Source organism: Phoxinus phoxinus, assembly GCF_949152265.1.
Source record: "Phoxinus phoxinus genome assembly, chromosome: 9".
Classification (NCBI taxonomy): domain Eukaryota; kingdom Metazoa; phylum Chordata; class Actinopteri; order Cypriniformes; family Leuciscidae; genus Phoxinus; species Phoxinus phoxinus.
The window spans coordinates 35,088,363-35,194,410 of NC_136884.1; the positions used below are offsets into that span (position 1 = coordinate 35,088,363).

The 106,048-nt window shown below is 40.0% G+C and overlaps 4 protein-coding genes across 5 annotated transcripts; all 4 read right to left on the bottom strand.

Annotated features, from left to right (window-relative positions):
- Positions 1 to 4,728: 4,728 nt before the first annotated feature.
- Positions 4,729 to 23,627, bottom strand: LOC307004552 (uncharacterized protein; the record flags this gene model as incomplete). The annotated part of the gene is made up of 6 exons (XM_079623869.1): positions 4,729 to 7,898; positions 16,609 to 16,731; positions 17,570 to 17,653; positions 18,306 to 18,471; positions 22,783 to 22,953; positions 23,616 to 23,627. The coding sequence occupies 6 exons, from the start codon at positions 23,625 to 23,627 to the stop codon at positions 6,751 to 6,753; spliced, it is 1,704 nt and encodes a 567-aa protein (XP_079479995.1). The 3' UTR covers positions 4,729 to 6,750.
- Positions 23,071 to 48,236, bottom strand: LOC307004120 (uncharacterized protein). Of its 2 annotated transcripts, XM_079623070.1 has the most exons (3): positions 48,168 to 48,236; positions 45,318 to 45,734; positions 23,071 to 24,880 (listed from the first exon to the last, which is right to left on the bottom strand). In XM_079623070.1, the coding sequence occupies exons 2-3, from the start codon at positions 45,661 to 45,663 to the stop codon at positions 23,913 to 23,915; spliced, it is 1,314 nt and encodes a 437-aa protein (XP_079479196.1). In that variant the 5' UTR covers positions 45,664 to 45,734; positions 48,168 to 48,236; the 3' UTR covers positions 23,071 to 23,912. The 2 variants fall into 2 exon arrangements, with proteins under 2 accessions (XP_079479196.1, XP_079479197.1); XM_079623071.1 differs by lacking the exon at positions 48,168 to 48,236 and having other exon boundaries at positions 45,318 to 45,796.
- On the bottom strand, positions 27,038 to 29,392 carry LOC307004021 (uncharacterized protein; the record flags this gene model as incomplete). Its single annotated transcript, XM_079622962.1, has 3 exons — positions 27,038 to 27,374; positions 28,665 to 29,229; positions 29,324 to 29,392. The coding sequence occupies 3 exons, from the start codon at positions 29,390 to 29,392 to the stop codon at positions 27,283 to 27,285; spliced, it is 726 nt and encodes a 241-aa protein (XP_079479088.1). The 3' UTR covers positions 27,038 to 27,282.
- Positions 48,237 to 51,051: 2,815 nt separating the features above from the next.
- Positions 51,052 to 64,250, bottom strand: LOC307004349 (uncharacterized protein). The gene is made up of 3 exons (XM_079623493.1): positions 64,208 to 64,250; positions 63,803 to 63,846; positions 51,052 to 54,049 (listed from the first exon to the last, which is right to left on the bottom strand). The coding sequence occupies exon 3, from the start codon at positions 53,980 to 53,982 to the stop codon at positions 52,228 to 52,230; it is 1,755 nt and encodes a 584-aa protein (XP_079479619.1). The 5' UTR covers positions 53,983 to 54,049; positions 63,803 to 63,846; positions 64,208 to 64,250; the 3' UTR covers positions 51,052 to 52,227.
- Positions 64,251 to 106,048: the final 41,798 nt, after the last annotated feature.

The window sequence follows — 106,048 nt, forward strand, 5'->3', positions numbered from 1 at the left end:
CCTTCGAAGAGTCTGGTCTCTATGCCACCAATCAGTTCTATATATATATAAAAAAATAGATATCTAACCATAACAAATTAACAAGAAATCAAATGTTTTTTGGTGTAGCGTTTAAGATATGTTACCAAGTAAAAATATATAAAAATTCTGACCTGTCAGGAATTATTTTCGTAGAGCACCTGTGTCAACTCCAGCCTCTCCTAAGAAAGTAATCTTTAAAGTGTTGACTGGGGAGCTGATCTTTTGTCGCCTCCAAAGTAACAGACCTCGTTCCACAAGGTTCATTCTGGACACACAGATGCTGAATACCTTGGAGGTGTCAACTTGAGCAGCTAGCCATCGTAGGACATCCTCCTCACTGTAAATTGTTTTTATATTTAACTGTTAAATCTTTTAAATATTCAGCACAGAATGGTTTAGACCGCATGATACATAAGTTATACATTTTTATTTAACAATATTAATGTTACTTTTTTAAATGAAAGTACCTTGACATCTCTTAATTTTGTGGCTTCATTATATCAGGGCTCCTTGTTTGAAGGGACTCTGAACTAGGAAAAAAAGCACCTGTGAAAATATAATACTGTTTATGTGAAGTAAAAATATTTAATTCAGTGCATTTATATGTAGCTAATTTCCATTAAAGTCTAATTTATCAAGAAATGTCAAAATATACATCACGCACCATAAAATTAGACTGCAGTTTCTAAACTGCTATGTGTATTGCATTTCCTTTCCAAGTCACCACAAAAACTTGCATGGAGCTCCAATTCCATCAGAGGAAACGTTTTCATGCACACAGGACACTTTGCATCTGTTGACTAAAAAGCAAGTAATTATGTAAAATACTAAAAGCAGTCAGAAGGATGTCATCCCATGCCAGAAGTAAATTACCTTTTCCTCGAAGGCTGGAGGTGAATCAGGTACCTGGTTATAGACAAAAAAAATTATATGTAAAAAAACATTTCCATATCCATTCTCAGGTATTCAATTTGAATTATGATGTTTAATTGCTGAAAACATTAATATTGACTATACCAACCTATTTAAACGTACATAAACATATAAAATATACATGAAACTAGTTGCATTGTGTGATTCTCTGAATCTCTGTAACTTGCACTTAGAACTTGTAGTGGTGTCCAAATAGTACCAGATGCCTTGTAGAGAAGCCATCCTCCAGATGCTGACTTCATTTTGGGGTAGGTATCACAAAACAAGCTGGAAACCTAAAATCCACAATTACAACAAATTATTATTACAAATAAAGTTATTCTATCCATCAGCTATGAATTAATATTTTATGCATAACTTCTGAATGAGTCAAATCATCAGTCATTGACAGATTTCGTTTCCCCAGTCCAGCCTGCATGAGTTGCAGCTCCTCTGCTGATGAAGGGGTCATTTCTAAATTTTTATTTAAAAGAAACGCTGAAAACAAATGGTTTCCAAGCTTTGATGAACTGGTTTACTACAGCTGGGTAAACGCCTTTTGGACCCCCGCTTAAAAAATCCTGGGAAAGACCTTCAAGAGATGATTAAATAAAAAGTTAGTAACTCAAAATATGTAGAACAATATATATACCGGTATATATATATATATATATATATATATATATATATATACAAATAATATATGTATATACATTCTGTGACAGATTGCTTATGCTACTCTATGTAGGCTTATGTAAGTTGCTTTGGATAAAAGCATCTGATAAATGCATAGGCTACATGTGAACAAAATTGCATTGCAAATAGTAACTGTCATTGTTTTCAGTCATGACTGCAAGCTGAAACCTGGCCATCTCTTGGTCCACAGTCTGGCACTGTCCTGAGCGCTGCCCCTGATTCTGACTCTGCCTCGTGCTGGTTTTACCCAGCGACTGGTTGAGCACCTCTATGATGTTATGTATAGCTGATGCAGCATCTGCTGCACCAACATTTGAGCCTTGCTGCAGAATAAAGATCAGTCTGAGATCTTTGCTTAAATTACATCATGTAACATCCTTGAACGCATCGCATATGTTGGGGTATAATAAAAATGTTGGGGGTAGCAATCAAAGTACTCAAACTACAAAAATTGCACTGCAGACATGTGAATAATAAGAATCTAAACACGTCAAGATCAATCTACAGTTACTAGACAAAGACTGCAGGGCATTCTGGCTGCCTCAAATGCCCTGCAGTTGAGGATGTTGATGACGCTCCGTGCCGCTCCTGATTACTCATCTCGGTTTTATTAATATTGATAATGTGCTTTAATATAGCCTAGCTGCTACTGTTGTTAGACTGTCACACAGATCCCAAAATTCACGCCGTTGAAGTCTCTCTTTCCAGTTCAAGGAGCTGTCAATCCAAATCTCACTAGCCAATGAGAGCAAACCGCTGTTAAGCCCGCCCACACGGTAGGTCTGTGTCAGAATTACGAACGAAAACTTCAGAAGCGTAAATGAAAACTTCAGAAGCATAAACGAAAATGTCAGAAGCGTAAATGAAAACTCTGGAAGCGCATTTGTAAGTTCATATCAGCGAAAGAAATATGAGAAATAGTTAGCAAAACATGCAGTGTACTAAAAACGAAGTCAATAAATTTACCAGCTAGTTATACTTTTTCAGTTTCAAAGATATTTTATTCAGGTTCAATTTATATTTTCATTCATTTCTTGAAAAGTTACGTTAATTTTTATCGGCACAAAAATAATTCCATATATTTCAGTTACTTTTTTTTTGTCATTTTCACAAACAACGTATAAACGTTCTAACGTTCTAACATACACCTTAAGGTGCTACTTGGACACGTCATCAGTGATGAACCCGGGGTCAACAGGTGTTTCGGGTCTTAAATCAACAGACACCCTCGCCCGGGCGACCCTGCCGGGGGTGATCAGTCCCCGGCCTGTGTCCAAGTGGCATGCTACTCCATGGATCTCCCCTCCGGATCCACAGCCATCGTGAGGCTTTTTCGGCAGCCTCAGTGATGTTCTTTATGGCTCGCCTGCACAGTTGACCTTTAACTCCTAGGATTTTGAGTGTTCGGAGCAACGACCGCCCAGCAAAGCCCCGGCATCCGACCTCCACCGGCTCACTGCGTGCTTTCCAGCCGCCGCTCCTACACTCCTCCACCAGCTCCGCATACTTGGCTCTCTTGCGCTCATTTGCCTCCTCCAGTCTGTCTTCCCAGGGGACCGTAAGCTCAACAATGACCACCTGCCTGGTCGACTCAGATGTTATCACCACGTCTGGGCGGAGTGAAGTGGCCGTGATGTAATTCGGGAACTTGAGCTGCCTTCCCAGGTCCACTTGAAGGTGCCAGTCTCTTGCATTGGCGAGGAGCCCACCTGGGGACTCAACTATCTCCTTACTATCTCAAAACTACAAAATTTGACATACATGCTGCTGACATATTATTGTAGCAGAGTTTGTGCTGAATGCAGTGTAATGAGACTTTAGCCATGAAAATGTCACAAGTAACAGAAATAAGCCCAAATGTTAGAGCATGTCAGAACACCTCCAGGACCCCTCAGACGGTTAAAATGTCTCCTTGCTATATTTGACACAATCGTTACTTTTGCCGGTTCTTTGTGGCACGATTTATGAGTCCGCTAACTAATCGAATATCGTGACTCATCCCTATTTTGTACCAGGCCATTTATGGTTCTTCATATTAATGTTCATAAAGTTCTTGGTAAAAAAGAAAAGCAGAAGCTACTGTGCCTAATATTATTCAATACAGCGCGCAAGGTTTATGCGCATGCTCAAAGTCTTCTTCTCCGTTTTTATTGTATCTCTATGGTAGAATTACAGCGCCACATACTGGTCTGTGATGTATAATACATCGTTTTGAGTCGGTTTCAGTGGTTTCGTGTGTACGCAGATATTTCTTGAGACGACGCCGTGTTAACGGAATTCTTTTTTAGAACGAGGCGAAAAAAACATTGTATAGGGAAAGCTCTGGCTTCGTGTGGATGTGGCCTAAGACTCAAAATATATCACTCATTTCTGTAGAGCTGGACATTTTAATAAGGATCAAATAACTGAGTTCAGCTTTGAGAATGAAACAAACCTCTTTGTTCCTCCGTTTCTTCTTGCTTCTCGCCCCCCCTTTCTAAGAACATTGACCACAAAGGCAAAAATATAATACTGTGTGGTTGAAAAGACTTTGTGTTTCATACATAAACTGCTCTTTATGGCTCAGAACGTAGATCTGAATGTTAGCTGTGATCGTACTTCTCAAATGTTTAACCGACAGAGCCGAATCGCGAATTTAGGAGTAAGATTTAATGGGTGTTTGAATCAAGATCACTATCTTTTAATGATCAATCGTGCAATTTTATTGCGCAATGTGTTTGTGCTGAAATCATATAGCTTTCTGAGGCTTTTGAGACAATAAAAGCAATAAATTAAAATCCCTTAATTTCCCTAAAAAATCTAAACAAACCTGGAAGTCCATCCCCAGTCAAAATTCACTCCCCGGACTCCGGTCCAATGTCTAATGTAGCTGTACAGCTCACCGATGCTCACGTTTGTCTACTTGACAGAACTGAGACAATACTCTTGGAAACAAAACAGTTTGAAGAGAGCATGGGGAGAGATTGCAGTCCAGGTTCACTTGCAGGCCAGTATCTGGTCACTGTCATTCTTACGTCTGTAAAAAATAAATAAATCAAGCGGACATCTGTGAGCTGTAACGGTGTAGTCTGATGAAGACAATGAAGATCCCAAAAGGCTCAAATAACTGTAGTATTTATTAAATAAATCAAACACAGGTAAAGGCTGCAAGGAACAACTTAAGTATACAATGATAATAACTAAATGACAAACGGGTGTATTCATAACTTGAGTGTCCATGGCAACTGAAGCATGGGGGGAAACTACAACAAAGGAACATAGGAAACGGGTAACTACGTCCATATTTTTTTCCAGTCTATAGTTTTCTCCCAGTTTGCTTAGTGTTCGTGACGTCAGGTGACATGATGCTAACAGACAGCAGACAAACGGCTAGTAGTAAACCCGTCCTTCGGATGAGACGTTAAACCGAGGTCCTGACTCTCTGTGGTCATTAAAAATCCCAAAATTTGCCCAGTGGCCTCTGTCCATCATGGCCTCCTAATCATCCTCCTATATATACTAATTGGCTTCATCACTGTCTCCTCTCCACCAGTAAGCTGGTGTGTGGTGGGCGTTCTGGCGCAATATGGCTGCCGTCGCATCATCCAGGTGGAGCTGGACATTGGTGGTGGTTGAGGAGATTCCCCCCTTCTATGTAAAGCGCTTTGAGTGTCCAGAAAAGCGCTATATAAATGTAATGAATTATAAAGCAGCGGCAATCCACCTGTCACTCAAGTGGCTACTTTTTGGTGTACTTTTTGGTGTTATGGAAATGGTGGAAATGGTGTCCTTTTTGGTGTCTGTTTAGAAAGATTTTCCACACTTCTTGAATGAACTCTCAAGTGGCAATTAAGGGTTACTTTATGTTTGAAACTCTTTCCACACTGATCACATGTGTAAGCCTTCTCTTCATTGTGAATTCTAAAATGGACTTTAAGGTTTCCTTTATCAGTGAAGCTCTTTCCACACAATGTGCAGGTAAAAGGCTTCTCTCCAGTGTGAATTCTCATGTGGCGGATGTCTGACCCAGGCGGAGCCGCGATGGGTCGAGGTGTCTCGATGGTGTCTGAGGCCTGGGTCTCCACAGAGGGCCCCAGGTGTAGCTGCTCCACTGAGAGGAGGCTGATGAGGAACTGAGGGGTTGATGGGAGACCGCAAGGGCTGGGTAGCAGGTGTGGCTGAGGACTGGAGAAGGGATTGAAGAGGAACAAAGGGACTAGCAAAAAACAACAAAATTCAGGGCAGATGTATGGCGAGGAGGTTGGAGACGGAGGCTGGGTGGGACCATCTCATCCGAAATAGAGCAGACAGGCTCAGTCAAGTCAAGTCACCTTCATTTAATAGCACTTTATACAATACAGATTGTTTCAAAGCAGCTTTACAGTGATAACAGGAAAATAATGCATCAAAGTTTGTTTCTAGAAGAAAATAGCATCATAGTCCAGCTCAGGTAAGTTATGGTTCATTTTTGTTGTAAAGTTAGTAATTTAGTTCAGTTATATATATATAGCCGCTCTGGAGAAAACCTTGATGCCATCATCCAGCTCAGTTCAATTCAGTCAACTAAGGATCAATGAGGTGTACGATCACTCAGATCCAAACACAAAAACCTGTGCTAATGGAAAGAAAACCATGTTGACCTAAAGACCTAATCCAGCACCCTATGACAATACTGAATTATGAGAGATTTATAAGGCCAGTAATTTTTGACTGGGAACATCAAATTAGGTAAAGCACAAGCTGCATTTGTTTTTACACGTGCATGAATCGAGCAACCCATGTGCCGTTACAGTTGTCCCAGTTTAATCCCTCAGGAGAGGGATGCAGCCGGCTCGCGCACCTGGTCAGACATGCGGGGTTCTGGCTCCGCTGCAATGTTTTGAACATGTCAGTGTGCAGTGTTGTGGGAGTGTCACCTGTTCAGACAATTACCTGATAAAGACATGACATGGTTAAATAAATAACAAGGGCTTCTCTCCAGAGTGACATCTCATGGGGACTTTTAAGTGTCCGTTTTGACTAAAACTTTTCCCAATTAAGGGTTCCTTTATGTTTGAAACTCTTTCTACACTGATCACGTGTAAACGGCCTCTCTTCGGTGTGAATGTTCATGTGATAACCAAGATTTATTTCTGTGTTTATTTATGTCACACGTTTGGCAGGTGTAATCTTTTCTCCATTGTGAATTGGCATGTGCCTTTTAAGGTTTCCTTTTTGAGCAAAACTCTTTCCACACTTTTGGCAATTAAATGCCTTCTCTCCAGTGTGAATTCTCATGTGTTTTTTAAGGTTTCCTTTATCAGTGTGGCTCTTTCCACACAATGTGCAGGTAAAAGGCTTCTCTCCAGTGTGAATTCTCATGTGGCCTTTAAGATGTCCCTTTTGAGTGAAACTCTTTCCACACTGTTGGCAAGTAAATGCCTTTTCTCCAGTGTGAATCCTCATGTGTTTTTTAAGGTTTCCTTTATCAGTGAAGCTCTTTCCACACAATTTGCAGGGAAAAGGCTTCTCTCCAGTGTGAATATTCATGTGGCCTTTAAGATGTCCCTTTTGAGTGAAACTCTTTCCACACTGTTGACAGGTGAACGCCTTTTCTCCAGTGTGAATCCTCATGTGTTTTGTAATATTTCCTTTATCAGTGAAGCTCTTTCCACACAATTTGCAGGGAAAAGGCTTCTCTCCAGTGTGAATATTCATGTGGCCTTTAAGATGTCCCTTTTGAGTGAAACTCTTTCCACACTGTTGACAGGTGAACGCCTTTTCTCCAGTGTGAATCCTCATGTGTTTTGTAATATTTCCTTTATCAGTGAAGCTCTTTCCACACAATTTGCAGGTAAAAGGCTTCTCTCCAGTGTGAATATTCATATGGGATTTAAGGTGTCCTTTTTCAGCAAAGCTCTTTCCACACTGTTGACAGTTGTGAGGCTTCTCTCCGGTGTGAATTCTCACGTAGCCTTTAAGATGTCCCTTTTCTGTAAAGCTCTTTCCACACTGTTGGCAGGTGTAAGGCTTCTCTCCAGTGTGAATGTTTACATGCCTGTTAAGGCTGTTCTTTTTGGTAAAACTCTTGCCACACTGATTACATTTATATCGCTTTGCTCCAGTATGAATTTTCATGTGGACTTTAAGGTGACGTTTTTCAGTGAAACTCTTTTTTTGTGAGGAAATCTTTTCATTCTGTGAGCAACTAAAAGAGTTTTCTTCATTTATGAAATCATGATGTTTCCCATACTGATCTTTCTCTTCCATTTCATTTAGTTCTTGACTCTCCACTTTCAGTGCCATCAGATCTAAAAGAGACAAATACAAGTTAACCCCAGTTTATGATGAAAGAGCTTTACTGATAAAGGAAAAATTTAATGGCACAACAACAACAGACATCAATACATTTACACATTTCAGGCATCAAAACCAAAAGCATGTATGCTAGATCCTATACCCACTAAACTACTGAAAGAGGTGGTTCAGAAAATTCTCTCAATATTCGTAAACCCTTTTCTTACTTTAGGACACGTTCCAAACTCCATCATCACTTTTTTTCCCATCATGTTTGAATTCTATGTGTTCAGGACACTGTCAAAGTTTTTATGGAAGTGGTTTGGAATATGAGTAATGCACTGGTAAAACGTTAAAGTCACTCTTCTAATCATGTGCTTTAGAATATGAAGGCGAGTTCTACAAGGAGAAAGAAGGGTGGACCAAACGGTGAGTGCCACCTTTGCTGTCAACAGCCAATCACAGCTCTGGAAGTGAAAAGCACTGTCTCTCGGCTCCTCCAGGGACCATCGGGCATACGGCTCCACCGGGCTTCCTTGGACCACTGGCTCCACCTCAGTCGGACATTGCCCATCATGTGCCACGGACCTATGAGCCGCCTGCTGCACTCCGACTCTCCACCCCTATGGCTCCATCACGCCTACACCTCAGCCCTCCGGTACCACCTAAGGGGGTCGGCACTGCAACTCCGTCATAACCTCGGGAGCCTTCGGAGTCGCCCGGTTCCATCGGCTCTCCGTCTGCACCTGGGGCTCTACCACCATCATCATCAATCGTCTCCATGGCCGCATCAAATAAATCTCTGCCATGGCTCCTCCCTCCTTCGACGCCGCTGTGTGTTTCTATCCTGGCAGGACTCTGAGATTGCACCAAGCTTTCCCACTCAAGGCTTCTCCAACCTTCCACACCACCCAGGTTTCTTCATTTGTCACCTCTCCTGGGTTCCCGTCCTCCACCAGAACCTCCTCCTTCCTTTGTTGACGCAAGGTTGCGGCTTTCCTGGAGGTTGCGTACTGTCACGCAGTGATCAAGTATATTTTAGCCTACGCCATTAATAAGCATATAAATCAAAGCTTTTTAACATTTCTGAATGAGATCTCGAACCCAAGAAGAGTTATAAGACTGTGCACGCTCTGGGGTTGTTGATAGAACCAAACTACTCAATCTGTGTTTTGATCACTGTGTTTTGATTGCAGATCCAGACATAGCCTTTGTTAAAAACACGATTTCCTCAGCTTTTTAGTTTTATTGAAACTTACCCACATTCAAGTGTTGATAAAAAAGAATACATGAAGCTCAAATAAAATATTTTTTTATGTTTTTAAACAACAATAGAGGGTGTGTTTATTATTTTGACATATATTCAGATATTCATTCATCAAAATGTTCTGGGGCCATAAAAGTTTTGTGAAAATCATCAAAAATGCTGGCAGTGGGTGGCAAAAAAAAAATCTTGCACACTACTTATTAGAGTCCCTTACTAAACTCTGTACCTCAGGGCTTTAAGTCCACAACTGTGCTCATTTGGAGAAAAACGTATGGAATGTTTATTTCACATTTCTCTAGAAAGGAGTCTTTTTTTTCTTTCTATTTTTACCCAAATTGGGGTGTTGTGAGCATTATGTAGCACTAAATGCTCACATTTAACTCAAGTAATGGGTTTCATTCATGAACGAAGCTAGAGGGCGCCCTCGCGCAGGAAGTCCACAAGTGAGACTTATAGAAGTCATAAAACTTATGACATTCCAGGAAGTCCCTTATATGCACAAAGGCATCCAGCCTTTACAGCATTGAAATAAAAACCAGATAGACGCATTTTGACTGAATAAAGATGAAGACAGTAAACACACGATTGTGGTATTTTTATAAGAATAAACGATATAATTCAATGTAATCATCATAGCCTCATCAGATCACAGTGGAAGTTATTTCAAACACACGACTGCCGTTATCTAATATTGATCACTCATATTTCAGTTTGCTTTATGCAAATTAAAGTTTTTGTTAGATACTGATGCATAATTGATAGAATAGTTTTCATTGTTTTCAATTCAGAAGTAGATATTGTATGAAATAAATGGGAAAAAAATATCACATTGATTCTGATCATAAAGATTGGATACTGGGTGATATTTGATATTTTTTTATATATTTAAAATGCGATTAAAAACATTATAGTTTATAATATTTTTATGTTGTAATAATTTCACAGTTACTCTCCAAATTAATGGCGAAACAACTTAAAGACAGTATATTTTAAATATTTGTTTAATGCCATCTTTTTATGAATGAAGGCCGGCATCTCTGATACTAATACTTGTATTGATGTCTTGATTGATCTTGATTTTCTCTGTTACATTTGTTCTTTGATTAACATTAATGAATGACATTAAAGTGTGTATGTCAGGTTAATTTTTTTTTTTTTATATATATATTAAATAAGGTTTAGATGTCTGAGTGAAAATGTAATTATCATTAAAATTATTACTGTAACTGCCCTACAATAAGCTTTATAGCCATTTCTGTCAAGATCATATTTTTAAAACGCAGCTGAGCTGTGACGTCATATGAGGGAGACGTGCCAACAAAGTTCTATTCAAGTATGGAGAGTGTTGAGTCTGAGGAGATCCACAATCCCCCTCAAACCTATATGATGGCCCACAGCCATACAATTTTGAGCCTCCCAGGCGGGAGACAGATGAGGAGCCAAACAGAAATGTAAAATAATTCATATCGAAGAAACATAAATATCTGGTGTGAAGAAGAACCAGTGGAGAGTTGGTCAGGTGTCTGGTAAGTATAGGCGTAACGGTATGTATTCGTATTGAACCGAAACGGTACGGGTGTCACGGTTCAGTGCATGAACATACACGGAGAATACACAGTATAAAAATAAATTAAACTCGCGTGCAAATTAATTAATGCGGAACTACTGTTAGATACGCGGGTTATTTAGGGACACCTAATCTGTAGCTCCGCCTTAGCTCTGAAGCTCCGTGGCTATAATGAACAGGCTGCGATCGATGTCAATATTGCAATGCTGGAATATGTTGGTTGGTGTGTGTGTGTGTGTGTGTGTGTGAGAGAGAGGGAGAGGGAGAGGGAGAGAGAGGGGCGCGATCGACGTGCTTCTACTACAGTAGCATACACCGTAGGCACCGCATCAGCTGCCAGTCTCACTCGGGTTTTAAATCCCATTTTATAACTCATGAGATCTCCAACCGCGTAGTCCTTCTCAGTGAAATGGGCGCTGCAAATGACCGAAGTCTTGGATACCGAAGCAGCACTGAAGTCAGCGCGTTTGGTCCGAACAAAGTTGACCCAGCACGGAATACAGACCTGCTTTTTGGGAAAAAGTGGACTCTGTGACCGGTTTTAACGGTGTTTTTGCACCCAGCACAAACGCAGTAATTCACCATCGTGAAAATACCTGCGTATACTAACGACCTAACTACTTAAATAACTAACTAAATAACTAAATAAATGTCCTAATCACTAATTCTCTCGCTCTATCACTCGTGCAATTATCAACACAGCTCAGCGAGCGGGGGAGACGTCTCCCTGTTATGACGTCAAACGATTCGTTTGGAATGAGGAGCAGTTTTAAGGGAGGACTGAAAATAACGAACTTTTTCATCTTATATTCTGCCTTTAGGAATCGAAAAACATACAAAACAATACATCAACTTGTCAAACGTGTATTTCCCCTCACTATTTTGTGTTAATCAAAATTAAAAATTTAACCTGACATACACACTTTAATGACATCACAAAAACTGGTTCATTAGGCTGCTGTCACTTTAAGAGCTGCCGCTGCCGTACATGACGCACATCTTATTTTCTCACAACTCTTCAAGTTAATTTAACCCTTTCGCACGTATGATCACACCGGTGTGACTAGAACGGTCAGCGCATCACGTGATCAACTGCTAAATTCAAACGTGCTTTGGCGCGTTGGCTGGCGCTGAGCCAGAGATGGACGTGCTCGCGCTTGTCATATATCACAACTGTTCAGTGTTTTCAACCACATAATGTGTATTTTAGGTTTTAGGCATTTTAAATCACATAAGTACAAGCAAACCAATGAATTTGAGTTTGTAAAATACACACAGATGTCTATGGAAGCGGCAATAATAATTATTTCCATTATAATAAGACGACACGTTTTATTCATATCAGATACACAATGTGTAAGTAGCTTTACATTTTACCCTATTCTTCTCCCAGTTAACCTGCCACTTACTTTCATGTATTTCGTGAGAAGTGGATGAATTGACGTGTTGTAAATCCAACAGACCTGTGGCACAAACTAACATGGCGCCGCCCATCGAGCATACAGCTCAACTAACGCGATTGTTATAAAAGTGTTTAAACAACCAAACACATCCACATGCACATATTTGACAATCGGAATATCTGTGTTGCATGCTATATCTAACATATTTTTGAATATTTTGAATCAAAAAGAGAAATTACATAAAAGCAGATCATCATTCATTCAGCGCTGTGTTGTGTTTGCGCGGTGTCACGTGACAAGCAATGACGCGTCACCATGGAAACGATAAAGTGACAGGTTCTAAATAACGGTCACCTTGAAAAACTCACGCTGGGGGGTCAGTTAGAATATTTTAAACTTACGTGTGAAAGGGTTAAAGGGGAAATGAAGCAGTCAATCAAGTTTACATGATTTACAAGATGGATTTCCACTATAATCAACAATTATATAAGAACCATGACAAATGTAAACATATAAAAGAAAAAAGAAAAACCGTTATACCTTTCGCGGGCAGGGCGCCACCATTGTGCAGTATTCTAACCTGTGACGTCTCGGGGTTGGTTGGCTTTAAAGGCTCTGTCTACACCACAGTGTTTTGACCGCGAACAACTAACGTTAGGGACAGTCATTATTAGCTAACAGCTGTAAGCATGAACTAGCTAACACAAACTTAGAGTAGTTTATTAGTACCAGACAAAAAGACGACGTCTAACGTTATATATGTTAACAACACCATGTCTCTTAACAACACCATGTAAGTTAGCATGTATTTGTTGTATTATTTACAACAATATACAGACATGTATTTGATGAACTATATAAAGCCTACCTTCATGGAAAAAAAAAGGTTCAATATTATTATTTTTAATGACATGCATGTGCAATGGGGAGAGTAATACAGTAATACAGTATTTTCCTATGAACCACCGGGTTTCATGTTTTTTTTTTACATCTGTTATCCACATTAGTCCACTTTCTGTTAATTTATTTAAGTGTAGACCAAGCTTCCATGCAGATCTGGGTGCTTGCTGTGTGAAAAGTCGATTGATAAACGGATATAGCAAAGGAAGTGCATTTAAACTCGCTTTAGCGCGTATTAATGCGGGAGGTGCGTGCACGCGAAGGGGAGTGGGATTTGTCCGAGGAGTCGGATTTTGGTACAACACCTGTTCAGCACGGTAGATGTGCACGCCATGGTGATGCAGGATTGACCACGCAATACATGGTCAAGATCCGCCTCTTGACAGCAGATGGACTCTGAGACGGTGGGCATCGCAGTACAGCAGCCACACTGACACCAGGTAGCGTTGCCAACCCACTCTTCGCCTCAAACCACCACCGGCTGCTCGACATAACGACGTACCACTGCTCGGTTCCCACGCCGTATCGACTCAAATGCATATGCAATGGGACACACGGACTCAACCGGTCTTTCAAGTTGGTCTTCCTCCATTTCAAATCAAGTGCGTATTCAGTCCGGTCCAGGAACGCTTCACTCTCTTCACTCACTAACGGAGCCAACCAAGCCCGTTACGTAGGCTGTGACGTCAGTCCAAAATGGCGACTCGCTAGCTAGATAGATAGCTAGAAATTACGAAAATAATTTGTCATTACCACAATGGCATTATTTCTAGCTATCTATCGGTTAACAACTTTTTAAAATAAAATTTTAGGCAAGGTGATTTTTCTAATATATGTAGCTACTACCAGTGCAAAAACATGGACGTTTCAGTTCCCCTTTAAGACGTTAACTCACTTAAAGGAACACTCCGACTTTTTGGGACTTTATCCTATTCAACTTATCCCCCAGAGTTAGATAAGTCCATACATACCTTTTTCATCTCCGTGCGTGCTATAAGTCTGTTTGACGCACCCCCCGCTAGCCTAGCTTAGCACAAAGACTGGATGTGAATGGTTGCAGCTAGCATACTAATCCAAATAAGTGACAAAATAACGCAAATATTTTCCTATTTACATGTTGTGATTTGTATAGTCACAGAGTGTACAAAAAACAAAGTCACATGAGACACAGACATATTTTAACCGTATAAATACTGGGAACTATATTCTCTGAAGGCGAAGCACTGCTACTTGGGCGGAGTGATAACCGCAGCACATGAGACGCGCCGTTTTTTCTTCTGTCAACAAAACCATGAACAAAACCAACGTGACTATACGTGAGCTCTAGCTCCGCTCAAGTGTTACTGAGACGACAGAGCGCGTTCGAGGCAACAATACTAACATTACAGGGGATACATGGAGCCCGTAAACAACTGCAATAGTAGTTACCACCCTATTCATATAATAGTGTCACTAACGTTACATTAGATCTAAGTTAGCTAATGGCACTGTTACAGTAACGTAAGGCTAAACATTTAAAAATATAACGGAACACTTAACGTTACCGCAGCCGCTCCACTTTGTCCTGTAGGCTATGTGATATCGATGGGATGGCTGTATCCTTCAGCACACGTTCCTTGTGGCAAATTCCCTTTTTTGAAAATAGTCGTCCTCAGTGAAATGTACCGAGCAAACATAATGTCCCTTGATAATCTCATTAGGTGTGTTTTGATCAATATCCAGAGCAAGTAGCCATTTCTTCATCCGGTCAGCGTTTTTAGTTGGAATTCTATGAAACATCATGGTATTACCTGGTCTCCCTGTTTATTGTCACAGCTCTTTACAATACAGCGAAAATCCATGATTGTAAACTACGCTTTTACTATTTATAAATTGCTGACTCTGTTACCCAAACTCTGAACGAACTCTCTGCTCCTCACCTCGGCGCGTCTCATGTGCTGCGGTTATCACTCCGCCCAAGTAGCAGTGCTTCGCCTTCAGAGAATATAGTTCCCAGTATTTATACGGTTAAAATATGTCTGTGTCTCATGTGACTTTGTTTTTTGTACACTCTGTGACTATACAAATCACAACATGTAAATAGGAAAATGTTTGCGTTATTTTGTCACTTATTTGGATTAGTATGCTAGCTGCAACCATTCACATCCAGTCTTTGTGCTAAGCTAGGCTAGCGGTGGGTGCGTCAAACAGACTTATAGCACGCACGGAGATGAAAAAAAGTATGTATGGACTTATCTAACTCTGGGGGATAAGGAGAATAGGCTAAAGTCCCAAAAAGTCGGAGTGTTCCTTTAAGACTGCTCTTCTGAGGATACTCGACAAAACGGGCATTTTGGCATAATTCTGTGTGTTAGTGTTTGTTCGAACGCGCAAGAGAATTCGATACTAGGGATGCACCGATTTACCGGTCATAAATCGGAACCGATTTGTTTTTTAGTATTTTTTTCAGCCGATTTTTTACAGAAGTGCGTCCGCGTGCACACAACTTTGGAATCATTCACGAAAATGTCATTTGTTTGTAAGCATTGCACTGGAAATGCAGAGGTACCGGTCTGAGGCACAGATAAGCGAGCAGCTGTTAGTGTAGTGGCCGCTTTCGCGCTGAAGTCGGGCGAGAGTACCTGTCCTGCACTAGCGTAGACAGTGAACGTTTGTATGTTCAGCTCAACTTCTCACGTGTGGATGAGAAACGAAACAGACTAACTTGTGACAAAGCTGAAATGCTTCTTTTTGTAAAGAAGAACTTGCATGCACTTTTGAAAAGCTAGATGTAAACGTCAGCTCTGTATAGGATGATAATTTTTATGTTACCTCAAAATTACATTGATTTAAAAAGCAGAACCTCTGACACGTGTAACGGAGGCCAGCTAGTAGTTGCTGTGCGAGTAAACCTCACTCCTCTGATCTCAATAGGCGCTCTGGCGACAGACGCTAGAGGCTGCAGTCTTTAGCCTCCTTGTTAGAGTGCCCGACTGTCATGCCGACCCGGGTTCGAGACCCGCACGGAGCGGGGTGAGTAGGACCCGGGTGTGAGGGGTTACACACGCTTGACAAAAGTTCCGCCACTGGACCATTAAAGTCACACGTAGAACAGTCGGATCTAGGTATTTATTCACGTGAAAATTCTCGGCACTAACCACACATATTACTATTAGGTCTCATTAAACGACAAATTAAACCCAATGTACTATTTAAATTGATTGCTGGACATCTGATTTATGATTTAGCATTGTATTAGTAACAAGACACACACACGCACAAACAAACCTGTCCCACCCACTTTTCAAAGCAAAGTTATGCCACTGTGTATTATTATTTCCACCCTCTTTTTATTCTGTATTATTTTACCTAATTTTATGCATGATGTCGAAATAACGAATGTCCAACATGGAAGTCGGATCTTCTCAGGTTGAAGTAGCATTAGTATTTGTCTGGTCAGTTGATCTCAACATGTCTGTCCACATGAAGCGACCCGCTCCGTGTCAAATAAAACCACTTTAATTAGGACACTCATCAAAAATATAATTCATTTCTGTACAGCTGGGCATTTAAATAAGGATCAAATGAGTTGAATGAATGAAACTGACCTGTTTGTTTCTCAGTTTCTTCTTGTTTCACACTGAATGTTTCTTCAATCTTGAAGTCTTCACTCTCCTCTTTAATAAACGCCATCTTTATAATGGATCTCAGTCGCTTCACCCGGAGTTTTTCTGTGTGTTTGGACACTCTGTTTAATATAAGAAAAATTAACAGAAAGAAAACTAAATACAAAGTAAATCTCTGAGGGCGTCTCAATCAATCAGTAGTTCAGTTCACTGGTAAGAGAGTTAATGGACTTAAATGATCTGATTAGACTAAAAACACTCTAAACTAAATCTCTGAGTGCGTCTCAATCGGATCTAGTTCAGTAGTTCAGTTCACTGGTAAGAGAGTCAGTCAGAGAGAGAGTTAATGGACTTATATGATCTGATTAGAAAAAGAAAAAAAACCCACTCTAAACTAGCACTAAAAATGAATAAAATAACAAATTACACAGTTGGTTTATATACAGACAATATAATTTTTTGCTATATTTATTTATTTGTAGATTACATTTAATAGATTAAAACATTTGCAGCTGGTTAGTAAAAGTTGTCATTACTTGTTTGTGTTGGTTGTTCTCGTTGTATTTACACTGTTTGATCAGCAGGAGTCGTCTGTGTTTGAGGTGATTCGAACGAGTCGACACAGTGAATCATTCTGTGTAGCGATTGATTCAGTTCACTTGAGTTTCAAAAGCTCCGTTTCTCTCATCACTACTTGCAAGTAGCGGGATTCATGTTTATGATAAACTTATTCACGATATAGGGAACGAAATGACCTTTTCTGCTACTCATGTAGGCTATGGATTAATTAGCAAATTTGCTTAACTCACATAAAAAACGTGCAATAACTCATTATAATGTTACATTCAATATTAATTACCTTATTTTACATAACATGTAAAAGATATTAAATTGGTTCAACCGTTTGCATTATTTTAAACACTTTAAAATGCTAAAAACAAACCTTTCTTCAGGACAATCACAACATATGAAGGAGCACGGCGGGCGCAGCCTTGTGACGTCACATCTCCACTCCATAATAAAAGTCCTGAAAACAAAAGCGGCGTTGGTAAAATACACATTTAAATGAATAACTACCACTTAAAAAGTCTAAACTACATAGAATATGTGAGATTCTGTAAATGGCGCTAATAAAAGTAATGTTTGTGAGCAGAAAACATTTACAAGGAGTGGGGGACTTTTTTCAATAACAAACCAATTATTGATTGATGCATTTTTTTGTGTTTGTGGAAAGATTGATAAACCATTATTGTTTTTGATAAAGCTATAATAAAAAATAAAAAAAATAATCCAGGCCACAGACAACAACCATTGGGTAACACTTTGCAACATGTTATCAATTGTGCTAAATTAATTGCAAAATTAAATAACAAAAATAATTTATTTTTAATTAAATTGATTGTGTGTGTCCTCTAATTTATTTTCCTTTTAGTCGATGAGTGTGGTGGAAATCTCTCACAGAAATAACAAATGTCCAACATGGAGGTCGGATCTCCTCAGTTTGAAGTAGCATTAGTATGTCTGGTCATGTGATCTCAACATGTCTGTCCACATAAGGCGACCCGCCGCCTAACTTTAATTAGGACAATCTTCAACAATATAGGCTAATTAATTTCTGTAGAGCTGGACATTTTAATATGGATCAAATGACTGAGTTCAGCTTTGAGAATGAAACTGACCTGTTTTTTCCTCTGTTTCTTCTTGTTTCACACTGAGTGTTTCTTCAATCTTCAAGTCTTCACTCTCCACTTTAATAAACGCCATCTTTATGTCTCCAATCTCCTCTTTTATAAAGTCTTTATAATAGTGAGTCACATGGATCTTAGTTGCTTCACCAGGAGTTCTCTGTTTATGAACACTTCGTCCTATTTAAGATGAGAATAATCTTCACACACACACAAGTTTTTATGTTGAACGGAATGTTGAAAAAACAGAGATTCTAATTATTGGACAAAAAACTTCCACACGTAATAACCTAGAGTACTGTCTAACACTTGATGGCTGCTCTGTTGAGTCTTCGTCGTCGGTTAGGAACCTGGGTGTGCTCTTTGATACCAATCTTTCATTTGAAAGTCATGTGTCTAGTATCTGTAAAACCGCTTTCTTCCATCTTAAAAATATATCTAAATTACGTCATATGCTCTCAATGAATAATGCAGAACAATTAGTTCATGCGTTTATGACCTCAAGGCTAGATTATTGTAATGCTCTACTGGGTGGTTGCCCGACACGCTTAATAAACAAACTACAGCTGGTCCAAAACGCATTAGCTCGAGTTCTTACCAGAACCAGGAAGTATGACCATATTAGCCCCGTTCTGTCAACACTGCATTGGCTGCCTATTAAACATCGTATACATTTTAAAATATTGCTGATCACTTACAAAGCACTACATGGTTTAGCTCCGCAGTACCTGAGCGAGCTCTTAACGCATTATAGTCCTTCACGTCTACTGCCATCTCAAAATTCCGGCCAGTTAGTAATACCTAGAATATCAAAATCGACTGCTGGCGGTAGATCCTTTTCCTATTTAGCACCAAAACTCTGGAACAGTCTTCCTAACATTGTCCGGGAAGCAGACACACTCTGTCAGTTCTCTTTGGCCTAGCATTCACGTAATACATTATAGACTTCTTTAACTAGTGTTGCCACCCGTCCCGGGTTTCCAGGGATTGTTCTCTTTTTTGAGCGACAGTCCCGGAAAATGTATATTCTTTCCCGTTTTTTTTGTGAAAATGTACTTCTAAAGTAGAATTTCCTGGTTTCAAATGAAACCGTTTCCGTCTACTGTGTTTTCTTCATGGTTGTGTACATCCAATCCTGTGTCCGTAAACGGGTAAAACAGTGGATTGGCCAATGCCAGGCGTTTACTTTTATTTGATTGGAAGCTCAACTTATCGCCTAGCAACTGCCTGTGCTGTCGGTCGGGCGCGCGCATCAACACACACATCCAGGATGAAACAGTGTGAGTTCAGTTGCTAGCTAGCTTTTTTAAAACTTTCTATTTACATCTATTGTGTGAAATGGGGGGAGAGACGGACGAGGGGGATAACACAACAAAATCGGAGGAGCCACCAGTGTCAAAGAAAAAACTATTTACAACCTACAACTCAGAGTGGGCGAAAAGAGAAAACTTTTCTGAATGGGTAAGGCCCACCCAAGGAGACCCAGTTCTCTTGACTTTAGCTGGAAAATAACATTATTCAAGAACCGCTATAAAGCCAAAACAATCTGTTACCTTAAATTAGCCGTTTATCTCTGTAAAGCTGCTTTGAAACAATCTACATTGTTAAAAGCGCGTTATAAATGTAGAAGCAGCAAAAATAGTGAGACTGAAAGGGTGTTGTATTTGTATTTTCTCATTTATTTCACATGACCGCCACATTTCTTACTAAGTTCTTACCAGAAGTTTCTCAATCTCTCATTAAAACTGATATCTATTAAAATGAAATTATAAAACTTAATTTTGAAAAACAATAGATAAGAGCACAACCATAACTTGATGAAATATTAATAATAAAAAGTTACCAGTGAACCTTAATTTAAAGTGGACACCTGTGAATTTTTTTATTTATGAGTAACAAACATTACTAACCTGTGAAAGTGAACCTTAATGTAAATTTCACACCTGTGAACCATTTATTCATGAGATACAAATATTAATAACCTGTAAAGTGAACTTTAATGTAAAGCGGTGTCACGGTTATGCAGCATAAACGCGCACAAAGATGAAGATAAAAGGTTCAAACTGTATTTAATAATATCCACAGGTAAATCCACACATAGAACAGCAAGCAAACGCAACCATACGTAAACGAGGCCGGACAAAGGTGAATTGAAACAACAGGACTTAAAAACACAGACAAACGAGGCGATGTCCACTGTGGCAGAACAGAATCCGTTAGCCAGTTTATTATTATTTTGGCGAGCGGAATTGAACGGGTAACTGGGAAGTGAAGTGTGCTGTTTGTTCGAGGAATGTGCAGAAGTTGCGAGCTTCGGTACGAGGAATTGATCTACCTGGGAGAGAAGTATGACGGACGTTTGCAGTGTCCTGGAGGTGTCCTGACTCCTGGGTTTATCTGGGTGCGGAAAGCGAAACTGTGAGCGGCTCGGACGCTCTCCATCTCGGCTGCCTGGAGAAGTGCGTTGCCTTGGATTAATCTTCATCGCGTTTTCCTGGATTGTGCTGGAAACGAAGATCCTGTACTTACCAAAGACTCAAAACAGACTTGGCGCACCCACCATACATGCATGCGCTCACAACACATACACACAATCAATCGAACTTTTTCCTTGACTGTCTGAGAGTATAAAAAAGTGTGAATCAAAACTATGTTGTGAATTCATCAGTTGATGGGTTGCTTGGACATAGACTTTCCTTTACCTCTTATATTGTGACTGTCTCTGTTGCTTCCTCTGTGCAAATCATGGGTTTTTTCCCCTCTTATAACGAGGAAAATGTATATTTCTTTATAGTCTATACTGACCGTTTATTCTTTTTTTTTGGTCCCCTTTTCTTGTTTTTCCATGGTGGTGTGTTACTGTCACAACAGTGATGTTGGAATATTTTTTGCTTTGTGTGGAATTTAATTGGGGCTGAATTCCTAAAATAAATGGTTAAACGAATCTATTGGTTTCTATAAGTTTAATTTGAGTCTCCCTTCTTCAATGTCCATATGTAGCTGGTGGGTTTTGAGAATTTACTTATTGCCAGGATTACATGCCTGGCTGGCGCCCGAACAAACCAAATTAAATATAAAAATAAACATAAATGTTTATTAATGGGCCACCATCGCTACACCACACTAATACGTTTTTGTTCGAAAACGCATCTTTTTCTCTCCTTTTTCGCTTTCCGTCCACACTAAGACTATGTTTTTATTAATGAAAAGAAGCTTTTTGAAAACACTCTCCAAAGTGGATACATTTGAAGACGCCGTTTTCGAGTTATGTAAAAACGATGGCGTAAGTTTAGTCATGTGACACATATTTGTAACAATAGATATTCATGTTTATAGCTGTATTGTGTTATGTGCTATTCACTTTCACACAGTTGCTTAAATATGTTACTTTGCTCACTCTTCATATCACAGACCAAACATATAATGGTGAGTGAGAGCGACCTGGACGTATCAGTGAATGCTGAGATATTTTGCTAAACAAAATGATCCTGTTAGAAGAATTGCGCGATAAAATTATTTATTTTCCTGTCTGTATCATCTCAGTGAGCTTTTGTGAGGTGAATATAGAGTTTTAAGGCGTTATCCAAAAGTTTCTCATCCACACTGAAATGTCGGAAAACACAATTGGGGACGGAGAGCATTTTTAAACGAAAACACCATTTTCAAATGTATCCGGATTAATGTAGATGTAGCCTAATACACAGCTGACTAGTTACAATGAATCAAATTAGTGACTATGACAAAGGACTTGTGGTGGGAAATGGTGCAAAACAAAAATATTGATATTTCCCTTCCCGGAAGGTGAAACCTAGCGCCAGAACATAAGAGGTGAAGGAGGGAGCGTGGGGGATTGAGGGCTGAGGCAACACTTGATCAATTAAAGGTAGGGTAGGTCAGAATTGTCTAAAAAAACTTTTATTCAAATTTGTTTAAACTGTCTCTATATACCAATACATAATTAAAATGCAAGTACTCTGAAATAGAGAGTATAAAAAACTGAGTGACTCTAGTGTATTTAATCTTCAATAAACACAGCTCATTAATTCCATTCACTCCCACCTAAAAACGTGTGCGCGACTGCGTGCACTTGGGCAGAGCCAGTAATAGCGGCGGTAGTCATGGCGACGGAGAGTGACAGTCGCGCAAGCCAATCACTTGTTTCGTCCCGGTAGGAATTAATGAGCTGTGTTTTTTGAAGATTAAATACACTATAGTCACTCAATTTTTATACTCTCTTTTTCAAAGTACTTACATTTTAATTATGTATTGGTATATAAAGACAGTTTAAGCCAATTTGAAAAAAAAGTTCTTTAGACAATTCTTACATACACAACCTTTAATACTAACACTTTCTCTTCTATTCTATTCTATCCTATATACATTTTTTTTTTTAAGTTCATATACCGCGTTAGACTAAACTGGGAAGAGTCATAGCACTTATTGTCCCTCAAGTCCGAGGCGGATGTCTGACCCAGACGGAGCCGCTATGGGTCGAGGTGTCTCGATGGTGTCTGAGGCCTGGGTCTCCACAGAGGGCCCCAGGTGTAGCTGCTCCACTAAGAGGAGGCTGATGAGGAACTGAGGGGTTGATGGGAGACCGCAAGGGCTGGGTAGCAGGTGTGGCTGAGGACTGGAGAAGGGACTGGAGAGGAACAAAGGGACTAGCAAAAAACAACAAAATTCAGGGCAGATGTATGGAGAGGAGGTGGGAGACGGAGGCTGGGCGGGACCAGCTCATCCGAAATAGAGCAGACAGGCTCAGTCAAGCCTCCTTCATTTAATAGCACTTTATACAATACAGATAGTTTCAAAGCAGCTTTACAGTGATAACAGGAAAATAATGCATCAAAGTTTGTTTCTAGAAGAAAATAGCATCATAGTCCAGCTCAGGTAAGTTATGGTTCATTTTTGTTGTAAAGTTATTAATTTAGTTCAGTTATATATATATATATATATATATATATATATATATAGCCGCTCTGGAGAAAACCTTGATGCCATCATCCAGCTCAGTTCAATTCAGTCAACTAAGGATCAATGAGGTGTACGATCACTCAGATCCAAACACAAAAACCTGTGCTAATGGGAAGAAAACCATGTTGACCAAAAGACCGAATCCAGCACCCTTTGACAATATTGAATTATGAGAGATTTATAAGGCCAGTCATTTTTGAATGGGAACATCAAATTAGGTAAAGCACAAGCTGCATTTGTTTTTACACGTGCATGAATCGAGCAACCCATGTGCCGTTACAGTTGTCCCAGTTTAATCCCTCAGGAGAGGGATGCAGCCGGCTCGCGCACCTGGTCAGACATGCGGGGTTCTGGCTCCGCTGCAATGTTTTGAACATGTCAGAGTGCAGTGTTGTGGGAGTGTCACCTGTTCAGACAATTACCTGATAAAGACATGACATGGTTAAATAAATAACAAGGGCTTCTCTCCAGAGTGACATCTCATGGGGACTTTTAAGTGTCCGTTTTGAACTTTTCCCAAATAAGGGTTCCTTTATGTTTGAAACTCTTTCTACACTGATCACGTGTAAACGGCTTCTCTTCGGTGTGAATGTTCATGTGATAACCAAGGTTTATTTCTGTGTTTATTTATGTCACACTTTTGGCAGGTGTAATCTTTTCTCCATTGTGAATTGGCATGTGCCTTTTAAGGTTTCCTTTTTGAGCAAAACACTTTCCACACTTTTGGCAAGTAAATGCCTTCTCTCCAGTGTGAATTCTCATGTGTTTTTTAAGGTTTCCTTTATCAGTGTGGCTCTTTCCACACAATGTGCAGGTAAAAGGCTTCTCTCCAGTGTGAATTCTCATGTGGCCTTTAAGATGTCCCTTTTGAGTGAAACTCTTTCCACACTGTTGGCAAGTGAAGGCCTTTTCTCCAGTGTGAATTATCATGTGATTCTCAAGTCTTCCTTTTTGAGTGAAACACTTTCCACACTGTTGGCAGGTGAAAGTCTTCTCTTCGGAGTGAATTCGCATGTGGCCTGTAAGATGTCCTTTTTGAATGAAACTCTTTCCACACAACTTGCAGGTTAAAGGCGTCTCTCCATTGTGAATTCTCCTCATGTGATCCTCAAGGTTTGCTTTTTTGATAAAGCTCTTTCCACACTGTTGGCAGGTGAAAGGTTTCTCTCCAGTGTGAACTCTTATGTGGACTTTAAGATGTCCTTTTTCAGTGAAGGTCTTTCCACACAATTTGCAGGTGAAAGGCTTTTCTCCAGTGTGAATTCTAACATGCCTGTTAAGGACCACTTCTTGAGTGAAACTCTTTCCACACCGTTGGCAGGTGTAAGGCTTCTCTCCAGTGTGAATTCTCATGTGTATTTTAAGGATTCCTTTATCAGTGAAACTTTTTCCACACTGTTGGCAGGAGAAAGGCTTTTCTCCAGAGTGAATTCTTATGTGCTTGTTAAGGTTTCCTTTTTGAGTGAAACTCTTTCCACACTGATCACATTTAAATGACTTTGCTCCAGTGCTCAAATTTCCCCCAGTTATGAAATCATGATGTTCCCCATACTGCTCTTTCTCTTCTTGACTCTCCACTTTCAGTGCCATCAGATCTAAAAAAAAAAGACAAATACTATTAAACCCCACTTTAATGGCACAAAACAACAGACATCAAGACATTAATACATTTAAAGCATCAAAACTAAAAACATGTATGCTATATTCTATACACACTAAGCTACTGAAAGAGGTGTTGTCTGTTATCTCAGAAAATGTACTCATTATTCATAACCTTTTACATTCTTTAGAACACATTCCAAAATCTTTTACCACTGCCAAAGGTATTATGGAAGTGGTTTGGAATGTGAGTAATGCACTGGTACAAAAAGTCACTGTTTTAAACAAGCGCTTTATGAAAATGAGTTCTACAAAGAGAAAGAAGGGTGAGCAGCACTGTGTGTGCCACCTCTGTTGTCAATAGCCAATCACAGCTCTGGAAGTGAAAAGCACCAAATTGCAATCCTCCTCATCATAAAGGGATAATTTACCCTTTCAAGAGACACTCCCTGTTCTGAGTCTCCAGTCCATCCAGTAAGAGAATAACAGACATGATACAATATTCTGCATTTCTATCCTGACAGAGAATAAGACAATAACAGATAGTCAAGCCAAATTTAAATCCACACATAGAACAACACAACCATACGTAAACAAGACCGGACAAAGGTGAATTGAAACCACAGGACAACTTAAGTCAAGCCAAGTCAAGTTTATTTGAATAGCACCTTAAACAATACATAGTGCTTCAAATTATCTTTACAGCGATGAACAGGAAAATTATTAAATGATTTATTGTGATGAGTGTTATTTTGTTCTCATTTTTTAACAGTAAACATGTTTTATTTAAAGTTGTTTCTAGTTATCACGCAGTGATGACTGTAATCACTTTCTATCATGAAAAATAAATATATATGTCATATATTCAGCATTTTAATAAGAACAGGATTGTGATTGAATGTTGCAAATTCTCTGTGCTTTAGTTGCCCATGTATTAGTGCGCTGTTAAAAGAGAGCATCCCGTTTCCCTTTCAAATCATTTACTGTAAAAATATTGCACGCTCAAGTTCACATCCTTTTTTGCAGAAGCAAGTTGTAATGTTACGTTTACGTTATGCATTAGGATTTCTGATTATTAATCTCATAGGATGTGTCATAGAAGGGGCTTCAGTTTACTGGAGATCATTTACTCTTGAGCTTTACCTCAAGCAGCTATTCCTTTTAGATGTTTCTTTTTTGATAACATTGATGCATCATAATCTAGCTTTTCTAGTCATACGTTCGTGTCTTCATAGACATGTATTGATGTCATTTTTTTTATTTGTCAGTTTCGTAACAGTCTTTCATGTAACAGTTCACAACATTTTCATGACGGACAAGCCATGCCCACCGAGTACTCGTTTTTTTAGACCTGTCAATTATCGAAATCAATTGAAACAAAATTTACAAAAATGCCCACCCCTACTCAAAAGATGCGCAGCATACCTGTATTTGACGTACCGTGAACTCGAAGTAGGCGCCATTGCTTTGCTGAGGACGCTGTTTCTCAAACACAAATGCAAAGAGTGAGAGAGAGACTTACATGGCATGCAGAATCAACACTGTAACATGTAAACAACATTTTCTGTTATATTTTCCTGTCAAAATAATAGTTAATTTGGAATTATTCATCTTTTAAAAACAAGCAGAAGATATGCAGGTTTCTCCAGGAGTGGGCGGAACTAATGCGCAAACGTTAATCTTAATGACTAGCGCGGTTTTGATCTCTGCTCATCCCCAGCCAAGCCTCCCTCTCCCGTCTCCTCTTCAGACCACAGACTGTCCTTCTGCCCAGTCTCAGCTGTCCCGTCAGCCCTTTTGTTCCTCCTCAGCTTCCTCTCAGTGGCATGGATCTACCTCGGACCTTCCGTGAGCCAGATACTCCTGGGCATGTGGTTCTCCTGGCTCCGCCTCCAGCCGCTGATCCTGTTGTGCAACCTCTGCTCTGCCACTGACACCTCCGCCTTGACTCCTTGTGGGACCATCGGGCTTACAGCTCCACCGGACTCCCTTTGGACCACTGGCTCCATCTCGGTTGGATGTTGCCAATCCTGCACCAAGGACCTACCAGCTGTCTACTGCACTCTCCACCCCCATGGCTCTGTCAGGCTCCGCCCTCCCTCTGGCTTAGCCCTCAGTCGCTCGAGTTCTGCCTCAGCCCTCTGGTATCCACCTCGAGGGATCGTTGCTGCAGCTCCGTCACGATCTCCGAAGCCTTCAGAGTCGCCCGGTTCCATCGGCTCTCCATCTGCACTTAGGGCTCTACCACCATCAATCGTCTCCATGGCTGTATCAAAGAAATCTCCGCCATGGCTTCTCCCTCCTTCAACGTCGCCGTGTCTTTACATCCTGGCAGGACTCTGAGATTGCACCTGGCTTCCCCCTGGCTCCCCCAACCTTCTACACGACCCTGGTTTCCTCAGTTGTCACCTCTCCTGGGTTCCTGTCCTCCACCACAGCCTCCTCCTACTTCTTTTGGTGCGAGGTCGCGCCTTTCCGGGAGGGGGCGTACTGTCACACAGTGATCAAGTATATTTCAACAACGCGATCATAAAGCAAAAAAATACTATGGAAGTCAATGGGGTACATCAACTGTTCGGTTCCTGACATTCTTCAAAATATCTTATTTTGTTTTCAGCAGAAGAAATTCATACAGTTTGAAACAACTTAAGGACGAGTAAATGACAGAATTTTCATTTTTAAGTGAACTATTCCTTAAACTCCAGTAGTTAGCGATCACATTGTTATCTACATAGCGAAGTTGATTGGTTGCTGTGGCATTGGCGGCCAATGAGCAGCTTTGTTTGCAGTTAGCAGTCTGCAGTGCGCATTCAAAACCCTCTACATTTGTAACGATTACATTCGTTCTGTTTGCACCTGATCTTGTTTGTCCTAATTAGTTTAACCTTCCTCCACCTGTGCCTGTTTAGTTCCCTCTTTCACCTTGTGTATTTATACTCCCTGTTCTGTTCAATCCTTTGTCGGTTATTGTTTGTGTGCGCATGTCTTGTGGACACACGTTCATGTCAGGCGCGTAGCCAGTAATGGGCCAGGGTGGCACTGGCCCGCCCACATTACTCACTTTTTTCCGAAATATGGAACTGTTTCAACAACTGAAGTTGTAGAAAGCCTCCCTCCGGAACGTAATTGGTTGCTACGGGTTCCGACAGGAAGACTCTCTGGGCGGTGGGATCTGGGGGCCTTTTTAAGGGGGTCGCACACCGGACGAGAAGAGCAGCGCAGCGTCTCGTCTTTAAAATTCGAACACATTATTCTCTATGAGAGTACACACAGCGGTGGCGCCGTTCGGCGTCTGTCCGCGGCGCCCAGAAACGGCTGCAGGACCTTGTTCAAAATCCTGCCACGCCATGCACAGAGAACCATGTAGGCTACATTAAATTTACACTTATTTGCCTCAAATCGTCGTTAATGTATACTGACTTCACCCTGTGCTGCAATAGACATTTAGTTTTACATTAATTTACAGAAATCAGCAGCAGAATGAAAATTGCTGATGTTATTGGATTTTCAGGTGATATTCTAAATTCATTCGTTAACGGACGCTCCTCTGTGGTAAAGTGTTCAGACTGCAGACTCAGCAACGATTGTAATTAATTGTACAGTACAATCATAACATAGTACAGACATTATCTTAATTCCATAATGTCCTTAAACATAACAATATTGCTGGCCATAAACTGAGAAAGTGCGCATCCGGTCAGCGATACCTCGAGTTGAATCGAGTTATTCAAGAGAATAACCGACCCTCAATAATGAGCAAATTTAATGTGATGGACTCACCCACGCTGCTGCAAATACTACTCCGTCCAGAGAACAGGCCGTATCTTGGGTACCTGGCCTGGATGGCCCAGAACGGCGGCCTCTCTTCTCCAGCCAACGAGCCCGAGGCACCCGCCGGGGTAATGCCAGAGCTAGAGCTGGAGATCTTCAGAGCCCCGGAGTTGACGGAAGCAAGGAGGTCCATCGCAGAGCCAGGAGCGGACTGTAACCTGATCGACTTGTGGTCCACGGATCCAATTCCCACCCAAGTCCCCACCCTCACATCATCTTCTTCTTCACCGATCCCGTCCGGTAATCTTCTGTCCGTATCCCTGCCTGTCCTTAACCTGTCTCCATCGCCGGTCACAACCAGTCCCTTGGATCCGTCGGCACCACTGGCATCGTCAAGGTCCTCGGCTCTGCCACCGCCGCTCACTCCGTGCGGCTCACCACCACCTCGACCCGTCAGCCCATCGCCTTCACCTCGACCCAGCACTCCATCGCCTCCGCAGCCCGTCAGCTCCGCTGAGCTCGATCGCCACTCCAGGTCGGCCTTCGGCGGTCGACGTCCAGCTACAGCCACCGACTTCCGGGATTCGGGCTGCACCCTCACCCTGAACCCCTTCGGCACCACTAGACTCCTCCCTTCCTCACCACATCGTCACCCCGGTCTTCCATACCCATGTCACTGACCCAGTCCTGCTGGTCAGCGGCTCAGCTCCCGTCTTCCGGGTCCACAGTGTCGCCATGGTCCGTCAGCCGCTCGGTCTACCGGTTCCTCCCCCTCTCACTATGGTTCCGCCGCCGCTGATCGGTCCCAAGGTTCCGTCCGCCCCCTCAGTCTCGACTTCTCCCTGGTTCCTCCCACCGTCAACTCCACCATCGTCGGCTACTCCACCGACTCCTCCTCATCCTCATCTGTTACCTACTCTACGCCCTCCGCCGAAACCTCCGCCCCTTCTCTACATTCTGAACTTTCCCCGTCATCGCGGCGCGGGGTCGCGCCTTTTCGAGGGGAGGAGGGCGTAATGTAACAATTACATTCGTTCTGTTTGCACCTGATCTTGTTTGTCCTAATTAGTTTAACCGTCCTCCACCTGTGCCTGTTTAGTTCCCTCTTTCACCTTGTGTATTTATACTCCCTGTTCTGTTCAATCCTTTGTCGGTTATTATTTGTGTGTGCATGTCTTGTGGACACACGTTCATGTAAACCCACTTGTTTCATTAAAACTATTTTCTGTTGGAAGTTACCTTCTTCTGTCTGTCTGTTTCATCTGCCAAGCCGTGACAACATTATTTCATGCATATTATATATGTGCAGCAGCATGTCTGTGAGGCCATCCTTAAAAATATTTTGGTTTGCAGTAACAGCAAAAAAAAAAAAAAAAAAGGGTCGTTAGGTAAGTCTATTTTTATTTTTTTTCAAGATTCAATGTAAAAAAAAAGTAACATTCTGGTCATGGTGATTACATAGGTATGAATTTAAACAAATTTGCATTTTGTCACTTAGGCAGAATCAAGAAAGAAGCCACTAGATATCAACGAAAGTAGATTTTTAGTGGGAAACAAATTAATTAAAATGACTTTAGAATTCACAAAATAACAGTTAATTGCATTAACATGCAATGTAATACCTATGAGAGAACATGTTAATGTGTAACATTAACAATGCATCTATATTTAGTTGTTCACCGATGTCTATGGCTGTTTACACCTGGCCACTTCATGCATTTTCTCAGATTGGATAGCTGTCTTATTTATCAAAACGATTCCATTTACACCTGGTCACATAAATGTCTTTTTGCGGATATAAATCCGATCTTCAATTCCCGCGCTATATGCAGATTTAATAGAGTGCACGTTAGGCCTGCACAATAAATCGTTATAAAATCGCGATCTCGATTCACGATTAAATGTTTAAATGACTTTGATTTAAAAAAGAAAAGAAAAAAAGAAATCGGCCTTTATTTTGAAAGGAAAGCTCTCACAAAGTTCAGGGCTTCACCCTCAGCCAATGACAAAGCACCTTTTAGTTACGTTGTCACTTGTCGAGCGAGCGCAGTAGTTTAATAAACAAAATGGAAATTGACGAAAACCCAGGTCCTAGTGACGAAAATCAGCCAACCACTGTCTCAAACCAAACTTGTTCCAAAAAAAGGCTCACATTCGGTGGTGTAGAAGTATTTTGGATACAAGGAAGAAGACGAGGGTCAGTCTAATGTGATTTGCAATGCATGCTTTGCCCTTGTTGCAGCACCGCAAGGTAACACCACAAACCTTTACCAGCACGATGAAGTCGTACAAGGCAAGAGGTCTGAAAGTCGTCCAAAAACGCAGACATCTATTACCGACACCTTGCACAATGCGACGCCATACCGTCGAAAAAATCTAATCTGTCTGGAGCCGCAAAAAAATGAAAAGCCTTATATAAGCCTTATAATGAAGGCAACACGTGCTGTTAGTGTCTATATTAGCTTTATTAGCCCCCTAGTATCAAAATGATAAGTAGGCTACAAATACATAATGATCAAGGCGACCGTTGTTTCGAATCTGTCACTTTATTGTTTCCATGGTTACGCGTCATTGCTTGTCACGTGACACAGCACAACCACAACAAAGCGCTGAATGAATGATGATCTGCTTTTATGTAATTTTTCCTTTTTTATAAAAAATATTCACACATTTATTATCTATAGTATGAAACACTGATATTTCCGATTGTCAAATATGTGCATGTGGATGTGTTTTGTTGTATAAACACCTTAATAACGATCGCGTTAGTTGAGCTGTATGCGCGTGATGGGCGGCGCCATGTTAGTTTGTGCCACAGTTCAGAGAATCGGATCTGTTGGATTTACAACACGTCAATTCCTCCACTTCTCCCGAAATACATGAAAGTAAGTGGCTGGTGAACTGGGAGAAGAATAGGGTAACATGTAAAGCTACTGAAGGATAACAAATTTGAAGAATCTATTTCATTTTAGGTTTAACTGATGATTATTGAGTTTCCAGCAGTAGATTCCGGCAAGACTTGTAAATGAGTCGAATCACTGAGATTCCCACCTTTCAGCCTAGACGTTGTATCGTTAGGTTGGAGACTTTCACCTTTTGTCTTTAATGGCTCTGGGATGGCCCTTGGAACCGGAGTTCCTGGCCAGTATAAGCATGTGAATAGTTATGCTGATTCCTAGCTCAGACGTTGAAGCATCAAGATGATTGGATTAGCAATACAATAGAGTGAATATGCTGATTGGTTCGGTTTCTCTGGAGCAATCCAGATGCAATACAGGTTTTTCGTATGGTTTGTTTGAATTTGTCTCCACCCCCAGAAGTCTCCGCCTCTATGTAATCCCTCCCCCTTGGAATGTATATAACTACAATGCAATACTGTATTAGAGTTAGACTGATTTTGGAACATGCAGCTGCGGTCAATAAATAACAACTTCTGAACGCGATCCCAACTGTCTCACTGGTCCTTGCTTCGATGAAAGAAAAACTTTACAACACTACTTACACACCGTGTATCTGATATGAATAAAACGTGTCGTCTTTTTTTATTATAAAGGATTATTATTGCCGCTTCCATAGACATCAATGTATATTTTTTTTATGTGATTCTTAAATGTCTTGAACCTAAAATAAACATTATGTAGTTGAAAACACTGAATAGTTGTGATATATGACAAGCACTGAGCGCGTCCGTCTCTGGCTCAGCGCCAGCCAACGCGCCAAAGCATATTTGAATTTAGCAGTTGATCATGTGATGCACTGACCGTTCTAATCACACCGGTGTGATCGTACGTGTGAAAGGGTTAAAACGAAAAAAATATTTTTTCCATTTTCATATTTTTGAAAAAGCTCCAGGGAGCCACTAGGGCGGCGCTTAAGAGCCGCGGGTTGCCGACCCCTGATCTAGCCAAAGATATGGTTCCGATATACAACGTAGAACGTGACGGATTTAAAAAGATGATCCATACATTGGACAAACGCTACTCAATACCATCCCGCAACTATTTTTCATACGTTGCACTGCCAGCTATGTACAAGAAAGTGCGCACTGTAGGCAAGCCAAAAGTGCAGCAAGCGGATTATTTTTCAGCAACGACGGATTTATGGTCAAGCCGAACAATGGAACCGTACATGAGCCTAACTGTCCATTTCATAGCGACTGATTTCACCATGAAGAGCAAGTGCCTACAGACTGCTTTTTCCCCCGACGACCACAAAGGTGAGATCTTGGCACAGGGACTGAAGGATGCCCTAGCATCTTGGAGTTTAGAAGAGGAGAAGAGGGCATGTATAACAACAGACAATGGACCAAACATAGTGAAAGCAATCTCCATCAACAACTGGACCAGGCTCCAATGTTTTGGCCATAGGCTACATCTGGCAATTGGTGAGTTGGTGTGTGTGACTGTGTGTCTGTCTGTGTGTGTGTGTGTGTGTTTAACTAGTCTGTGACTGTGTGTCTGTCTGACTGTCTGTGTGTGTGCGTGTAACTGTGTGTGTCTGTGTGTGTGTTTAACTGTGACTGTGTGTCTGTCTGACTGACTGTGTGTGTGTGCGTGTAACTGTGACTGTGTGTGTCTGTGTGTGTGTTTAACTGTGACTGTGTGTCTGTCTGACTGACTGTGTGTGTGCGTGTAACTGTGACTGTGTGTGTGTTTAACTGTGACTGTGTGTCTGTCTGACTGACTGTGTGTGTGCGTGTAACTGTGACTGTGTGTGTGTTTAACTGTGACTGTGTGTCTGTCTGACTGTGTGTGCGTGTAACTGTGACTGTGTGTGTGTGTTTAACTGTTTGTGTCTGTCTGTGTGTGTGTGTGTGTGTCTGTGTGTGTTTAACTGTGACTGTGTGTGTGTCTGTCTGTGTGTGTTTAACTGTGACTGTTTCTGTCTGTCTGACTGACTGTGTGTGTTTAACTAGTCTGTGACTGTGTGTCTGTCTGACTGACTGACTGTGTGTGTGCGCGTGTAACTGTGACTGTGTGTGTCTGTCTGTGTGTGTGTTTAACTGTGACTGTGTCTGACTGACTGACTGTGTGTGTGCATGTAACTGTGAGTGTCTGTCTGTGTGTGTGTGTGTGTGTGTTTAACTAGTCTGTGACTGTGTCTGTCTGACTGACTGTGTGTGTGCGTGTAACTGTGAATGTGTGTGTCTGTCTGTGTGTGTGTTTAACTGTGACTGTGTGTCTGTCTGACTGACTGAGTGTGTGCGTGTAACTGTGACTGTGTGTGTGCGTGTAACTGTGACTGTGTGTGTCTGTCTGTGTGTGTTTAACTGTGACTGTGTCTGTCTGACTGACTGTGTGTGTGCGTGTAACTGACTGTGTCTGTCTGTCTGACTGACTGTGTGTGTGCGTGTAACTGTGACTGTGTGTGTCTGTGTGTGTTTAACTGACTGTCTGTCTGACTGACTGACTGTGTGTGTGCGTGTAACTGTGACTGTGTGTGTTTAACTGTGACTGTGTGTCTGTCTGACTGACTGTGTGTGCGCGTGTAACTGTGACTGAGTGTGTCTGTCTGACTGACTGTGTGTGTGTGTGTGTGTTTAACTGTTTGTGTCTGTCTGTGTGTGTGTGTGTGTTTAACTGTGACTGTGTGTGTGTGTGTGTGTGTGTGTGTTTAACTGAGACTGTGTTTGTGTCTGTCTGACTGACTGTGTGTGTGTTTAACTGTTTGTGTCTGTCTGTGTGTGTGTGTGTGTTTAACTGTGTGTGTCTGTCTGTCTGTCTGACTGACTGTGTGTGTGTGTGTGTGTGTTTAACTGTTTGTGTCTGTCTGTGTGTGTGTGTGTGTTTAACTGTGTGTGTCTGTCTGTCTGACTGACTGACTGTGTGTGTGTGTGTTTAACTGTTTGTGTCTGTCTGTGTGTGTGTGTTTAACTGTTTGTGTCTGTCTGTGTGTGTGTGTGTGTGTTTAACTGTTTGTGTCTGTCTGTGTGTGTTTAACTGTGTCTGTCTGTCTGTCTGTCTGTCTGTCTGTCTGACTGACTGTGTGTGCGTGTAACTGTCTGACTGTGTGTGTGTGGGTTTAACTCTTTGTGTCTGTCTGTGTGTGTGTGTGTGTGTGTTTAACTGTTTGTGTCTGTCTCTGTGTGTGTGTGTGTGTGTGTGTGTGTGTTTAACTGTGTGTGTGTGTCTGTCTGTCTGACTGACTGACTGTGTGTTTAACTGTTTGTGTCTGTCTGTGTGTGTGTGTGTTTAACTGTGAGTGTGTCTGTCTGTCTGACTGACTGTGTGTGTGTGTGTTTAACTGTTTGTGTCTGTCTGTGTGTGTGTTTAACTGTGTGTGTTTGTGTCTGTCTCTGTGTGTGTGTGTGTGTGTGTGTGTGTGTGTGTGTGTTTAACTGTGTGTGTGTGTCTGTCTGTCTGACTGACTGACTGTGTGTTTAACTGTTTGTGTCTGTCTGTGTGTGTGTGTGTTTAACTGTGAGTGTGTCTGTCTGTCTGACTGACTGTGTGTGTGTGTGTTTAACTGTTTGTGTCTGTCTGTGTGTGTGTTTAACTGTGTGTGTCTGTCTGTCTGTCTGTCTGTCTGACTGTGTGTGCATGTAACTGTGTGTCTGACTGACTGAGTGTGTGTTTAACTGTTTGTGTCTATCTGTGTGTGTGTGTGTGTTTAACTGTGTGTGTGTCTGTCTGTCTGACTGTGTGTGTGCGTGTAACTGTGACTGTGTCTGACTGACTGTGTGTGTGTTTAACTGTTTGTCTCTGTCTGTGTGTGTGTGTGTTTAACTGTGTGTGTCTGTCTGTCTGTCTGTCTGACTGACTGTGTGTGTTTAACTGTTTGTGTCTGTCTGTGTGTGTGTGTGTTTAACTGTTTGTGTCTGTCTGTCTGACTGACTGTGTGTGTGCGTGTAACTGTGACTGTGTCTGACTGACTGTGTGTGTGTGTGTTTAACTGTTTGTGTCTGTCTGTGTGTGTGTGTTTAACTGTTTGTGTCTGTCTGTGTGTGTGTGTGTGTTTAACTGTTTGTGTCTGTCTGTGTGTGTGTTTAACTGTGTCTGTCTGTCTGTCTGTCTGACTGACTGTGTGTGTGCATGTAACTGTGACTGTCTGACTGTGTGTGTGTGTGTGTTTAACTCTTTGTGTCTGTGTGTGTGTGTGTGTTTAACTGTGTGTGTCTGTCTGACTGACTGACTGACTGTGTGTGTGCGTGTAACTGTGACTGTCTGACTGACTGTGTGTGTATGTGTGTGTGTGTTTAACTGTTTGTCTGTCAGTGTGTGTGTTTAACTGTGATTGTGTGTCTGTCTGACTGACTGTGTGTGTGTGTGTGTTTAACTGTTTGTCTCTGTCTGTGTGTGTGTGTTTAACTGTGATTGTGTGTCTGTCTGACTGACTGACTGACTGACTGTGTGTGTGTGTGTGTGTCTCTGTCTGACTGACTGTGTGTGTGTGAGACTGTCTGTGTGTGTTTAACTGTGTGTGTGTGTGTGACCAAGTTAGCCCTTGTACTGTAGGGCATACTACTACTACTACAAATAAATAAATAAAGTTATTTGTGATACTACAGACTAATACTTTGTGTTGTACTCATTTAGATTTGATGTATTTTTCTTCTAGAAAATGCCATGAAAGATCCACGAATTGACCGTGTCACAGGCCTTTGCAGAAAGATTGTGAGCACTTTCAGTCACAGCTGGCTACGGAGGAGAAACCTTACCATGGTCCAGAAAGAGCTCAAACTCCCTGAGCATCAACTTAAAACAGAGTGCCCAACGAGATGGGGATCAAGGCAAGAGATGTTTCAGAGGATCCTGGAACAGCTTCCAGCCATTTCACAGGTCCTCAATGATCGAAAGGTTAGACACCTAGTGCCCACATGGCAGGACGTAGAAGTCCTTGAGGCAATGAACAACACCCTAAGTCCTCTCGCTGAATTCACCGATGCCCTCTCTGGAGAACTATACGTCAGCATATCCTCTGTGAAGCCGGTTCTCCACCTTTTCAAAACCTCTGTTTTGGCTGTGCAAGAGGATGAGACAGAATTCACAAAATCAATCAAGTCAAACATCCTGAAATATCTGCAAGAGAAGTACAGTGATCCCCAAACTCAGGATCTACTCGACATGGCCACAACCCTCGATCCTAGGTTCAAGATGAACTACATCAGTGAGGAGAAGAAAGCTACAGTTAGAGCGAGACTGACAAACGAGATGACTGGCATAACTCTAGCTACGGTAAGGTCATTGTGATGTTATGAGTACATTATGTTAAGAACTCCATTACCCAGCATGCCACAGTAGTGGTGGGCGTGGGCGGAAGCCCCATGTGAGTAGCACAGGGTTGTTGATATGTGAGAGTGAATAAATATGAAAACCCAGCTATCACGCCTCGACTGCTTATTAAGAATAAGCAAAAACAACACATGGTGTCAGAAGTGGCCGTGGCAGCTACGGAAGGAAGATTCGCCGCGGGAGAGCCACGAAAAAGAAAAATCTCCGGTCGCGTGAGTGTAACGGGCTAATAACGCAACATGCTAAAAGGGTTTGCTACGGCGTGTGATGGCTACAAGTGGCAGTGGAAGTGAAACGGGTGACGAGGGACAGATGGAACAAATAGAAGAGGATTTTGTGCCTGAATCGGAGGACAACCAGCAACAGGAGAGGGCTGGGGAAGTCCCGGTACCCGGACGTGCAGTAATGGAGAGGCTGAGTCCACCCACTTCCATGCAACTGACTGGTAATCTTGCTGATAATTGGAAGCGTTTTAAGCAACGATTTAATATATATTTAGCAGCAAGCAGAGCAGGGGGTCAGGATGAAAAACTGAAAGCTCACATCCTTTTGCATGTTATGGGAGAAGATGCTTTGAACATATATAATAGCTTTCAGCTGGATGAAGCTAATCTGACTTTAGCAGAGCTAATGACGAAGTTTGAAGAGTACTTTGTGCCTAGTCAGAATGTAACCTTTGAGAGGTACAAGTTTTTCATCCATGACCAAAAACAAGGAGTACCTTTTGATCAGTACTTAGCAGAGCTTCACACACTAAGCAAAACATGTGAATTTGGCACCCTGAGAGATTCACCAGTGAGAGACAGGATCGTTTGTGGCACAGTGGACAATGCACTCAGAGAAAGACTGCTCAGAGAGACTGGACTGACACTAGATAAGTGTGTCACTATGTGTAGAGCAGCAGAAACCACTCGAGCACAAGCAAAAGAGCTTCGGAGAGGTGAAACAACAGTGCATGCCGTAAATAAAGAACAGAGAAAAAAGAAAACATTTACCAAACAAAAAGACCATAAGGAGAAATCTACAGAGTTTAAATGTGGTAAATGTGGAAGCAGTCACAAGCCAAAATCATGTCCTGCATATGGAAAATCCTGTAACAACTGTGGAAGAAGCAATCATTATGCAAGATGTTGCAAATCAGCGTTTAAACAGAGAGTTCACGCAGTTGATGAGGAAGAGGATGATGATGAGGAGTTCACTGTGGATGTGGTGCATGCTCGTACAAAAGAAAAAGAGGAATGGATTGTGCCAATCGAAGTGAATGAGACGACAATACCATTCAAGTTAGATACAGGTGCTCACGTAAACCTGTTATCTTTTGAAGATTACAAAACATTAATTGTGAAAAGCAAAATTCATCCTATAAAAACAAAGGTGACAGGATACACTGGAGAACGTGTTCCTGTTAAAGGCGGATGCATCGCAACCTTCAAACACAGAGGCCAGCAGATAAGAGCACTGCTACTGATCGTGGATACAAGTGCACAACCAATCCTGGGACTCAAGACATGTACAAAGCTCAATCTAGTCAAAAGAGTGTTTGTAGTGACATCATCAGATACTGCAAATGATCATGACAGTTTTGAAGGACTTGGATGTCTACCTGGAGAACACAAAATATGTGTGGATAAAAGTGTCTCATCTGTTGTGCATCCTTGTAGGAAATCCCTTTTGCATTGCGTGGAAAACTGAAAGAAAAACTAGCGCGCATGGAAAAATTAAAGGTGATCCAGAAAATAGATGAGCCAACTGAATGGGTCAGCTCGCTGGTTGTTGTGCAAAAGAAAACCGGTGCTCTGAGAACGTGCTTGGACCCAAGGGACTTAAACAAAGCAATCAAAAGAGAACACTTTAAGTTACCAACCAGAGAAGAAATCATGGCACAGTTTGCTGGAGCTAAATGGTTCAGTAAACTAGACGCTTCGTCAGGTTTCTGGCAGCTGAGGCTGGATGATGAGAGTTCGAAGCTATGCACGTTTAACACACCTGAGGACAGGTACAGGTTTCTTCGTCTGCTGTATAGTATCTTATCAGCGCCTGAAGTCTACCATAAGACTATTCACATGATCTTCGAGCACATACCAGGAGTAGAGACAATGATGGATGACATCATAGTCTGGGGGTCGAATCGAGAAGAACACGACGAAAGACTGAGAAAAGTGCTAGACAAGACGAGGGAAGTGAATCTGAAGCTTAACAAAGACAAATGTGAGTTTGGAGTGAAAACACTTACCTTTGTGGGAGATGTTGTCAGTGAAGAGGGGGTGAAGCCCGACCCGAGAAAAACGTCAGCAATCAACAACATGGAAAGACCAAACAACAAAGATGAGGTCAGACGGTTTCTGGGAATGGTCACCTATCTTGCCAAGTTTGTCCCACAGCTGTCAGCGCAGTCAGCACCTCTAAGGAGTCTTCTTGAACAAAAGAATGAATGGATCTGGTCCCATGAACAGGAACAATGTTTTGTGAAGCTGAAAGAGACACAGGAGCCAGTGTTAAAGTTTAACGACCCAGAGAAGAGAACAAGGATCTCAGCAGATGCGTCGCAGTACGGCCTGGGAGCGGTGCTGCTGCAGCAACACGAAGAGCAGTGGCTACCTGTCGCCTATGCGTCCAGGGCCTTGACAAGCGCCGAGTCCAGGTACGCTCAAATTGAGAAGGAGCTGCTAGCGAGCATGCATGTGAACGTTTTCACCAATACGTCTATGGTCAAGCTTTTGAAGTAGAAACAGACCATAAACCTCTGGTGTCCATCATGTCCAAACCTCTGAATGACTGTCCCGTACGGATACAGCGCATGCTAATCAGGCTGCAAAAATATGACGTGCACATGATATACACACAAGGGAAATACATGTACACCGCCGACACCTTGTCAAGAGCAGTGGATAAGGAGGAACGTGCGGACAGCGAAAAAACTGCAGAAATACAGGCATATGTGGACATGATTGTGTCGTCTCTGCCAGTAACAGCTGACAGAATAGACCAAATACGGAGGGAGACAAATGCAGACGAAACGATGAAAGAACTCAAGCGCACAGTACAGACAGGTTGGCCCAAAAACAAAAAAGATTGCCCCGCGAGAATACAAGACTACTGGAACTGCAGAGAAGAGCTCACCGTGGTGGATGACATAGTGTTGAAGGGGAGTAAGTTTGTTATTCCATCATCATTACGTAAACAAATGCTCCAAAAGGTACACGAAGGCCACCTCGGAGAAGTCAAGTGTAAATGACGGGCGAGAGAAGTAATGTACTGGCCGAGAATCAACCAAGATATCAGCCAGACAACAGCGTCATGTGAACTCTGTCGCATCCACAGGCCAAAACAACAAGCTGAGCCGCTGATGACTCATCCGGTGCCCCACAGACCTTACTATAAGGTTGGAACTGACTTATTTGACTGTGATGGAAAGAGTTACATAGTGGTCACCGACTACTTTTCAAACTATCCAGAAGTTGGAGTGCTGCAGTCAACATCAAGCAAGGCAGTTATCAGCTACCTCAAGACTGTCTTCGCCAGACATGGTGTTCCATGTGAACTGTTTTCGGACAATGGGCCCCAGTTTTCCAGCTGCGAGTTTGCTGCCTTTGCCAAAGAATGGGGGTTTCAACACTCTACGTCGAGCCCAACCTATCCAAAGTCCAATGGCTTGGCAGAAAACTCTGTGAAAACAGTAAAAACCATGATGAAAAAAAGCCCAGGACAGAGATGACTTTCAGAAAAGCTTACTGATCTATAGGAGTGCATCTTTACAGAACGGACTATCACCAGCTCAAATGCTGATGGGTAGGTGCATTCGCTCTAACCTTCCAGTAAATGAGGACTTGCTTACGCCCAAAGGCGCACACAAAGTCAAAAAAGTAAAGGAGGAACAAAAAGCGAAACAAAAACAGCTGTATGATCGAACGGCAAAACACCTGCCAATGTTGAAGCCTGGAGACACGGTGCGTCTCAGGGACATCTCTACAGGCACGTGGAAACAAAAGGGACAGGTGGAGGAGGAAGTTGCTCCACGCTCCTACAGGATCCAGACGGAGAATGGTTTGTCTCTGAGGAGGAACCGCACGGATCTTCAACTACAGCCGACTGAAAAGGACATTACAGCTCAGGAGACGGTTCAGCAGGACACAACTGAATCTACAGAGCTAACTGACAGTGGTCTGACAGCAGTGTCTTCGTCACCATCTGTTGCGACACCTTCCAAACTGTCGAAGTCGCCAGCTGCTGAAAGACAGGCTAGACTTAAGAGAAATGTTCAGCCACCTCAGAGGCTGATTGAGAGTTGCTAAAGTCTCTTTAATTGGTTTTGTAGAATGGAGCAACATGGACCCTTCAGTTAATATATATATATATTTAAAAAAAAAAGTTCAAATTGTAAAAGTTGTTTACAAGTAAAGTTTCATATAGTTATAAGTAAAAGTAAAGTTTATATATATTTAAATAAATAACAGCACTTTAATATGGCTATGTTTTATAGGGGTACATTTTATTTCTTTATAGGGGGAAAGATGTGATGTTATGAGTACATTATGTTAAGAACTCCATTACCCAGCATGCCACAGTAGTGGTGGGCGTGGGCGGAAGCCCCATGTGAGTAGCACAGGGTTGTTGATATGTGAGAGTGAATAAATATGAAAACCCAGCTATCACGCCTCGACTGCTTATTAAGATAAGCAAAAATAACACAGTCATTTCCACATTTTAATACAATTGTTTAGTCCTGAACTGTTGTGATATTATATTACTTAATATTGATTGAGATTATTAATTCAATTTAAATCCCCAGTCAAATGCCAATGATTGTGAGTTAAGCGTTTGCGACTTACTTTCACTTTGATTTGTGATAGTTTGCACGTTGGCTTGATGAATAGATGCTCAGCTGCGGCGATGTGTGCTGCAGCAGCGCCGTCATATCTGACTATAACATGACGTATAGCCTATAGCACGCGCTCACACGTTTATTTTTTAATAGACCATATCCGATAACGTATAAAAATTAAATAATCTTTCAAGTAAATTTATAAAGCCGCAGCCATTATTACCAAGCGCGAACCATTGACAGTGAATGAAACGAAGCGAACGTGCAGACATGCGTGAACCAATAGTGTAAAGTAAACAATTATAGATGACGCGCCATGGGTTTCTATTTAAAAGAAAGAACGTAGCCTACGTTTGTATGTAGGCCTAGGCAATTTATATTCACAATACTTACTAAAATATAATTAATATTATTTTATTGCATTTGTCTTAGTTTGAAGAGTTATAAAAAAAAATCGGTCGGTCTTAACGCAAGTTTACAACCGGCAAGTCGGTCGGACTAAAAGGGAAAATAAATAAATAATTGGGTCTGTCCTAAATTGACAGGGTCGGTCAGGTTACAGCAAACAAGAATATTTTTAAGGATGGCTTGAATGTATTGGCAGTAGCCAAGTCTCTGTACTCGCTCTGCAGCAGCATAGCAGATATAGGCCCTGTTTACACGATGGGAAAACGCAGATATTTCTCTGCGTTTTGGCCTGTCATTTACACGAAAACGCCGTTTTTATCCCAGAAAACGATCATTTCTAAAAACTCCGGCCAAAGTGGAGATTTCTGAAAACGCCGGTTATGTGTTGTCGTGTCAACTGGGAGAAACGGGGTTTTAGGTTCTCTCTTGTCGATTCTGAGGATTCTGATTGGCTTGCATGGCTTTATCCTTCTCCCTACACTGCCGCCCATAGGTTTGGCATAGTTATAAAGGCGCTCGACGGCGTATTTATGCGGGTTGTGTGCACGATGTTATTATTGAAAACGGAGGGGGAGAAATATTCGTTTCCCTAAATACCCGGCTATGTGTAAATGTGGCCATATTCTGCCAAGACCAAATACATTAACATTAACATATCCATTACCATGCTAATCTCTCCAAGAATTGACATAACAGAAATACATATAGCATGAGTCTCTTTATTTATTCTTGATACAACATTTGAAAGGTAAAAGTTTTTATAATTGTATCTTATAATATCTTAAAATGACAGTAATTTCTTAATTTTACCTAAAGGTATGCAAATCAAAAATTAATATATGTCCATGCATTTAAAATTAATATAAAAATTACATTCTTATGCATATACTGAGGAAAAAACGCATGCACACTTCTTATTAGAGTCCCTTACTAAACTCTGTACCTCAGGGCTTTAAGTCCACAACTGCGCTCATTTGGAGAAAAATGTATCGATTCTAATGTTAATTTAACATATCTTTAGAGAGGAGTATTTTATTCTTTCTATTTTTACCCAAACTGGGGTGTTGTGAGCATTATGTAGCGCTAAACACTCAAGTACTGGGTTTCATTCATAAACGAAGCTAGAGGGCGCCCTCGCGCAGAAAGTCCACAAGTAAGACTCATAGAAGTCATAAAACTTATGACATGAAGTCCCTTATATGCACAAAGGCATCCAGCCTTCACACCAGCTCAGTAAAAAAGCAGATTTAAACATTTGACTGAATAAAGATGACAGTAAACACACGATTGAGACAATATAACCATATTGTCAGGTAACACTTTAATTTGGACATTCTAGTAACTATAAGTAACTTTGCAGCTACATGTAAACTAAATGTCATTAGAGTATTAGTAGACCGTCTGCTTAATATCTGCTAACTCTTTATTTTGTTGGTTCCCCAACAGATATTCTACTGACTAGAAGTAACTTGGCAACTACAAGTCAACTTATTCTCCTAACCTGAACCGTAACACCGAACAGCCTACTACAGTCTACTAATACTCTAATGAGAGTTAGTTGGCATGTAGTTGAAAAGTTACTTATAGTTACCAGAATGTCTAAAGAATGTCTAACCTATTGTCACTAGACGTCTTGGGGACTTTTTAATTTAAACGCATTCAGTAATTCTTCGGTGAACATAAACCGCTGGGAAAGTAATCGAATGCTTGTCAGTGTATTAGGTGTGTGCAGTTGTTCTTAAAGTGACAGCAGCCTAATAAACCCAATGATCTCGGTCATTTAATGTTAATCAAAACAACAAAAGAAAACAAGAGAATCATTCACTGCTCTTCACTGAATACCATTAGTGACTTTAATAAAAATAAATTTATATTTAATTCATACAGTCAAGTATATGCAATGTTTTATTTATTTATTTATTTATTCAATTTCTGTATATTAGGCTACTATTAATAGTAGGCTAAATTGTTGGGGGTCATTTTGTTTTTTTAATGAATGCACTGACAGGGGCCCCCGGACAGAAGTATAGGACCGGCACGGGTCGTTATATAGTGAGTTTAAAACAAAAGCATAATCTTAAACTCAGAAATTGTTATGTTTTGATGCTAAGATAACATGCTAGCTATCCCTTATGCACCTGTTGCCAGGAGCGATTGTGTCTGATGATTAATTTCGAAGACTTAAATTCACCTAAGATTGGACATTATTTAGTCAGTTTAAAAGATGACCTGATGCTGGACAGTAGTATAGTCCCAAATACAGTTTCGATTTTGATTAAATCATTCAATCGTGCTCTGATTTCATAGTTAAAATTATAATTTACCAAGAGCCTTCGATAGTTGCTCACTCACACTCTTCACTGTGTAACTTATTATATTTATTAATATTTATTTAGGCCACTTTGGCATTGCGATCGCTTGAATACAGATACTCTCTCAAAATTGCGCTAAAACCCCGTCACTCGTGATGATGAGCCATCACGTCTCACCAACATGAAAGACGCTCAATTGATTGACAGGTCTTCCTTTCCCAGCCCTGATTGGTTAAACTGAACCAATAAGGGACGAGTTAGGGAAAATGTTTGATGTCTGCACTGCACTACATTATTTTTCTGTGATATGGTATGTATTAAGATAATATGACTAAATATAAAATCGAAGGAAAATTGGGTTTTCTTGCGATTTTTGTCCACCTGCCCAATGCTTATTTTTTATAAGCACAATAAGCTCAATCTGGCAACAGCAGTCAGTGGAGGTCCTCTTCACCTGCACTCTAGACAATGCAACGCTCTGGTTTCAATAGTGTATATAAGGGGAATGTGCTGATGCTCCTAGTGCATTTACATATTTCATACTTGTATGTATATTCCCAATAAATATATCTTTACATAAATAAGTAGATATTGGGTTTAATGTTACTCAAAATAATAGTTTTTAGGCTACTTCTGTATTATTTTGCCTAATTTAATGCATGAAATATCAAATGTCCAACATGGAGGTCGGATCTTCTCAGGTTGAAGTGGCATTAGTATTTGTCTGGTCATGTGATCTCAACATGTCTGTCCACATGAAGCGACCCGCTCCGTGTCAAATAAAACCACTTTAATTAGGACACTCATCAAAAATATAATTAATATCTGTAGAGCTGTACATTTTAATAAGGATCAAATGACTGAGTTCAGCTTTGAGAATGAAACTGACCTGTTTGTTCCTCAGTTTCTTCATGTTTCACTCTGAATGTTTCTTCAATCTTCACGTCTTCACTCTCCTCTTTAATAAACGCCATCTCGGTTTGTGTCTCAGTATCTTCACGTTTAATTTCGACTGTTTCTTCAATCTTCATGTCTTCACTCTCCTCTTTAATAAACACCATCTTTGTTTGTGTCTCAGTATCTTCATGTTTTACTCTGATTGTTTCTCCAATCCTTATGTGTTCACTCTCCACTTTAATAAACGCCATCTCGGTTTGTGTCTCAGTATCTTCTTGTTTCACTCTGAATGTTTCTTCAATCTTCATGTCTTCACTCTCCTCTTTAATAAACTCCATCTTTATAATAGTGTTGGATCCATCACATGGATCTCAGTTCCTTCACCAGGAGTTTTTCCTGTGTGTTTGTCCTGTTTAAGAGGAGAATAATTAACAGAAGGAAAAACACAGCAAAACTGAATCTCTGGGTGCGCCTAAATCAGTTAGTTCAGCAGTTCCCTTTCGAGGGAACTTGTGTTGCGTTGAAGAAGACGGCACTTTGGGGAACGCCTCCAGCGTGATAGTGTCTGAAGCACGTGTGGAACTAGTCCAACATTAGTCCAGTAACGGAAATTATTACAATATAAAAATATTTTTAAAATCTGATGTTTTTAATCACGATTAATCATTATTAATACAGGAAAAATGTGTGATTAATTGTTGATTTTCAAATCGATTGAGAGCACTAATATTACAAGAGATGCATGACACATCAACCACATATTGATATCAGCCGATAATGATCTTTTTTTTATTTATTGTTATCGATCCGATAAGAAAATTAGGGCGATATATTAAAGCCGATATATAATGTATTATTTCCTTTAGCGGAGACGCTTTAGATGCACACAGTTAGCCATGATGGGTTTGAATGGCTTGAAATATGATTGGAATCACTTCAAAAAGGAAGAAACAGTTCAGTCATATTGGCTTCATAATATTATAATGAGAACACGACTGTAAAAGTTTTAATATTATGTGTATATGTGTATATATATATATATATATATATATATATATATATATATATATATATATATATATGTGAATATGATTAACCTCATATGCTTTTAATGATGCAGTAAAGCGATGCATATTGAACCGGTGATCATCTTTAATTTTAGCGCACACAGCTCAAACAGCAATGGACATTATTAACTATGATTTGGACTGTCATACACGACATTATAATGAGGATACTAGGGGTGTGCGATATTACGATTTTTGATCGTGGACGATTAAAATGTCTCCACGATCTGCTTTTGAAGAAATATCGTAGGATCGTCCATTCTATCAGTTTGCATTTCTGGCGCCTCCGTCTCAACATACTGTACAGCGCGACGTATATCCACATGAAATGCAGAGGAACAGGACACTGTAGTTCATAAAAATGTATTATTTGCATGTGCTTTAAAGCCTTGCCGGTTAAACATGTCATTCGCTGCTGATGCGCTGTTCTAACGGGCGCTTTTCTGAGCGCAATAGACCCGACGCGCACATGCACTAAAAGCCTGTCTAACAGCGCCCGTTACTGAACTAAGTAATCTTTCGAGTCTTATTGCGCTAATACTGTCAAATACACACAAGGTTTACATAAACAAAGTTGGTTATGTCTAAAGTGAAAGAACAATAGAAAAAATGAAGAAAAAATCTGCTTGTCAAATGCGTGTGGACTCGTTGCGCGCAGATCTTAAAGTGACAGTAGCCCTAATAGTAAACATGCTGCCGCTTGACCTTAAAGGGACAGTTACCCAAAAATAAAAATTCTGTCATTATTTACTCACTCTCTAATGTTGTTCCAAACCTGTATTAATTTATTTCTTGTGCTGAACACAAAAGAAGATATTTTGAGGAGTGTGGCTAACCGGGCGGCTGCTGGTCCCCATTGATTACCATAGTAGGAAAAAACTATTATGGAAGTCTCTGGGGTACATCAACTGTTTGTTTACCCACATTCCTCCAAATAACTTTTATTTTCAACAGAAGAGGGAGACTTATTCGGGTTTAAAGCGGCTTGAGAGAATTTAAATTTTTGGGAGAACTATCCCTGTTAATAAAACGACAAAATACAAAGAGCATCTCACTCACTCTTGACTGAGAACTTTAATAGTAGCTTTAATAAGAATCAATGTAAAATTTATACAGTGAAGTCGATGTTGTTTTATTTTCATATTTGTTCATTTAATTACTTTCTTCAATGCTGTTAAATAAACCTACAGCTGAAAAAATAAAACACTGTTTATTTAATTTGTATATTAAGTTGTGTATGTGTATCTTTGTTCTTAATTTTTAATAACAAAGACAATGACAAATATTTTTTATCTTCGCCACTTTGGCCTAAATGTCTGCCATTCTTTTTTATTTTATATTTTGTTACCTAAGGCTTTGTTTTTAAAATAGGGACATTAGTTTGGCTGTGATGCTCAGTCAATTGCAATAGTAAAACCAACATGAAAAGGAATCGTGATAAAATCGTGAATCGTGATTTTCCTGGAAAAAATCGTGATATGATATTTTTGCCATATCGCCCACCCCTAGAGGATACTATTGTAATAAAACCTTGTGAATTATCTGGGTTTAACGTTAGTTGCCGTTTCTTTCAGCGCGTTGTTTGTGGGAATAGCGCGTCCAGAACAGGGCTACTCATTCTGACCAGCAGTCAAATAACGGTCATTAATGTTAGATAACTTATTATAATGTTACATTCAATATTAACTAGTTTATTTTACATAGCTTGTAAAAACGATTAAATTGATTTAACAGTTTGCATTGATTTAAACACTTTAAATGCTTAAAACACAAACCTTTTTTTCAGCAGAATCACAACAGATGCAAGAGAGCGGCGCAGCCTTATGACGTCATACCTTCACTTCAAAATAAAAGTCCTGTTCACACACTAAAATCTTAAATGTGCATAGAAATTCACATACAACAAATATCAGCTACGTTCAAAGTTAAATTCTTGGCGAAATACATATTGAAATTAATGTTGATAAATGATAATTACCCATTAAAGAGTCTGAACAACATCTAATATGTGAGATTCTGTTAATGGCTAAATACTCATATTTGTGTGCAGAAACCCTTTATACAAGTGGTCGGGAACTTGGTCAATATAATTAAAAACTCATTTAGGGCCAAAGACAAAAAAAAAAAAAAAAATGCAACAATGTATGTAACATTTTTCGATATGTTATCAATTGTGCAAAATTAACAGTAATTGTGCGTGTGTGTGTGTGTTTGTCCTGATTTATTTTCCGTATAGAGGATGAGTGTGGTGGAAAACTCTCACTGTTAAACACAGGTAAGCGTACCTATTAAGCCCACCAAAATCTTAGTCTAGGTTTTTTTCATAAATATTGACATGGTTTATAAGAAAAATAATTTGTTAAAATACAAGATTAATCTCACATTTGAAAATGTATTTATTAGTTGATGTACATTTTAGAATATAAAATTAAGATATTATATGAATAAAGTCAGAAGTCTGGCATGGGCTTAATTGGTACTTTGGCACCATTTAAGCCCGCATGTGTTCCAAATAAGCCCACATCATGATTGATTTATACAATATACATTTTTTTATTTATTTTAAATAAGTAAAACATTGATATATTTATTCAGTGACAGGGAAGCATTAAAAATGTAAATTTTACTCATGTTTGATTAGAGCCCTGGGTGTGATTGGTAGGTGTTAGTGGCTGGGGGTCCAGGCCGGTGGTCTGGAGCCTTCAGTCGGCTTGACTCAGGAGTATCTCAGGAGCCAAGCCGAGTTGCGGATCCATACTCTTGGCTTTCGGGGGGTATTCTAGTGGGCCCCCCACGCCGGGAGTATGGAGCCCTTAAGTTGGCTTGACTCTGGAGTTATGCCTGGTCAAAGGTGGAACTTTGAGCGAGTGTATCCTGGGAAGGAAGCCAAGTTGGGATTCCAGACTCAGGGGTTAGGGGGGGTCGACTAGTGGTCCTCCCATGTCCTAAGTATGGAGCCTTAAGTCGGCTTGGTTCCACATGAAGTCAAAATTCCATATGAAGTCTCCTATCTCGTGAAGAAAGCCGAGTTGGAGCTCCATACTCCCGATCTGGGGGGCCCACTAGGGGACCCTGCTAACCCCTGAGTCTAGAGCCCCAACTCAGCTTGGGTCCCGGGTTATGCATGGTCAAAGCAGGACAGGAAGTGGCGGTATCTCAGAACCAGAATGTCCCAGGGGCTCCGGACTGTATCTCTGGGACCTCTCAATGCCGGAAGTCTCGAGCCCTAACTCGGCTCAGCTCCTGAGATATGCCCGGTTATACATAAGGGACTTTAGGGCAAAACGGGCCCCATCTCATTTGAATTAATGTGTGTAATTTGTAGGCCTATCTAAATATAGTTGTAAATTAAGGTAGTAATTAAGGTAAAAGGTTAGTAGAGGTAAAAGGTAAAAACACTCAAATAAATGTTATCATTAAACAATTTCTCTCACAAAGTTGATTAAACTTTGTAATTTGAGGGATTCCTCATTGAAACACATAAGGTGGGCTTAAATGGTTCCACTGTCAGTAAAGGTGAAAAAAGTTTAAAGGACAGTTTTCCTTTAAAAAATATAATGTATGTTTACACAGACATGCAAGGAGCTTAAATATACTGTGGACTAAGCATCATAGTCATTTCCATTGCGTCCACATTGAGAAATGTTATGTTTTTTTCATTCAAGGTTAGCTTGTGTTTGCTCTAGTTTGCATGCGTTTTATGGCGCTGTACCATTTAAGCCCATCTTTAAAAAAAAGTTAATTTATGAAAATAATCTTCCCAACAAAACAATTTATGATGTATTTATTTGTAAATTAATGTAAAATAAATCACAAAATATTTAATGTTTGTAGTTCACATGCTTAATTCTTCAGCAGTCTATCTTCCAGTAAGGCTAATGGTTTGACCTTGAGATTAGCTTTGAGCGCAAGCTAATAAAACTAATCTTTCCATTTAAAGGAAAATTATATAAAATTATGAATTATTATTTGTTCATACACAAAAAGCAATACATTTATCTCTTATTTGACATAATATCAATGTAGTTACCAAAAGAATGGCTGAAAATTGCAGAAATGTGTTGATTTCTGAAGGGTCCAGAAACACCAAAGTTTTTGGGTGTCTTTGTTTGAGGTCCCCTGAGACCGCATGCACATGAGTGGGGCTAACTCAACATTGCCAAATGTGTTTAACAAGCAATAAAAAATGTCAGGGAAGTAACAAATCACTGGATTGGTTAAAATAAGGAGCAGCAAAAAATATGATTTTCTCTTTTTTATATTTGACTTCAAAGTTGAAAGTGGGCTTAAAGGGTACATGGGCTTAATAGGCACACTTACCAACAACATTTATATTCTTTTTAAACCTTTTTCCCTTCAGTATTTGTGGGGTATTCCGTTTTTTTTTTTTTTTTTTCTCACGTTTTTATGGTATAGCCTACTGGAAAACAATAAGCATTTCCTAAGTTGTAAAAGGTTTTGCTGGAAAAGATATGAGGATTGACCTAATTCTCTATGAGATTAAGACCACCCAGCAGGCAATTGATCTTAAAAAAAGATACCACACAAAAAAACAGGTAAAATATGCAAATCAAACTGATGTCAAAAACTTGATGTCCGTTTGACATCCACACACTGATGTCTTCTCGACCACCAAAATAACAACACAAAAGTAATGATATGTAAGATAAGTTTTATTCTTTAGGTTTTTTCCACAAGTGTAATTTCAAAAATACAAATTTAATAATACCTAAAAAGCTGACATCTCAGTTCATTGCGATCTTACAAATCTTTGTTATTATCAATGAAGCTGATAGCACAATGAATATTTCATAATATCTACACTTCGTTTGTTATAATCAGAGGATTTGCCAGCACTGAACAAAAACTCAAGTTTTGAGCTTAAATCTTAAATGCATCTGATTTGCCATTGCGTTCAAGAAATCAACACATAGGTCTGTGATTGGCTACATTGTACAATGTTACAAAAACATGTTATTTAGAAACTCTGCAAACGGTTTTATTTTGTTTTAGTTGTTCTGGTTGCTTTTGTGCAACAGATGAATAACAATTTATTTGTTTTTTTGATGTTTTATTTTTTGATATTTCTATATTGCTTGAGTCCCATGAATCATTTTATTGTCCCACAACCCGCACATACACGAGTACCACACTTCTCTGTTTGGCTGTCTGATGGAAGAGTCTGTTTTGTTGTTGTTGGTGGATGCCAGGAGAACGTTACATGCCTGACTGCTTCGTGAAAACTGTAAAGTTTAGTGGAGGATGGATAATGATATGAGGCTGTTTTTCAGGGTGTGGGTGGGCCAAATCTTAAACATTTGGAGAATTTACTTAATCTTAAACAGAGCAAATCTGTGTTTTTCTTGTGATTTCCTTTTGTATCATTTCTGAACTAAGTTAAAGTATGAGAAATGTCCTGACGGTTTAACAAAAAAACAACACTAAAAGTAATATATATGCATTTTAAATGCATTTAATGGCAATACACAATTCTTAGGCTGTCAAGTTTACTTGCCTTTTTTTTTATTCACGCAAAATGAATGACTAGCATCAATGAAAGTAAAATTACATCATTCCAAAACAGCAGCTAGATTACAATCTGCTAATTTGTGATACATAACATTAATGTAACAAGCTGTTAGGCAAAATTATACAGGTATGCATTATACATCATATGAAGAAAGAAGATGAAGACCATTTTTAAGCTAAATTATTTTTAAGTAAAATAAAAATGCATGCAGGGCATATTACCACAAAACCAAATGTGTTTGTTTATAGTTGTAAAAGGTTTATAGCTGTTGATTAAAGGTTAAAAGTTTTACTTGAATGCAATGATTACTTTTTCTTGAACACATAATTTGTTACCGTACTGAACAGGACCCTTGGATCATAGGTGGATTCTTTTTTTCTTGTTGCGAGTTCGTATGCTTTCCACTCCTCTGGAAGCACTCCTCCTGTGGGAACCTTACTGAGGATCTCTGCCTTCTTCCTGACGCCCATTAAAGACTGAATGCGATCTTGAAACCCAGGCTTGGCTTCTTGTTCCTCAGACTTAATCATCAGATCAATGTAGTCAGGGGTGGACAGAGGATTGGGCTTCAGGGCGATTACCTGCAGCCGCTCCAAGGACATTTGAGATTCTCCAATCAGACTGGTCACAATATTCTGGACATCCTGAAACTCCTTTTCAAGTTCTTCAAAGATCTTTTCTTTTGACATGACCTGTCCATGGGCAGCCTTAAATCGCTTTTTTAAATCCTGATAGGTTCCCTTTTTCTTTTCTGTGACATATTCCCATTTGTATTTCTGATTAAAGTGCACATTCCAGACACACTTTCCTGGACAGACCTGACACACTCCCTCCTCCATAGCACTGCACATATATTTATCACTGTCGCTTGCATAAATACACGTTTCATGGCATGTATAGTGACAAATTTGGCAGTTGGTTAAGAAGTCGGTAGTGTTGTTTTCGGTCTGTTTTGGGACATTCACTGGGAATTCGTATTCAAAATCCTTGTTTGCATCCATTTCCGCCTTGTGTTGCTCCAGAGCAGATCTTGTCTTCTTGATTTCATCCAGTTTTGTCAGACCAGCATTGATTTGGGGCTGAAGGCCTTCCACAAGCACTTCCAGCCGCTGTCGCTCTTTCAGGACTTCCCGTGTCAGAGACAAGCTCTTGGTTTGCATCATTATAAGAGATTTGAAGAACTTTTTCATGCTAACAAATCCCAGCTTCCAGAACAGTTGGTCAAAGTTTTCTAAGTCAGAATCCTCATCCTCTGCAGATTTCTTATTGGTAGCAAACAGAACAGAGTTGTTGAACTTGAAGTGAAGTGGGTCTCCAGACTCATTGGTAGAGCAGGGCACCTCAGAGACTTTGATGGCCTCGAGAACAGGGGGTGTTTTCCCATCTGCAAAGGTCACCATCATAAGGATGTTTTCAGCAATATCCTTACCAAATATGGAAAGAATGGAGTCAAAGATGTATTTCTGTGTGTGTGTCAGACGGGCAAGTGAAGCCTGTACTACAAAACACACGGCATCAATGCTGTCGATCCCTCCACGGGCAGAGAAGAACTCATGAATCTGCGTTGTGATTTTCTGGTCATGTGCAATTCCTCTGGTATCACCGAAGCCTGGTGTGTCCACAATAGTCAGAGAATACGGGACCCGGTAACCATCCATGTGATTCATTTGATATGCAGTGATCTCCGAAGTTTGACTTTCAGCCTGGGATTTCTGCTTCCCTTCATCTATCAGCACAAACCGGAAGTCATCTTGCCATTGCACTCCCAGGATGTAGTTGATCATGCTGTTAATCAGAGTGGTTTTTCCTGCACCTGTGGCTCCGATCATCATAATGGTTTTGTTCTCTTTTGTGATGTTATTCCCAAAAGTGCTTCTTCTGCAGAATCCATTGCTGTTCTGCCATGTTTCAACCAGGTTGAGTTTAAACATGGGGAGGTTTTCATCGTTTCCATCTTGTATTTTCCTGCTCCAGCTGTTCTTTATACCATGTGCACTTAATCCCTTTCCATTGCTTAGGTCTTTTGTCATGTTTCTGCTGCTTGCGTTTTCTCCTGACATTTTCTGGTTGTTGTTATCAGCAAACTGGCAAACAAATACTATATATGTTTCTGAATTTTTCCCACCTCTGTTGGATAAAGGAAAAGGAAATACTTGTTTGTTCAATCATTTATAAAAACAGTATACAAAATAAGTGAGTATAACTGTACTATAAATGCTGTGCAATATCACTAAAATGATCATCTATCACTAATTAAATCATTTTCAAGTTGACAGGTAGAGCATTTCCTATTATAATCAATCAAAAACAAACAAACAAGAAAGACTATATTGAAAATATAAGCCCCAAACGTAGTGGAACAAAAGTGAATACACCTTTGATCAGAGAGAGAGAGAGAGAGAGAGATATTAAAGAAGGACTGTAGAAAGAGAAAAGCTCAGATATATATCACTGCAAAATAGAACGGTTATGATCAGGTAAAAGCTTTAGGACCTGTGTTAATATTAGAAAATATTTCCAGCGCTGGGGAGACATAAGCAGGAAGGACTGAAAACGGACCCATAGTTGCGTTGTTTCTGCTCCATATGTGAGTAACATTGGTTTTGTATGCATGTAATGCATGAAAAAAACTTTTTTTTTATTTTTTATTTTTTGTAAACAGAGGCTCTGCACTTTCTTTTTATATATTTTATGTTCAGATATTTACACAACATAATATTCTGGGAACCATGAAATACTGGTGCTGGCTGACAACTTGCTGGCTGTGATCTTTTCTGGAGTCAGAGGCAACTGTTTCAACAGGACGGCCACCACCCAAACAAACTTGGTTCAAGAGTGCTAAAGGACAATATCTACTTCTCCCTCAATCATCCTTCTGCAGTGTGTGCCAATCCACTCAATGGCACGCACACACCTGGATACAGTATGGATGACCACAGGACTTCACTCCAGCACCTGAATGGACATGCGGTTGACACGTCACACAAGGACAATGATAACACCACTCAGCCACAACAACTTCTGCTCACGGACACAATCTCAGCTGAGCCCTGCCCACAGACAGACTGTGACATACTAGAACTGCTCCAAGATTCAACACCCAAGGACGACTTCCTGGAAAACAGCCAGGGAAACCAGGTCAGCATATTACAGCCTCTGAATAACACCAGAATAACAACAGCCCCTCTCACCAGACACGCTATGTCTATCTCCACCTTCTCCACTTCTGTGCTTCTCAGAGAGAATGGAAAATGGGATTGGTGTATGCTGGAACCAAACTATCCCACTCTTTTGCAAGCCCCCAGATATCAACCAAAAAACGGCAGGCCCCACATCCACCAAAGCCTGCTGGCCCCGCTTGCCCTCCCCCTCCTCCTGCAAGATTTCTTCGGCCTCTGCCACGACGACAGGGCTCACACTCTCCTCCTTCTGCTCGAGGTGAACCAAAAACAACTGATACCAGCTCTCATTGATATGTGCCGGGTCCCCGCTATGATAACAGTAACTTCCTCAAATGTTTACAGAACAAGCGGGAACCCAGTGTGCCTGTATCTTTCTCTATTGCTGTTCGATTACATGATAGAAAGTCTAAGGCCTTCAAAAGCCATACAGCAAACCCATCTAATCTGGTGCCTATTACACACCAATTTAAGACTGCTGTGTGGACAAAAAGTAAGACTGTTAAGTTAGCACTTTTAAACATCTGCTCACTTAAAAATAAATCAATTCTAGTCAATGACTTAATAACCACATACAACCTGGATTTTATGTTTCTAAATGAAACTTGGCTAGAAGACAACTGCAGTGCAACTGTCCTCAATGAAACATCCCCTCCTAACTTTACTTTTATGAGTGTCTGCAGAGCGGGTAGGAGAGGTGGGGGAGTAGCTGCTCTTTTTAACCCTCTGGGGTCTAAGGTGTTTTTGGGGTCCTTGAGATGTTTTGACATGACCTGATATTTGTATTTTTTTCAGTTGCTTATAAACATATTAATAAAAAGTTAAAATATTTTCCAGTTTTGTTTTTATGAACCTATTTTAATGACAGTATTAATGTTAATATTATTAATCAACGTTAAATTATGCAATGTCTGTATTACTCTATTCTAGATAAAGTACAGGTCCTTCTAAAAAAATTAGCATATTGTGATAGTTCATTATTTTCTGTAATGTACTGATAAACATTAGACTTTAATATATTTTAGATTCATTACACACAACTGAAGTAGTTCAAGCCTTTTATTGTTTTAATATTGATGATTTTGGCAAAAAGGTAAAGAAAAAACAAAAATCCAAAAAATTAGCATATTTCATCCGACCAATAAAAGAAAAGTGTTTTTCATACAAAAAAAGTCAACCTTCAAATAATTATGTTCAGTTATGCACTCAATACTTGGTCGGGAATCCTTTTGCAGAAATGACTGCTTCAATGCGGCGTGGCATGGAGGCAATCAGCCTGTGGCACTGCTGAGGTGTTATGGAGGCCCAGGATGCTTCGATAGCGGCCTTAAGCTCATCCAGAGTGTTGGGTCTTGCGTCTTGCGTCTCTCAACTTTCTCTTCATAATATCCCACAGATTTTCTATGGGGTTCAGGTCAGGAGAGTTGGCAGGCCAATTGAGCACAGTAATACCATGGTCAGTAAACCATTTACCAGTGGTTTTGGCACTGTAAGCAGGTGCCAGGTCGTGCTGAAAAATGACATCTTCATCTCCATAAAGCTTTTCAGCAGATGGAAGCATGAAGTGCTCCAAAATCTCCTGATAGCTAGCTGCATTGACCCTGCCCTTGAAAAAACACAGTGGACCAACACCAGCAGCTGACATGGCACCCCAGACCATCACTGACTGTGGGTACTTGACACTGGACTTCAGGCATTTCCTTCTCCCCAGTCTTCCTCCAGACTCTGGCACCTTGATTTCCGAATGACATGCAAAATTTGCTTTCATCCGAAAAAAGTACTTTGGACCACTGAGCAACAGTCCAGTGCTGCTTCTCTGTAGCCCAGGTCAGGCGCTTCTGCCGCTGTTTCTGGTTCAAAAGTGGCTTGACCTGGGGAATGCGGCACCTGTAGCCCATTTCCTGCACACGCCTGTGCACGGTGGCTCTGGATGTTTATACTCCAGACTCAGTCCACTGCTTCCGCAGGTCCCCCAAGGTCTGGAATCGGTCCTTCTCCACAATCTTCCTCAGGGTCCGGTCACCTCTTCTCGTTGTGCAGCGTTTTTTGCCACACTTTTTCCTTCCCACAGACTTCCCACTTAGGTGCCTTGATACAGCACTCTGGGAACAGCCTATTCGTTCAGAAATATCTTTCTGTGTCTAACCCTCTTGCTTGAGGGTGTCAATGATGGCCTTCTGGACAGCAGTCAGGTCGGCAGTCTTACCCATGATTGCGGTTTTGAGTAATGAATCAGGCTGGGAGTTTTTAAAAGCCTCAGGAATCTTTTGCAGGTGTTTAGAGGTTATTAGTTGATTCAGATGATTAGGTTAATAGCTCATTTAGAGAACCTTTTCAAGATATGCTAATTTTTTGAGGTAGGAATTTGGGGTTTTCATGAGCTGTATGCCAAAATCATCAGTATTAAAACAATAAAAGACCTGAAATATTTCAGTTGGTGTGCAATGAATCTAAAATATATGAAAGTTTATTTTTATCATTACATTATGAACAATAATGAACTTTATCACAATATGCTAATTTTTTGAGAAGGACCTGTATATGTATCAATACTGGGGGCCTTTTGCCTGTCCTGGTGAGCCTCAGGGTGAGTGTGTGGTAAAAGGCCCCCCTTCGCCACATCATACATTCATATGATTTGTATGGGAGTAGAGAATAGCACATTTTCCTTAAAATGTGCCTTTAGCCCTGTCATAACCTATATTCAGAATTCATACTAAGGCTGTACTGTACCTATATAAAACAGATCTTTCTCACTAGTAGGTGAGGACTTTGTACAATGCAACTAAAAATGTTTCAGGAAAAATGCTACAAGAACACCAGATTTTTTTCATTATTAGTAGATGCATGCTCTATACATTTGGACATGTTTATAATTTAAACTCACTGGATTAAATGTATTGTGCTCTACTTCGCTAAGGAAAGTGTTTATTTCATTAACGCTTGTGGCCTTGTCCATAAACTAGCGTTTTGAGAATTTGGTCGCTGTTTGTTGCTCTAGCACTGATCCTTTGCTGGTGTTTCTGTCTTAATTTCCTCTCGGTACGGGACACGGTTTGATGTTAGCGTGGATCCCTCTTTCTGCATCGTGGTGTCGGGCAGCGCTCTGTGAAAAGAGTTGGAGTACCACAAGTCTACACGTCAGCAAAGAAACCTTCATATCTTATTTTGGTTGTCGACTCAGTTGGACCTCGAAAGGATAATGCGGTTTGTTCCATCTAATTGTGCGGCTCTGGTGGTATTTCTGGGTGTGATACTCTACCAGGGAAACATCGGCTACAGGTATGACTCAGACTTTTTGTTACATAACGATATTTTTACAACTTTAAACTGGACAAATTGGACGAGGATCGGTATATATATACAAACTTCAACGTTCTCTCGGACTGCCGTTTGAAGTTACTGCTCTCAAACTTTGTGTACGAGAACTCCATAGTTTCTGCTCAAACAAATAAGGAGCCCAGTATCTTCAATTGTTCCACTTGTTTGAATCTTTCTGTTGGAAATGTAAGTGAAACAGTAAGGCGTCGGAGTTTTATAGTTCTTATGTTACTGAAATCAGGAAATGTATTACCAAATCCTGGTCCTTTTAATGATACTTCCCCAACGTTCAAACTTCCTGCTGATTTTAAATCTAGATCAGGACTAGGTTTTATTCATATGAATGTGGGAAGCCTGCTTCCTAAGTTGGACTTGGTGCGTATCTGGGCAAAAAATACTAGTGCTGATGTCATAGTCAAATCCGAAACATGGCTTAAAAAAACAGTTTCAGACAATGCCATAGATATTGATGGTCATACTGTTTATCCCTTTAGAACCTGAAGCTAAAATCACATATTTTTATTTGTTGACTGTAAAATTCTTAAACAATGTGCTATCTTCATGTGCAAGGTGTCATCTTTTACAGAAAAAGATTAGCTTTCAACAAATTACAGTCATTGACCATTATTGTGTGTGGTGAGTTTGTAAATATAATTTAAATAGACAAAAATAAATTTTAGAAAAAAAACAGAAAAATCACGAACGGAAGAAACTAACACTTTAAAGTTGAAGAATGAAGTATAATACAACTATACACGTCTTTTTTGTGACATTGGGTTGCACAGTTTTCATTTAGGACACTTTTTTTTCATACACGCACACATACAAATGCGTCCATTCATATTAGGCACGCACACATACACATGCACACACCACATGTAAAGATACGTGAAAAAGTAACGGCCATCCGCCTCCCAAGTTTCTTTAAAAATCATCCCAATCACCTCTTCTGCTGTCTACCACTTCTTTCACCATGTATTTGTTTGTGTCTTTTATTATTTTATGCAATCCAAAACACTCTAACCCGCCGCACTTCGCATCTCTCGGTTCAAATCCTTCCTTCCCGCTCTGCCAGAAAGCCAGCTGTCATTTGTTGACGGAAAGCATGACGTTACCGTAATAAGCCATATATTGCTGAAAAGCGCATTCTGTCTAATGTCAGGGGCAATTTGAATGGTTTTGATAGTGCAAACGGTTGAAGAGTTACGGTACAATGAATACAGCTTGCTGATCTGTGTCGGCGACGACACATTCGGTTATAAAGGGTTATAGAGCTGGTAAGTCCCGCCCCTTCCGTAAAACCCCGCTGGACCTCAAAGTTGAAAAACCGTCAATGCAAGTGAATGGGAGAAAATAATTATTTTCTGGTCCCGTTTGAATTGTGCCATAAATGTGAACATATGTTGTCTGTGAATTTTTTATATAATCTTTCATGTTACAAGTTTGACAGTATATGGTATGATTCGTCGGCTAGCAGTTGTGGAAAAGACATAACGAGAAAGACTACATGTCGCCTATGTGACGTCACCCCATAAAGTTGACTTACCCGTGGTTTTCGCCAACCTCAACGATTTTGTTCTCTCCCTGAAAGAAGGCGGTGAAATGCACCAAAGACACAGCCATGTCTAGCGGGATCCGTGAGCTAGAGCCGTGTGCTAGTGGTGTTGACGTTTCAAACGCGTCGAAAGCAGCGAAGAGTTGTAGTCCACAAAGTGCTCTCACACAAAGTCTACCCGTATCAAACTTCTACCCGCTAAATTGTAGCATTCTTCACACGAAAGATTATATAAAAAATTCACAGACAACATATGTTCACATTCATGGCACAATTCGAACGGGACCAGAAAATAATTATTTTCTCCCATTCACTTGCATTGACGGTTTTTCAACTTTGAGGTCCAGCGGGGTTTTACGGAGGGGGCGGGACTTACCAGCTCTATAGGACTGATAGACCAAAAAGGGGAGGGGGGTAGCAATTTATGTTAAGGACAGCTTTGAAGTTACTGTGTTGCTCTCTGAGTCATTAGTTAAAAAGTATGAATTATTAGCTTTAAATCTTATCGTTTCCAAGACTTTACATCTTACTGTAGTTGGTTGCTACAGACCCCCATCAGCTAGTACTGATGCCATTGCCTCTCTGATGCACTCTGTGACTTCTTTGAACTACAAGGAGCTTGTTCTTCTTGGTGATTTTAATGTGAATTGGCTACAGTCAGTATCTGATTGTTTCAAAGCAATTTGTGACTCTTTAAATCTTTTTCAGCTAGTTGAGACACCTACTAGACCTAACTCGAAGGATTACAAAAAGTCCACATTAATCGATCTTATTTTTAGTAATATGCCTCACAAGTACTCTTTAGCCTCTGTATATGCTAATGATATCAGTGATCACTGTGTCGTTGCCATAGTCAGAGATACCAAATTACCCAAGCATACACCACGTATTATCACTAGACGATGCACACGTGACTTTAATGAACAAGCCTTTCTTTTTGATGTAGCACGCTATGACTGGGACAGAGTTTTTCTCATTCCCGATGTTGCCTGGTATTACTTCTATGATGGATTCTTATCAATCATCAACAGGCATGCACCTTTAAAAAAATTCTGTGTTAAAGGTAGGGATAATCCCTGGTTTTCTAAAGCCCTTTCTGTTCAAATTCGTGAGCGGGATGTGGCTTGGGCAAAAGCTAGACAATCCGATGTTAGCTCCGATTGGATCCGTTTTAGGCAGCTCAGGAATAAATGTACAGTTGCTATTAGAAAAGCAAAGGCTGATTATTTTATTGAAAAAAACACTATTAACTCAAATAATCCCAAGAAATTCTGGCAGAATATAAAACTGATATCAGGTAGTAAAAACAAGTCTAGCTTTCCATCATGTCTAAAAATGGATTCCACTAGTATATCAGATAAAGAACATATGCTCAATTGCTTCAATAAGCATTTTGTTGCCTCTGGGTTTCTATTTGAACCACTAAATCCTACAGGCTCTGATTCTGATTTTATTAATGCAGAAAGTCATCTAGAAAAGGAAGAATTTAGATTTAAACAAATTAAACGAAAAGGAAGAATTTAGATTTAAACAAATTTAAACAAATAAAGCACTCTGTCTGCTTGACATAAACAAATATCCAGGCCCTGATTGTGTGGAGCCTGTGTATTTGAAACTAGCACCAGATTATATTATATCCGCTTTAACTTAGATTTTTAATCTTTCTTTAAATACTGGTGTTATTCTGGAAATTTGGAAATCAGCATTTGTTGTTCCTCTATTAAAAGGGGGGGGGGATCCTACTATAATGAATAATTACAGACCAATCTCAAAGCTCTGCGTTTTATCAAAGATATTAGAAAGCCTCATTGGTGAACAGTTGACATGCTATATGAATGCAAATAGGGTGTTGTCTATTAATCAATCTGGGTTTTCGCAAAAAACACAGTACTACAACGGCTATTTTGAAAGTTTTAAATGATATTGTAGGGTCAATGGATAATGGTGAATCTTGTGCCTCGCTTTTTATCGATTTATCAAAGGCTTTTGATACAGTGGATCACGAAATCTTGCTGCACAGACTGAAGGTTGTTGGTTTATCAAGTCACGTTATTCCTTGGTTTAAAAATTATCTGAGTGGAAGAACCCAGTGTGTTCAAGCCGAAGGTAAACAATCTGATTCATTAGAGATTTCCAAAGGTGTTCCCCAAGGATCGGTGCTGGGGCCCCTTTTATTCACCATTTATATAAATAGCCTTGATTATGACATTCAGGATGCCAACTTTTAATTTTATGCCGATGATTCTGTCGTGTATAGCAGCGCTTCCTCTGGACAGCAAGCTTTGTCTAAGCTTCAGTCAGCCTTTAATATTATTCAGTTAAGGCTTCACAGTTTAAAACTTGTTCTGAATACTGATAAAACCAAGTATATGTTATTCTCTAAATCAAAAAAACTTGAAAATAATTTAGTATCTCTTCAAGGTACAGTGATCGAATTAGTAAAAGAGTACAAATATCTAGGCATCATAGCTGACCATTTTAAACTAGTTATTCGGCAAATGGAAGTTGATCTAACATTATGCAACTAACTTTAAGTGTTTTAATTTGTTAATTTGTTTGTGTGCTGTTTATCTGTGATGGAATTGATTGTACTGCTGCACATTTTTAGTCTAAAATTCCGGCCCGAATCCCTCTTATTTATTTTACTTTACAGGATTATAGAGACAATCTCAGTGATCAGAGAAGGGCTCATTCAGCCCATCAGGCAATTGTTTAAGCATGTATGGGTTAGAAAACGGGTATTTTTAACATGAAAAGTTGCTTAATGCACCTTTAATCTCAGAGAGCTTTTCTGGTTAAATAAAGGTTAAATAAAAAAATTAAATAAACATGTATCAGGTATTTTTATATTCACTGTATCAACATATTGCTGCAACTTTATATATATTTATGTTCCAAATTTTGAATATATTTTGATCATGACTTTTGGTTTTTGAAAGATTTGTATGTTCACCAAAGCAACATTTATTTGAATCAAAATTGTGTTTTCAGCATTACTCCAGAAGAACCCATGTATCATTCGTTCAGTTGTTTTTTGATTTATATTGAAAGTAGAAAAGTTAGAAAATGTCTGTGATGACATAATCCTTTTCAACTGTATTATAGGCTATTCCAAGGCTATTCTTTTTTTTCTGAAAGTATACTGTAGGGTTTGATAAGAAACAAACCATAATGGCAAGTTATTACATTTATGAAAATATTGCGTTGCAATCCTCTGTGGAAGTGTGCAGCAATACGCACCATGCAAAAAGCAGCGCATAGATATAAATTATAAACAATTTTAATAAAACACAATACCTATAAACCTCAGAAGAGTATTGTTTTTTAAAGGACAAGTTCGGTATTTTACACTTAAAGGCCTGGTTTCAGATTGTTTCTGATGAAATAGAACGGTTAAGATTAAAATTTGGACACATGCTGCTGTCCCGAGAATTTACGGTTTCTTTCGCTTAAAGAACATAATTATTTTTATATAGAAAGTCAGAGTGAATACAACATTTTAAACAATTAGTGTATATTGAAATTAAACACACGAACATTATGTGGTTTATAATTATTCCCAATTAGGATTTTGGCAAAATATATTACATATATAGGAGATTTGTTTGAACAACCTGTACAGTCTTAATATTCTACACAATATTGTTATTTTTGTAAATGTTACTTGTATTAACCTCTTTTTTTTTTACAATCTATATATTTATTCCTCTGGAATGATATTCATCACACTTAAATTCTAAATAAACTATTGTAAAAAAATAAATAAAAATTAAATACATTTTCTATTTGAATATATTCTAGTCTATATTCTGATAATGTACTCACCTGGACAATGCCTGTTTCTTTCTGTAATAGCACCTGATGACTGTCTTGAAAAATGATAGAAAATTAAAGATTTGATTATTAATGAATATTAGTCAAATTATTAAAAACACAATAAAAATGTACATAGTTTTTTGTGCATTATATGTCATACTTTACAATTTGACCTTTGAATATACCATCTGAAACTATACTGAAAAAGAATTAAATACTTTTTTTTAATTAACAATTTGTTAGGAAAAACTATCAGATTTTTTCAACTTTACTATACAAAATGTCATTTAGACTTTTTAGATTCGAATATCTGTGCAGAATCAGCAGGATCTATTTTTAAAGCTTGTTTTCAGTCAAATATTACAAATCTAGTCTTTGTAAATCTATTTGTGTTAAGCTAGGAAATAGACTTACTGTTATTTCAGTTTACTCTTGAATCTGCATTTCATCTGCAGCTGCAGAAAGACTCTGCATTGGTTTTTATAGTGTCCAACTGCTGCTCCACCCCATAAAGTCAAAAGTCATCAGGAACGTTTTCATTGTTCTTATAACTATTGGCGGAAGTACCCAGATACTGGCGGTTCGCACCGCAGGAACTAGGAACAATGGACCACTTGCACTGAACTTTGTGATGCACTTCCGTTTGGAAAGAATACATATCACTTGTGTATTGTTTAATACATATCACACATTCCAGTTATGTTTACTTTCAATGTGCTGCGGTCAATGAGTTGAACAAACGCCACCTAAAATGAGTGTCTGCAATAAGATTTAAAAATGTGGACATTGTTATTGACAGAAGAAGGGATATTCTGATGTTTACTGTGTGCAGAATTTTCCAAACTCATCGGAACATGACGTTTTAATCAAAACCAAGCCGATCTGAGAAAGCTGCGGCTGTTAAACACACGCATTATTTCACCACAGGGTGTCAGTGTTCGTCTACACTAGTGACCGCGACGCTGAAGTGTGTGAGAACAGAATAACATCAGAACGAACCACCTTTTATTTATTTGGATTAAATATTTTAATCATTCTGTGTCATTTTTCAATGTCAATCTTTTTACTATTTACATGTTCATGCCCAAAATGCTTGATTAATATTCAAAGAAGTTGACTGTCATTATCCTCTACGCTGTGTGCGTTACTGTTGGAAGATTAATTAAATAGCCTAGCCTATTTAACATCGTTACAGGACCCTCGCGAGCATTCACTCATTCAACTATTTTAAAAAGACTGGAATAAAGCCCCAATGCACACAAGCAATCTTTTTTATTAGTCAAATTCATTAAAAAATGTACACTCAACAGGTATAAAATATAAGTAGACTAAGAGAAAAACACTGTTAATGAGAAGACATATAGGACTGCTACTGATAAATATATTTAGCCTATTTATTATTCAGAATGAACAGTTGGAAAAAATATATATTTATAGGAACATTTAAGCAGGCTCAAGATAATTAATACAGAGATCAAGATAAATACAGAGATTATTATTCATTGTTTTAATCAATTGGCATCCATAAAACGTAGTGATAATCTGCATTCTCATGTGTGGAGGTGTGCTGAACACTAACCGGAAACTCCCGATATGTATTTAAGTGGAACGCGGAAATAGTTGTGCAAGTAGTCCATTTAAGCTATACACCTTATTCCTATGCCCCATGATGCTTTGCATGAACTTCAGAGTCGGGTCTAACCCCAGCACTATAAGAACTACCAGTAAAATTAGGCAAAAAATACCATAGACTTAACATTGTAACGGATTTTGGTGAGTCTGAGCGAGGATTTCGTAGAAACATATGGGTTACCACATTTGAAGAAGCAGGGAGGCTCTGTAAGAATATACCTCACAATCGGGTGTAAGTTGTACCCCTGAGGGGGCAGGAGCTGCCGAAAGTTGCTCCATAGACATACTATGGTGAAGGGACGGCCCATGAAACAGGGATTGCGTGTATGTTTATCATACTATGCAACTTGCACAGGACTTTTGTATTGAACGTAACTCTGGATCAAAGTGTCATAAAGACACTTGTCACCCTTGTCAGGGTGCTCGACAATGGTTGCTAGGGCATGGCTAGGAAGTGTTGAAGGTGATTTGTAGAGACATGATTAACTGTCAATAGGCTTTTCACTTTCACTTTCCTGTTCCAGTAAATGAGAGACTTTATATGCAATGGCTTACAACCAACTGGCTGTTAGATCCCGACCCTACTGGAGTTCCCCCAACAGCACACATTTTTGATGTCTCAACTTTAGAGTGTGATATAGCAGATATTTTGAAATTTTAGCTACATAAAAACATATCCCACTCTAAAGTTGTGTGGGGTGGGGTTAAGATAAGGCACTTGAAGTCCACTTTCCTGCAGAGTTCAGCTCAAACCCTGATCAAACTCATCTGCCTCTAAGGCTGCGTTTACACTTGGCATTAACATGCGACCTGTATCCGGATGTTGTTCACATACACATTGAAAAGACAAGTGTAAACGCGCTTCTGATGGGAATGTTATGCGATCAGCGTGTCCTGTTCCAGAGGTAGTCGAGGACAGATTGTGATCGGATCTCAGTGTAATGTAAACGTAATCCAGCCATCGTGTGTGTATGTTTGTGTGTGTGTGTGTCGGCATTCACAGGTGGACATCATATAAATCCCCCCCCCCAGTCTCCCCACGTGCTGTCAGAAAATAATGGCCAGACGCAGTTTAGACAAAAAATTAAACTTATTTGAACCTTACAATAAACGTCAATCTTTAAAACAGTTTATTTAGACTTTCATGATACGGTGTGTGTCATTTTTCATTTTAATTGTGCAACATTATCTGAAGAGGCGATCGCCTGTACAATCACAGCTGTGATCATGAGATGAAGAGCGTGCGCTGCTTGCCAGAGGAATAATGGGAATACACTTTTTATTTTTTAATGTTTTAAATGTTGAATGTTTTTATTGTTTCAGCATGTTTATTAATCTCCCACTTCTGTTAATATAGTCATTGCACGCTATTACCTTAAACCCCGATGATCGATGATGTGACTTAACCATGGTTATTTTTGTATGATCAACTCTGGAAATATTCCTTCATTCAAAAAACGTAATTTGATCTAAGGATGTAGATTGCACAGGAAAGTAAAGTGAGTGAGTGAAAGCAATTCGACATTGCTTAATTTGTATCATCTTTACACTTAATTTGGTGTCGTGCCACAGACCTAATTTAAATAAAAAAAACAGAAATTAGATCGGTTATCCAGATACAGAGGCTACTTAATATGAACAAATGTAAATGCACCGTGTCCTGATTGGCTAATGATCCGTTCTGCTTGATCGGATCATGGTGATCGCATATTAATGCCAAGTGTAAACGCAGCCTAACTTTCTAGTAATCCCAAAGAGATTAATTTGCTTGTACATGTGTGTTTGATTAGCCCCCCAACAATTCACATTTTGTATGTCTCCTAATCAAACACACCTGATTGATTTCATCAGCTGATAATGACAGACTCCAAAACCACAAGTCTGTTCATAAAAAGCCTCTCATCTACTGGAACAGGAAAATGAAAATGAAACCTTATTCGTGATCTTGTTAATAGAGACTTTAAGACCTGAAATGGTTGTATCAGATAAAGGAGACATCAAAAATGTGTGCTGTTGGGGGAACTCCAGTCCCAGGGTCGGGATCTAACAGCCAGTTGGTTGTAAGCCATTGCATATAAAGTCTCTCATTTACTGGAACAGGAAAGTGAAAGTGAAAAGCCTGAATTTGTTCAGCTGATTGAAAACAACTTTTTCAATGATCTTGCCAATGAAAGGAAGATTTGAGATCGGTCTATAATTGCTTAACCCTCTGGGGTCTGAGGTGTTTTCTGGGTTCTGGAGGTGTTCTGACATGCTCTAACATTTGTGCTTATTTCTGTGACATTTTCATGGCTAAAGTCTTATTACACTGTATTCAGCACAAACTCTGCTACAATAATATGTCAGCAGCATGTATGTGAATTTTTTAGTTTTGAGATAATAACATTTATGCGTGGTTTGTGAAAATGACAAAAAAAAGTCACTGAAATGAGGTCATGAAACCCAAACTGATTATTTCTTCACAAGACTTTTGAAAATTGATCTATTTATTTATTATTATTGATTTTAATTTTTAATTTGTAAAAATTAAACAAATAATTTTTGTTGTTATTATTAATGCTCAGACTTGCAGAAGATAATATTTGACACATGGCACTGACAATTCAACCAAATACAAAGTATGCTTTGTACCTGACATATTTGAAAGACAGATGCAATGATTAATGCATCCATGTCCAGGATATAATTATAAAATATGACATGATTTTAAAAGTGACTTATAACATCGACTATGCAATACACTTTAATTTATTTAGTGCTAATAAAATGATTAAGCCTATTTGGAGAGAGAGATGTTTATAATGTAACAATATGTCAGTCATCGTGTGATAGACTACTTGTTCTGAGCAGGTGTTGTCAGTGAACAGGCTGTAAAACTGTTGGCTAAGTTACAGTAACTCATGAAAAACTGATGGTAATTATCTGGGAAACATTTTCTAACAGCAGTCAAGTTGTCATTGTTTGTGTCAAACAAGTTGTGAATTTGTTGTAACATTAAAACAGGAGATCATGACGAGATCCAGTGTTTTCCTCTGTGGGTGAACGAAACTTTCGGAAGATCACGTGAACAATTCCTTTTTTCCCCATTGGTTGTTACGTTAAATCTTACCCAGAAACAATAGTGCTATTTTCTGATTGGCTATTGTGTAGCCCCTTTCTTTTTTTTGATTGGCTGTTAAGTGGCAGGCTCAACTAAGAACTCCAGGGGAGACGCGTCGCGGCGACACGCTTGTTTCCTGCCGGTTCCATAGTGACAGCGGCGCGGCCAGAGAAGTTTTGGGCGCTGCGGCATATTAAATATATTATAAAGTTTTTCCGCGTGAGAAATACAATGTGTGGCGGGAGTGCGTGACAAAAGACTGAAATGAGTGACTGTCACGCTCAATGCGTGACACTTGAGAGCCCTGCATTACCTTGCACAAAGAACGAGGATATTTTAAAAAGAATGGCTTTTTGATTGTTTGGATTTATTTACAACACAACATAATCCAAAGATACACAACAAATGGCAAAAAAGCACATTATTTAACACACTGAACTAAAGACAGAGACTTAACCAGTCACACACCTTTGTGCCATTCCTGAAACATAGTACATACCTGTCATTTCCAAGGTGTTTGATTTTTCACTTTACCATGTTCTGCTCATGTTGAAGTCAGCAGGACTGGTACCTAAAAAATAAAAAAATAAAAACCTGTGAACATGCTGATATCAAGAGAAACTAGTGCTGCACAATTTTGGGAATAGCCTACATTTTAGATTTGTCCTTGTTAAAATTGCTTTTTAAAATTTACAAAATACACACACACACACATATATATATATATATATATCTCAACACGGATCAACAAACGCTCTTAACACAGGCGCGCATGCACGTGTTTCGTTGTCACGGCTACATAAACAAATTTCCGCACACAGGAAGACAGGTTATGGTAATATTTTATATGTATTTTAATCACAAAAACGAACATTTGCATCAAGTGAAAGCATCAGGCACATTGGCTACCTACATAATAAGCTGTTTTAAATTAAAAATGTTCAATGCCGCCCTTGGAAAGCGCGTGGTCCGCGTGGTTCCGTCCAAGGCAGGAAACACACAGGATGTAGTGGTCCCCGTCGCTGAGGGGGGCTCAACACGAGTCGCACTTGGAAAAGAGAGGCATTTGAAACAACACCTCTGCTCTTTTAGGAAGGAGTGTGCCGCAGGGCAGACACACAAATGCAATAGAGAAAGGATATAGGCGCCGGATAGCGCAGCAGGAACGGCGGCTAAAGCGGCGAGAACATGGCAGATGGCTCGTCCCGCTGAGAAGGCTCGTCGACGGCGCAGGCTTTTCCAGAGAACAGCGATGTGAAGTGAACACTTCGCTGAAGAGATGAAAAATCAAAGAACACCCTATCTGAACTCAGCTTATATAGACATAAGCCACACCCATTCTGGCAGGACGTGACGTGCACAGGCGCCCGCGCCCTCATTGGTGCTTACGTCACATACAGTCCCTCTAGCGGTTGCAGCAGTTGCTGCAGAGCGACCAATAGGCGCGTGAGCCATCTTGCCTAGGTCTGCTCTGTGCAGCAATGCATTTTAAATTCATGCAAAATTAAGGATAATTTTTGGCTTCAGTATTCTCGAGAAAAGGGATTTTCCCGTAGCATAATAAATAATTACGCAATACGACAGTACTCTCGTAGGAGAACACATTTACGTTGTGGCAACGTCTGTGGCACGTTGCATTTCTGCTATGGCAACGTCACTGTCTACGTGCTCGCGACATTGTAACAACGACAGGGCTGTAGCGACGTTGTTGCGCAACATTCAGCAACTGAGAAACGATGTTCTGACAATTTTTTTACGCTAGATAGGCTTACCCCCATTTAGCATTTTATGTTTTGAGGTTCATTTTTAATTAGTAAGATGTTAGATAATTATAGCTATACTTTTTAAATATTGTTTATCCTTACTATTATTTAATGGGGCTTTCAGTAAATTAGCCTAATTATAATCAACACCTGCAAGTGTACACTTTTAAGAGTAAAAATGACCGAAGGTTAAGTTAATTCCACTTTATTAAAACTGCATATGGTAATCAAATATTGCACTTCCAAAAGTCATACATTTGTGGAAAAAAGAAAAATACTAAATAAATGAAGATACACTTTTCTTTTAAGTATAATAAATAAAACATAAAAAGCATAGATTTTCCTCCTTTGCATAGACTGGGTGATGAAAGAAACAATCAACAATAGACGAACCGGCATACAGTGGAGCCTGACCGAACAGCTAGAAGATCTCGATTTCGCTGATGATCTGGCACTACTGGCTCACACACACCAACAGATGCAGGAAAAATCTGGAAAACTGGAGGAAACAGCTGCTTTGCTCGGTCTCAAAATAAACTCATCAAAAACTAAAGTATTGCGTATCAATAGCAAGAACAACACACCCATAACCATGGACCAAAATGCATTAGAGGATGTAAACAGCTTCACATACCTTGGTAGCATCATTTCAAAGGAAGGTGGCACGGAGGACGATGTCCAAGCTAGGATCGGAAAAGCAAGGACAACATTCAACATGCTAAACAATATTTGGAAGGCAAAAAACCTGTCACTCAAGACCAAACTGCAAATCTTCAACTCAAACGTAAAGACCACTCTACTTTATGGCTCGGAAACCTGAAGAATTACCACCACCATACTCAATAAGCTGTACTACCATACTACCACAGAAGCCGAAAATTCTCGGGCCAGGAGCATGTGTCCAAATTTCAATCTTAACCGTTCTATTTAATCAGAAACGATCTGAAAACAGGGCTTTAAGTGTAAAATACCGAACTTGTCATTTAAGGAAATCTAACAGTCTCTGGATTATAATAATTATTGTCAGGCAGGGAGCACAATGAATGAGGACCAGGCAGCTAAATTACGCAATTTAGTGACAGGAGCCCCCACAGTGAGGAAGAGACAGGTTTGCTATGTTCTGATAGGAACTGGTAAGTTTAGGAACTGTTGGAAAAGTTATAAAGCTACTGTATGTTGATTTGAAGATGCATGTGGTATTATTGTCTAGTATTGTATGTCACATTTTTTGTAGTATAGTATTGACTGATGTCATTTTTCTACACTAAATTAATATAATTATATAATAACGAAAAATATTAACTTTTCTGTTCTGCTCCTAGATGATGTTCCTCCCAAGAATAAAACAGCCTTGGACCAGATGTTTGGCGATTTCCACACTGCGAGACCACAGACGACAAAGAACACAAAGGTGAGAGCTAAGGAGGAAATTTTAAAAATTTATTTTGTATTTGTTACTGAGACGTGGCTTAATGCTGGCGAAATGACTCAGAACTATCTCCTCCTGGTTGTAGTTTTTTTAGTACCCCTAGGTCTGTTGGCCGGGGCGGAGGTCTTGCAGTTGTTTTTAAAGACAAGTTTAAGTGTAGACTTTTACCTTCTGAGTCCTATTGTAGTTTTGAATCTCAGCTAATTACACTGAATTCTTTTAAATCTGTGCTATGTGTTTTGATTTATAGACCCCCAAATGTTCATGGGGATTTTATACATGAGTTTTCAGAATTTTTATCTAGAATTGTCTCTTCTTTTGACAATATTTTAATTTTGGGGGATTTCAATATACATGTGTGCTGCCCTTCAAAGCCCCTGGTCAAAGATTTTTTTCATTTATTAGAGTCATTTGATTTTTTACAATGTGTGTCTGGTCCAACTCATGAACGTGGTCATACGCTTGACCTTGTATTATCCCTGGGATTCTCTGTTGGTAGTGTGAAGATTGTTGATACTGTTTTTTCCGATCATAAGACTGTCCTTTTTAGTTCTTATTTTCCTTTTGGCCCGCTCGGTAATATTGTTTCTTCCTCTGTTTCATCTCGCATACTCAATCCATGCACAGCTGGTAGATTTTCAGCTGTTTTTGAGCTCTCTCTCCTTTAACTTCATTGATCGAGTCCCCCTCTCCCTGTATGGGTTTAGAAGAGTTGGTCGACCAGTTTAATTCTTCTTGTTTAGATATTTTAGATGCTGTGGCTCCTGTTAAAGTCAGGGAAAAAAAGGTCAAATCACAGCCCTGGTTGACATGGCCGTGGGAAGTAGGGGTGCTGCATGTGCTGCAGCACCCCCGTTGGAAAATGCAGACATTACAGCACTCTCTGACAGATGCAAATAAATAAACGTATTAAAACATTTTTTTATTTTTTCCTGTTTGTTATTAACCTAAGAAGTTTATGCACGAGGAGGTTTTGAGTACAACTAAATAATTATTGACCCTTTCGCACGTACGTACGATCACACCGGTGTTATCAGTCTAGGCTGGTCCCAGTGCATGACGTGATCAACTGCTAAATTCAAATGTGCTTTCGCTTGTTGGCTGGCGCTGAGCCAGAGACAGGCGCGTTCAGAGCTGTCATATATCACAACTTTTCAGTGTTTTCAACCACATAATGTTTATTTTAGGTTTCAGACATATAAGTACTAAAAAAAAAAACACAATACATTTAGAGTTTGTAAAATACACACTGATGTCAAAGGAAGAGGCAATAATAATCCTTTCCATTATAATTAGACACGTTGTTTTATTCATATCAGATACACATTGTGAAAGTAACTTTAAAGTTTACTCTATTCTTCTCCCAGTTCAACAGCCACTTAGTTTTATGTATTTCGGGAGAAGTGGATGAATTCACATGTGGTAAATCCAACAGATCCGATTCTCTGAACTGCGTCTGCGGCACAAACTAAGATGCCGTCGCCCATCGCGCATACAGCTCAACTAACGCGATCGTTATAAAGGTGTTTAAACAACAAAACACTTCCACTTGCATATATTTGACAATCGGAATATCAGATATTTAATGCCATATCTAACAAATTTGTGAATATTTTGAATAAAAAGGAAAAATGACATAAAAGCATATCATCATTCATTCAGCTCTGTTGTTGTTGCGGTGTCACGTGACAAGCAATGACGCGTCACCATGGAAACCATAAAGTGACACATTCTAAATAACGGTTTCCTTGAAAAACTTGCCCTGGGGGGTCAGCCAGAATGCATCATTGTCAACTGACCTCACGTTGAACGTCAAGGCGAAGACGTTGCAACAGTGAAGGTATAAAAATAATAATTAAAAAAACATGAAGGTATCTAGATATCAAAATGGCACAGAAAAGAATTTTGGATTTTTTTGGTACACCAGCTTCTAAAAAGAGCACGACGGAAGTCCAGAGAATACAGGAAAGCATCCCGACACCGACCAGCTCTTCGCCAGAGCCTAGTAGGCCTGCTAGTTTTGCCTCAGAGACCGCCAAGACCTGCGGTAACAACCCTCACGAGCCTGCCGCTCCTCCATGCAATGCTGCTAGCACTGGTGGTGGATTTAGCACGCTAGCTGCATTTGAGGAGCCTTTCCAGCCATCTAACTTTGTTTTTCCTAGTAGACATTTTGGAACAGAAACTTTCAATCGTGCATTCACACCAGCTTGGTTTAACAAATGGAAGTGGCTGCATTACGTGACTGAGACCAATCGAGTTTTGTGTTTTGCTTGTCTGAAAGCAATAGAAAAAAAACTTATCAATGCAGACAGTTTTACGGTAGACAACCCATTCGTGTCAGGCGGCTTTGGAAACTGGCGTAAAGCCACTGCAAAATTCAAGGAACATGAACGATCAAAGTTACACATGGATTCAGTTCAAAGACACGCTGCTTTGGGTAATGTGCCTATCAATGCCCTCCTGTCTAATGCTCTTGCCGAACAGCAGGGGACCGCTCGACATGTTTTGGAACTACTGTTTAGATCCATCAGATTCCTGGGCAGCAAGGGGATGCCGTTCAGGGGTGACACCACACGTGATGGAATCCTTTACGAACTGATGTTGGAACGCACCTATGATCTCCCTAAAGAACGAGAATGGGTGATGAGAAGAGACAACTGGATGTCCAACACCATACAAAGTGAAATTATCCAACAGTTTGCCCATGCTATTCAGAGGGATATTGTCGCCCGTTCATCGGAATCCAGATTTTATGGATTAACAGCTGATGGGACTACTGACGTGAGCACAACAGAGCAGTTCTCGTGTAATTTGCAATTTGTTGACGGCAGCCTGGAGTCTCACTGTTTATTTTTGGGATTTTATAATGCACAGGACAGCACTGGAAAAACTCTTTTCTCCTGCATCAAGGATGTGTTTTTGAGACTGAACATTCCAATCGAACGCCTTGTAGCATACTGCTTTGATGGAGCCAGTAATATGTCCGGGTGCTTTTCAGGAGTGCAGGCTCGCCTCAAAGAATTGTGCCCTCAGTCAATGTATGTACACTGTAACAACCACGCGCTGGACTTGGTGCTCCAAGAAGTTGCTTGTGAAGTGAGCCTTGTGGCCGACACTTTGAATTTTGTACGGGGTGTTGCTACTGTAATTGGAGAATCGTCAAAGCGCAAACAGCTTTTTGAGTCGCTTTTCGGTTGCGATGAGGTTGCGGTTAACATCCTAGGCCTTTGCCCGACGAGATGGTGCGTCCGCGCCACAGCCATCAAACGCGTCTGTTTCTCTAACAGTACTCTTCTGGCTACACTCAATTTGCTGAAAGAGGACAAGAAGCTGCTCAGAGGGGACAGCAGATCAAAGATTGGGGGACTGTGGAACCAAGCCCGAAAAGGGAGAACATTTTTCGGTCTTCTCTGTTGCCAAGCACTGTTCGAACCCTGCGAGGCAGTGGCCCGGGGCCTGCAGAGCTCCAAAGCAAGTGCCCTTGGTGCACTTGAATGCGCAAATGTGCTCAAAGATCGCATAGCGGCACTTCGTGATGATGACATTGTGGAGGAGATGGTCCTCAAGGTTGAAGCATGTGCCTCAGAGATGGACCTGAAAATGCCAGACACCACCGCAAGAGTGAGCAGAACCCCGGGCCGCTTTCGCCAAACCACGGAACCAGAGGCAGTGGCGCACAACGCAGCAACAGTGATTTGGCGACATTAGTTTTACCAGGCTGTTGACTTGGTGTCAGCGGAGCTGAAGAGACGGTTTGACCAAGAGAGTATGACTATAGCAGCGAGCCGAGAGAGGGCAGTAATAGTGGCAGCAGGAGGAGGAACTGTTGATTTGGAGCCCCTTCAGCTTCCCAAGGAGCTGGACATAGACCGCCTTAATCTCCAGCTCAAAATGCTTTGCGATGTCACCAGAGAATCTCAATGTAGCACAGTGAGAGATGTAGCATCATGCCTATCTAAGCTCCATCCTCAAACGAGAGCTCTGTTTACTGAGGCTGAAAAACTCATACAATTGTGTCTGTGTTTACCTATATCAGTGGCCTCATCCGAGCGATCATTCTCCAACTTGCGCCGATTAAAAACATGGTTACGGTCCACCATGACACAGAAGAGACTCACACACTTGTCCCTGATGAATGTCCACACAGACATTTTGAATGCTTTGGACATCCATTCCCTCATGAGAGACTTTATCTACTCAGCTCCTGAGCGCCAAGCCACATTTGGAGTAATTTAACAGGAGCACCCTGCTCAAGGTAAAACGTTTGGTTTATTATGAGCTGCAGTTGAGCAGTTTAACATAACATACGCATTAATTTCACACTGATAAATTTGCTGCAGAAATGTATTTGGTTATATTATTGTGTGCTGTGCAAATTGGGCTTTTGAAACGGCGAAAATGTGCCTATATTTGGATATGTTCGTTTGCGCTGTCAGCCTGTGGACCGTTTTAATTATTCGTAGGCTATTTTTATGTTCTTATTAGCTGTGTTCTGTGAGTGTTTGTCTGCGCCCTGACAGAGCCATAAGTTTAAATAACGTAGGCTTATATGTGCTGTTAAAAATATTTGCTTTTGTGGATGTTCTTGTCCGCTGTGCGCGACAACCTTTTGGAGCTGTTTAACTATCTTGGCTATTTGTACGTGTCTGCTGTGTTCAACGGAGTCTGGTTACAAGATTGGTATAAATATGGTTCATTCTTATTAGTGTGTGTTTACTTTGTTAATTATTAACACTTAGACATTAGACATTATTAAGAGGTGTCCACCTGACGCGCAAAAAATGCACCTCCCACTACAGCACCCCCAACTTAAAACCTCTTCCCACGGCCCTGCTGGTTGAACAGTACTACCCGTGCTCTGAGGCAGGAGTGTAGGAGGGCTGAACTCAAATGGGTTAAAGATAAACTACAGATCTCTTATGAGATTTTGAAGAACCGTTTAAACGAGTATCAAAAAACTGTTAAATTGGCTAGATCAAATTACTTTTCTGGCATCATCTCCGGAAACTGTCATAACTCTAGAGTACTTTTCTCTACTATAAATGCTGTGCTTCACCCCACTGCTACTCCATCACTTACTCCTTCTGTTGACGTGTGAGAAGTTCTTAAACTTTTTTATTGGTAAGATTGATGGAATTAAATCTCAGATTTCATCTGTTAGCAATGGTTTTATTGCTTCTGTTGAACCTCCTAGTCAATTGACCTGTTTTATGCCCGTTTCCCTGCAGCAGCTTAAAGATATAATTGCTCATATGAAGCCCACCAGGTCTCCTGGCGATGTGTTTCCTTCTTCTCTGTTTAAGCAGGTACTTGATTCCATTGGCCCAAGTATTTTGTCAATTATGAACATAAGTTTGTCATCTGGTGTTGTTCCGGTTAGTTTTAAGCATGCGGTCATTCAGCCCCTTCTCAAAAAAAGCGAGTTAGACCCATTTGAGATGAGCAGTTTTCTCCCATTTCGAAATTGCCTTTTATATCTAAGATACTCGAAAAAATTGTGAATGCACAGCTTAATGACTTTTTAATGAGAAATTACATTTTTTTATAGATTTCAGTCCGGTTTTAGAGCTGGCCACAGTACAGAATCTGCTCTTTTGAGGGTCTCTAATGACATCCTACGGGGAGTTGATTTTGGAAACCGTGTTGTTCTACTATTGTTAGATCTTACCGCAGCATTTGATACAGTTGATCACAATATTCTCATTGATCGTCTTAGGGATCAGGTTGGTATTCAGGGTCCAGCCCTGAAATGGTTCTCTTCCTATTTGAAAGATAGGACTTTTTCGGTTAGTTTAGGGGATCATTCTTCTACTGTTGCCCCTCTTGTGTGTGGGGTTCCGCAGGGCTCTATACTGGGACCAATTTTATTTTGACTCTATATGCTCCCTCTGGGTTCTATATTTGAGAAATTTGGGATTCAGTATCATCTGTATGCGGATGATTCTCAAATTTATTTACCACTGAAACATGGGCATAAATGTGTCATTCAGTCCCTGCAAGCATGCTTGACTGAGGTTAGATGCTGGCTGGCGAATAACTTTCTCCAATTAAATGAGGATAAGATTGAGATGATCTTATTTGGAAATAAGGGGTGTGTGGATGATGACTGCCTGGGATTGTTTCCTGGGGAAAAAAAACTGTCTAGTGTGAGAAATATTGGTGTCATTTTTTACTCTGAGCTTAAATTTTACCGGCAAATCAATGCTGTTGTTAAGAATAGTTTTTTCCATTTAAGATCAATATCTAAATTGAAGTCTATCCTCTCTTTTGATGACATGGAGAAGGTTATTCATGCCTTCGTGTCATCCCGCTTGGACAACTGTAACGTGTTGTATCTGGGTGTGAGTCAGGCCTCTCTCTCCCGTCTGCAGCTTGTTCAGAACTCAGCTGCCAGACTTTTAACAGGTACTAAAAAGAGAGAGCATATTACTCCGGTATTAATGAAACTACATTGGTTACCGATACGATATAGAATCCATTACAAAGCGTTATTGTATGTTTTTAAGTCTCTGCATGGCCTAGCACCAGAGTACGTTACTGATTTAATCAGTCGCTGTCAATCGAGTAGATCGCTGCGTTCAAATGATCAATTGCTCCTCATGGTTCCACGATCTCGTTTGAAATGTAAAGGTGATCGAGCTTTCTCCGTTGCAGCTCCTAGGCTCTGGAATGACCTTCCTCTTTCTGTAAAATCTTCTCCTTCTTTGGGTGTTTTTCAGAGTGCGCTTAAAACATATTTGTTTTCTCAAGCATATGAAAATGCTTTGTAAACTGTGTATGTTTGCATTGTTTTTATGTCTTGTTTTTATTTATCTCTTTTATATTTTCTGTACAGCACTTTGGTTCCACTTGTGGTGTTGAAAGTGCTCTATAAATAAAGTTGAGTTGAGTTGAGTTAAAGTACAGAGAGAGGGATTCTTTAGGTCTGAGTGGTGACTTGCTGCAGTGGTGGAAAAAACAAGTGGATCTTCCACTGCTTTCAGCATTGGCAAAGAGCTACCTCTCCATCCCAGCTACAAGTGTACCCTCTGAAAGCGTGTTCAGCACAGCTGGAGACATAGTTACTTCACAGCGCAGTTTGCTTCATCCTGATCATGTAGATTAAGGGTTTTCTTCAGGAAAATCAGTTGAAGTAGGACATTTAAAGGGGTCATGACATGAGAAACCAAATTTGCCTTGATCTTTTGGTATATAAGAGGTCTTTGTACCATTAAAACGTCCTGCAAGTTTCATAGCTTAATATGTCCTCCTCATTATAAACAAATCATTTATTTAATCAAGCTCTAAATACAGCTCGTTCTGGACCCATGGTAAGAAGTTGTAACGTTTTCCCACACTCTTTGTTTGGGGTTTTTTATATGCTGGGGTGCCAGACAGGATTTCTGTCAATAGTTTAGTTCAGTTTACGAAAACGTACAAAGATCTTGTGTAGTCTGATTTCTCTTTCACAAAACCCGTCACTTAATGAGATAAGAATATTGCACTAGTAATATTTACAATAATACCCATAATAAATCACTCTTAAATAGACCACTACTGCATTCAATACGACAGGACACCTAGAATTCATTCAAAATATGTATATTCACCATTGTAATCACAATTTCAAGTGTTTCAAAATTGACTTTTTGATTTGAGAAGAAAGAAAAACAAACATCAACTCAAAATTTGTCCCGCCACAAAACAGGCTACAAAACAAAATTAGCTCAGTTCCAAAAAAACAGCAGTAATCCCAACAGTAAAAAAATAGTTCACATAGTCAATAGGGGGAAAAATAAATAAATTCCCCAATCAAACAAAAACAGTCAACAGTCAAGTCACGTCAAACAGTCATCCAGTACTGGCTAAGTGTACTCACGACTTCTTTTTCTTTAATAGTCTGGTCCACGTTTTCCAGAATTTCTCAGACGTGAGTATATAGGCTGGAGGCTCCCAATCCGTTAATCCAGTTCAGGTTTTGGAAGTACCACTCGTACTGTTTGCCCTGCAGCGTCTCAACGACCATCAGCTAGTCACACAATGACGAGGATATACGATACTCCTTTTAGTGATCCAGAGCGCGATCGATTATAGCGCCGACGATTAACACTTTTGCCGCGAATAAAACAATAAATCGCCGCGGGAGTCTTCTAGCGGAGCTCCGCGAGGTACACTCAAATGCCTTTCGACAGCCGCCTCCATCAATTTAGAGCGACGCACGTCACCCAGATAAAGGTAACTGGGGGGCAGGACCAAAGACGTCACCATCTTCGTCGCTATCTTATGACGACTGATACATCCAGTACAAATTAACATTCATTGTATTTTATTTATATATTTAATGATGACATCGTTACACTCCCCCCTCTTTAAGAAAAGCCGGCCATTAGGGTAAGGCGTCAAATCAGATGTCTTCAAATGTTTTTCTCAGTAAATCCAAGAAACTCCTCCCCATCACTGTCCTCATTAAAGATTTCCAGTAATTGACGTCGTTGTTGTGCTTCAAGTTCCTGTGCAGAGGGGAAGCAGGGTTTGAGCCTAGAGACGTGTACCACTCTTAAGTCTTCTCCAGTGTCCTCCAGGACAATTTCATAGTTCAGAGGTCCTAATTTCTGGACTATCCTGTAGGGCCCTTGCCATTTTGGAGCAATTTTTGCTGAAAAAAACTTAATTGCCTTGGAATAAGGGTGAGTGCGCATCCAGACTCTGTCCTTCTCCTCAAACACCACTTCTCTCCGATTTTTGTCATAGTTACGTTTTTGACGTTGACGAGCTGAATGTAGTTTCTTCTCAACATACTCCTTCATTTCATTTAATTCTGTCAATTTGTCATAGCAAGAATCATCAGGAGACACATCTCGGGGTTGCAATAGCACATCCATGGGGCCTCTGAGTGAGCGACTGAGGTTCAACTCTGCGGGTGTTACTCCTGTGGACTCATGGATGGCAGAATTAAGAGCAAATCTGAACTCTGGTAGGAGCTTGTCCCAATGTTTATGATTGTCACTGACGTATGAGGCCACCATTGTTTTGAGTGTACGGTTCACCCTTTCAGTGAGATTTGTCTGTGGATGGTATGCAGTTGTCATTTTGTGTCCGATGTTCCAATTTTTACAGAGCTCCTGGAACACGGAGGAGACTAATTGTGATCCTCGATCAGACAAGATGTAATCTGGGACGCCCCATCGGGTAAGGATTTCTCTGATGAGTATCTGTGAGACAGTTTCAGCTGTGGCCTTGCGCAGACTAAAAAGCTCAACCCAACGAGAATAGTAGTCCACAAAAACGATCAGAAAAACATTCCCAGATGAGCTCCTGGGGAATGGGCCCATCAAATCCACTCCCAGCATTTCCCATGGACGTTGTACAATGGTTTGTTGCAAGGTGCCGGGAAGTCGACGACATTCAGGCTTGTAACGCTGACAAATGTGACAGTTTTGTACAAACTCCTTGACATCTTGGTTCAAGTTAGGCCAGTACACCAAAGCTTGCAATCTTTTGAATGTTTTGAATCTGCCAAGATGACCAGCAAGAGGGTCTTCATGAAGAAACTGGAGTAGTTGAGATCGGAGAGCTTTTGGTATGTAAACTTGGTACACAATTTTGTGTGGAAACTGGACAACTCTGTAGACTTTATCCTCTAATATGGAACATTTTGTAGAGGAATTGACAGTGATTTCTCCTGATTCTACTATTTGTTCGTACAGATGTTGAATGTCTGGATCCGTCTGCTGTGCTTTCCAGATGTCATGGTCGGTGATTGGCAGATCTTCTGTTTTCTCGTTTTTCACTTTTAACTTCAGAGATAGAGCAGTGGAACAAGTCAGAAGGCCTGGTTCATTAATGTCAACAGGGGCTCGGGACAAAGCATCTGGAACCGTATTATACTTCCCCTTCCTATACTCCACTGTGAAGTTGAATTCCTGGAGTCGAAGAGCCCACCGAATCAGACGAGTGTTAGGTTTCTGTGTTTTGAAGACCCACATCAAGGAAGAGTGATCAGTAACGACTGTGAAGAATTTTCCTTCCAAGTAGTACCTCCATCTTTCGAGGGCCCACACGACTGCCAAACATTCTTGCTCTGTGGTCGTGTAATTCCTTTCCGCCGGATTTAAGGTACGACTGGCAAATGCAAGGACTTCCTCAGTGCCCAGTCCTGTTTGCTGCACGAGGACAGCTCCTAAGCCGACTGCACTTGCATCAGTGTAGATGACAAATGGTAGATTCAAATTAGGATGTCCCAACACAGGTGGAGACACAAGGAGCTGTTTTAGAGCTTGGAAGGAAAGTTGACATTGCGAAGTCCAAAGGAATTTGACACCTTTCCTCTTTAAGGCATTCAGGGGTTCGGCCACTTGAGAAAAGTTTAGTTTAGTTTAGTTTATTAAGATCCCCATTAGCTACTGCAAAAACAGTAGCTATTCTTCCTGGGGTCTATAGACTTCAACATCAAAAAAAAAAATTCTTATAACATAAAACCATACATTATGTAGACAAAAATGGAGTGTACACATTCATACATAACAATACAACAACGTACTAAATAATAATAAATAAAAAAACAATAAAACAACAGCTCTACATTATTCATTATCACAATACACAGTTACAGCAATACTACTATAGGGTTCATAATTTTCACAATGTTTATCCTCTTTTCAACCATTCATATCAAAAAAGCAACACATAAATAATAACAACTATTCAAATGTAAATAAATAAAGTCTTAATCTTTTACGAAAATTCATTGCATTCATTCCTAAAATCAAAAACTGCGGAAGAGAATTCCATGCCACCATTGCTCTATACAGCACCGTCCTTTGTATAAGGTTAGTTCGACACGGAGGTAACAAAAAGCGACTTTCTGATGACTGACGAGTGGAATATTGATGCACAGCACTAAAAAAAGACAGTCTGCTGTATAGTATTTCTGGCATTTTTGTAACAATAATTTTTCTAACAAAGTTAACAATACAATAATTAATCCTACTTTTTACACTTAGCCAAACTAACCTAATATTCAAGTCTCTAACACTAGTCCTGAAAGGGCAACTTAAAACTACCCGAGCTGCTTTATTTTGAGCAACTTGCAAATTTCTTAAATTCATTTCAGTTGTACTTGACCAAATAATTGAACAATAATCCAAATGTGATAAAACTAATGATTCTACTAATATTTTCATCACTCGATTTGGAATAAATTTTCTACAATGCTTAACAACTGCCAGACTTCTGCCCATTTTCAATAATATTTGATTTATATGACTATTCCAATTTAACAAGCTGTCAACAGTCACACCGAGTAGCTTTACCTCCGTAACCTGTTCTATTGCAATATCCCCCACAGTCAGACTCAACACAAGCGGATCTTTTAACAAATACTTGGATCCCAGCACCATACATTTACTTTTCTCTGCATTAATCACCATTTTATTGTCCCTAATCCAATTTTCAATTAGTTTTAGTTCAACTTGTAAAATTGTATTAAGTTCAACAAGGGTTTGCGCGGACGTATAAATTGTAGAATCATCTGCATATAGGGCCATGGTGGAATTCTCTAAAACAAAAGGCAGATCATTTGTAAAGATAGAAAATAAAAGTGGCCCAAGGCAACTCCCTTGTGGCACACCACAATCAAGAGTCTGTATATCAGAGTTACTCCCATTAAATGTTACAGTAAATTCCCTATTGGCAAGATAACTTTTAATCCATTCAATAGCAGATTTTTCAAAACCATAACAAATTAACTTTTCCAACAAAATTTCATGATCAAGTACATCAAAAGCAGCACTCAGATCTAACAATACTGTTCCAACAATCTTTTTATTATCAATATCTTTTATCCAGTCATCAGTTATCTGAGCCAAAGCTGTTGTTGTAGAATGTTCCTTCCTATATGCATGCTGATAAACAGAATTTAAACCATTTATACTAAAATACATACTGATTTGTTCATAAACAATTCTTTCCGTAACCTTACTCAGAATGGGTAAAATACTAATAGGTCTACTATTTTTAACCGACAGTGGTTCCTTATTATTCTTTATAAGTGGCATCATTTTAGCGACTTTCCAACTAGTAGGACAAATGCCTTTCTCTAAACTTAGATTTATTATATAACTTATAGGCCTAGCAATCACATCAGCTACTAATTTTAATAATTTTGCATCAAGGTTATCAGCACCTGATGGTTTCTCTTTAATTACTTTTAATAAATTCTCAACTGTAGTAGTACTTACTCTTTCAAAGTCAAATTTGCATGCTTTATTTCCCATTATTTTATTACATATTGTTCTATTATTTAAATGACTTTTTTGTTTCAGATTCATACCTTGTCTTAAAGTTGAAACTTTATTCTTGAAATAAGAACTTAAATGATTTGCAATATCACTGGGTTTAGTCAAAAAGGATCCGTCAACTTCAATAAAAGATGGCACTATTTCAGCTTTTCTCCCCATTATTGTATTAAGCATACTCCAAATTTTACTACTATCAGATTTTGCCTCTTTAATCTTATTTTCATAATAATTTCTTTTTTTTGTTCTATTTAGTTTAGTAACATAATTTCTTAATTTCCTATACTTATTCCACAGGATACTATTTCCTGATGCGATTGCTTCAGCCTTTAAGTCATTTCTAAGCTTTATGTGCTCCTTAAGTTCTAAATCTACCCAAGGAGCAGCAATGGTTCTCACAGTTATTCGTCTCAATGGCGCATATTTATCCATGATTGGCATTATTGAGCTAATAAAAGCCTCTAAGGCTCTATTAGGATCATCCTCAACTAATATCTTTGACCAATCAACATTTCTGACTTCTTCACAATATTCATTTTCATTAAAATATTTAAATATCCTTTTAACAATAATTTTCTGCCCTGATTTGGGCACCTTAGTTTTCCTATTAATTGAAACTAAATTATGATCACTAAAGCCTACCGGCATAGAAATTGCTTTTGAACATAAGTCTGCGGCATTTGTAAAAATGAGATCAATACATGTAGCTATTTTTGTGCCATCAGATCTATAAGAAACTCTAGTTGATTTTTTAACAACTTGTGATAAATTACAGATCTCTGCTAATGAAAGCAACTTATTTTTTAACGAACAGTTATTCAAATGCCAATCAATATTCAAATCTCCTAAAAAATATATTTCATATTTTGTATCACAAACTTTATCTAACATAGTACAAATCTTATCTAAATAAACTATAGGTACATTAGGTGGTCGATAACAAACACCAATTAGAACAGGCCGAAGATGTGGTAACTGTACTTGTAACGTGCGGTACAAACCTATGATACCAACCAGCCATGCCTAAAAATCTCTGGACTTCCTTTATGTTCTTTGGCACAGGAAATTCTTGGACCGCTCTGGTTTTTTCTGGATCTGCCTTGATTCCTGTAGCAGTTACGATGTGTCCAAGAAACTTCAGAGAAGTACGGAAGAAATGTGTTTTCTTCATATTAACAGTCAGGTTGGCCTCTTTCAGTTTACCCAAAACAGCCTGGATGTCCTGGAAGTGCTGTTCCATTGATGAAGAGTAAATGATTATATCGTCCAAATAGACGAAACAGATCTTTCGCTGTAGCTCTCCCAGGACTCTCTCCATCAATCGCTGGAAGGTCGCTGGTGCATTTTTGAGGCCAAAAGCCATGACCTTGAAATTAAATAGCCCCTGACTGCAAATGAAGGCAGTTTTATCTTGACTGTCCTCTTCCATTCGAACCTGCCAATATCCACTGTTGAGGTCCAGGGTGGAAAAAACAACAGCACCGCTCAAGGACTCAAGAATTTCCTGGATTGTAGGAAGTGGATAGGCATCTGATTGAGAGACTGAATTTACTTTTCGGTAGTCCACGCAGAAACGGTAACCACCAGTTTTCTTGGGAATCAATACCACGGGAGAAGACCATGCGGAGGAGGAAGGCTCGATGACATCAGCAGCTAACATCTCATCAATCAGCTGTTTGATAACCTTCTGCTTCGTAGGAGAAACACGATAAGGCTTTTGTCTGATAGGAACATCTTGGGTAGCATAAACTCTGTGTGTCAAAACACTTGTTTTACCCAAAACATCTGTGCAGACATCTGAATTCTGTTGAAGTTGAATCAGAAAACGTTCCTTTCCTCTTTCATCTAGGCAGGTGTTTTGGCATGCTACATGCAGATGGTTTGGTTCTTCCTTTGTGGTAACAGGGGGAAGAGCGGAAAAAAGAGCAAGAGGGGAAGAATTATGCCAGTCATGGAAGTGAGCATCATTTTTCAGAAAATAATATTTTTGATCAGGACAAAACCAATAGACATTGTTCCGGATGTCCATTTGCAGCCCACTGAAGAAAAGATAGTCTAAACCCAACACAACAGGAAAGGCAAGCATCTGTGTGGCCAGGACAACTACTGGTAAGGTGATGGTTAATGTTTGTACTGCAATTTGTACTTCACCCCATCCTAATGGTTGCCGGGCTCCTCCATCAGCCAGATAAATGGGACCCTCAGTCCAGGGTCTGAGCTGTTGAGTGTGATAAAAATGTTTCATTTAACAGTGTATATGAAGATCCTGTGTCAACCAAAGCTCTGCCTTGCCAAGAGTCAATATTTACAGGAACAATCAACTGCTGGCGTATAGATGTGGAGAAAGGATGAGTAGGTGATACAGACTCCATATGAGTGACAGTGCTAACAGTAGGATGATTATCATGGTTACCTTTAACAGGATTTGAACTTTGTTGACCTTTATAGTTTTTATTCCTAGCAGGACCACCCTGAGGACAAGAATTCGGAGCGTGAGGGCCTTTACACCGCCAACAGAAGGGAGATTTAGAGGAGTCCTGTGGTACTGAAGCTGTTACAGGGTTATTCAACTGAACCGGAGCAGGATTAGTTACTCTGATTTTCCAAGGTTTTTTCCGTTGTTCATATTGTAGCTGGTTTTCCTTGTCCTTTTCCAGCTGTTGCCCAAGTCGGACTAAACCATCAACAGAAGTAACTCCATTACTTCGAAGTTGACTTGCCATCTGAGGATTGATGTTCTTCAAGATCAGCTTAATAACTTCGTCCTCTTCAATTTGGGGCTTCCAGCGTTTGCAGAGTGCTCGGTACATGTAAGCAAAATCCGTTATGCTCTCACCTTCCTGCTGTACACGTGTTCTTACTCTCTCCGCTAACTCATCCTCATAATCTTCTGACAAGAAAGCAGCAAGAAACTTAGCTTCAAACTCCTGCCAAGTGGTTGTCTCCAGTCGTGCAACATCCCACCAGTCTCTAGCTGTTCCATGGAGCACATTCCGGAGTGTTGCTATTAATTCTTCATCAGAAAGAGGGTGGAGAGCCATAAAATCATAACATTTTTCCAGAAAGATCAAAGGATCATCACAGTCTTCTAATCGACCAAAGCATGGGAACTGGATTTTCACGGGCTGTTTCCCCAAAAAACGTCCTCTACCTTCAGCAACTGAAGTAACCAATTCACTTGTTGGAGTAAGCTCAGTGTCTCCCAGTCCACATTGAAATGTTGAATGGAGTCGCTGTAATCTGGTATTCACCACCGGCATTTCCACCACAGTAGAAACGGATGGTGACGTCATTGTTGGTACAGAAACATTTGCTTTCACTGTGCTTTGCTGTGATGACTTGAGAGCTTCAAGGTCTATAGCTAATTTATGAAAATGTTGTGTGCACTGGTGAAGTTCATTCTGTAGATTACTATTTGAACTTGTCTGAGCAAGAAAGGTGTTCATTTGTTGAGTATATTGATCAGTGGTCTGTTGTATGAGATCCAGAGTATTAGCCATTGGTTCCATGACTGTATTGAAATCCTTCAATACCTCTGCATGATGATTCTTTAGTCGCCAATGCAGCATGTTATTAAACTCTTTCCTGAAATGCTCAAACTGGTTATTCATAAGCTGTTTCAATTCTGTTGTTTGTTTCACAGACGCAGTATCCACATTCAAGGTGAAAGTATCTATGGTGTTTTTCAGCTCTCCAACTTCAGTGAACAAGGTGTCTTTTAGACTCTGGTATTGTGTTCTGGTCATTTGACTCAATTGCTGAAGTGTCAGAGTGTCCATGAATCCAGTTACTCCTGATGAAGGTGATATTGGGGGTCTGAGATCAAAACTTCCTGTTAAGTCCATATCCAGCAGAGTGTGTAGAGATGAAATGGCCTGAAAACCTTCCAAGGTACTGCTAGGAGGAAAGGATTGAGTTCCATCTTGATCTAAAGTCATAACATCCATACGATCCTCTTTAAAGGCCTGGGTTGGGGTTTGGTTTGGATCTCCCTCCATTTCATGGCAAGACCTGCTTAGAGATGCAGCCATTTTGTTTGAAGAATTGGGTGTTGTTTTTAGTCGTCTTGAATAAAGGAAGTCTGATTTGAGTGCATTTTCCTTCTCACAAGTTTTTAATCTTTGGGTCCCATCTGGGGTGCCACTTTTATGTAACGTTTTCCCACACTCTTTGTTTGGGGTTTTTTATATGCTGGGGTGCCAGACAGGATTTCTGTCAATAGTTTAGTTCAGTTTACGAAAACGTACAAAGATCTTGTGCAGTCTGATTTCTCTTTCACAAAACCCGTCACTTAATGAGATAAGAATATTGCACTAGTAATATTTACAATAATACCCATAATAAATCACTCTTAAATAGACCACTACTACATTCAATACGACAGGACACCTAGAATTCATTCAAAATATGTATATTCACCATTGTAATCACAATTTCAAGTGTTTCAAAATTGACTTTTTGATTTGAGAAGAAAGAAAAACAAACATCAACTCAAAATTTGTCCCGCCACAAAACAGGCTACAAAACAAAATTAGCTCAGTTCCAAAAAAACAGCAGTAATCCCAACAGTAAAAAAATAGTTCACATAGTCAATAGGGGGAAAAATAAATAAATTCCCCAATCAAACAAAAACAGTCAACAGTCAAGTCACGTCAAACAGTCATCCAGTACTGGCTAAATGTACTCACGACTTCTTTTTCTTTTAATAGTCTGGTCCACGTTTTCCAGAATTTCTCAGACGTGAGTATATAGGCTGGAGGCTCCCAATCCGTTAATCCAGTTCAGGTTTTGGAAGTACCACTCGTACTGTTTGCCCTGCAGCGTCTCAACGACCATCAGCTAGTCACACAATGACGAGGATATACGATACTCCTTTTAGTGATCCAGAGCGCGATCGATTAGAGCGCCGACGATTAACACTTTTGCCGCGAATAAAACAATAAATCGCCGCGGGAGTCTTCTAGCGGAGCTCCGCGAGGTACACTCAAATGCCTTTCGACAGCCGCCTCCATCCATTTAGAGCGACGCACGTCACCCAGATAAAGGTAACTGGGGGGCAGGACCAAAGACGTCACCATCTTCGTCGCTATCTTATGACGACTGATACATCCAGTACAAATTAACATTCATTGTATTTTATTTATATATTTAATGATGACATCGTTACAAAGTGACGTCACGGTACGAAGTGACGTCCCAGCGTTTGCATATGACCGCCTCCGGCGCAAGACAACTACGCTTTAAGCGCAAGACAACTACGCTCATTTCGTATCATTGTCACGCCCGCGCGCCTCACAAGTGTTCAGTCGACGGACAGCGAGTGGGTCTGTGTACAGGGAGATGACGATGCCGCAGATGTGCTGTTCCTGGCTGTGGACAAACAACATCTTTGAATACGCTGCGAAAGATCCAGACGTCAGGGAAAAATGGATGCACTTTATTTTTTGCGAACGTCCCAGTCACGGCAGTGTTAGTTTAAGCGTTTGTTCTATACATTTGAAGGATGACTGTTTTGAGAACAAATCCCAAAATGATGCTGGCTTTGCCAGAAAACTGTTGCTCAAAGATAAGTCCGTGCCGACTATTCTGGGCTCAACAACGACGACGCAAACTGTAAGTAATGTATTTAAAACTTTAAACTACTTTTTAAATACGCTGAATCCGCAAATGTTCTGGCTGGGGGTGTTAATAATTGGTGCATAGGCACTGACGTTAGCCAATCATAACAGTGGGCGTTAACACTGAACTCTTAAAGGGGAAACACCCCCAAAACAGACTGTTTGAATCAGAGGATGAGAAACAGGGTGGGAAAAAGGTCATAAATCACTACATTTTAAAAAATGTTGTAAAAAAAACTATAGTAATACTATAATTGCACCTAAGAGAACATAATAATAAAATAAAAAAACCCATGTCATGACCAAGTTAAACTGGTTTACAGCAGCCTGTGACTGCCAATAATAGTTTTCATATGTATATATTTATATATATATATATATATATATATTAGAGCAGGGACTTTAACGCGTTAATTAAGATTAATTAATTAAACAAAAAATAACGCGTAAAAATTTTTTAACGCATTTTAATCACACTTATTTTTGCACTGTGGAACGTTTCTCACTGGATGAGTTTAGGCGGACTGATTATCCTGGAGCACCAATAGCGAACGGATTATGCGAACGGTTAATGACTCGTAAATGTAAGTACATGCCGAGATGCTCAAGGTTGACATTCTAACATCAACAAGAGTGCTGACGGACCTATTCCAAAACATCTGGAACAGTAATACCATCCCTGAAGATTGGTCCAAAGGCCTCATTGTCAAAGTCCCAAAGAAAGGCAACATTAAGAACTGTGATAACTGGCGTGGAATCACTCTTCTGTCTATCCCAAGCAAGGTTTTCTGCAGAGTCCTTCTCAACCGCATGGAGACAGCCATTGACACCAGGATTAGACAGGAACAAGCAGGCTTCAGGAAGGGAAGGGGATGTATGGACCAGATATTTGCTTTGCGTAACATCATAGAGCAGTGCTTGGAATGGAATACACCCCTTTATATCAACTTCGTGGACTTCAGGAAGGCCTTTGACAGTGTACATCGACATACCCTCTGGAAGATACTGCACTCCTATGGAATACCATCAAAGATCATCTCAATCATAAAAACATTCTATGACCATTTTAAGTGTAGTGTCATTATGTGAAATCACCTCTCCGAGTGGTTCTCTGTACAGTCTGGAGTGAGACAAGGGTGCATCATCTCCCCTATCCTCTTCCTGGTCGCCATAGACTGGATCACAACAAACACCATAGCAGACAGACCCAGAGGCATCCAGTGGACAATGTTCTCCCAGCTGGAAGATCTTGACTTTGCTGATGATCTTGCTCTTCTATCAACCAACCAAAACAACATGCAGGCTAAAACTGATAGGCTGAACAACTTTGCCAGACAAGTTGGGCTCAGTATCAACACCTCCAAAACACAAGTGATGTGTGTCAACTCCACCCCCACAGCACCTATCCTTGTTAATGAGGAACCACTTGAGTTTGTGGAAGATTTCACCTATCTGGGTAGTCTCATCAGCAAGGACAGTGGGGCATCTAAAGAAATTAAAGCAAGGCTGGGAAAGGCTCAGCGTGCCTTCTCCCAACTCCGTTTTATATGGAGATCAAAACAATACAGCCTTAAAACAAAGATGCTCCTATATAACTGTAATGTAAAGTCTGTTCTGCTGTATGGTTCAGAGAGCTGGCCAGTTATCAAAACTGACATGAGGAGAATAGAAGTGTTCCATAATGGATGCCTCCGACGAATATGCCAGATATTTTGGCCAAATAAGATCTCCAACAATGATCTGTATAAGAAAACGGGAAGCTGGAGCATCACCAAGGAGATTACACACAGACGCTTGAGATGGCTAGGACATGTGTTAAGGATGGAGCAGGACAGCATCACAAAATTCGCCCTAAGATGGACACCACCTGGCAAAAGAAAACCTGGGAGACCCAGAACCACCTGGCGCAGAACTGTGACACAAGAGCTGGAACAGATGAACCTGTCATGGGGAGAGGCCCAACATGCTGCCAGGGATCGAATACAATGGAGAGTGCTCATTGAAGCCTTATGTCCCATAGGGGATGAAGAGAAATGATGAAATGTAAGTACACATTGATGGCCTAAGACACGAAACAAGCGGTTTGTGTGAGAAAACGAACAGTATTTATATAGTTTTTACCTCTTGTAACACAGCCACGTACAAGTGATCTGCGGGCGCTTCCTTCTGTGTGACGTGTACGCAGACTGGTGCATAGATGTATACACTAGATGTCGCATTAAAGACATTCGTTCCAATGAACTGCCGTAGCCAATGCGAAATCTAGTGTATACATCTATGCACCAGTCTGCGCACACGTCACACACCAGGATGCGCTCGCGCCCTCAGATCACTTGGACATGGCTGTGTTACAAGAGGTAAAAACTATATAAATACTGTTCGTTTTCTCACACAAACCGCTCGTTTCATGTCTTAGGCCATCAATGTGTACTTACATTTACGAGTCATTAAATCATGTTTAATTTGGACTTCTCTGTGCAATGCTCTTTGAGGTGGACCCCATAGACCTGCATGATATGACTGTCAGACAACAACGGTTTGACCTAAAAATATCAAAATTGAAAATACTGTGGAAACAAAGACACCTACATCTTGGATGCCCTTGAGGTAAGCTAAAACATATCAAAAATTAATTTCAAAGTGAACTATCCTTTTAATGGCAAAAATAGCACTGGTCTGCTGGACTTGGTTGAACAAAAATAAACAATATTTTGTTGCTTAAGCTTATGTATTCAGACATTATTCAATTGTATACTAAAAATTCATGTGACCTGTTTGTGAAAGTTTTTTTTAAATTATTGTTTATGTTAAAACAGCACCTGCTTTCTGCTCTCTGAGTTAGCCTACCTGCTGAAATCACATTATCTGCTGGCAAGTTACGGAACATTCCTTCATTGTTTATCCCTGAGCATCCTTAAATTGTTTCACTGTTAAATGTGTGAGCTGTTAAAAGTAACTGGAGACAGGACAGGAAAGGAATGTCTGTTTTTATTTAATCGTTTGGTTTTGTGAACACCAAATATTTAGTTTGTGAAAGAGCTATGCGTAAAAAGTCAGATGGCATTTAAGCTACTTTATGATTCTGTAGGCTATGTCTGAACAAAATAAGTAAAAGTTAACTATCTACCATATTGAATTGCATAGCATCATATTTTTCTCCATTGCATCGTATTACATTGAATCGTGTGAAAATTGGATCGCACGGCATCGTAATAGTAGTGAATCGTATTGCATCGCATCGGTAGCTGCTTATATGTGTCTTTAATGTATCATATTGTTGGCTATGCATCGAGATGCGTATCGCATCGTCCTCAGTTTTGGAGATGCACATCCCTATGGCCTACAGGTTAACACTAAAAAAAACCAAGGTCATGTCCCATCTCACCACCCCTCGGATAAATAAAGCCTCATAATTTTTTGGACGCCTACGCAGCAGGGTTTTTGAAAACCGTAACCTGAAGGTCAGTACCAAGGTCGCTGTTTACAACGCGGTATGTCTCTCCACTCTGCTTTATAGGGCAGAGTCATGGACCCCATACCACCAGCACATCATCAACCTAGAGGCCTTCCATATCCGCTGCCTACAGAAGATCCTCAGCTTGTCCTGAAAAGATCGAATACCCCATACAGTCATCCTCAGCGACACTGACTCAATCTGTATGGGAGCTGTGGCCAAAAAACATCTGCGTTGGATAGGGCACACCATACGCATGCCTGAACACCACCTGTCTCTTCAAGTCCTCTATAGTCAACTAACGGGCGCAAAGCGCTCCGGTGGAGGGCAAAAGCGGCATTTTAAGGACTATACAAGGGACCTCCTAAAGCGAGTGAACATCACCCTCACGCAGCTCGAATCATTGGCACTCGACAGATCAGCCTGGCAGGTCACCTGCGCCACTGCTGTCTCTCAAATACACCAAACCAACCAAGACCGAAGATCCAAGAGGCGAATCAAGAGACACCAATGGGCAACTGGTACCCCCCTGGTATCTGGTTTCCCCTCTGCGGTCGAGTGTGCGGCTCAAGGATCAGACTTGACGCCCACGAGAAGTGGCACCAGGTTGCTGAGCCAGAGACGGTCAGTATATGGTGAAAGGAGTCACGTCTTGCGCATCACATCTAGAATCTCGTATCAATCACACTTGACTTCAACCAATGAGATGCAGAGGTGGGTAGAGTAGCCAAAAATTTTACTCAAGTAAAAGTACTGTTACTTCAGAATAATATGACTCAAGTAAAAGTAAAAAGTAGTCATCCAAATAATTACTTGAGTAAGAGTAAAAAAGTACTTGGTGAAAAAACTACTCAAGTACTGAGTAACTGTTGAGTAACGTCTGATTTATTTTTTTAACAAGCATTCAATCAGACAGACAAAAATACAAAATATTCATCTTTAGGCAAATTATAGTTCATCCAATCAAATAAATGTAAATAAATAAATGAATTACAAAAAAGCTTAAATTAAAATAATCCAGGTAAATTCAAGTACTTAAATAAAATAAATAAATAAGCACAAGTAACACAAATTTCCAAACCTTTATACTTTTTTTTTACCAGGCTCTGCAGGCAGAACTAGAACAAGGCAGCCCATAAACTCTCCAAAACTGTGTGTGTGTGTGTGTGGTGTGTGTGTGGTGTGTGTGTGTGTGTGTGGTGTGTGTGTGTGAAAACATGCAGAAACAAACATTTTCACCAAAGAATCACTCAGTTATGTCACTATTAAGCTCCAACAGTAGTTGGCGTAGTAGTTGTGTGTGGTGTGTGTGTGTGTGTGTGGTGTGTGTGTGTGTGTGTGTGTGTGTGTGTGTGTGTGTGTGTGTGTGTGTGTGTGTGTGTGTGAAAACATGCAGAAACAAACATTTTCACCAAAGAATCACTCAGTTATGTCACTATTAAGCTTCAACAGTAGTTGGCGTAGTAGGTGTGTGTGTGTGTGTGTGTGTGTGTGTGTGTGTGTGTGTGTGTGTGTGTGTGTGTGTGTGTGTGTGTGTGTGTGTGTGTGTGTGTGAGAAAACATGCAGAAACAAACAATTTCACCAAAGAATCACTCAGTTATGTCACTATTAAGCTTCAACAGTAGTTGGCGTAGTAGTTGTGTGGTGTGTGTGTGTGTGTGTGTGTGTGTGTGTGTGTGTGTGTGTGTGTGTGTGTGTGTGTGTGTGTGTGTGTGTGTGTGTGTGTGAGAGAAAACATGCAGAAACAAACAATTTCACCAAAGAATCACTCAGTTATGTCACTATTAAGCTTCAACAGTAGTTGGCGTAGTAGTTGTGTGTGTGTGTGTGTGTGTGTGTGTGTGTGTGTGTGTGTGTGTGTGTGTGTGTGTGTGTGGTGTGTGTGTGTGGGGTGTGTGTGTGGTGTGTGTGTGTGTGTGTGTGTGAAAACATGCAGAAACAAACAATTTCACCAAAGAATCACTCAGTTATGTCACTATTAAGCTTCAACAGTAGTTGGCGTAGTAGTTGTGTGTGTGTGTGTGTGTGTGTGTGTGTGTGTGTGTGTGTGTGTGTGTGTGTGTGTGAAAGTGAAAACATGCAGAAACAAACAATTTCACCAAAGAATCACTCAGTTATGTCACTATTAAGCTTCAACAGTAGTTGGCTCTCAAGGTTCTTGCTGTGAAGCTGTGATCGTTTAGCAGTGAACAAGAGTCCTGCATGACTGAAAAGTCTCTCACAGGCTGCAGATGCAGGAAGACCTGTGTTGACTTTGAGTGACAGCTTCTTGATGTGAGGAAAGGTGTGGAGTAGATCCATACCTGCAGGGGACAGACATGAAAGGTACCTCTCCAGCTCTCCTACTTGTGATTTTCCCAACTCCATGGATGCAAAGAAGTCATCTTCATCAGAGAGGCTGCTGTTTATGCTGGTGACATCATCCAAGTCGGTGTCGAGGTGATTTCTGATGTAGTCAAGGCCTGTGGCAACATAAATCGTTTTTCAAAATAATTAGTCTGCACATAATTCTTACCCTTCTACTGTATAGGCTGTCAAGCTGCTGATGTTTGACATTAAAAGCTACCTGAGCTTCTAACTATATTGCCACCCTTTGGTTTGTCACTGACACACTATAATCCTAAATGACAGTAACATTATACAGATTTATAATGTCTACTGGTTCACATTTGAATTGATAAACAAGTATATTTACCAGCATTTAAGATGTTCTCCTCTGTGGTCCAGGATGTTCTGAATCTTGGTAGGAGTATTGCTGCTGCAATCAGCTCAGGCTCTTTCATGACGTCTCCAAAACGTTTCTGGATCCCTTGCTGCAGGGCGTGAACAAGAGGTGTACACATTTTGCAAGATGACTCCAACCTCTTCAGCTTGTCCCGCAACTGGTTAAGTGTTGGCAGCAGGAGGCCCATATGTACAGATGATTCCCCTTGGAGGATATTAAGGGCCATGGCAACAGGCTTCATCACAGCAGCATACTCGACCAAAAACCCCATTTCAGCTGGATGGAACCTATAAGATGTAACGATAAAAAAAATACTTATAGCTATTCCTGGTACAATGTCTTTCTTTATTATGCATTGTACATGTTAAATACACAAATAAATAAAAATAAAATAAATTTGTTAAATTATTTAATTCAAGTCATCCACAATTGTCACACCACCATGCAAAGAAAACTTAGTTACTTGAGACAAGTGGATTCACCCATTAATCAGCAAGGCTTGTTTATTTTTATTATTCTTTAAAAACAAAATGTAAATTTTGTCAACTTACATCTTTATCTTTAATGCTGTGCAGACATTGCGAATTGCTTGTTCTCCTTGCTCTCGGTGAATGCGCACAATCCTTTCTACGGCGAGGAACAGGGAGCTCCAGCGTGTCTGATTTGGTCGGAGAAACTGCAGCTTGCATTCACGTTCCACTGTTTCATGAGCCATGGTTGACCTGCTGGTTTTATTCCAAAGAGCATGGCACTTTGCAAAAGCAGACCGAGACAGCCTTTTGTAGGTTTCGTTTGCTGCTCCTCCTGTAGCATTGGCATCAACTGTGGATATAAGATTGAGGAGATGGCATGCACACTTTTGGTGCCTTGGAAGTTGGTACTCAAGGCCTGTGTTGTCATCCAGAATAGCAGACACATCTTGATACTCCACCTCTGACTCGCTCTGATCTTCTGCATCATCAAGGGGGGAGTCACTCTCCTCTTGTACATTGGTGGCTTCCTCCTCTTTCTCCTCACCATATAAGCGAAATGCCTTCAGGAAGTTTGAGCCACTGTCTGTTGTCGTCCTGGTCACTTTTTCCCTGATGTGATACTCGGAATGTATTCCCTCTAATGCAGCAGCAAGGACGTCAAACGTGTGCGAGCCTTTGACAGGTCTACAAGCCAATGCAGCGGAGTGCCTCTCCAGTGAGGTGCTGTCTATCCAGTGACAGGTGACACCTAAGTAGCTTCGTTGTCTGGCAGACCAGCAGTCTGTTGTGGTAGCAACATAGTTCACAGCACTCAGCTTTTTGATGATTATGCTCTTCTTATGTTTTGCAGCTTCTTCTATTCTTGTGCATAACGTTTTCCTTGTCATTACTGTATGAGGTTGCAAGGTTTCTATCAAAGTCTTGAAGGATGGCGTCTCAACCACAGAAAATGGTTGGTTGGCCTCACATACAAAATTTAGCACCAGCTTGTCAAGCGTTGCTTGTGTTACCCGCCCTGGGGCAGCAAAGGCTGGGATTTTTGCATGTTTCACAGGAGTATCACTTGAAGAGGATGACTTGCGCTTTCTGTGGTTCTCTATTAAGTCTGTGTACTTAGATAGTTTGTTGGGGTGAACCCTCTGTGGATAATAAAAAAAAATCAGGGAGATCAAGACATTAAAAGAGACTTATCCCATCAAATTTGAATGGATATATAATATATATATTTATTATTACATGGCTTGGTTGAATTCTAATGTAGAATGCGGTCTGTTATTTCTTGATAACAGACCGCTCCGCTGCTAAGGATAACACACCGTTGCCATGAAAAAACAGAGCGTTGCCATGGACACAGTGTTCTTTAGCGGAAGCAATACAATCGTTTTCAAATCAATAAACTCATTTTTAAATCAATATTTTGTCTCAAATTATTGATTTATTTGGTAGGTAGCCAATAGCCATGTAATAAGCGGGATAATGTAGAGCGAGGCGGTTGTTATAGAGAATACAACCCCTTCAGGCTGATTCATTATCCCTTACATATAAGTTATATTTATAGAAATGTTTAAAACATGTTTAACGTTAACCTAAAAGAGAAACATACGTCTATCCACAACAAAAAATAAATAAAAGAGAACGAATTTAGGAAACTTACCGCTACATGTTTCCTCAAGTTAGATGTTGAGTTTTTGAATGCTGAAATGTCCGTTTGTTTTGGTTGACACAGAAGACACCGCATAATGTAGCTGCTGTTTCGCACTTTTACTAAGGTAAACATGGTTTTAATATGAGGCCAGGGGTGTTCCTCCTCGTCTGTGTCTGCATTGCCGACGGTTGATTCTGACATTTTTATTTATTTATTTTATGCTACGACTGTAAAAAAAAAGCTGATCTCGTCCCGCCGGCGCTGAGATTAAATATGGTCACGTGACGAGACTGCACAACTACGTTTGATTGGTGAAACACAGTCACGTGGTGGAGCCTTTAGCAGAAGTCTCTCTCTCGGTCAAAATATAACATTAAAATGAGGCGTGCGCGGGGATAAAAACAATGACGCGTAGTAGAATACCAAAGAGGTAAAAAAAGAAAAGTAACGAGCTCATTGTAGCCTAATGTAGCGAAGTAAGAGTACAGTTTCTTCTTCACAAATCTACTCAAGTAAAAGTAAAAAGTATAGTGATTTAAAACTACTCCTAGAAGTAATTTTTTTCCAAAAACTTACTCAAGTAATTGTAACGGAGTAAATGTAACTCGTTACTACCCACCTCTGATGAGATGTCAGAAGCTATATCAGCTTCCGAATATGTCACTGGGCACATGTTGGGTCAACTAAAAAATAACAATTCAAGTGACACTTTGAAGAGGGAAATTGAGTGAACGTAAAAAATATGTGGAACAAGTTACTAAATAATAATTAGTTGAACCTACTTTAATTTTTTTTACAGTGTATGGAAAAACAGAATGACACGAAAAACATCAATGACTTCCATTGAGAGCTTTAATTAAGTTCTTGAGCCCCTCAATTACTGACAACACTCATCATGGATCCTATGAAACTCAAGGGGCAATAATTGTGGGGCAAAAATCTCTGGGTAACACCAAAAGCAGTTGATTTGAACATTAGTCACATTGAATTGAATTGATAGATTTACTCGGAACCTTTTCAATGCCAAATACTCAACTCAACTCAACTTTATTGAAGCCATAAATAGCCATATTGAAGCCATTGAAGCCATTTTTAATAAAGCCATAAAAACGTAAATGATTGATCTTGGGTGACGAAATACTGATGCCTTTTATTCTTTATTCTTTGTCGGTTACCTGGAAAAGGGTGGCATTAGGTTTTTTGATGAGGATTGATAAGGAATGTATATTCTTGAGAGATAGCACCTGGTTAACTGGAAAAAGGGTAAAAGACAACGGCTTCTCATCCCCAAAGTGTCTGATATCACCACGTGTCCAAGACAAATGCGTGTGACACTACACATATGCCAAAAACTTTATTTATTGTGTCTTTATTGTGTCGCGGCCTGTAGCCCATTGCTCTCATTTAGAAACCTTTGGCATCAATACACAGACGCAATGGGCATGGGAATGTTATTGACATGAAATTATATATTGGGGGGTATAATTTTGTCCCCATGACATGATTTTCTGGGTTATGACAGTTGTGTAGATGTTTTTGAGCACCCCGACCCCTAAACCTAACCATTTCTCATAGCTTTCTGCTTTATCCACATTCTAAAAGTTGCATACTATCAAAATGCTACAGCTTAGCTTACATAAATATAATATATAAAACTGACATTTGGATATTTGACTTACTAGTGACAAAATGTTTACTGCATACGTAGACATACTGACTGTCAGTTTACCCATTCTTCCTGCTGATGCTTTACGTCTTATTGCCTGTATCCACTTTTGTCTCCTTAAAGGCTGGCTTTTACGGTTCGGAAGCGTATAAAAGTTTAATTCTGGGTTTTTTAGCTTGTTTGCTGTACACCTTGTCATACAGCAGCTTTTAGGCATTTTTCTGTCTTTTGTTATAAGTCATTAAAGACAAGGAGGCAGCCTCTCGCAATGCAAAGTCAATGGAGACGGTTGGTTTGTTTTCCCCCTGGGTGGGCGTGGTGTTCAGATTATAAAGGTCTCTATAGCAGAGTAACGGTTTGAGGGGAGTGGTTAAGCGTTAAACCAACCCAAGCCGTCAAGCCTATGTCATCAGAAAAATAACCATTCCAGACCCGGAAGTAACTTTTCAGACTTTGATTAAAGATAACTTCGGCAAACAATTTTTTCCCGTGTATTAACTTGCAGGGATTAATTGTTCACCACAAGACTAGTAATATCCGCTAACAGTAGGAAGAAAAGTTTTTGCGTTTCCATACAAGGGGTGAAACTGTGGAACAACTTAAATGAGAAGCTTAAGGAATGTCCAAATATAAAACATTTCAGGAAAAGATTTAAAGACATGATTTTTGAACGTTATAAAAATGAAGGAAAATGAGTTGGTTAAGCTGGAAATGTTGTTGCTAACATATTGTATAAATGTATGAAGAGAAATGTGCTTGTGTTTTGTAAAAAAGTGGATAATACCAAAGGAAGTAAATTAATGTATTAAGATTTTGAAAGAGGGGGGGGGGGGAATTAACAAGTGTTAAACTTCATCCCACTCCTTTTCAAGCAGCGGTGAAATTTAATTTGTTTGATTATCAGAGTTTTTTTCGATTATTGTCTTATGTTGTACATACTGTACACTTTTTCATTGTATGCTTGAAATAAAATAAATAAATAAGTAAATATTCAGGTCCATCTTTGAGTTTGGTGAGGCCGTGTTCACGGAGCAGAAAGATTTTCACTATGTTCCTCACGCAATGTTATCATATGGCTTCAGAAGAAATGCAGCACGAGTCATTTGTAGTACTTGAATACTGCTCTGATGGTCTTTTGCCCCGCCACATAAAACAGGCAGATAAAGTATGACTAACAATATTTATTGCTGAGACATTGTTATGTTTAGGGTAGGGGTGGGGTTAGGTGCCAGATAGGCCTACATAGAAACAATAAAATACGAGATCAGTATACAATATGTAAGACTGAAAATCCCGATAAGACTGAACACAAGAGCTCTCACAAAAACAGATTCCATGTAATAAAACAATAAATCTTTTCTGAAGAAAAGATGATGAAGCAAGGACAGAGAACTCTTCTCTCCGTACCCATCCTAAACCCCCCTCTGCCCACTCCTTTTCCTTTCACCCTGGCTGAAAGTTCACTAAGAATGGCAATAGACCACATATTATGTATCTTATCAAGTCAAATTATCTTTATTTATATAGCGCTTTTAACAATACAGATTGTTTCTGCTGTACAGCAGATCTACAAGAAAATAGTACAGCTTTAGTGAGTTCAGTGATGGTTCAGTTTTGTTGTAAAAAGTTGTTATTTAGTTCATTTATCAGCTTTCTCACCTACATGTCCTGTCATAACCTAGTCATTGCCCACTTTGGTGTATTTGTGCTTTAAAAGGCAGCTCTGCACACCAAGTAAAGCCATCCTTAAAAATATTATTGTTTGCCGTAACCCGACCGACCCTGTCAATTTAGGACCGACCCAATTATTTATTTATTTTCCCTTTTAGTCCGACCGACTTGCCGGTTGTAAACTTGCGTTAAGACCGACGCATTTTTTTTTTTACTCTTCAAACTACTAATACAAATGCAATAAAATAATATTCATTATATTTTAGTAAGTAGTGAATATAAATTGCCTAGGCCTACATACAAACGTAGGTTACGTTCTTTCTTTTAAATAAAAACCTGTGGCGTCATCTATGATTATGTTTACACCATTGGTTTACGCATGTCACACTATGGCCTGTACGTTTGCATCGTTTCATTCACTGTCAATGGTTCGCGCTTGGTAATGATGGCTGCGGCTGCAGTAAATAATGTTCGCGGTTACCGTTCAAAGTCACACGGGTTCGGGCTCCATAGTACAGTCATGATCCTGGCATCTTTCTCTTTTCTCTGTCTCCCCCTCTTGGTCACACACGCACACACCCACTCACCGCTCTTTACGCACACACTCATTCCACGCGCTCATCACTCTCAGCTGTTCCTACTCTATCCCTGCAATCGCGCTAATTTTTCCTACACCTGTTCTCCCTTTCCTTCTAATTGTGTTTGCTTCTGAAGAATAACAAATTTATTAAATGTTTAATTTAGGAAACTGCAAAAGTTTTTGCGTTTCCATACAAGGGGTGAAACTGTGGAACAACTTAAATGAGAAGCTTAAGGAATGTCCAAATATAAAACATTTCAGGAAAAGATTTAAAGACATGATTTTTGAACGTTATAAAAATGAAGGAAAATGAGTTGGTTAAGCTGGAAATGTTGTTGCTAACATATTGTATAAATGTATGAAGAGAAATGTGCTTGTGTTTTGTAAAAAAGTGGATAATACCAAAGGAAGTAAATTAATGTATTAAGATTTTGAAAGAGGGGGGGGGGGGGAATTAACAAGTGTTAAACTTCATCCCACTCATTTTCAAGCAGCGGTGAAATTTAATTTGTTTGATTATCAGAGTTTTTTTCGATTATTGTCTTATGTTGTACATACTGTACACTTTTTCATTGTATGCTTGAAATAAAATAAATAAATAAATATTCAGGTCCATCTTTGAGTTTGGTGAGGCCGTGTTCACGGAGCAGAAAGATTTTTACTATGTTCCTCACGCAATGTTATCATATGGCTTCAGAAGAAATGCAGCACGAGTCATTTGTAGTACTTGAATACTGCTCTGATGGTCTTTTGCCCCGCCACATAAAACAGGCAGATAAAGTATGACTAACAATATTTATTGCTGAGACATTGTTATGTTTAGGGTAGGGGTGGGGTTAGGTGCCAGATAGGCCTACATAGAAACAATAAAATACGAGATCAGTATACAATATGTAAGACTGAAAATCCCGATAAGACTGAACACAAGAGCTCTCACAAAAACAGATTCCATGTAATAAAACAATAAATCTTTTCTGAAGAAAAGATGAAGCAAGGACAGAGAACTCTTCTCTCCGTACCCATCCTAAACCCCCCTCTGCCCACTCCTTTTCCTTTCACCCTGGCTGAAAGTTCACTAAGAATGGCAATAGACCACATATTATGTATCTTATCAAGTCAAATTATCTTTATTTATATAGCGCTTTTAACAATACAGATTGTTTCTGCTGTACAGCAGATCTACAAGAAAATAGTACAGCTTTAGTGAGTTCAGTGATGGTTCAGTTTTGTTGTAAAAAGTTGTTATTTAGTTCATTTATCAGCTTCCACACCTACATGTCCTGTCATAACCTAGTCATTGCTCACTTTGGTGTATTTGTGCTTTAAAAGGCAGCTCTGCACACCAAGTAAAGCCATCCTTAAAAATATTATTGTTTGCCATAACCCGACCGACCCTGTCAATTTAGGACCGACCCAATTATTTATTTATTTTCCCTTTTAGTCCGACCGACTTGCTGGTTGTAAACTTGCGTTAAGACCGACGGATTTTTTTTTTTACTCTTCAAACTACTAATACAAATGCAATATAATAATATTCATTATATTTTAGTAAGTATTGTGAATATAAATTGCCTAGGCCTACATATAAACGTAGGTTACGTTCTTTCTTTTAAATAAAAACCTGTGGCGTCATCTATGATTATGTTTACACCATTGGTTTACGCATGTCACACTATGGCCTGTACGTTTGCATCGTTTCATTCACTGTCAATGGTTCGCGCTTGGTAATGATGGCTGCGGCTGCAGTAAATAATGTTCGCGGTTACCGTTCAAAGTCACACGGGTTCGGGCTCCATAGTACAGTCATGATCCTGGCATCTTTCTCTTTTCTCTGTCTCCCCCTTTTGGTCACACACGCACACACCCACTCACCGCTCTTTACGCACACACTCATTCCACGCGCTCATTCATCACTCTCAGCTGTTCCTACTCTATCCCTGCAATCGCGCTAATTTTTCCTACACCTGTTCTCCCTTTCCTTCTAATTGTGTTTGCTTCTGAAGAATAACAAATTTATTAAATGTTTAATTTAGGAAACTGCAAAAGTGAAGAGACTAAATGTTTAGATCAGCTGCGAAACTTCCAGTAAGAGAGTCCGGTCAGTCCTGTTTTCTGTATTTGTTAGATAAACTGGCTCTTGGAGCTCCTGTTTCAGCAAGAGAATCCTGCCAGCCCTGTTCTCGCGTCTCAGCGTTTGAATAGTTATGCTGATTGGATATAGGGCAGGTTCCAAAACCTGTAATACTTCATTTCTCATCACAATGTAAATCCCTGCCCCTAAAAGTATATAAATTGCGATGTATACTGTTACAGTTCAGACTGTTGGACGGACCTGCAGCTACACACAGAGTTCTCAATAAAGAATAACTTCTGTTTCAACGCAATCCCTAAGTCTCCTGGTATTTGCTTAGAAGAAGGAAAAAGTTTCCTACACTTCTTCTAGTCCTCTTTTCCCATCTCGTCGCCAGATTATTCAATGTTATCTCCCGTGAGAACCGAAGCCAGCAGTTATCTTCCCAGGACCTCAGGCCGCTTCCTGCGTTACGCTGTCCAAGAGGAGGATTTACGTTGCATTATTACAAGTTCAGTCTGCAGGCAGTTTCTGTTCTACATTTCATATAATCTGAAGATTTCCGTTCTTTACTGATTTACCTGTGGACAGCTTCCTGATTTCATTAAAGACTGTATATTGCTGCATATCGCATTTGGTTCCTTTCTCTCACATACCTGACAAATACATCTAATAAATGCATTAAAACATCTTGACACCGCTTTAACTTGGCACAAAGTTCTGGAAAAATTGTGCCCAGATCTTTTCTCATCCCTTCTCCGCTCTAGTCTATCGGTGACCGTGTCGACATCCTGAAGGATGTTTTTTATTGATGTTATGGCAGTCCACTCTGCTTATTGTTTTTTCGAGAATGATGCACTCCTGTTGTCATTGTGCACGAAACTTCAAGCCAATAAATTATCAGAAATATTACTGACTCAAGTGCCCTCTTTACGTTCGTATTAATGCCTGTTAATTGTCCGTGGATTTGCCTATATTTGGTGTTAAAAATGGAAATGTCTTTAGACATGGAAAATCGATTTTAAAAATAGATTCAATAAACACTTATGTCTCAAAAATCGGTCTATGATTTGTAGGTTGCATTGACACCAAGCGGTGGATGCAAGTAAAACAGTATAACCTAGTAACCAGTAACACCATTGAAATTAAATATATATTTTCAAAATATATTTTCATATGATATATTTTTTGTTTACTTTTCTGACTGTCACAGAGTGTACATCAACAGCACCAGACCTCTGCACACCGCCCACTCGTTCCCTGTCGCCTGAATACTAATTAGCATCACCAGTCACCACCACCTGCCTGCACTCAGCACCGCTATCACCAGCACTATATAGTCACCACATTTACAGCACCATATTGTCTAGTCTCATCATTCCTTACCTAACTCATCCTTCAAACTTACCTGACTCATCCTTCAAACTTACTTACCTCTTTGATGCCATACCTCAACCAGAGCCCTGATGTCTTCTGTCTTCCGTCCTGATCTTCAGCATTCACATCTAAAACCAGAGAAGAAACTCAGTCAATCCAGCCAACAGTTCTCTACTTCAATCTTCAACCACTCATCCACTGATTACCATATTGTGTTCAATAAATCCTGTTTACAAACTTTACCTCTTTGCATTCTTCTGTTCTGAAAGAAGACCAGACCAACTATGCAGGATTCAACCGACACCAGCGAAGCAGGTGCTTCAACACCGGATCCCCTAACCGATCTATTGCAAGAGCTTCAACGCATTCTTCCACCACCAGTCACCAGATCTTCGTCAAATGCCTCTGTCAGTTCCATGGCCCGACCAGCGACCCACTCAGGCGAGGAGTGTAGTGGATTTTTACTACAATGTTCCCTTTTCTTCGAGATGCAGTCTTCACAGTTTTCCACAGTTTGGGACTGTGCGATCGACCTGCTGCCTGGGGCCACTCTACCGCAGGGTAAGATTTACCCTTTGTCCATCCCGGAGCAGAAGGCCATGGGGGAGTACATTGAGGAGGCTCTTCGTCAGGAATTCATTCGTCCATCTACCTCCCCTGCTGCTTCCAGTTTTTTTTTTGTAGGAAAAAAGGACGGAGGCTTGCGCCCCTGTATTGACTACCGGACTGTCAACGCACAGAGCATCAAATACCGATATCCCCTTCCTCTGGT

Coding starts and splice junctions, on each gene's coding strand:
- LOC307004120 (XM_079623070.1), bottom strand. CDS start 45,663: ATGGAGTTTATTAAAGAGGAGAGTGAAGACATGAAGATTGAAGAAACA. Junction 24,881..45,317: donor AGAAACTGAGGAACAAACAG/GTCAGTTTCATT, acceptor TTTTTTTTTTAG/ATCTGATGGCACTGAAAGTG.
- LOC307004349 (XM_079623493.1), bottom strand. CDS start 53,982: ATGTCAGGAGAAAACGCAAGCAGCAGAAACATGACAAAAGACCTAAGC.